Here is a 144,179-nt window from a genome sequence, read left to right as displayed (position 1 = left end):
TATTTTTTCTTTGAAAAGGGACTAAAGGAAATTGCATTACCTACAAACGTAATTTAAAATAAATATTAGTGAGGTACATATATTTATAAATTTATTTTAAAATTATTGTTACTAGAACTAGGTACTTATTATGTAAAAGAATAAAAGTTAAGTTAATCCAATATGATTATTGTTCCTACAAATAAATTGTAAATATCTTATAGAAATATAAATATATTATGAATAAATGCGATGTTTAAAATAGAAAAATCAGATTCATAAAATTAAAAATTATGTAAAAGTAATGAACTGTAACTGTTACAAAGTAAATTATAACAATATACATTAATACATGAAAAAAAAATAGATATACTTATCTACCCACATGTTTATAACAATTGAACATTAAATGTGTAAGCACATAAATAAGTTAGAAAACAGTGAATTCTTCAACTAATAAAGTAAAACATTATTATACGAATAAATACGGTTAGCTATACATTTTTTAGCAGTGAGCAATATTAAAAAACGTTAACGAAGTACCCTATCTATAACATGATTATAACCGTTTACAATAAATATAATTTTTTGTTTGTTTCGAAAAATATTTCGTTTGTATATTAAATCGGTAGTTTATTTTTGTTGGAGATTAAAAATAAAAAACTCATTAAAAAACAATCTAAAAAGGATTATTAAATTGTTATTCTTAATTATTATCAGCGAATAATTAATGATAATAAATTAATATATAATAATATGTAATGTACTACCGTAATAATTATTGTTGATACAATTATTTAAAATTAGTCTCAAGTGAAATGTATAAATATATTTCCGTCGAGAATGTAGGTACTCATCGTTACATGTATACAGGATAATATTCAATGATTGATTAGTCATATCTCAATTCTCAAGTAGTATGACTAGTACTATGTAGGGATACTTATATTTTATTTTCTGTTAGAAAACCTTATAAGCTCAGACGACGTAGGAATTTTAATATTTATGAATGTTATGATACCGTATTATTTCCACCACTGCATGCATACACAATACGCTTAATATATGTGTATTGCAATGTAAGTATGACATCATCGTGGTAATTATTCAATGACACAATAAACAATGCCTGTACCGCGTTACGTTAGTATACGTATAAATTATAAAATAATATATTATATTATATTAAATATTAATACTTGTCATAATTAGTCGACAGCCTTATCTGGCCAGTCGATTAGATATCTGCGAATTCAATGTTTGCGTTTAGATTTTCAGAGGGAAATTCAAAAATTATCTCAAAATTTTCGAGGGCACTCCGTCGATTGGACGGTACCGACCAATCGCACGAGCGGGTGTACTGTGGCGCACATAATCGTGGGCGGAGGGTAGTTTTTGAACGGTTAACGGTATAACGTATAGCCATAATCATAAAAGTATATTATCAGTGACTGACGACTGACGAGTAAATGACAATATTATTCTCGTTTAAATCTTTCACCGGGGCGAAATTTTTGTTACTCATTATCATAGTTTACCACCGAACGTTCTACACTTACCTTAAAGTCAGGTTTTCCATGAATCTCTCAATCGTGATCTCGTCCAGTAGAACGAAATCCACGATTCCAGGTTCGTCTCGAGTGGCCATGGTAATATTATTATCTTCTAGAACGGCAACAGGATGCTGTGTCAATGTGTGTTTAGATTAATTTAAGTACGAGCGATGTATTTATCGCGGATTCGACGAGCTCATCTTTATTATGGGTAAGAATTAATATTATGAAGACGGTGTCGCGGACTCGGGAGAAACGACCGCGCAAATTAATATTGGTTGTCAGCAAACCTACAATCACACGATGCTAATAACTAACTATATAAGTACTAGACTGTCTAGACTACCACACTACCACAGTACTACTGTTTATTGCAGTACTGACTACTGTTACTACAATTTTAGTCGTACACACGTCGACTGGAAACTGTGGAAAGTGGAAGAGGCAACCGCGATATTGTGGGTGGTGGTGACAGTGCGTCCGAAACGACGGACGCGAAATTATCGGTAGCCTAGATTTGTTACAATATATTCTGTATCGTGAATCTCGGGGATACCATAATGTTTACCATTATTATGGTGTTAAGTCTTTTGAGGTTCCGAAGATCGAAAGTATTAATTAGGTATTAGCCGTGACGATGCAGACACGGTCGTTGCCCATCATAGCTTGACTTTTTCCGTACCTACGATTTACAAGCACTCTTAACTACATAACGTCGCGAACCAAGGAATATACAACCAGTTGCAGACAATAAAGTTTTTGTTTAACTGATGTACCACCCAGTGAGCAACTACAAGAATGGAAGACGTAATTTATATTTGCTACAGGCTCACCACGTGTCATTATCTTTGTTATTATTATTGAGTAAAAGAGCAGCTGTCGTTTTAAGGGAATAGGTACAAAACAAAAAACAGTAAAACGCATCGCGTATGCGATTGCGTTTTTTATTTTTAACTATTTAGGTTCTCATAATATATTAAATGATGTGTGACCCATACACCATCTATTAATAATTAGTTGCTATTTATTTTAAATTGATTGTTAATTAATCACTACAGATTGTGAAAATTGTAAATAAAGAAAAAATATACTGTGAATTATTGAAAATGATTTTCTGCGGCAATCGCTTAGTATTCAAACAATCGATTTAGCAGTTATGGATATAGTTTTTCTAAATACCGTTATGTAACACGCGACTGCCAGTTCCGGAAGTAATCACAAGTTGACATTTAACCTTTGACCTACCTTTATTGAAGAAGTGATAATAATTCGTTTCAAATAATAAATAAGAAAAATTCCAAGAATTTTCCCGGAAGGACGCTGCGATCATATATCAATATCAACGTGGCAATCAGTAGCTTATTTAAATAGAATACAATTGATGCAAGTGTGTGACTATGGTAGTACAGACAATTATTTTATGCTTGTCTATAATTTAAGAAAGATATTTTGATATCAATAAAATACATATACCTCGACTTTAAGTTATCCGTAATCATGCTTATAGAATAACTATGTGACTTATAAACAATAAGCATAAAATAAAAAATAGTAAATTATTTAAAAATAAAGATTAAGATTGTGATTATTAGAAAATAAAATTTATTTTAGAAGTCTTAGGTATATTTAAATGATTATTACAAAATAAACACAATTATTATATTGTTGACAGAACTTTTCATTGAAATCTAGAATCCGTGAATGAGTGTTATTAGCGATATGCTGATATAGGTACATGTTAAATTTAATTAACATTACATAATCCATAATCTATAAATAATTAATTAATATTAACATTACTGTTTGGCGAGAGACTTCAAAATTATATTGTATTTATTTTAAATGACAACTAATAATACTAATACATATAATAAATACATAATTTTGATACAAAAACTTGTACTTGTACCTATGTCTATATCTATGCCCTTTTTTATTAAACATTAATATTAGTAATTTAAAAAAAAAAAATTGTACAATTATAAAATGTTCATAACTTACTTGAAAATTAAAATATCTTAAAAATCCTACGCGTGGTCCTAGTTAATAATCTCACTTTTAAATTTAATATAAGGTTAATTTACTCTAACATTAAAAATAATAGAGTGTAAAATGGATTTTTCTGAACATAATATTTGCTATACACCTAAGCGATAGACTGAGACAGTGTAACAACACATTTGCGGATATGACGTCATCAAGCAAAATCGCCCATTCATTTTTATCATTATTGCATATTATAAAAACGTTTCATTCGTAAAAAATTTAATACTTAAGTTTAATTTGTATTCAGATTTTTGATTTAAACAATATGCCTATAAATAATAAAATAACAATTTTTATAGTTCATTGTAAATTTAGACAGGTCATCAAATAATACTAGTCACTAATAAACCTTAACTTACATTTTTAATTTTTACATCATTATAATAATGTAAACTAGTTTGACATTTGTAAAAGCTCAACTGGATGAAACAATATTACATTGATAAACCTACATAGGTTCTATTGGCGACTATCTTCAAAATAATGTGTTGCTAAGGATATTGTTGAGGACTCACTCAGTCATTTATCCACAGTTTTCACAAAAAGAGGTTTCTACGCTCGGACTTGGAATACAGTGGAAAAAGTTTTTAGGAGTCCGTTAAAATGGATTTGTAATTTTTGATATTTTGATATATTTATTACTTATATATTTTAGATTTTATATAAATATTTTTTTTTACTTGTGGAAAATATCTAAAAAAAAATACCCAATATATCTAGAATTTATTGTGTACAGAATGCTATATTATTTTTATTTATTTTCTATTTTTTTTAGTACTATTTTTATAATTACTTGGCTAGATTTAATCAATATTGTAAATTGTTCTATACACATGCTGCGCGTATTGTTCACCGTTAATTTCATTCATTTTATTCTATTATGTATAAAGCAAAGAGCCGTCATTAAATTACACGAATTTTTAGAGACTGACATGTTTTATATTTACAATTCAACCGTGTGACTGTATTAGATACAGACCTTGTGATTATCGTTAATACAGATGAAACCAATATTGTTTCAATGTTTTCTCGAGTAATATTAATTCTAATTAACGTGAAAAAAAACATCTGTTTACACCGAAATTGGTGACATCCATAAAGTTAAAGGACTTTGCAATGTGGCCAATTTCCATTACGAAATCAGTTCATTTAACGATTATTTGTCGCTACCAACATTCCGTGAATTAGTTAATTATGTAAAATATTTACCAAAAGACATAAATGGTAAATCTTTTACTAAATTTTTGCTTTATACGAAATCATCAAATAATCGCCAATTATTTCTTTGGGATTGGTTGATTAAGAGTAAAAAAAATCAATCTTTAGATACACGTTTTCCATGTAAACTGTAATATATTCATTAAATAAAAATTATAATATAGGTATATTTATTATTCCATGAAGTCTAATCAAAAAGTTTTTTCCTATTTATTTAAATAATATTTTAATAAAAATTATATTAATATATTTAAAATGGTTAATATTCTTGCCTCTTGACTTTTAATAATTAGTGGTAAATTTTATTATTGGAAGTTTTCTGCATAGAGCTTGCAAAACATTTAATACAGTGGTCTAAAATTTGACGTGGAGGGCCTGCATCCACCTATAAGGTAAGGTTGTATAATGTAAAAATGGATGACAATTAAAAATTATTCCGTGTAATCCACTATAGGAAACATATAAAATACATCAAAATATCATTAATGTTCAATTAGAGGTAAAAGGGTAACAAACGCTTAAATTCAATATTTTACTTCCTTACAAGTAAAAAATTGAAATGTTACCTAAATTAAATACATTTTTTTTTTTTTTTTTTGAACGATTGAAATCCAAATTTTTACGACATTGGATATATTTTTATTTTTTTTTTATTGATCTTAAAACAACTCGGCAGCGAAGGCCATTGGTTCACAATTCTTAATAACAATTTAGATAATATACATAAGGTTCATAGATTCATAGATACAATTATATTTTGTTAATTAAATTAGTTAGTTTAAGCATTTTTTCGTTCTGATCGGGTTGTGGTCCGAGAGTTGAGTCGAGGGTTTCGGTCAAGTTGAGGTCCATTTGCTTCTGGTCGCAAACATGACATTCAGTCAAGATGTGTTTGACGGTGAGGAGTTGGCCACGGTCTTCACAGAAGGGGGGTTCGTCATTAGACATGAGATATCCATGGGTAAGTCTAGTATGTCCTATTTACGATTTAAAGCGGTTTATTCTTTTCGATTGAGGTTGTTGACTTGATCTGGTTTAGTTTAGTATTCTGGCTATTCCAAGATATGTGCCATTTTTTTCTAATATATGTTTTTATTGGATATTTAAACATCAAACGTATGCACGTTTTTTCTATGCAATTTTAAGTTATATTGGATGATTTATTTCAATGTACGAGTATATTTAGTAATCACTGAAGTGTCTGAAGTGAACATTTTTTAAAAATTATATCGTACTATAATGAGGCGTTTTATAATAAACAATTAACACTTTAACTACGATTACTCGCCTACCAAAGTATTGCTGAGGCAACACGTTAAACAGGGTACCTAGTTTATTAAATAAAATAGGTATTAAATTTAAGTTAATTATATTTTGAAAACAATTGTTTGCAATGAATCTTGATTTTTTTAACTGTTTTTAAAATAAAAATTGTACTACTGTAATTCTTAAATATTGGTTATTTATTTATTTTTTTGTTAAATTTTTGAAGTATTTATGAGATTTTATTCTTTATTTATATCCTTTATTCTAGGTACAGTGTTAAAATGTATGGCTATAACATCTTACCGCTTAACAAGTTCAATGAGTTATAAAGTATTATAATATATTAATATGGGATTTTTCTTAAGTTATTTTGCTAAAATGTAACTTAAAGTTAGTTAACTGAAAAAATAAATGTAATGTACTGTACTATAAGCACTTAAAATACTATAAAATTATTTTGTTTTTGTTTTTGAAAAAACATCAACCGTTTAAAATAACTAGGAGTGTTCTGTTTTAAATACATCATTTTACCTATATTATATTTAAATGTTCTAACTTTTTTACTCAATTATGTTTACCAGCATATTATATGCTTTGTATAATATTTTAATTCTCCAATGGTGTTAACTGTTAAGGTTAGCAATGTTAGCATACACTTAGTTGAAATTGTGCCGAAATTCATTTTTTATATTTTCAATATTATATATTGTCATCAAACCATGCGTGTACATGTCTATACTAAAAATTAAAAAAACCTACATATATATATTTCTAATTAACTTTATATATAAGTAGCATATATGCATATTGTTAAACATATGTTATATGTCTGTACGATATATGATATAGCCAAAATAGGTTACGGTATATCTGATTGTTCAATATAACAAATACAAATAACAAAAATGGCGGTATAGTTGAATGAATACTAATATAATATATATTATATTTACTGATAGATTGTATAGAATGGTGGTAATTATCTATATGGATTCACAATGTCGTTATTTCCTTCAAATATATAACCAGATATTAGGTATTTTTATGTATAAGTATGTATTAGATATCATTAAGTATAGAATTATTAAAAATGTATAAAGTATATAACTTTTTAACATATTTTTTCCACCTATTATCATTGACTATAAATAGCATAATATACCTACTGTTACGTATATTTGACAAAAACATTAAAGTCAATAGTGAATTTCAGTATTATATAAATATAGTATACTTAATAATATTTAGTCAAAACTAATAAAATAACGAATATATAGGTATTAATACTTAATAATGAATTGTAAGTTGTGACCTAGTTAACCAAAACTATTATATTTAAAAATCGATGAATTAAAAGTATAAATTCATTCCCATTTGTTACACCTAATAGGCTTGTGTTTTATATTATATAACATTATTATTTTAGCTGATTATTTAATTCAACCAGATACGTATAAAAAGATTTATTAATAGTTTAATATGTTTATGGTATATTTTATGAAATTCATTAGATTTAATTGGATAATAACTTCAAAATTTCATGTTTATATTGTATATTTGTATATAGGACAACTCATCATTTTACAGCTTAAAGGCGCTAATTATTTTAGTAGATTATAAAAATTTAATTTGTTATATTAACTATATTATTAAGGCTTCTTTAAAAAAGTTTACGTTATTGGAATATTGTTTTCAAGCATGCTGAAAAATAAATATAGCAATTTTAATCACAATTCACAACTCATAAGTTGTAAACTAAAATATATTAATAGTTTTTATTAATATAAAAGTCCTTTTAAGCGAACATAAAGTATTCATTAGTTTTTAACTTGGTAACATTTGATAATCTAAAACATATTTTTATTTAAAAATAGTCTAAGGGGATTGAAAGTGATGATTTTCTTTCTTTGTCTAATACATGTGCAACATAGGATTATAGACGTGTTATATTATTTCCAATGTACCGATTGATACAATGAAGTGATAAGAATTTTGAAAAAGAATTGAATTTCTAGTCAAGTCTTCTTGAGATCGATTTTCCCACATTTTTGATTTCATGCTCCAAAATTAAAAAACGTTTCATTAAAAGATTGACATATTTCAATTTTTGAGAAGTTAAAATTAAAAAATCAAAAATATGAAAAAGTTGATCTCTAAATTATCGCTAACGAACATAATATTTGCTAATTTATGTCTCGTACTTCGTGAATGTAGGCTCAAAAAGTTTTCAACGATATTAACGGTATCTCTAGGGTATGTATATTAGATACATTTACAATTTTTTTTTATAACTTATTTTAAACAATATCAAGATAATTTTATATTTTGAGTAATCACAAAAGACCATTGATTCGAGATTCAAATTCGAGATTAAATTTTAATAATGACATACGTTATACTAAGCGTTTTTAAACAAATAAGGTTTCTCAAATCTTTCGTATTTTTATTGATAAAACCTAACATTTCGTATGATGTGTTTATAATCATTCTATAATTTAATTTAAACAATAACAAATTTTTAAAGTATAGATACATCCAAGTATTTAATATAATTTACTTTATCGAGTTAGTAATTAATATGATACTGAAATATTATAGGGTTTCTATTACATATAAAAGAGATAACTTGATATTTATTAATATTTAGAGGGAGAAGATTTTGCTGATATTATATTTTATAATAGATAATATAATAATATATTAACTATATAAAATTATAATAAATATTTGTATATGAATCATACAGCGCTATCTATGCGATCTTGATTTGGTTTAAAGCTTTGTCCGATATTATTCAATGAAAGGGTATTTATAGGCAACTCATTGTACGCATCATTATTGCAATTGTATATTTTCTTATTAATGATAAGATAATAATTTATTATGTTATTTGTAATTGTGTGGTTCTACTATTTGCTCTGCTAATTTATCAAAAAAAAATTTTTTACAATAACTTAACATTTTATTAATCGACAAAGTCATCAGCTTAACTATTTTTGTTTATTAAAAAGTTCGATCATTGAGTTTAATTTAGAAAATTATATAGGTAGGTGTTTATAAAAATTATTAATTTGAACTGAACTTTGGTTTTCAATAATTTTATAATACCTATGTCACTATTTTTTAATAATTAAATTAAACTATGAATTGCCGTTTAAAATTTTTATTCAATTTGTATTAAGTTCATAACAATCATAACCAATGACTTATGATTAAGTTAGTCGTTGTCGATCATCTAAGCGTTGTGATTGTGTGGCATCTGAACATTGGACCAAATACTTGTTAAGTATTTTATACTTCTATGTACTCTAATATTTAATAGTACTATATTTTTAATAGGTAAAAAATTAATAATATATTTATTATAAAATGTTTTGTATTCTGTGTTAATATTAACATCACACATTCACACCCAACAGTGAATACAAACTGAATAAATCAATCAAATCATAACAACTAGAAAAATGCGTTTTATATTATTTTTTAATTGTTCGAAAAACTTTTAATATAAATCACTTTGGTTATATTGTTAACATTTTGATCAATTTATTACACAGATTAAAGTATAATGGATCGTTTCTTCATACGATTCTATGTAAAGGTGATAGAGAAAATGGCTCCTAATATCCTTTATTTTATTATGATGTTTTAGTATTTCTCATGAGTAATTAAAAATGTAAAAATGTGGAACTATCAACTATCATGATATCAAATGGCGATTTAATTTCAATAAATTATGAAAATATTTATAAATATTCAACAATAATTGTAAAGAATGTTTGAAATGTGTATATTATATAGTAAAATTGTTTTGCTTACACTTTTTTTTTGGAACAACAATGGATGACACATGATTTCACACAGTATACCTTTTTGCTTATCCAATTTTGCACATTTTCGTAGTACAAAAGATTTTTTTTTTGTCTGATCAAATATAATTTTGCACAAAAATTACTGTGACGTTGCCAGTTATGAGTAAAAAAAAAAAATAATAATAATAATAAATAATTATAATATTAAATTTTTATCAAATTGTATTGTAATAAAAAGAAGTCAGTAAAAATTATTGTATTATTTTATAATTGTGTATTGTGCACAGTTGTAAAAAAAATACTTAAACGATAATCAAATGTTCCATTAAAAAAAATTCTGAGCAAAATTGAGCCAAGAAATCAATATTTTTAACAATTGTAAATAAGGCAAATAAAATTTGCATTTACCGGAGCATAAAAAAAAATGTTAATTTTTAAACACATAAAATTTATTAGTTTTTTAAATTCTTATTTGTTTTAAAGCATCATTTTATGATGATGGCAATACAGGAAAACTTTTTCTTCGTTGATCATACATTGCTTTACTTACAGATTTAATGTCATTGTGTCTTTTTATCTAATAACGATAATTCTGGATTTTGGAGTAACCTTGCCCGAATAATTTTGATAGGTTTACTAGAAATTGATTCCTCTGCTCGTCGTTTACAATTTTTTCTGGGTTATATTTTATTATATAGATCTGTCAGATGATTATGTATACCTTTCAAGTCCTAAACTATTGTTTTTTCTAAATTTTATAGAATAAACGTGATATAATTTTTGTCAAAAAATCAATACCACTTTAAAAGTTGATCGTATTTACGAACACTAATAAATCAATGTTTATTACCAACAACAACAATTAATTATTTATTTATCTCTAATATAATAACAGTTTTAATTTATAAACTTACATGGAATAAAATTTAAAAATGTTTTCTAATAACTTGTACACAAAAATACAATCGCAATATATAATATATACTTGTTAAAGAATCGAACAGGTAACTGACGAGTTCAGATAAAATGGTATACTGTAGAGCAGGGATCTCCAACCTACGGCCCATCCAGCTTTTGAAACCGGCCTGCCAAGTTAACTGATGTTTTGAAAATATTATTTATTTGTCAATAGTATTTCCTAGTAAAAGAAAAATAATAAAACCTTAAAATAAAATAAATGGTTTTTCGTTGATTGTTGTCGATTACCCTGTCGATTGCGTTATCTGCGTTATCGTGTTTAAGGCGACAATCGTTAATCAAAAAAAAATATTCATTTTTCTAAAATTAAAAAATATCTTTTTTATTCTTAATTTCATTATCTTTCTATTCCTTTAAAAAATTTGGCCCACGATGCTAGAGTGTATCTCAGATTTAGTCCTCCGTAAAAAAAAGTTGGGAACCCCTGTTTTGTAGAGTATAGATTTTTCAGATAAGTTTGAATTTGGGGTAAAATCTTTCAATATCTAAAATTATTTTTTTAAATACAACCGGCAATTACAAATTTTTTTTGCGCGGAATCGTGTAGATGAAAAGGTATATGTGGAATCGTGAATTACTGAAATTTTTAACCGTTTCTCCAAAATTTAAACAAACAGTTAAATCATCACATACTCAAAAAACCTATTAGGCAGAATAAAATGTAAATAGTGTAGAGATCTATTAATTTAATTTAGTGGATAAGTTATTAATGAGTGATTTCATGTTTTTCATGTTACGAACTATTTATTAATTTATCAAATTTATTTTAAATTGTTAAAAAAAGGTTAGCTACCTATTGCGGTCTACGAGTAAAAAAAAGCTAAGTATGTATAATAGGTATGTTGTAGCTCTATTTATTATGCTCTATAAATCCATGCTAGTATGATGATATTATGCATGTAGGTATAATATCCGGTTTCTGTTGGCTAGTACACGAATAGTAATTTGTACTTTTACTGGTCGTATATTTATATTATGGCTATATACTACGGAAGTTTAATTTAAAATTTTCAATTTTTTTCTCCTATACCCATGTGGTTTATTATTATTTAGTGTTATTATTTTGGCGTTTGTTTTTTTCTGGCTAGGTAATCTCATTGCACGAGGTTATGTACTTATGTCAGACGGCGGAGAAAGTAATCCCGCCGTTTGCCGACAGGTTACTTTCATATTTGAAGTGTTACTTAACCTTGTACGGGTACAGCGCACGCACATATTAACTACTTGTGTTAATAATAATAATATATTATGTGGTCCATCATGAGACTTCGACGCTCTGATCGCCGTGTATGCAATAATATTAAGTGTGGTAAATTCAAAAATTATGTTTAATATAATATAACTAATAACTATAATACCATATCTATAATTATGGTATGTATTTTTATGTATTTTACACAGTTAAGTGGTCGACCGCTATAATAATATATTATATTATACATATTATAGGTAAGAGTAATTGTGCGCCAGTCGAATTCTCTCACCATTTTGTAACGTTATTCGTTAAATGTCAATATCAAAGACTGAATGACACACTTGGGCCACCGTCCACTTTTCGACGAAATTTTGTAATACTTACTCCCCCTCCCAAAAAAAAAAAAAATTTAAATATTATAATAATAAGAAATAGTTCAGAAAAAAAAATAATGCTAGTTATAAGAAATATTTAAAATGATCATTAATAAATAACAATAATGAATTCGAAATAAAGGGTTAAAAGTTGAAATTATAAAATAAGTATATAATAATTATATGAAAACGTTAAAAAAATTATTGTTACTAGGTAAATAGTATAAAAGTCATATGTAATTTTCCAAATGATTAAATTAAATAATAATATAAAAAATTCAAAAACAAATTGTTATTTTAAAGTGGAAAAAATAAAAAAAGATAGGTATATCTTAAATAATAATAATTTGAAACAATCAATAAAATCCAGTTATAATTCTTTCAATTATTATTATATTATTAGGTATTAACTAATTAACTATACACACATGAAAATTTTCATCCAATGGTAAGATTTATCCTTTGCCCAATCACAACATTTTCTTTTCGTTCAATGATAACGTTTTCTTTTTATCATATGATTGCTACAATCGTTCATCGAAAAATTACTACCAAGATGTTAGTTCACTTCGAATATTAGTTCGTCCAAAAGCTACATTTTGTTCATGTCTGATGATCAGATTAGCCAATAGCCACAATTCCTGATTGCCTAACGACGATATAGACTCAATGGTTTATAATTTGGTCATAAATAGTGTTATTAGTAATCTAATTAGTTTGGGTACGACTGCGGCATGTTACAGTTTAATAGACAGCACCCTGCTGGGCCTGTCATACAGGTGGTAATTATTGTTTTCTACATGCGTTGAGGCAAATTCGATCATTGTGGAAATGATAAGTACTCACTGCTGCTATTTTTGTTGCAGAATATAATTGAACTGGAGTGATGGGTGGCTCTCCTGAAAGACGGATATTTAACGACTGGCGATATCGGTAATTATATCCACTGTCGTTCTAAGATGATAGACTGTCATTCTAGTTGTATTACATATTCTCTTTTATGGCTTTGTGTAAGTAGCCGGTATCATTTTTCAGTTGCGCATTAATCGTAGTGGTGCAACAGTTAAATTTAAAAAAATTTCGACACGCGCACCACATGCTTCTGAGTCTTAATTCCCGAGATATTTGTGTTATTAGAATACTTTGATCTAGTATATTGCATAATGTTGTTTTATTCATTTTGTATTGTTTGGATTGTTTAAGTAGTTGGTTTCCTCTTCGTTTTAAACCTACTACAGATTTAGTTAATAAATTAAAATGTTTCCTTCGAGCCTTATCAACTCCAATTAGTAAAATTAAAGGTTGGGTCAAGATATCAAATATTTAAGCTCGAAAACTCTCTTAATATGAGAAGGTGGATCCCATTGGGAGAGAAAGCTTGCATTAAATGAAAACGCAATAAAAAAATAAATAAATTAATATAGTAAAAACGTATGTAGGGTTATTTTTATAATGGTACGTTACTCAGAGAGATCAGTGAAAAAACTATTTACATATTATATCAAGGGCTAAGTTTACACTAGCTTTGATAAAAAGTGGTGAAGTATTAAATTAAAAAATATAAAATTTCGATTGATGATATAAGATAAAATTCACAATAGAAAATAAATATTTATAATTTATTATAGATAAATAAATATAATATACGAGTATTATCATAATTTCCGGCGAGAAGTAAATGTCTATACGAACACGTAGTTATGGTTGAGTTATACACGCCAATCATTAATGTAATAATCGTGTCAACAACAAAATACGTTATTTTCTCTAGTCCTACAGTAATAAATAATTTGCATCTTGTGTTTACTGTATAGCGTAATATACGACACGTGACGAGAAAATATGTAAATATTACATCTACGGGACGAATGAGTCAATATATCAATGGACTTATATAGTTGTATATCTATAGTATTTATAACAGGCTGATTTAAGTATGTAAAACAATAAAACTATTTGTATTTTACATTATATTAAGTACATATATTATAATATGTCCAGTATTAAAAAAAAAAATTAGTTTTTTTAGAAAAATAATAAGGGGTGGTGAGATTTTTGAAAGACTTAATAAGGCGTTGAGTAAAAAATATTTGTTAAACGCTGGCGGGTATAGCGCATCGTTTGGTTTGTTTGAATTCCCATGACGATTGACGTTACTTATAACTTGCAATGTTGTATATGTCATAATATATAAGTACATAGTTGTATACCTATTATCAACCACTACAGACGTAATTAGGTAGGTATATATTGAGTCACCGCGACAATAAAGTAAACAGTTTTACTGCACATTTTGGTGTCTCCACGTATTTAGTCATATTATCTATATAGGTTTAGTCTGGTACTATGTTATGTATTTATAATCTAATATTTTTGTTAATTTTTGTGTTATGAAATCTTGAATCATGATTACCGTTTAACAATATGATAATTACTTTAATATAAAAAAGTAGATTAACTTTAGGTGTTAAGTTAAAGAGTGCTAAATTAATTAATGTACCACTGATTTTTGAGGATATACATATATGCTCGTTCTATTGAATTAATAAAACAAAATCATTCGTTATTTAAAACGCAATTTGTATGTATGATTAATATTGAATAGTGTATATTATAATATAAATTGCAAACTTACAAATAAATATAGTACTATTTGTAGTTCATATTTTAGTTGTGAAAAATTTGCATTAATTGAGAAAAATATAACTGCCTTATTGTACAAGCTTTTTTGTATACGCAACAGTGCAAAACTTTAAAATAATAAAATGTATTTGATTTTATAAAAAAAATATAGATCATACATTTAGACATAATTTTAAAGTTAATTATACACACGCAATGGGTTAAAATGTAAAATATGTTTATACGTAATATACAAACCACAGAATGATGCTTTAATAATTAATAAATGAACACTTATGATTTCAAAAGCTATAAATATTTTTAAAATAGTTTTTAATTGTTATTAAATTTTATAATTTTATTCTTATTGTTTTCAATAACAACATAATATATTGTTTTAATTTAATATTCTTAAATAGATTACTTTTCTGAGGGTTATATTTCATAAAAATTTTAATGTAAGTCACATTAATTGCTTATTTGCATTTGAAATTTAAATTTTTATGAATTTGAATATTCAAGTATACATAACATTGATTTTTCCTCAAACTATTTTTTTCAAATTTTTTTATATAACATTTAATGTAAACAATATTTAAACTTCTATACTATTATCCACTACTATGTGGCTTTTTCAACTATCCAATGAATAATTTTCTATATTTATGAATATTCTAAAATATACATTTTTATATTTATTTAAAACTAATTTAATTAACGAAACTTAAACCAATATTATCCTTTGCTATTCATGATTTATCAAAATATTAAATTATCTACGTTGCACTTTTTGTATTAATTTTACATTAACTAACAAAACATATATATTTGTAATAATCCTTATTTTTTGTATAAACACATTTTATTATTTTCCATGTGTAAATAAAAAAAAAAAAAAAAAAATTAAAAACCTATTTACATTACTGTTTTACACATATTTTTTGATGAGAAATAATATTTCGAAGTGAGCGTCATTGATTTTCGCCAAGATCTCTTTCCCACCAGTAAATATAGTAATATATTTATATTTCATGTCACAGTAAATTTTAGTTTTTTGATATTGGTAATTAATATTATAAAAAACAAGTGGAATTATTAATATATGTATTTAAATGTATATTATTTTAAAATATGCGTGTATAATTATATAGTAATAATTTTAAAAACAACTGTTTTAAATTTAAATAAAATAGTTGAAGGTAATCAATTAATTAAAATTATTAAAAATAATATATTCAAGAAACACTACTTACTAATTAACACATGTATAGAGTAGCTAAAAATATTATTATTTATTGCAAAAAAATATGTAATTTTATTAATTTATAAATAAAAGGAATACATAATAAATTTTAATTGTATTCATTAAAAAAACACGTCTCTAAGTTATACGAGTAAAAGTGTCTGAAAATACCTATGTTAAAACTCAAAATCTTAGATATTTTAAATAATTTGATTATCTATTATAATGAATAATTTTTTATCACTTAAAACTTAAAAATGAATTTTGTTATAAACAAATTCCTTAGGTTAGTTAGGTTAGGATTTTTTTAAATTTTTATATTTTACCAAAATATTTTAAAATTTGTTAAAAAATGTCTTTTAAAAGTTGTCATGGTCATGATCATTGTAAATTTATAAATAAAAATATGTACAAAAAACATTATGACATTTGTTAAATTAAAATATATTTATTTATTTTAAAATACTAAGCCATAAACCTACATATAGATAAATTTTACCTTATTTTGTTATTTTTTTTTATTTTTGAAGCGTTATCCTTAAATTTTTTTTTATTATTGTTTTAAAGATTTATACTTAAATTTCTTGTCAAAACTGTTTATTTAAATATAGGTTTCTGTTTTTATTACTTGCAGTTTTTTAATCGCAGAATATATTTAGATAAGTTTAATAATGTAAATTTATAATGAAGAGTCTTAGAAAAATTATCGAGGACTACATTACAATCGATACAATTGTTACCTGTAATAATTGTCAGGCCAAGTATATAAATAAAAAGGTAATCACTGGTAGAGTTTGCCATTACTTCACTGTAAAAATAGGTAAAAATATAATTAAATTTTACTATTGCATAACAAATTAAACAACTTAATGATAATAATAATTAATAGATTTCAGTTTCAGGTATGGGCCTTAACCATTATTTATATATATATATATATATATCAATAATATCGGTTAAAAATATTTATCTGTTGATTAAAATGTTGGCCATGTGAAAATAACATATCTAGGTCACTTCATATGCTGTATCTCAGTATCTGCCCAATATTATGATCAATATGATTACATCTAGACAAGTTTTTAACAGTTTATTTATTGTTATGTTCCATTTAAAATAACATACCTATAACTAATTAACTGATTCATTATCGTCTAGCCGGAACTGTTAAAGCTATAAGTATGCTATTTGGTCAGTAGTTTTGTTGTATAATTCAGAGACTCTAAGAAAGGATTTTTCAAAATGCATTATCTAAGAGTATTAAAATAAGTAAAAGGAGTAAAAATTTAAAACGTTATTTCTTGGTTTGATTTTTTTTTTATAACTGCTTAGAAATTGCAAATTATTTTTCTGCATAGTTTCTCTAGATTTTATAGCATAATATATAAAGCTAAAAATTAATTTTATAAAATGTATATTTTTAAATTTAAAATAAATTTATTTATATTTAATATTTTTAAAAAATAGTGATGTTAGTATAAAGGCAATATAAGCCATGACGACGTATTGCATTCTATCAACCAAAAACTCCACGAAATATAATTAATTTAAGGTAAATAAGGAATGAAGAATACATTCATAAGAATTTAATTAGATTAGAATTTGTCAAAAAATCTCGTTTTTCATGTAATTGATATTTTGAATGTGTTAAAATATGTTTGAATTTTTGCACGTTTTTTGTAATTTTAATTTTTATGATTTAATTTTATTATTTATACAACAAACTTATGATGTTTTTATTTATTAATATTTATAGTTATACTGTTTATACTTACTATTTGTTTAATTATATGTATCTAATAGCGCATACGTTAGAAAATACACTGGGCATGTAAATAATAGTAATAAGATAAGATAATAGTATACAAGGTGAGGCACGCAGTTATTATTATCTGATGAATTTAAAGGTTCAAGGATTCTCAAAAAATATCTTAAATAATTCATTATTTTATTTATTTATTTTTTTTTTTGAGGAAATCAAAATATTATAACCTCTGGCGGAAAACGGTCATGGTGATAATGGGCGAGGGTCATTTTGACGGAAAACAGAAACTACCAAGTAGGTTATATGCTATTACATCTATTCCTTAGCTTATTAATTTATCTAGTTCAATAGTTCATAAAAACATATTAAACTTACACTACATAACTATATCATATAATGATGGTCACGAGTTTACGATGTGTATAAACAGGGAATTAAAACGTTAATTGAACAATTGCACAGTTTATATAAACATGTAACTAATTAATTTGGAGTAAGTATTTAGTGTACCTACTCCGGTTATAAATCACTCATATATATAATAAATTATTGATGGTTATTATCACTCAATTATGTAGGTATATTTTAACAATCGTTTCAGTTTCAATTACAAATAATATGAGAGCTATATATCAGCAGCCATTTAATAAACAAATATTTTGTACTTTTGTTGGTTCACGATTGGGCATAAAAATAGATTTCTCATAAGATATATTTTTTTTTTCAACGGACCATCGTATTTGATAAGGTATCAAAACAATAATATGTAACTGGATGTCTGATAAATTATCAGTGATAATACTCATTGCCCAACTAATACGAGTATGTGTAATTTAATGTTAAAAGTTATAATCTATAGTATTCTATAGTAGATTTTACGCATCCGTGACCTATTATGTATATTTTATTTTTATTATATAATATTTTTTAATTATAATATTTTTAATTTTAGCAATTTGAAACAGACGATAATGATTTGATACTGACTTCTGTTTCGTTAAAATATTATTCTATGTATATTGTATACTTACATTCACATTTTTCATTAATATTTTATATACCTGCTATATGCATATATATTGTATAATATACGCATATCTAATGTTTACATACTGGATGCCCTTAATAGATATTGTTTATTTTGTGTATTTATTTAATTATCACGTAATCGCGATAAAAATAAAATTATGTTTAAAACACCACGGGTAAATTACACCTAGTAAAACAATAATGATCATCGTATGACCATGATTATTTACCCAGCAATGCAAATCAATGTCGGAAGTTTGGGTGATAGTAAGGAAGGTATAATATCAGTAGCAAAACTATATAAGTAGCTTTATTACTATATAATATAATATTATATTATATTTATTTATAATATTATAAATTTATATTATAATAATATAAATAATATTTATATTTATAATATTATATTTTATAATATTTTATTATATTACTATATCAGTAGCTATATTTTCGGTAATACATTTCTACATAGATACAGTTTAACTTCGTCTAAGATCTGTTGGCAGCCAGTCTGGTAAAATTTAAATGAAACTAAAAAGTATATACGTATATATTTCCGCAACAAGACGAAAGTCCATGGACCAAATTTAAGTTCGTGGTTAAAAAAAGTTACAAGTCAACAACTATAATGTAAGACATTTTTACAATAAGCCATTTTAATAAAATTAACATTTTTTTTTTCAACATACAACCAAACAGATAAGTATCATTACAGATTAATGATTATGTAAATTGTATAACTAGTAAAGCCATGGAATTAACGAAGAAAAAAATTATAAATGTAGTTATAGCGATGGTGAAGAATATCGAAGTAATATATATATATTAAATATGATAAGAATGTGTAATATTTAATCATCTAATACAGTAGTTTCCAATCTTTCGTGATCGTGATTTTAAAATATAATTTTTTAGGATCAAAATTGAAAATATGACTTTTATTTATTCACGTTAAGATAATAATAATATATAAAAAAACAATAAAAATTATATTATTTACCTACCCCAATTGTTTATGATATTCATAACAATTGTTTTTACTAGATATTTATTGTTATTTATTAGGAAGATTTTTTTTTGAAAATTTAATAGTAGTCATATTGAATAATATCTAAAATTTAAATTATACATTATTGATCTTATATGGGTATTGGAATATTGGATTACGACCTAAGTTTGGAAGCACTGATCTAATAGATTATGACATGATTTAATGACGTATAATTATTGTATAAATATATTTATAAGTATCTATCAAGGGCGCCCATATGGGGGGGCAAGGGAGGGACATGTCCCCCCCCTGGAAAATGTAGAAAATATTGGAAAATTGTTTACTGTGGTCAGAATCTATTTATTTAGAAAAAAATTAATTAAATATTAAAATAAATGAAAATCTATAATTAATTGTTTATGGAAAATAGGTTTATTTACTGTGGCAAATCAAGTTATCAGCTATAAATAACAACAATAAATAAACAATGTTCATTAGATATTATTATAATATATATTTTGTCATGAGTTCGGACGGTTTACTGCTCGCGAAATAAACATTCATGTTTAAATTTAGACGCGCCATACGTACTGGTTTCACTGTTCGTCGCCGTCGTCGTGTACCGCTTCATGAATTTACTTATAATACTGTAGTGTGGCCCGACCCTTACATTTTATAGTAAAAAATAGAAAAGTGAAAACTATTCAGTATTTCAGTCGTTACACTTTTGTTGTGTCAAGTGTTATATTACTTAAATATATTTAATAATAACATAATGAGTACTATTAATAAATTAAAAAAGTATGTATTTACTCCGAAACGTCAAAACCCAGAGCCAGAAACAAGTTCTTCACCCATGTATGAAAGTAAGTTTTCAAAAGTAATCCTTATTAGTTATTATTAAATCATCAGAGTCAACGATCAAATCATAATTGTTCATCAAATGATTCTATCAAAGATTATTACAGAGTATCTATATATATACCATATTTAGACTCTATTATTAGTTCGTTAAATAATAGATTTAATGAAAACAATGAGACTCCATTTAAATTATGTTGGTTGCTTCCAAATGAAATGATTAAACTACAAAAAAATGAATATTTGAACATACTTCAAGATATTGAAAATCATTTTAAAATACCTAATATAAAAGTTAATGGTTTAATTTGGTATAATTATTGGCAATTAAAATCACAATCATTTATAAATGATACAATGGAAGATTATAAAAAATTATTGGTGGAGTGTGAATTTTTTCCTGCCGTCAAGAAATGTATAATGATCTATATTACATTACCACCTACAACATGCACTGTAGAACGATCATTTAGTACGTTACGAAGAGTAAAAACATGGACGAGATCTACAATGAGTGAAGATAGACTTGACGGGTTATGTATGATAAGTGTACACAGGGAAAAAATTAATGATAAAAAGAATGAATATATAGAAGAAGTAATAAACATATTTGGTATTAAAAAAAGAAATTTACAATTTTTATTTGTAAATTAATATTTTAATAAATATAATTAATTGTTTTCAGTGTCCAATTTATGTTTTTAATTAAATAAAAATTCGATTAATTACTTTTATGGTTAATTGGTTAAATAATTATCATTTCATAATCTTCCAGTTTGATTTACATAATATAATGTAATAGCATAATAATTAGCAGTAGACCTCTTCCTATCTCCTATTCCTATTCCTATTTATAAATGTATTGATAAATTAAGATTTTGTCCCCCCTTGAGAATTTACCTATGGGCGCCCTTGGTATCTATAGAGAGTTTTCATATTGCAATTTGCCATTATATCATACGCGATGTCCGTGAATTTATAAATTCTACTTTTTATGTCTCAGTTGATAGGCATCTTAAGCGCTGTGTAATCTTACCTACTGAAAAATTCAAATAAATGTTGTATAATACATAAGAGCAGATATCGAGAGAGAATAGAGAAATTTACATAGTAAATAGTCACGCGATTTATATGAACAAGGTTTGCCAAATAAACAGCTTCGGGCAGCATAATTTGTTTTATGTATAATATTATTATGTATTAATATGATTTATCATAATATTTAAAACCCACGTATCTCTTTGCTGATTATACTATCTGCAGTATAAGAACGACGTCATTTTAGAGACAAGAATTTTCACACACGAAAACGATAGTAATCAACAGGAAAGATATTCCAAGTTTCACAAAATAGGCACTACTTCTAGCATAAAAATAATTACTAATAATATTTTAATTATATTTGATAATATAAAATGATAGTGATTGTATTTTATGACCAAAAAATTATAGGCAGATAATTTTGAGTATAAATAATTGTCTAATTATCTTAGTTAGTCACGCTAAATGGAAAAATAAAAAAATGATTTGTGGACATTTTTTAAAATATAATAATACTTAACAGACAATATTATTTGGAACGACCGTTTCCGGTGCGCAGTTCAAAACGAATCAAATATAATGTATACAATTTATTATGTCATACTGAATTTGTTTACGACACTATGTTATAATATGTGTTTTTACTTTTTATTATGTTATCATTAATTTATCATTATAATACTCACTTAAACAAGATATCTGTTAACTCTGTGAATGTTGAGCTAAATGTAAGTTGTAATAATATTTTTAAGACGTTATCACTTTTCAGTTATCGCGTGGGATCCAGATAATATTAAATAGGTACCTTATATGTATAAAGTGATTCACCAAGCAAATGTATTTACTTTGAAAGATGTTTATCCAAATTCTTTTTTTTTTTGTATAGCTGCTATATATTTTTAAATCGATATAGGTAGATAAATTGTTTGTAATGGGTTTGGCTTGAGATCAGTGGGCAGTGGCAGCGTGAATTTTTTTATTTTTAGAGGCAAATAAAAATTCTAAAGGTCAACCGCCTCTAAATTTTATAATATTAACCCCTATGTAATAATATATTATATTTTATAGCTGAGGGGTTTCACCATCCGATTAGTTATGACTTATGAGGCTATAGACTCATGTAATACCTTATCATAACAACTGCTACTGGTTAAAACTTTGGAAACTTACTATATTTTAAGTCTAATTTTGCACCTACGTAATTAAAATTGGCATCGACAGAAATGCAAAATAAAATTTACCAAATAACCAATTAAAAAGTCTTTTGGTTCAGTAAATAGGCTTAAGTGGATAACGTAAATAAGAGAGTTAAAAATACACAATTTATTATTTTAAGGATCTTCACGCTTGACTTATAACACATTATATTATATTTTTGTACAAATATAAGTAATTTTACACTACTTTAGCTGTACAATAAATAGCTAGTAATCCATTTGGCAATCGAACATTTATAGAGGGTCGGTGCTGTCAATCATACGTAATAAAATTATATTATGTACTTACAAGAAAAATAACAAAAATCTAAAAATCTCTATATTAATCGAAGATCACCACTCCCACCTCCCACGATTGACGTCTCCTTCTCCCCTCGCAGAGAACCAGTGTCAAGGCTTAGCTCTCTCTTTCGAATCCATTCTCACTGTCACTGTTTTCCTCCGCTCGAACTACCGTAGTATATTATGTAGCAGTGGATTTACGACGGTAACCGGCTACTCAACGCATCGACCGTATTTTATTATTATTATTATTATTATTATTATTATATACCAATATAATATCTTGTGCAGACATTTTTACCATCGTCCATCCGGTTCAGTGGCCATTTCTCCTTCCGAGCGTGCGTGTATTTGCCAATCGGTTTATACCTACACTGTAGTGGAATCGATCGTCCGCGGAGCGCACGTTTACTTCTATTTCAAATTGACCGTCGAAAGACTAACATTATAAAACACATACGACAGTGCGAAATAATAAAATATCATGCACAGTAAAATTTTCCACCATGGATGTCGCAAGTGGTTAGCATATTAGCATTTTTGATACGTATTATAATATAATATCAATATTTATTCGATATTTCTTTAACTTAAATCGTGTCATCTACGTATTTCCTTAAACGCGTTGGTGTAAAAAAACGTTTTAAAATAATTGTTTCGGTAGTGTGATACAAAAATACAAAGAGAAACTCGCACGCATTTTGCACGCAACGAGGACCGAGGGTCGTCTCTGACGCAACATGGATATCCAATTCGAAGACTTAACGTACGAGGTGAAGCCACCGTTTTGGAATACCAAAGGTTAGTACGATATTGTTGTTAGATTTTTTTTTTTCTCTCGCGTGTATTACATAGTCTGAACTGGCCAAAAAGAGGCCAATCGGTGTTATTATGTAACTTATTATATATAATACTAAAATGAACTAAAAAATGTATGTGTGTGTTCGTCTAAATAACATTTAACAAATAAAAATATGGTAAATATTTATTCTATGAGGCATAAAATAATATGCGCTTAAAAATAACACTGAGATAAGTTGTCTTTATAGCATTATGATTTTCAATAAAAATTAATTATTAACTATTAAAATAATAAAACGGTAACAATATAATATATAATTGACAACAATTGTCAACTATACACTCATACTAATTATTCATATAATATGAGAATATTCGGAATCAAGTGTTACCAAAATACAGTCTATAAACGCTTATAACATAACTAATAAACTTATAACTTAAAACCAATCTAAAAATCAAATTATGGTTTTGAATTATGCTAAAATTTTAAGTACCTACTTATAGATATGATACTATGATAACTTGTTGTTCAAAGAATACCTGTTGCTATCTGATATTTTAAATCAGAATGTTCATTGAATCATACCTATCAACATAATTTATAGATTTCAAATACTAATAATTAATAAATATTTTTATTTTTATATAATAATACTTATCTATATAATATACTTAGCAAGTTGTAAATACGCACTAGGTACTATACATGATATAGCATTGCATAAAATAACCTACCGCAAAACGTGCTTCGTTCCACGTAAATTAAATCGACAATGAAACGTGTATTCTTTTTAATTTAAAAAAAGTAAATAGGTTTATCAATGCTAGGCTATAGATATAAAACTATTAACAATACGAATTGTGTATTACATACATTCTGTTACTTCAATAGTTATTTTATTATTATTATTATAATATTGTGTGAACATCACAATAATATTTGAAAAAAAGTGATTTGTCTCATTGTTTATCATAACTCATAAGTTATGCAGTATTTTTGGGTGATTTAGTTATGGGTGTCAATCATTGGTACAATACATAACGTGCTGACAAGACAGTTAGAATTACTCGTGATATAAGATATTTACATCATTTTAGCTCTTCCCCCCCCCCCCCCCCCCCCCCCCCCCCCCCCCCCCCCCCCCCAAAATTTTTTAAAGTCCATACAGATATGTTGATTAAATGTGTTTATCTGTATAGATACATAATATTGCTAACTCTATTTTTCTTTTACAATTTTCAAGATTCAAGTTTCCTTAATTTAAAGGCCTATGTGTGTACATATATCGTAGATACACTATAATAAAGGAAATAGTGTAGGTGTAAGTAATTATTAACTGTAATAAAAATTTTAAAGTTTGAACTATTTAAATACGATCTTAATGTATAGAAAAAAGAATGAAATAGTGCAACTTAAATATGGTACGGTATTAATTCTTAAAATGTAAGAAAATATTATAGCAGATGTTACTAAATGTATTCGAATACAAACACAAGTCGTGCGAATTCTCTCGTCCGCATTTTTGCATTTAAATTACTTTATAATATAATTACTTATATAATATTATAAGTAGAAGCATTTTGCGCCATCACATTATATCGGCGTATTGTTACTTGTTTATACATATATAATAAATAATCGTGCAAGGTGTATAATATATGCAGATCTCGATAAATCTTGCCTTGACGATTATGAATAAATCATTATACAATATTAGTGTTAATTTCTGTAAGTAATTTGAAAAATTATTATTTCACATGACACTATGCATTAATTATTTTTTTTACAAAAATTTTATTCAACTGTAGACAGCTGTCACTCAACCTATAGTAAGTGTCTACTACGTTTAAACAAGTCATTCGATGTTAAAATGTAAATACAGACGTGTTATTAAAACTAAATTAATATCCAATTTATTGTAAGAATACTCGTATAGTTTAGTTTCATACACTTTTTTAAATAGTTACATTTATTATATTAGCTGAGAACAAAATATCTCAAAACATTCTTTTTTCATTAATATTTTTTAAATTGTAAAGAAATGTTTACATTATTTATAAATAGACCGTAATACTTTATACTTGTTTTATACATCATATTAATTTTAGATATTTAAGATATTTTAATTGTGTTTAATTTTATTAATGATTACAATTTACATTGTACACTAAATTAGAATAAAAGTAGATACACAAATCATAAAAAATAGTTGGAGTGATTAAAGTATTAAGAATTTTATCTATGTAATATTATCGTTTAACCTTCAGTGTTCAATTTTTTTTAATTTTTATATTTTTCTTTAAATGTATTTAAATTTTGAGCTATGATGGTTTATGCAGTTTGATAAATATGTGGTTTATGTTTAATACTCTAGCGCTATTAAAAACAATACAATTATACATTTAGATTTACTAATCGAAAAACAAGTACTGATTTTTGTATTAAAAATAATGTACGCGTGGAGTTAGAGTATAAAGACTAAAGTAGAAGATGTTCAACTTTCGTCTAGGTGACATTCAACACTCATACTCGTATTTTATTCATATTATGCAGTAGTCAGTATCTATCTACACGTTATACACGGGCTATACGTAAAAAGCATATTTTCTTCGTAATTATTCGGTATTATACTAAAAACTAAATTATTACATTCTTCTTTTAATATTATTCATATATTCTTTTAAATTAAAATGAGTATAATAACATTAAAAACGTAAAAAAAACGACCATAAATTGTGTGAGCCCGACTCTCCTCGTCGTCGGCCAATTATTACATGCGCGTCATTTTAACAGCGAACGTATACACAAAGAGATATTATCAAAATATAATATAATATAATAAAATATTATGTATCTAATATTCTCATATAAAATACATAATCAAATTTACAGTTTACAATTTACATAGTGGATTATGGATTTAATTGCAGACTGTTGATATGTAGGTACGCTGCGGTGGTCATGACAACAATGATCCATATCGATTTAAATTTAATAACCTAACCATAAGTGTGATTAGTATAATAGTTTTAATAATAAAATTAATAACATAATATTATATTTCTTTATACATAAGGGATATTTGCTAACACAAACTATATATTTTTAACCATTGTCCAAATATTCCAATTATTATTCCGGGATAGACATGATAATAATATTTAGATATTTATATGGATAGTATACATCTGAAGTAATTGAAAAGTGAAAACAGTATAGATAGTAAGTACAAGCATGATCGGAGATGAAGTAAAATTTATAGGAAAGACTTGATTTTATTTAATATAATATATTAAGTACCGATTTAAATAGGCATCAAATACCTATACCAGTAATAATTTTTTATCAATGTTTTAAATATTTTAATAACTTTTATTATAGTTATTACTTATTAATTATTTCGCAATACATTTCGAAGATTCTAAGAATATATCAAAGTAGAATTTAATTTATAAACTATTTAAAAACAATAATAAATTGTTCCAACATTACCTACTACCTATTATAAAATATTATGTCCATCATACTTTTTGTGAATGAAAAATGTACTGACATTGCAATGAATTTTTTGAAATTAGTCACAACAGTAAATTGTATAATAAAAGTAATAATATTATTGTAATGAAAATTTTCACGAACAATTTTCGTTTAAATACTAAAAACAATATTCGTTATACTACACAAGAGATTTTGTTGGATAATCCTTGTCGATATTATCTAGTAACTAGTACATACAACGCTTTTTCATCTTTACATTGTCTAATGCGTTTACGAAATAGACTACGATAAACTTGTAAGAGCTTCATAATCATAAGCGTTATGTTTATATAGTATTAATATTTGCATTTAAAACATCGTTTGTTTACTTCATATCGTAATAAGAAAGCCGAGAATAAGTTTTTATTGTTTACATCGTGAGCTCGACGAATACACGAGGTATAGGTTATAGGCCATATTATACCATCGTGATAAAATTACAAGGCAGACGACTGTATAATTGTATAAACTATTAGACATGAAAGTGAGAGTTTCTTCTTTTATCCTTGTATAATAATCATATGACTTAAAGTTAAACGTAAGGTTCATTATATTTTATTTTCTTTAAACTAGTTTAACCTGTTACGGCCCATACTATGATTTCGCATTCTTTTACTTTTATATAGGTATATATCTATAGGACCTAGGTACTTATAACAATACACGATGATGTATTAATGTACTATAGGTAATACGTGTAATATTCCGGAATCATAAAATTATTATCGTTATTTTAAAACGTTTTCGTTGAACGGATGAAACTATTCGATTACGTGTTTTGACTGAATATGTCGGGAAATATAAATTATGTAGTAAGTTATTATAAATACCACATCACTATAATATAGGGTATACTATATATATGGTTGCATTTAGTCATTCATCATTCATGGATTATAAGCTTATCAATTATTTTCAATTATAAGTTGAGTATAACAAAATTAAATAAATAGTTTTCTAAAAGATATTTAGTATTATTCTGTATTAAATCACTAGTATCTTGTATCTATATAGTATTTACTATTTAGCGCATAATAGATTTTTTCAAAAATATATAATAATATTGACCCTTTTTCCATGAGTCTGTATATTGTACAACTGCGGTAAAAATATAAAATATTTCCAAATGGGCACATGTTTTCAAATATTTCAACATAATAAATTCATTAATATAATACTTTTTATACTTATACGAAATATTATGAATGAAATGATATTCATATTACCGTCAAGTAAGTGCCACTAATGGGTGGCTTCTTCCTCAAGCAATCCATGTTTTTTTTTATTACTCTTATCTTATACACTTATTGTGCAAAATGTATAGATTGTGTATGTGCATAGGTAAAATAAAAAAAAAAAAAAAAAAAATAAAAAAATATTTCCGTCAGATTTGTTTAATATACATAATTAATTAATTAATTTTTATGAAACTATTGTTAAGAATCCCTTAGTTAGTAATAAGAATACACCAGGTAAGCAATTTCGATGTGTATGCGATATCCGTCGCCAGCATATTTTCTTAAGACAGTCGTTCACAAGTCGTAGTATTAACAAGACATTTGTATTCTAGTGTAAAATTTAAGGTTATTCATTAAATAAATTAATAAAAGTAATTTAACAACCAAAATTGTATTTGTGATTTCTTTCTTCGAGAAGACCCACTCCCAAACAAACAACCGAACCAAAAACCAGATTGGAACGGGATATAACACTATTAATAAATTTTTTTTGCAAGTTAGCAGTCTTTAAGTTATAGTCATTGGTTAATATCTTAGTATTATTATTATATTTAGAAGAATATCAATAGGTAGTGATAAATAATATTTAACTAAACTATTATTACAATAATTTGATGTACTAATATACTACATTTAAACTCTATAAAATAATGATGAGCCGATGGTATTATAATTTAGTTTTTTTTTGTAATAAATTTCTTTAAATAAATTAATTCAAGTTCAATGTCGTATATTTATATATATTACTATTATCATATATTATAGCAATTTATTTATTGAAACATTTACTTATTATTCGTAAACAATTGAATATTTAAAAACAAGTTTAATTAATTAGATATCAAGGTAATAAAGTAAGAAATTACTGTCCATTACATAAATATTAAAATACAACGGATACACATTTTTACGACTGAACGTTTGGACGTCATTATTATACATAAAAATATAATTATATTCAAGAGTTGTTAGAATATCATACCTTATTAGTTTAAAATAAGCTACAATAATATAGTTTTTGAATTTGTATTTTTAGAATACTCACTACAATTAAAATAACCGAGCAAAAATGTTGTAATTGTAGTATTATAATTTGAAATTTATTTTAGTTTGATTGTTTTTATTTTATTTTAATAAAAAACAACTGTATAAACACCTAAAAATTATATGTAATACTGATTAATGTTTAATATTCGTCACAAAACAATGCATCATTATATTATCCTTTTATATGGCAAAATATTCGAAAACTGATAACATTTTTTGGAACAGTAATTACAGTACAGATCATAAAAATAAGTGCACCAGTACCTGCACATTCAAATAACGACGAAAGTTATTTGGTTTGCTATAGAATTTTAAACTTGACTAGAATAATAAAATTTAAGAATGTTCATTTATCTATAAACAATTATTCCATTTCCATATAACACGCAGTGTTTAAACATTTTAGAAATAATCTAAATATAATAAACTCACTACAAAGTAAAATACGTATACAATCAACATTTGGTTAGTATTTATTTAATTGTTTTAGTTTTGTACTAAAAAATATTAGTTGATAATTATTTTTGAATTTCACTTAATCTACATCTATAGATTATATATAAAATATTATAGAAACTTAACTGTTATATGTATGAAATATTATAAAAAAACTTATTAATACTAAAATAGATATACGATTCGTAATTTAGTTGGTTATAACTTATAAAGAACGTACACGTTATATTTTGTTAATATTGAAAAACTAATAAGCTGTATCAATCAAATATTTTAACTATTTTAAAATATAATAAAATTATAGACATAAGCACGCTTGGTAGATTTTGACAAAAAGGGTTAAAATAATTTTGATTATATTTTTTTATGTTATAGTATTAAATTTACCTCCCCTTTCCCTTTTGAGGATTCGTTAAAACTTCTGCTAATATTAAAATGTTAAATAAAATTATTAACAGATAGTTTGTAAAATGTATTAAGCTTAGACGTAACTTTAGTTATTGTTATGATTTGTTTTATAAAATTTTAAAAGACCATTTGTTCAATTTTACAGCTTAAGATAATTTTTTACATTAAAAACAAACAAAAACAAGACTGAAGGATGGAGACAATAGATTCACAAATAGTATAATATAGGTACCAGAATACTAAATAAAAGGTGATTTACCCAAGCCTGTTTATCCTTATTTTTTTTATCTGGTAATAAATTAATTCAATTTCTGATTTTTAGAATTTTTAAATTTATTTAAGACCGTATTTTTAAGTATTTTAGATTTTTTGTAATACCTAAATATTGTATCTTCTAGAAATATAAACTTCTATTTTTGAAATAAAACCTTTCTTTGCTGTTGTAACTTATTTAGCATATAAATTATTTAACGATATTTAAGATTATTTTAATGTATCAGATTTGAAAAATGGTGACAAAAGCGGCAAAGTGGGAAATGATAGAAATAGATATTTGGTAGAAGAATTAAATACGCCACTGGCATCTATAAATTTTGTGATATCAGTGGGGTTACGTTGAGTCGTCAGTGATGTAAAAATTAAATCTTCCTATTTCGAACAATGCATACATCTATGTACAGTAGCTAATTATAATATTATTATTTTTTTCTTTGTTTATTATATTCCCAAATAATAAAATAAACATTCTTATCATAATCATTACTCATCACAAAATAATTAAAAATATTAACATCATACAAAACTATTTAAATAACTGATTATAATCACTAAATAAACAATATCAACTATAGAATGATAATAGCTCGATCTTGGAAATTAATGAGAGACGGTTCACGGTGGTTGACGAAAGTCCTAGTGTCGTATTAATTTGGTCATTTCAAAATATAGTATATACCCTATACGGCTATACCCATAATGTTTTACAATTAAAATTGTAACCAACGCTTGCTTCTTTATATGCACGCCACTGTATAGTATATTAGTATAATATATAATATTATATACTATAATCCTACATCCATACAACATAATTTTATTTATGTAGTATTCAATATTAAATATTAAATTTGTATATTTTTTTTTATATATCTTATATTTTAGTATATTATTGCTTCGTATTTCATAGAATAATTTTATTATGCAAATATTAAAATTATCGAGAAGACGCAACAAATATTTTTATAATCGTAACGTTGTGATTACTTACCTAAAATGAATCCTTGAACGTTTTAAAAATGAATATTAATTTCGATAGATATTATACCCGAAGTTCGCAATAACTTTTGTATTCAGCACTACAATTATTATATTATTCGGTTTCCGGGAGGGAGAAATTTCGTTAATTTCAATCGAAAATCACCGTTTACTTTCACATTTTACGTCAGATCCGTTTCACATTAGCAAGTTCATAATTTCAAGTACCTGTACGTATAGACAATACTTTAAACTGTGTAATATTATGTCCTATCAATTTATTTTTTTTTATTCACTAGTTGAATGTATTAAAGAATATATACTCGTATATAGTGTGATACTATAATTAATTTATGGAACATCGTTTATAACGGGTTTTAATAAGCTAGGTATATTCGTCATTCAAAGAATAAAAATACTTACTAATAACATTACTTATTTTAAAAAGAAATTCAACTAGAAAATATTTACGATAATTCTTATGAAATAGCAATAATATTTAATTGATAATGTATTTTTTATAAAATATGCTTTTTTTAAGTAAACTTAATATTTATTATTGCGGGTACAGTTTAATGAATAACTCAACTTGGTCAATCAACAGTTTTTAACATTTAATATTATGTCATACTACATATAAAATATATATTATTTATAAAAACAACTTATTATTATAATAAAGTCAAAATATCAATTTCTATTATAACTTATACAATTATACATGTAATAAATAAAAATTATTATATATTATTAAATGTTATTATGTTCTATTGAATATAAATATTAAAGTATAAACAAGGACCCAATATGGGAAAACATTTTGTTATTACACATTTTATAAATAGAATTATCTTAGTGACCTAGGAAAATATAAAAATCTTGATACCTATACAATCAATTTCTTGCACGAAATATTGTTAATCATTATTTCATTAAGTATTTATAATTAAATTGCCTATTAGTTCTGAGAATATTATTTTTTTATATTATAGGTTTATTATGCATTGTATCTTGTATCAGTCTAATTTTAAACATAGTATATTAGTATGGGGTGGCCTTCGTGATAACATACTAAATAACCAAAATAATGTTGTTAAAATTTGTCTAAATTAATGTACCATTAGATGATCCAGAAATGAAAATTATACATATAGAATTTGGCGTTTTACCAGTAAGATTCTTATATAAAAAAATAATAATAATACATTTATTGAAAAATTTTAAATTAAATAATCACAACTTAGGAAATAAAAGATAATTTAGAAATTATGACTTTCCTTTTAAATATATACCAATACATCTTTTGATTAGACTACTCGAGACCAACAATTTTTAATTCTATGGCATTTTAATTTAAAAAAAATATATAATAATGGATGATACTATGAATGTTAAATATGTAATATATAAATATTTATTTTTGGAATTTAGGAAAAACTCTATGTTAATGTAAAGTATGTTTGGTTTTTCTTTGTCTATTTATTTTTAAATGTTATGTTAAGTTAAGTTTATATTACTTTATATTTATACAGTAGTAGAATTTTTATATTTGTACTATTTAAATGGTTATATCATCTCATTATTTCATTATTATTTAATATTTTTAACTATAATAACTCCCTCTCTAGTCTCTCCAACACAAGCTGTTAAGCTCAAAGGAGGGAAGTTACTTGAAATTGTAACTTATAAAGTGCATATTTTGTTTAATTTAAAAAAAAAAAAAATTATACCTAGTTTATCCAAAAAAATCTGACCATTTCATGCATATGACTACGAGTTGATTGTAGAATTCTTTGTATGATCGCCTATAAAAAATAAAACCGTGTAAAGTTTGTACTATTTAGGTTGTAACAACAGTCAATATGGCGGAAATTTTGTACTATTTCAGATAGTAATAAAATGTATATGGCGGACAATTTGTAATATTTTAGGTAGAAAAAAATTTTTACATATCACATAATTTGTTATTACAAAACACAGGTACCTGAGGTACCTAACAAATTCTCTACTATTAATAACTCAGATTTTCATACAATTTAGTGCAAGGTTTTTCAGCCTAAATATTGTATTATCACTCAGAGCGTAGTTATGATCAGTCTATTTTGTAAATAATTCATACTATGACATAAGCATATAAAAATTAAAAAAATATATATTCTGATGATATATTATAAAAATTATATGATTTATTATAACTCATAGCTTATCGGTTCATAAAGATTTATTGTAGCTTTATCCATATAAGCCACTTTTAAGCACTTTTAACGAATATTATTAATTTATATATTTTTAAAATAAATAAATTCATAACCATATCCAAAAAAATGTTGGTTTTAGTTTAATAGTTTGGTTTTGGCTCGTAATATATTTTAGAATATACCATTGGTTATGTTCTACTGTGTCACCAAACTTATGTCTTATACTAATTGCAATCTAAAGTTTTGAAAAATTTAATTTAATCTTATCTAGTAAAATATATTTCCCGATTTATTTACACCGTACAAAATATCTACAATCATTTTTTACTAATTTATTATTATCGTACCAAGTGTTCGCAATCGATTTTTACCAATTTATTTTCACTGTACAAAGTGTCCACGATATGCAACTTAAACAATAGATAGTACAAAGTGTCCGTTTACTCTGCTAGTTGCTTTTATATTTTACCCACAATGAACCTAATGTGACATTTATAGTAAGCCTTGTCAAATTCGCCAAGTTTTTAAAAATTATTTAAAATTGCATCCCTGTATATAATAATTATTATGCCCTACTAAGCAAAAGTTCCGTAAAAACCAAATTATTAGTTTTGAGAAAAATGCAGTTTTGTATTTTTCATTTTATTATACCTTTATTATTTGTTAGTCTATTTGATTTAGTATAAAATATATTCACCTTTATAGTTTTATTGACGAGGAATGCAATAGAATAATAATTTAAAAGTTTTTTTTGCTTATTATACGAATAAAAGTTACTTTTATGTTATTACTTAGCAATTTAAACTGTTAATACTTTTATGAATTAAGGATAAACGTCGTAAGTAAATTTTACGGCATTATTGCTTAATAATAATAAATCGTCTAAAAATGTATTTACTAGAGTAAAATTCCGTATATACATTTATATAAATAAATTAAGTATAATAATTATAAACATGAGATTTATTACAAATTAATAAATTTGATCGTTAAATTAAAAAAAAAAATAATAGTCTAATAATTATAAACTGGAATATGCATTAGTATTTAGTTGTATTAAAAATTAATTAATTTTATCATAAAATAAAAATATAATAATAGTTTAATAATTATGGATTGGAATATTTTCCTAAAACTTTTTCCTATTTTGTGGAATAACTTGTATCAAGTTGTTGAGAATGTCGTTTCTTTTTTCAACAGGAATACCACAAGGTCCTTTCAATGGTTGAAATGTAGTCATTCCGGATACTTTCATTACACTCTTCTTTAAAAAATTAAGTTCTGCATATTCTTCTTCAAAATTACATTTTGTGTACAAAATAAATTTATTTCGAACAGCTTTTATAGAAACGACATTTTTTAATAATACACGATTTGATGATTTTTTAAGTTTTTGTTGTGATTTGTAATCTATCCATAAATAAAAATCAAAATAATTCATAATTTTTACATCTACTTTTGATTAATTTGCTGCTCCTACAGCTTTAACAAAAACTTCAAAATCGTAAGTTTTTTTTGGTACTTAAGCGATTGTTCTACTTGGTGATGGAAACTATCAGCTGACATGAATGTATGTCCAGCTTCGAAAAAATTTAAAACAATTTCATTTGCAAAAATTTCACTAGAATTTATGATGTAGACTAAAATTGATAGCAAACACCAATTTTTATTTTGGCTGCTACAGTTATCTAACCAAATAGTAATTGTATTTGCATCACGATGATTAGTAAAAAAAATTGAAAAAAGTGCTAATTAAATCTTCTTTCTTACGACCACTTATTCCTTCGTGCCACACACAAGCAAATGGCAGTAGATTTCCTTTTTTTCCTAGAGGTACAAAACTTTCGTGGTATGCTACAAGTCGTTTAATGAACAAAATTTTTTTAAATGTGTCTAACCTTGGTAACATTATTATTTTTTGCAAATCAACTGAAAAATAAATTGATTTATTTATTAATAGACAATTGCCTTCCACGGCCATCGATATTTGGCTTAATTTTATTTTTAGGTGTTAATCTAAGGACGTCTAACACCCTATAATTGGTTTTTTTAAATCCCAATGTACATAAAAAGAATGGCTTACATACTTGAATTCGCAACCCATCACTATCTGTTAAAAAAAATTTAAACACATTTTTTCTTTTTGTATTTTCGTTTTTAGAACGACTAATAATTTCAGAACTTTCACAAGTGCTATGTACAAATGATCTTCTAGCTTGCCAGTTCATTTCCCAATACTGATGATTTATATCAACACGCTTATTTTTCGTTATATTTAAAACACATTTTCTTCTACACGTTTCTCTGTCACATCCTGGTTGTACCACATGATTATTTTTTCTCTGTTCGAATTTTATTTGTTTTCTACTGGTCATATTTAACGCATATTTCTTCCTCTTCCTTAGATCTCCCGATTTTGTATACATTTCGCATTCAACATCATCATCAAAAACGACGGGTAATGAATTAATGTCTCTGTATGCACCAAATGGCAAATAGTCTAAAAATTTAAAATGAAAAATTTTGTAGATTCAAATAATTAATGAAAATATAAATCTATACCCTTTTTATTTCAACTTTATTTGGAAAATGATATAATTTTGTAATAATGATTTATAATTTATTATAAACTCCGAAACGATTTAAACTATTATATATTGTAAGTTGTATTACCTTGTTGTAGAAACGCCTCTTCCTCTTCATCGAATATTCCCGTAGAATCTATATAAAATTTATTTAATTATATTATTATTTCTATTTTATAAATATATAGTTGAATATTTTCTATTAATTTTCTTACCAGGTGTGGAAGGTATCACATTGAGTTCCGGGTCGTAAATAAACTCATCTTGTGAATCCATAATTAATTTAATTTTTAAATTGTTTAAAATAAAAGTTAACTAACGTCGTAATAAAATAAAGTACGTATTCGCGACAACTGTGCATATAATACTGACGACAAATAACAATCAGAAAAAAAATCACATTACCATAATAATTTTATCTTAATATATTGATAAGATAAAACAACCATAATAAAATTATAAGCTTTCCAAATAATATTGAAGATAGCAATTTGGAAACTATTAAATTAATTATATATATTAAATATAATATATTGCCGTTACTTCAGAAAAAAAGTCGAAATGTTAGATAATAACGTCGTAACTCAGGTAGATCATGGAAATGTTAAGCGAAAACGCCGTATGTATAAACATATTTACGGCGTTTATACTTAGTAAGTATAGGATGCGGTGTTCTTACTTAATATCTCTAATTTTTTTTTTGTTACCTACGGCGTTTTTAAATCTAAATAATTGATTTTATTGCCTATTTAAAGTAATTTTAGGGGTATTTTATCTACTACATTTATAGTGTAAAATAGATAAACCTAGATGCCGTATCTAACTCGTTGTTTAATTTTTTTCGAGTTACGGCACTTTTGTTTAGCAGAGCAGAATAGATTTTATTTCAAAATAATTTAATAATATAGTGATTCTGATATTATTTCATTTATAGTTCCGCCAAGAACGATATTAAAGTCTGTAAATGGCCGATTTGCAGCTGGCGAACTCGCATGCATTATGGGACCGTCGGGTGCAGGAAAGAGCAGTTTACTTAATGCATTATCCGGTTACAAGTAAGCATTTATGTCATTATTATCAAATTTTATTCTTTTAAGTTAGGTTAGAATGCACATTGCACATCTTAGCTCCTGATTTTATGATATAAGAAAATACTAATAGGTTTAAATGTTTAATTATTATTGAATACATGTATACGCTATTTTTTGTTAATGTTCATTAATAACTCATGAAATGTGTTAAAATAAGATTGTTTGTACTTTTTTGGATAAAAAATAACTTTAACTTATATCAATTTTGTAATCTGGAGTTATTCATTAAACTTTAAGCTTCAGAGAACTTTCTAGACCCCTAATATATTTTCTACAACGTGAATTAAAACATGTTGTGATTAGGTTGTAGTAAGAGCACATCACTTAAACTGTTTGTATCACTGAATATGTGTAAATATTCTAAAAAGGTCATTGACTAATAAGTTAAATTTATACTTTTTATTTTTATTCTTAATAACTTTTTACTAAATAGAATTATTTCTTAACAAAAGTACTTATCCCGATTTTTATTTTGTATGTCAGTTTTTATTTATTAAATATTATATAAATTATGATATAAGTCATAGGTGTATAATATAGTAAATTTTTAGTTAGAATAATTAAATAATAACTTTTATGTTGTCTAATTAGCGAAAACGTTTCAGTTATAAAGGCGTAAGCGGGACTTTGAAGTTAAATAATCAAGTCAGGGACGAGAAGTTATTCCGCAAGTTATCATGTTACATAATGCAGGAGGACAAGATTCAGCCTATGTTAACTTTAAACGAAGTGATGATGTTCGCTGCGGAATTTAAATTATCTAATGGTACACTTACCAAAGAAAAACAAATTATTGTGAGCACAAAACAGTAATTAAATAAACAATAGAAATGGCAGTATAATTTGTATAAATTACCTATTCATTTATTATTAATTTTTTTTTTTTTTTTGAGGGGTTTAAAGATTTTCGGCGGATAAATCCAGTTTTAGTTGCACTTGAATATACTAAATACCTAATTTAAAACTAAATTAATTATAATTGAGTATTATAGTAACTATATTTTTATAAGATATTATATTGTCGATTCTATGATGCACAAGTTATACATGTTATAAATAATGTATCATATGTAGGTGACAGAGATTCAAAATGTCTTGGGACTATCCGAAAGCAAACACACGAGGACCGAATTCTTGTCGGGAGGCCAGAAAAAGCGGTTGTCTATTGCTCTAGAACTTATCAACAACCCGCCCATAATATTTCTCGATGAACCTACTAGGTGCGTATTAATAATTTGTGATCAAAAAATATGTCATGATATGTGATAACTTGATGTGACTATGATAGTTATCATTTTTAAAATTTATTATTATTTGTCAGTTTTTTATTTTTATTTTATTAACCATAAATGTTGTAAGAAATATTAAGATATTAATATCTTAAAATCATTATAGTTGCTATCCTTTTTTAATCGAGCATTTTATGTTATTACTTGTCATAATTTCGTAAGAAAATATAAAGTTAACCTATATTTACTTAAATATGACCTTATCATGTATTTTAGTATTACCTAAAACAAATATAGGTACCCGGTGTTTAAATAAAAAAAAAAAAAAAAATGTATAAAACGTAAATCATTGTAGGCTAATAAACTTTGAATTTGAAGCCTTTATTTAACAAAAAAAAAAAAAAAAAAAAAAAATAAATTAAGATATTTTATTAGTGATGTTTCTATACATTATGTCATTGTGCAACAAAAAGCCATTAACCAAAATTAATTTCTCTATTATCTAATGTGGTACCTACCATATTATACAATATTATAGTATTAAATAGAAGTATAAATATGTATGGTATTTGGTGAAAATCGAGTTAATGTTAAATCATTGTTTTTCGATTTAGATAATTTGAGAACACTAAAATTTTGATTTAACTTATTAGGTACCGAAAATAGTAACATTGCACTAGTCATGGTAATAATACGTAATATTAAAAAGAAAAAAACCAAAAGTATTTTTAAGAAAAAATATATACCTGTAGTTTAATATACATCTAATGAGGCATAATTAATATGTACTTAGCAGAAACACTTTATTTTATTACTCACATACAATCTTTAGGGGTTCATAATATTTAATTATCACTTTTAAATCTGTATAGAATGCCATTTTACACAAATAACTATCATAAAGAACTTATTGGGTTTTTGCTTGGAAAATTATCGTTATATAATATATAGTAATGATTTTTAGTGGTTCGATGTACTCGATGTAGACTTACATACGACATACCATATACATATACTTATATACATGGGAATATAATATTTATTTATTATATAACCTATATATTAATGTGTTAAATTATTATTTAAATATTACTATTATCTATTTATTTATTGAATGTGTGTGTTACGATATCAATGTTACTTTTAATTAGTTCCACATCCATTACAAATTTCGTTCAAATTTCTTCATTTGACTTCATATGATATAGTTGATTAGTTGTAAAACACAAAATATGTATATTCCTCAGTTTAGTAGGTCGGTATTTTTAAAGGACACAGTAGATATTATGTATTTGATTGCGAATATAGGACATTTAGCAATATACTATTTGCAACAAAACGTAGTACCTACCAATATAATAATAATAAAGTTATCAGTGCGTGTAATAACACTAATAACATTGTTACGAAGGTCCGTCTGAAACGATACATATTACCTATGCATTACTGTGATTGACTGTAGCAAAATATTATTACGTGTTATCTTACTGTGGGCTACGGAGGAATGTAAATAAAACGATTTGTCTTGGACGATTTGTGAGAAAACCATGCGTATGGGTATGAGTATATCGTGTATGCCAGACGAACTTAAATCCCGCGCATGGCGATAAACCGCGCTGTAGCCATCACAACGGGGGCGTCATTTATGGGGTTATACCAATTTATATGCGCGTACCTGTCCCAAGTCTCTACACCGGTGCTTCTCAAACTGGAGGCCGTGGCTATACGACTGGTGGGACGTGAAATCTCTATTTAAAAAAAAAATAAAAAATATTTTCGGCTATTTAATTATTATTATTATGACGTCATCGTTAGACACCGAACTGATCACGATCGGCGGCATGGTATAGGTCGCAGCTCGAAATTTCGTGAACCCTATAAATAACGCTGCAGCACACTAACCCCCACATCACACACGCCGCTCTTTAAAATTTAACCGACATAGTACCGTAAACGTCGACGTGCAACAATGTTCACGATTTTTTTTTTTTCTTACGTGTTTGCGCAGTGGCCTGGACAACGTTTCCAGCACGTACTGCTTACAGCTGTTGCGTGGGCTCGCGCACCAGGGCCGCACCATCGTGTGCACCATCCACCAGCCGAGCGCCAGCATGTTCCAGCTGTTCGACAACGTGTACGTGCTGTCCCAGGGATACTGCGTGTACCAGGGCACCACCGACCAGCTAGTCCCGTTCCTGTCCACTGTCGGGCTGCACTGCCCGCTGACGTACAACCCGGCCGACTACATAATCGAGGCCACCGACGGCGAGGAACAGGACAACATCGAAAAATTAGCCGCGGCCACGGCCAACGGCAAGCAGTCGCTGTGCAAGACGAGAGACGTCAACAACTGTTACGAGGACACGACCAAAGGTTAGCGCACGACAACCTCTATTCGTATATATATATATATATTAATTGTATATAGACAAAGTTCACTGTGTACGATTGCGCCTCGGCGCAAAGCGATTTGTTTAAACGCTGAACAGCTGCAGAGAGAAAATCTCCGTTTTTTTTTTTTTTTTAATCGAAAAATTAGGCATTTGCGTGAAACTCGTTTGATCGTCTGAGAGATATTTCGATTCCCTATATAGTACCTATAATAAATAACGTTAACGTGTGCTGCTATGTCGGCATATCAAAATACGATATAAGCCCTCTTGTACAGGGTGTGCGCTTAATTTTTTTAAAAGATTACCCTCTCCGCCGTATCACACGCAAAACAACCAATCGTTTGTACATTAAAATACTTTTTAATACAACATTTCATAATTATGACTCAGTACCTATATACTCACATAATATGATCGATTTTGACTTTTGAGCAATCGTTTTTGTGTCGTTTATAATGGGTATTTTTTTTTTGTTCTGTACACAGCTTGTGAATTGCTCTTGCCGGAACTTAACGGCAACGTTGTCACTTCCAAATTACTCCCTTTGCCACCGATCAATTACAAAGCTATAGGTGACGAAGTGGACATCGACGACGATGACGTGATAAAACCCAGCAATACTTGGTGTGTGGACTTTCCGACTTCCGGTTGGTCGCAGTTTTGCACGCTTTGGAAACGTATGATCTTGCAGATGTACAGGAACAAGGTATAGACACGTAGTTATTTTAAAAATCGATGTAGGTACTAATTATTGTGATGATTTCCGTTTCCTATATATATTACGACGTCGCGTTACGTTCGCTCGCTCATCCATGTGATATTATAATGCTTACATGTTAACGTTCCGCGTTTAAATAAATATATGTGCATTATAATATTACTATATTCTTATGAAATTGTTCTTGATTTTTGTGTTTTACTTCCACATTCGCAGATTGGTCTAAACATACAGTTTTACCATCATCTCATCTGTGGCCTGGCGGTAGGTATTGTGTTCTACGACAAGGCGAACGACGGCGAACAGTTCTTCAACCATATGAAATTCTGCATGGGCAATATTCTCTTCCACACGTTCACGCAGTCGATGGTCCAAGTACTTGCATGTACGTATATATATATCATACTGTGTCTTTATTACCTATTAATTGTAATATATATTAATTAACTCACACTATATATGAGAGTAGATTTGTCGTGTTAGGTCGATCTCCATCGTATATCGTTAATTACACCGATACATATTAGTTCGAATATGAGCGTATAAAGTCTCCCTCAAAATGATTGCCCACCCAAACAATACACGATCGATATAAATTATATTTATAAATTTAAATTTAATACGTTACTTTTGAATTTCTTATTCAATGTGAAGCTATTCTAATAAAATAATTAATATAGGAATTAAAGACGCCAACTTTCTGAAAATGTTTACTATTAGCGCTATTGCGTTGCTGTATTATAGTCTGCAGGTCTAATTAATTAATCCGAACACGGTTAAATTCAAAAGACACAGTATTCTGAAGGAGCTTGAAAATCATCACATTGCTATTTTTATTTTTATTTTAAGTTTAAAAAAAATATTTACAATTTATTTTTAAGCATATTTTTTAGTACACACGCATAATAATAATAATAAAAATATAATAAATAGTATTAAAAATATTTTAAGTTAATATGTATGTAATTTAACATAATAATAATAAGTTCTCGACGGTAACAAAATGCTTTATTTAAATCACGTGGACTGTATAATATTATTTTCATAATTCTGTAGTCTTGTGCGAAAATCTTGTATTATCATTTTCTTAAAAATTGCTATATTTATTGATTATATTATAATAATTTAAAATTACCATTTTTCTGTAGAAAAGAAGTATCTAGTATCTACGTTATTTTAGAAAAGCCAAGTAGGTAGATCCTTCTACCTTATTAGTAGGCATTCCTTCACTAATATATATATAGTACATGTTGCATAACGATTTTCAGCGTTTTCTATTAACATTTTTCTATTAATTTTATAGTTCCGTCCGAAGTAAAACTGCTAAAACAAGAATACTTCAATAGATGGTATAGCTTAAGGCCATATTTCTTAGCGTTACAATTATCAAGAGTGCCGACCATTGTAAGTGTAAAATATAATAATATAACATAAGTTAATAAAAAAAAAATATGTTTTTTTAACGCTCATAAAAATATTGCGTATGAATGTATGATATGAAACTCATATGTTATAATTTTGCGGTGTCGTTCAAATTTTAAATTACTAAAATAATTCATTTGCTGTTTGCATGTGATTTGAACGGTTCCGTAATTGTTATATGGATATCATAAGCATGCATTTTAAGTCAACCTACAAGTCTAATAACAGAGATATTTGTTTTATTTTTGCACAGATATTTTTTAGCAGTATATATACGACTTTGGTATATTTCATGTCCGGGCTACCATGTGAACTCTTACGATTTTCAATGTTCAATATTATTTGTCTATTGGTTTGTTTTGTCTCCGAAGGAATGGGACTACTTGTAGGATCTATATTCAACGTGACGGTACAGTATTTTTATGAAAGAAAATTTATAATATCTATTAAATAGAAAACAAATAATTCGACAGTTCTTTCTATAGAAAGTAAATGATTATTCGAACACATTAACAATTACACGGAGCCTGGGTTATACACGTATATACATTATATGTGCCATGTACCTATTATTATTGTATATCATATGTAATCTATATGACTATATGTAATACAATAATGAGTAAATACTTAGTGACAATATAAACTATATAAGTTATACTTCTATCGTTCTACGTTCTACCTCATAAAATAAATAAATAAATAATAATTACCGAACTATTAAAGATAATTCTTTTGAAAGTAAACACTCATTTTCCCAAAAAGTATCAACGTGTTTAAAAATGTTTTTGTTACATCATGACGAATCGAGTTTTGAACAAGTATGAAGTAACTATAGTTAATTATATCTAGATATGAGTAATTGAAGTTTAGATGAGCAATATAGATGGACTAAACTCTATTAAAGTATCTTTAGGAGACTTTATTGTATAACTAATAATTATAATGCATTAAAAAAAAGAGAACATTTTTAAAAATTATAAAGAATATAATGTATTTTCAAAAATTTTACTTTATAATGACCTTAAAATAAGCAAAAATAAAAAGATTAAAGTGGCCATATTTTATGAAACAAATAAATAATATGCGGCCTATTTCTATATCTATTGATTGTAATAACTGATGGCTTTTTATAATTATATATTTATCGACGACTTAAGAAAAAAATTATATATATAAATTAATTTTTTTTTAATGTAAACTACTTAGATTTTATTCACAAGATAGCGTATAATAAGATCGGAAATTATGAAAATTATGTAATAATAATAATAATAATATATATTTTTTAAATAAATTTTACAGAACGGCAGCGCAGTTGGTCCAATGATGATAGCGCCGTTTTTGGGGCTGGCCATTTATGGGTTTGACTTTGCGCACCAAGTACCATGGATCATGGAGTTCGTAATGCAAGCAAGTTTCTTACGATGCGGAGTCATCGGGCTGGTCATCACCGTGTTTGGATTAAACAGGGAACCACTACATTGCGACACGGGCTACTGTCACTTCAAAGACCCAAACATCATAATTTATTACCTGAACGTGGATAGGAAGCATCCATACTTTGAGATCATCAAATTGGTCGTTATGCTCGTGCTGTATAGGATTTTCACGTATTTCGCACTCCGGAGGAGGCTTACTGGCTAAAACGGCAACCAGTACAATTTTTTTTTTTTGCCAAAATGAACTTTATTATTTTATCTTTTTGATTATTTTTCCCTAAATATTTAGTTATTTAACTCTCATTGATTTTCATTCGTTGTGTTTTATTTTTGTAAAACTTTATACCTATATAGTATATATACAACGATAACATTATTATATTATGTATTAGAGATAGATTTTTTAGTTTTCTAATTTATCACACTGAGTGAGTACTCGAAGACCGAGGCTTTTACATTTTTAATGAACAATATGTATTTTGTAACTAACTTTTAAATATATAATATGTATTGTTACAACTTTTATAATAGGCAATTCTATGCACAAATACGAAAGTGTTGTAAGTATATTGTAAATATGATAGTAAATTTATTTTTATAAAATATTTATACAAATAAGACTTACTAAATATTTTTCCTCCAAATATATTGTGATTGTGCCAAAAATTAAAAAAAAAAAAAATTAATACAAGGAAAGATATTTTATATATCATGTAAAAATGTATTTTGATTATATTAATCCATAATCCAAATTCTTTACATCACAAATACGTGAAACATTTACACAGTGTTGTAAGTATAAAAAAAAGAGAGAAAATATTTATATTTTCTGTTTTTTTGGTTAAAAAATCATATTATATAAATTTATCATGTTATAAATTAGCAGAGAAGTGCATCGACTTCGCACAAGTTGGTACCACTATATCTTGTATCAATTCTATTTCACGCATTTAAACTTATATTTTTTTCATAAAATTATTTCTAATTAATTAGTTACCTAACTCGGTTGAAATTCAATTCTTACATGTAAATATAATCAGAATAATATTCTGCTTCAGAATATTAATGATAAAAAATTATACACATTTACGTTTAAAGGGTTTGTATTTTAAATAGAACAATATTTAATAAACTTATATTAACAGAAGAATAAAAGAATGAGGCGTAAAAATTAGATGTATAAGTTAAAAAGTGATAAATTTTGTAAGATATTTTCAAAAATAGATAGGTATTGTATGTACAAAACTACAAAACAAATAAGGAAATGGAAATAATTTGAATAAATTAATACGATCATAGTTGGAATTCAGTTTTCATGACTCTTATTAATGGGTCATTTATACAGAAGTTAGTTGATTGGGCAGGAATGTAAAAAATATTATTTGACATGGTGCGTATTACCTAATAGATACCTAATTTTGTTGTTATTGACTTTAAAATTTATCTTTAAGAGTAAGTATCCTGCATTTTGTAATGATGTGCTCTAAGCAATCATAATTAAATATTTATATAATAAAATTATGACCTTTAACTATAAGTATTTTATCAATATGACAAATATCAAATATTTAATTACTGTATAACCTTTAGCTATAAGTCATCTATTAAGATAATCATGTAAAACAATAAAATGACCTATAGTCGGATCAAACATAAACACAAGACACCCGATATAAGAGGGCCGGTCACCACCGGTCCAGGCGCAGTGCTCTTCCCGTCTTTTTGTGTAAATGATCATAAGCGAGTGTAAAAGACTACACAGATCATATACACGAAAAGACGTAAGTGTTAAAATAAATTTATGTTAAAGTCAAATGTATTAAATAGTTCATGTATTAAAGAAAAATTATAATAAAAATAATAAGTGTATTTAAGTGAAAAAAGTCTTAAAATTATTCAACGTGCACTGGTCACCTTATTCACAACAGCATTAACAAAGAAGTCATTGCCAAGAGAAGAAAGATAATGTAATGATTTATAATTGATCTAAAGGTGTATAGTCAATAACCTCTGATATATATTACCTCCTTTATTTCAATTTCCTTTTTAAATCATTACAATTTCTAGGATTGTTCATGGGCGTCTCCAGAGGGGGGTAAAATGGGACACTTGCCCCCCTCCTAGAATTTTAAAGTTATTAAATAACTAATAATTTAATGTAATAATGACGAAACAAATAATGTACTATAAATAAAATTTATAAAAAAACCTTTATTTATTTTTTGAATTTATTTTGCCACCCTTTCTTTACAAATATCTGAGGGCGCCCATTGGGTTGTTTATTCTACTATGAATTTTGTTAATAAAACTTTTCAAAATAATAATCAATAGATATACCTACCATGATGCACTGATGCACAATATCAAACGCTTTGGATAGGTAAGTAAATATTACGTCAATTTGATTAGGAACCTATTAATTGATAAATACCTAGATTTTTGTTGTCGTTTCGATACTTAGGTAGGTATATGGATCAACGGATCACTTGAATCTCGTACATAAATATGCTAGGGTGGCCATTCGTCCCGAATTTTCCGGGACGTTACCGGTTTAGGAACTCATGTCCCGGTGTCCCGAAAAACTTTTTCGGGACAAGGTGTTGTTACCGGATTTAGCTATCAACATAATAATGTACCGGAATTTAACTTTTTTTAAATTATTTGTTGATAATAATAATCACACACAATTACACAAATACGCATATAGGCTCGCACCATGGATATATAAAAATAAACTATATATTATTATAATATATATGTCCCGCACACTCTGCAGCTGGTGTATACTGTATACTGTACTATGGTGGGTGCGAGTCTTATTATGACAGCATTCGGTTTATTATCATTGTATAGAAATCTATTTATAAACATTATACATGGTTTTATAAACGTATAATACTTATTGTTATTAATGATAAATGTCGTCGAAATATTTTATACCATGTTATTACTATAACCATAATCAAATATAATCAAATAGTTTTATAAACATCATGCTAATACATTTTACATAACACTAGTCAAAAATAGTCAGGTCTGTCAGTATTCGTTCACTTCAATTCGCGCCCGACAGACGTTCGATTAATCTGGTTTTATTTGTGTTCTTTTCGTTTAAATTATGGCACCAAAAAGACTAAGTCACTTTAATGAAAATTTACAAAAAGAATTTCCATTCATTAAAAAACAAAAACCTAATGATGATTTTAACGTGCAGTGTACAACTTGTCAAGGAACCTTCTCTGTTAGCCATGGTGGACGATCAGATATTAATGATCACCTTAAAAGTCAGAAACACAAATTGGCCTCCAGAGCGTCATTGCAGTCTGGTAAAGTTTCAAACTTCTTTTCTAAACTAATTCCTGATAAAAATGATTTTGCGTTAGCAGCTCGTGAAGCTACTTTTGCATATCATACGGTAATTCATAATCAGAGTTTCCGATCAATGACATGCACTTCAGATTTGATTCGTCAATTATTAAATGACAAAAAATTTACATGTGCTAAAACAAAAACCAGAGAAATAATTGTAAACGTTATTAGTCCGTATATTGTTGATAATATCGTTAAAGAATGCGTTCTGCCAAATTTATTTCGGTTTTAGTCGATGGTTCAAATCATAAATCAATAAAATTGGTACCAATTCTTGTCCGTTATTTTTTGCCTGACGTTGGTATAAAAAATAAAATTCTCGAATTTTCAAATTTGCCAGGTGAAACGTCCGATTTAATAACTAAAAAAATTATAGACGTTCTTACAAAATTTGGACTAAAAGAAAAAATTGTAGCTTTGTCAGCGGATAATACAAATACAAATTTTGGCGGAGTAGCTAGGAAAGGGAAAAACAATGTTCACACAAAACTTCAGACTGAATTAAATAAAAAAATACTTGGATTAGGCTGCTGTGCTCATATACTACATAACGCTATACAATGCGCCTCTGATAGTTTACCTATAGACGTTGAAGCCATAACAGTTAAACTTTTTGGTTATTTTCATATTTACACTGTTCGCGTGGAAAAATTAAAAGAATTTTGCGAATTTGCAGATGTTCAGTATCGGGATATTTTAGCACATACTAAAACAAGATGGCTGTCATTATCACCTGCTATTGATCGAATTATTTTAATGTTCAGCGGTTTAAAGTCATACTTTCTTTCACAAGACTCAAGTCCTAAAATATTAGTTGATTTTTTTAAAAATGATAAGGCACTGTTGTATATGAAGTTCATACAAAGTATGCTCAGACTATTTAATAATTATATACAAAAAATTGAAGGAGAACACATTTCTGCTTTCGAGTTGATAGATATACTAAGTAATTTAATAAATAATTTAGAAAACAGGAAGAACGAACATTTCATTAACAGTGAAATTGAAAATATAATTAAAGTACTCGAAGAAGAAGGATGCTCAATAAAAAAAGAGTTTGATACAGGAAGTCAAATATTTTTTGATTTGTGTATAAAATACATACAAAAGTGGACAATGCCTAATCAGACATTATTAACTGAATTAGATTGGTTAAATTTAACAAAAAAACATACCGTAACATGGCAAAATGCTAAGAACACATTAAATTCTCTTTCAGAATTCGTTTTACTTAACGAAGATGATTATTTTGATGAATTTATGTCATTTTCAAATATTTTTCAAGAAAAATTCGATGAATGGACAAAAAATTCTACTTCATTAGAACAAAAATGGTTACAAATATTTAAATTGTTTAAAGAGAAAGACGTGAGTATTTCAAATCTTGCAGCAGTTGTTGAATTTGCATTTTGTTTACCAGGTTCAAATGCATCAATAGAACGAGTGTTTTCATTGATGACTTCCACTTGGACCGACGTCCGTAATCAAATGGATGTAGCAACTGTAGAAAGTTGTTTGATTACCAAAACATACGGTTTAAGTTGCATGGAATTTCATGACGAAATTATAAAAAATCAATCGTTTCTGAAGAACGTCCACAGCACGCAAAAATACACGATGAAAGCTGAAGATAAAGTTTAAAAAACGTTATTTGTATGTTACTATATGAAGTTTAAAAAAAATGTACTGTATTTATAATTTTAAAATAAGTTTTTGTTGAAAATAAAAGTAAGTTTTCTATTTCTATAATTTTAATAATCAGTGTTTTATATTTCATAATGAAACCCACTAGTAAAAAATGTTAAAATAAAAATATTAATAATATTAAGTTAGATTAAACGATTAGGTCAAGTTAAAATGTATCGTCCCGGATTTCTTTTAATTTAATCTGACCACCCTAAAATATGCGATAAATAAAACTTTGTTACTTCTAAACATGTTAGTTTTCACATTATCATATCAGCATTCAAATTTGAAATGCTATTTAGTAGGTATTCACGCCGGTGCGAGTGTGCTACACAACTATCTATCACACTAACAATCATTGCACTATTTTTAGTCAATTGTTGTCGATCGTGATGTTAATCGAGATATCAGTGCTACAAAAACGAGCGGCGGTTATTATTCATTTTTCAACGGAGACGGCGAAAGTACGAAAAAAAAAAACAAACAAAAACGGATTTTCGACTTATGATAAAAACCGTGACAAGACGAGAATCACCAGTACTGTTATCACGGAATACCGAAACACCGAACATATAATTTATGATCAATGAACGCCTGGACGGTGAATAGGTGAAAGTAAGACGTAACTACGTTAAGTACCGAAGAGTAATATCTGTGCATATTACCTGTATTCTGTGCCGGAAACCGAGACGGTTAACACTCAACAGTAATCACTAATCAGTCCTCAGACGTGCAGAGACGACGATGTGATACGGTTACCGGATTACGTGCAGGTAATTACTTCTCGGAATTAATAATAATTTACGTTCACGTGTCGCCCGAACGGATTCAATTTCAGCGTTTCGGCCCCAGACATGACTACCAAGAGGAACACTCGGTCGGGGTCGATCGAATCGAATTACCTGCCCACGGGCCTGACCATGCGATCGGAGACCAAGGGCACGCTGTTGGTCAGAGAACCGACGACCGTGTCCAACATATTCTTGACGGTGTTGCTGTTCGCGTGCAGGAAGTATCTGTTTTTCTCGACGCACAAACGGCTGTTGGTGTATCTGATCTTGCTGATCGCTTCCGTGGTGGGCGACTTCATCAAGTTCCCGAAAATTTACTTCGCCAACAGCGACACGTTTCTCAACCAGTACCTGGTCAAGTTGGGTTGGTTCTGGACGTTGCTGTGGACGCTTTCGTTTCTGGTAACCACTAGCAAGGTGTTTTGCCTCTACTCTCGACCCAGCATCCCCTTGCACGCTACTCGCCTGGTTGTTGCCACGTTTTTCTGGTACTTTTGGACAAACGCCTTTAATCGGCTCGAAGATTATTACGGCAAGTGTTCTGGAGGCAGAGGACTGGCCCGATCAGCGTGCAAGTCTGCTGGCCACTTGTGGAAATCGTTTGACATATCCGGTCACGTTTTCATACTTATATACAGTACATTGGTGATGATAAGTGAAGCGAGGCCAATCATCGGTTGGGATAAAATTCAAGACGTGCTGAGAAATGAAGAGAACGCACGTAAAGAAGGCAAAAATGCGGCTACCACATTTAGCAGTCTGAAGGAAGAGGAGCTGCAAGCGATGAAAACTGTCTACAAGCAGATGACGCCTTATGTACAAATCTTATTCATTGTAATCACAATTTTTGTTGCTGTTTGGGAGTTAATGCTTATCACGACTATGATGTATTTCCACACAATGCCTGAAAAACTATTGGCAGGTATTGTGGCAATGTCAACTTGGTTTGTGACGTACAGGGCCTGGTACAGTTCGTCATTTTTGCCTCCTCTACCTGGTGACGGATTCTTTAAATATCAAGCACTTCAAAAGAGTGAAATAGGTATTTAGTTATTAATAAAATGTTATGACAATTATATTGGTGTTTTGTATTTTTTTTCAATAACAAAATCTGTATATTCATGTATGGGTAAAGACTGCAGTACTATATTTTATCTGTATGTGCAGTGGCGTGGTGAAGGAATAATCGACCTAATCTTCGAGTTTTTTTTTTATTGGGATGATGGGTGGGTAATGGCCAATCAATAATGATTTAATACCAAACTAGCATTTACCACAATGTGTAGTTAAAAAAAGTGCCTTTAAATTTTAGGCGAGTTGGTTGTTGGAATATTTGACTATATTTCAAGTTCACCACGCCATTATATGTGTTCATTTTGAATTACAATTTTTAACTAATTTTATTGTTATTAAAATAAACATTTTTTGTTTTCAATATTATATTAATATATATTTTTTGATTGTTTTTATTTAGGTTTTTTTTTTTTATTATTGATTTGTTATATTTATCTTATTTTTTTAAACAATATTTTATGATATTAAATTTAATTTTTTTAATCAATTTACTCCCAGAGTATTTTAATTAAATTATTAATTTTATTGATCATGTTATCAAAAATTAAATTCATATTTTTATTATTTCAATATTACTAATATTATTGTACTCTATAGTTCATCGGAAAAAACAAAATCTTAGTGTAGTACTTGATTGAAATGTTAACTACTTATTATAATAACTTTTATACAGTAAAAATCTGTTAATTAAATATTATTTGTTTTAGATTGTGGTTCAATTATGTTATCAAAAAAAAAATTATGCAATGAATTACCAGCTACACTAAATTAAAAGAAAATTATAAGATACATTATTTATTATAATTATGTGACAACTTCACTGAGTTAAACCAATAAATAGCATTTTATGACAGTCTTAGTAAGATATAAAGTTACATATTTTAATAACTATTTTGATATAAATATTAGGATTAGAGGATAGCTTTATCAGGTCATATTTGAGTTTGATGTTCCTCCACTCAGAACATACAATATTAAAATAAATAATAAAAACTATAGATTTGATGTCTTTAAAGTATTTTATTGTTTCAGCAAACATATGGATAAATTGAAATAAAATCTTAATATAATATTTGTAAAATAATTGGGGAATTAGTTATTGGAGCTGTCTGTTATACTTAAATCATAGCGCAAATGTGTAAAAAATGAGTTATATAAAATTAAAAAAGTTTCATTTGCTTGTACTAGGTGGATAAAGAGGTGTGGACATGTATTGCATACTCGGATGAGGTAATGTAGGCATGACAGGTATGAAAGGAGTAGCAACAACAGGCACAGCTTGTGGAGTAATATTGAAGAAATTGTTTTGTAACTCTGTAGGCAATGGCGGTAATGGGGCAGGTAATCCAGGTGTTGGTTTCATTTTGGTTTCTTTCATAACTGCTATACTAGTGGTTTCTTTATCTTTGCGTGCTTGAGCGTGGCCCCAGCGTACATTCAATTTATGTCCACCTAATGTTAAACGGCCATAAGTGCTCTCAGCTGCCATTTCAGCTGCAGCTCGTGTAGTATATTGAATAAATGCGCAATTCTGATGAGCTACATGAGTTATGTTTCGGATTTCTCCGTATTGATAAAATACATCTCTAAAAGTTAGAAAAATAAAAACTTTAGCAACTATAGTTGTACATTTAATAACAGTATTTACCTCAAATCTTTTTCTGTAGTTATGTCATTCAGGTTACCCACGTAAAGTGTTGTGATTGTTTGATCCTCTGGTTTTTCCAGTTTTGGCATTTCACTGGCTCTGTTCATCATTTTCTCGGCAACAGGATCATTTACACCATAATATCTAAAATAATACAATAATAAGTAATTATGTTGATATTTATATTAAGGTAACTAGATTACTAATACTTAAAAAATACAAGTTTCAGAGGATAACTTACAATTACAATACATTTTACAAATTTATAACATTTTCAATGTATAAACTTGAAAATCCAGTAATAAAAATGTGCAATACTGTAGTTATGCACATTTTAAAAGCATTTGATTCTAAAGTTTGAATAATTATACAATACGGTGAGATTATTTATAAATCATTACCTGTCTTTGAAATTCTGATTTGACAGTGGATCCTCTGGATCTGTAGGTCTTTCATGACGGTATGGACATTCTTCTCCTCGTCGACATTCACCTTTCACCCAAAATGAACAAATGTGTGGCCTGTTACGTTCATAATAAGGAGCTTTACGAGCCATTTTAGCCAATACATCACTAGCATTTTGACATTTTCCACCAGCTTCATCCATCTTAGCTAACTAAATATAATAATAAACAAATTAATTTATATACACTTAGTAAACATAAATTAAAATTATCTTACTTCAGAATCCATGTTTTGAACAAAATATTCCTTATTAACATCAGACTTGGGAATTTGTTCTTTAATTTTTAATGCAGCATCACGGACCTGTAATTAATACAAATTTTAAGCTATCAACATAGAGAATCAATTGACATTAATTAAATAATATTTCACCTGTAAAGGAAGTCCATATTCGAGATCCAATAAACATGTTTGGCAAGCATTTCTTAGACGTGCACATGTTTGACATATTTCAGTTTTCTTGAAACGCATTCTAGCGCCTGGGCACCAACGAAATACTGTAAATGGTCTTGCACAAACTTCACATTCTTTACCGTATTTTTCTTTTGCCTAAAATAAATCGTAGTTATAACAATTATACAATTTAAAAATTATTTTAGGTAAATATACTTACCATTCGCAAATAAGGGCTATCTCCTAAACATGTTTCGCAAACAATTGGAAAGTCCTAAACCAAATTTAAAATATTAGAATATAACCTATGGCTATAACCTATGGCAGCAACAAAATAACATATTTCTTTGATATAACACGAAATAGTGTTTGACATTGAAACATTATTTAAAAAATATAAGTACAAATAATTTGAATGCATTTTAATCGATATCCATGTATTCAATATTAATAATAAGTGTTTAAAATAAATAGCAGTCTTTATGTGTATGATACATATTTATTCATAGTTAGTTGCATCCTACAAATTTGTTTTTTAATTTAACTTCATAACAAGTATTATTTATACATGATGTATAGAAATATAAGCAATAAGTGACAACGGGTAAATATTATTAGCTAATGTGTTAATAAAATGATAATTTTTTTGTTATTAGAATTAATATCTGATTTTAATTTATTTTAAGCACAACATATTAATAAATACATTAATACTTTTTTGTAGTAAAATATCAAAATGTAAAATTAAGTGACAAATATATTATAATTTATAACAATTATAACCTATGGACAGCAAAACCTTTATTTGACCCTACCTATTTTCCCAATAAGTAATTATGAAAATTACTTTGGAATAATATTTGGTTATGTAGATGTCATGTCATATATATTATTATAAGATAATATATTTTGTTTTGTACTAAAACTATAAATTAATAAAAATATGGTGTACTTGTCGCACACATTTTTTCACTTCAATTTACCTAAATTCATGATATAAAATACCAAACATAAGTTATATACTAAAAATTTTAAAATTTAATTATCAATAAACAAATTCTAAATATCTTAAGTTTGTAATGATAAGAACTCAGTAAATGTTCCAAGTTAATTTCTTAAAAATTAAACCCATTCGTATGAACGTTTAAACTGTTTGGATTCGAACAATTACTAAGTAATGGTTACACATATTAAACCATTATTCGACTACGCTAAAACTGCCCTGTAAAATAGATTGTGAATGAAAAACTTACGGAGTCTTCCCAATTCTGTCGGTTATACGTGTTAGTCGTTTTCGACAGCGACATATTTGGATATGCTGATGATGAAACAAAACGAAACAATACATTAAAACATTATTATTATTATTAAATAGAATTATGTTGACTTACTCGATCGATTACGGCCTGCTGTAATTTATCTTTAATGTTTATTAACAAACATTAATTAACTAAAAAAAGAGTAATCTCTGATTCGTAGTTTGATGTACACAGTACACAAAACTACCAAAGTACAAATAAAAGACGAAACCTTTCCAGAAGTCGGAACCTCAAAGTTGATAAGAAATCAAAGATGTTACTTTTTGGATTTTCACCACAGATGTTATAGACACGATTAAAGATATATCTTTAACCGTGGTTATAGATGTAAATATTATCATTAAAATGTATTATCTATTATCAAATACTACTGTCCTGCGCTCCAGCGTATTACTACAATATAATAATTTATTTTTTTATTATTACTATTTAAAAAAATAAAAATTATCTGTCTACTTGTGAGTTGTATTAAAATGTGTTAGTCATGGCTAAATAATTGTTTGTTTATTTTCATGCTCTAAATGGTCTTCTTTTTTTTAAATACTCTTACCAAAATAAGTTGAATAAATTTATTGTTGTTGTATAATAAAACAAATATTATTATTCATTATTTATTATCATGAACTCTTTATCAACACCATATTGTATAATTATTATACTATTTTCCAAATCTGGGGCACATGCGCAGTGATAGGGAAAATACGTAATTTTACTGACATGCCTGTTTATTTAGAATAGCCATGGTGTTAGTTCAGTATACACTATAGTACTAGATACTATACGATACAGTATATCCACTATATCCAGTATATCCTGATATTTTGGTTTTCGGATTTCGATTTTACGGCTTACTTATTTATTTTATAGGTTCGTTTCGATTCTTCGTCTCGAGTAATTGTTTTTTATAATTATTTTTCGTCTGATACGGGCATCTGACTACAGAACGTGTGATGGCAGACACTACTAGCGAATTGGACGAAACGCCGAGCATTGAGTGCTTTCAGAACTATACCGCGCCCGAGGTGTTCATACAAGGCTTAGCTGGCATCGTAAATCAAGAAGACGTCGAGTCCATGATCATTGCCCAAAAAGAAATGTAAGCCATTAACACAGTTTCTAAATCTCTAGTTCATTAATTCTTCTGGTGGTATACGTTGATATGTGTTTGTCTTTAATTTAAGGTTACAGCGTTTCGAAAAGACTAACGAAATGCTCACCAACTGCAATGCTTTGTCCACGAGTCATCTAAAAACCACAACCCAGGAACTGAAAAAGCACACTCAAATGTTGACAGAGTTACGCAAAGACTTGGATAGTACATTTAAGAGGATAACTGCGATCAGATCCAAGATTAAAGTCCAATATTCAGACTTCCAGAAAAGTAAAAAAAATTATTTTAATGGTACATCGTATACTTAGAGTGTGTGTTACTAATATTATTGTTGTCAATGGATTACAGGTATTTTAGAAGAAAAACCAAAAGAGCTAGAACAAAAGCCTGTTGATAGTTCATCTAGTGGTAGCGCAAGTACTGCTTCACCATATAACTCTGATACAAATTAAAATATATTTTTATTGAATCAAAATTTTTAATTATGATCTCAGTAAATTTACCATAACAATTTTAATGTATGCTGTACAGTTTGATTGTATATAATATATTATGTTCATTATTTATTTCAAATATAAAAAAGAATTTTGTCAAATGCCTTAGCTTAAAATTATATTTTCTTTACGTTTTTTTTAGGTATATTGGTATAAGAAATATTTAAAGCTAAGCTAATCAATTAAAATCCATCAATGAATCTATAATAATATAAGTAAATATAAAATTATCTAAGTAGGTACATAACAAAGTCAAATAACGTGTAATGTAATAATATGTATAATTATTAACAACTATATAGCCGCTATTAAAATACTTTTATATCTAAATACTATTGTACTATTATTGGTTTTCAATCTTAATAATATTATAATATTATGACCTAGAGAAGTGATGGGAATACAAAAGTAAAAAGTATAAGCAATTTATGGTAATTGTTAAATTTTTAAATTTAAAAAAATATTATTGTGATACATGATTATAAATTTAAAAAATAATAATAATAAATTGATGCTCTTCATTTTGTTCCTATGGCATAAATTTTAATATCATCAAAAACATTTTTTTACAATACTGAATTAATAATTAAGATAATTATTTTTTGTTTAATAAATAATAATTATGTGCTATGAAGTAATACTCCATAAAATAGATCTTTTCATGTTTCAAATCACAAAGTAGTACCAGAATTTTAGGACTAAAGGAATTGATAGAGGTCTTACTGATTTAACTATTAACCAGAACATTATATTTGGTCTTCAATATTATATTTTTGTAATAATGAATACATAAAAAAACAAATACAAATTTTTGTCAACATATTATAAAGCAAAATAAAATGATAACCAGTATAATTATAATATTATATTGGGAGTAAAATCAGTCTTTCATAATAAAAATAAAATAAATAATACATATGTTCAAACATTGTGTGTTGGGATATTTGAAATAGGATTTTTTAATGAAATTGTTGCATCTATGATGTGGCTATAACAGTTGTTATTTTATTCTCCCACTAAAAACACTTAAAATAGTAAAAGGATTTGTGATATGCAGGTAAGTATAAGGTATGGAGAATTGGGAATATTTTCACTATTAATACTGAACTAATTATATTAGCTTAGACTTTATATTTTCTCCTTAGTGTACTCAAACTCCATTCAGTCACTCCTTGTTCAGCCAAATCTTGTTGACCAGACTTGAGACTCTCCTCTAGTTTATTGAACAGATTACACAACGTGTCCAATTCAGTTGAACTCAAAAACTCAATGGCTAATTCAAATCTAAATGAAAAAGAAGGAATGAATAAAGTAATCTAGTTCAGTGTTTCTCAACCTATGTGTTTTGGCGACACACTATTAAAATATTTCATATATTTGTAACACATTCAACAAAACAAGAATAATGGGTAATATTTAATTTTAATTTGTTGATATAGAATATTTCGATAAAAGAAAACTAATTTTTAATTATCATAGAATCAGAAATTACCTACTAGTTTTTGTAAATTGTATTAAAAATATTTGAATATTTTGTCATTTAATATACTTCATGACACATGTGGACTTGTTCGGTGCAACACATTGGTGAGAGACACTGCTCTAGTCTGTAGTATTAGTCTACTTAAAGTGAGGTGGGCATACCTTTTTGTCCCAGTGATCACATCTAGAAGTCTGGTGACTGCTACTATGTCGGGAACACTATTTGACGGGAATATGAGTAGTGTTTCGAGCAGTTCTACAAGCACAGATGGAGGTATCTCTTCGGTATGAAACGTGGCGGCTACATTTTCGGCACCGTGTAGACTCAAATACTTGTACCTGTGTTTGGCTGAGCTAAGACGGTGGAAACTCAAAATAAACTCTTGGACTATTGGAGAACAAGCACTTGGTATGTTATCTTTTATGTCAACGTCAGGGACCTAACAGAAGGAAAAAAACAGTTTGCATGAAATAATGTACATAGATGTGAAATGAAATTGTTGTGGGGTGCTCACCACAAACTCAGAACTCAGCTGTTTGCTGTCTTGCATGTTGTGAGTTGCCACTACGTTATTCCACACTGCAGGGGGGTTGCTCTTGCACTCGATTTCTTTCTTGGACAATGGACGCAAATGAGCAGCTTTGACAATATCGCTGCAAACGGTAGGGTGCGTTAAAAATCTACGTCTAGTGTAAGATTGTCGCCGTCGCCGCGGACGAGAAGACTGAAATTTACCTGAACTCTTGGTAAGTAGACACGCTCTTCACAGCTCTCAACTTGGCGTCGTTCTGTTGCCAGTAACGCACGTCTTTTTCCACATTGTCGATCAGTTCATCTTCGAGACTCTTAAAATCGGCAGATGAACCCATTAGTGTCGGGACGGGGACGTTAGGGTGATGCTGGTCGGGCGCTCGGGGGGTACCTCCACTGTACCGCGATCGCGGGGTGTGCACCAAAGCAGTAAGCACTAAAACGCCGTTTGACGTGTTATTTTATTTTCACTCGATGAGAAAAATGATTAGAGAAAAGGCGGTCTACGCTCTGCAACCGCAGCGGTCCAGCACTTGACGGTAGCTATCTAACTATATCGCTCGTCGTAATTTGATTACCTTTTTCTGTCCCGCGGTTTGTTTTCTCCATGAGTTGCTCGTTGTGAAGGTACGATGTGGTGAGCCCGAGCAGACCGCGCGGTGTTGGGTGTTGTTTACATCGGTGGCCCCGTTGCCATGCCGACTGTGCCCAGGACTTGATAGCAGCGCCAGCTGGGATGGGTAGTGGAGATTATTGGAATCCGGAGTCTATATAGTAGGTAACGGGATCAAAATATCGTATTATACGTTTCGGCCCGGGAAAACCATACCCGGAACTTGCTGCTTTCAGTGGGTGGTACTGCGGAATCGGGGAGTCATGTGTATAGATCCTGTTTAAAGCCACATAGGTATAATCAGCGACCACAAATGTATTAATTTATTATTGTTATTAAAGGTATTAATGTGCTAGTCTAAAAACACGTAATGTTACTCGTATATTGTTATTGACGAGGAGGATTTCCCAATAGGCAGAGTAAGCAACTGCTTAGGGCGGCAAAATTTAAAGAGCGGAAAATTATGTGAAGCTTAACTAAATTAGGTACATCATTCATATACATTTTTCTAAACCTAGCCTTGGTTGCCAACAAGTTATAAAGACTGTCTTCATTTATAATTATTTTTCATCGCAATCTATATCTAATGATTTATCCTTGAATTCAAATTTAAAACATCTATTACAGTGATCTATATCTGTAAACAATAATGAGGTACATTTGACACTTGCTGATGGTTAGGTATCTAGTTAGATTACATAATTAACAATTATTATTATTATTGTTGTTTATTTAATAAAGCATAACTAACTATTAACTATTAAATTATTTACTGTTGTATTTTTTAATATTAAATGTATAGGTTGTAATTTTGATATACATTTTTTTTAACTAAAGAAGAATTATTTTAACGTACACCTTACAAAATGGTATTTATGCTTCTTATTGCACAGAGACGACATAAGTATATTTGAAGGGATTACTTTCGTTACACGGAATAATCTAAGTTAAAAATAAATTATAAAGAATAATACAAAGTACACAAAAGGTATTGTATGCACTCATCGTTAAAGTTATATAGATGATCTGTTTAAATGAATTTAATATATTATGAGAACATTCATATAAAATGCTATTTGTTCTGTTTTAAAATACATTTCAGTTATGGCTGTTACATATACCTACACGGGACACAAAAACGTACTATATTATTAAATTGGCATATGTTGAATACTAGTATACTTGGAAACCCACTATCCAGGACCGTTTCAATGTTTTTCGGAGTCAAGGGCAAATTAATGTGGGAGCTCCTTTGATCATTATAATACGATATACTAAAAATAAATACTCATTGATATCAACAAAATTCTTGCAAATGTATTTTTCAAACCTTAATTGCAACCAATCTCATTAAAATCTATGTATTATCAAATGAACTAAAGGAAAAAACAATTTGTCCCTAGAAAATTACAAATAGGTGTTCATGGTAAATAAGAAATTGGATGTTTATAGGATTCAATAAAGAGAATAGGTAAATTGCTTAGAAAATTTAAAAAAAGGAAATTGTATTATTTTATTACCTATTTTAAATAAAATATTAATATTTATTTTAGAAAATTTATTTCCTAGCTTTTTTTTCAGCAAAGCTGTCGAATTTATTAGTGAGTAGCGACTTCGGTAGTCAGTGATAGACAACAGTCTACGCCGGAATGCCCCACGAGTTGATATCATATTATGAATTAATTAATTTACTATGTAAATAGTTTGTAGTCACCGTCCGTTTGGTGTTCTCGGCAATATTGATTACCTACGAAGAAATATTGATATTTTGATTTTTATATTATTAATTTTCTTCGTACTCGCCACTCCGACACTACGACTACAATAATTTATAATATTTATAATTATATAATTAGAATAACTGAAAATTTTTCTTGTTTACCTGTATATAATTACAACAGACTAGTCTATAGAGACGGAGTAAAATGTTATTATTGATATTTTATAAAAGGAATAAGATTTTGAAAAAATTGATTCGAAGGAATTAGGTATATGGGTAGCATCGAGTAATTATAAATTCTGACATGTATTTTTACATCAATGCTTATCAATGCTTTAAGGGGATCCCAAAAAATATTCCAAAATCGGAGCCTGGGGCAAAATTATCCCATTTATTCTCTCTAAATGGCCATAATACCCCTCTCCCCTAAATTCAAATTAGTGGCTAGATATACATATGCCTTGCAGTTAAAAAAATTACTTATTAAAAGTATTTAAAAATTATCTATTATAGAGTGTTACGTTTAAATGTAACAATTATAATAATTATTATCAACTATATATAGGTACCTACTACCTACATTGAATTGTTATGATTAATAATAAGAAGTATGTATGTAGGTAATATTTATTATATTACCTATTAATATATATTTATAATAGGTCCGCTTTGTTTCAAAATGTATAAACTATATGTATAGTTAAATTATTAAATTCAATTTCCTTTTTCTTTAAACAATTGTCTATTATAAAAGTAATAAGAATGTTTTTATGCAGTGCCATTAGAGAAAGAATATTACTGTTAAAAAAAATAAAACCTGTAAAGATGTTTGAATTTTGAGTTGTTTGAGATAGAAATTTATCAGACAATGTTTATGTACAAGCATGATGCCATGATGCTTGAGAGATTAGTGTAGATTGTGCACGCTGTAATACTACATAGAGTCAAAAGTGATACAAATTGGTTGGAACAGCTTACAGTATAGTATAGTGTGGTGTAGTTTACAGGCATGTAGCTAAGATTTTTTTTTTTTGGGGGGGGGGGGGGGGGGGAGTCCAGACTCTAGATCTCTTCTGGATATTTGTCTGGTGGTCTACATCATGTTGCAGAAAATATGTTCAAGGAATTTTTTAAACAGGTATAAATAAAATGTTTCACCCAGCATTCTTACTCCTCCCCATGTTATCCTTTAATAATGAATTTTTACTTAAAACTTAATTTTTAAATTATTGAATTAGTATGTATACTATTAAAGAGTATTTTGTGGTGATAAAACTTCTGTTTTTTTTTTTTTTTTTTTTTTTTTTTTTTTTTTTTTTTTTTTTTTTAATGAGAACCTTCTCTTTCTGCTCTAAATTATTTAGTGGATGATTTGAGGCATTTGAAATAAAATTCGAACGAGTAGTTTTTAAATTATTTAACTTAGTTACCTGTTATCTAACTTAAGCTAAAGGTAATAGGTCTATGGTAATGGGTTTGAAAGATATGAATATGATTGAATTTGAACATATTTGTGATCTATATAAAACTATCAATATTAATAATTTGTAAAAATGGTCCAATTAAAACAAGTGCTAGATCCAACCATTTTTAAGAAATATTATATAAACATTTTATTAACTAAGAAACTAGATACTCGATCAAAATTTCGATTAAATAAATTAAAATTTTCAAAAAAAAGTATTCAATCAATAAATAATTAAATAATTTCAATGAAAAATGGGGTTCTTATTAATTTTATTAAAGGTGCAGCTTCCCCATTATAATAATAAATAATAATAGTATATTTTAGAGTTAAAAAAATAATTAAAAACTATGTGTGTATTCATTTGTAGTTGTTATATTATTTGTATATATGGAAACGAGTTATAATAATAAAAGAACACTTAAAATTTTAAATTTTAAAATGTATGTACCTACGTTTAAACATAATGTAACTATGTATACCTACTGCACAAATATAATAATATCGGAAACATTTAATTAAGATAACACTAACGAGTAACAGTTGTTTTAAACATTTAATACTATATTGATTAAATTCATGACTACTGTATAATGTTAATGAATTAAAAATGTATACACTTAAAATCATCTTATTAATAGGCTATGATAACTGGCAAAAAGTAGCGTATTAATTATTTTAGTATAGATCTTTTATAATATTATAGAATCTATGCATGCTACAAAAATAATCGTTAGGTATGATTATTGTTTTACATTTACCTCTGGAAGAGATGATTTTTTTTTTTAGTTATTAATTTAAACAAGAATTGAAAGACAAAAGTGCAAGTATAGTGCATCAAGAATGAAATTCTTAGGCATTAACCTAGTATTATATAATATTATTATGGAATGGAAATTATTGCTTCCGAGTTACAATGATGATAACAAAACAAAAAAAGTATAATATTCCTACAATTAAAATTTAAAACAACAAACGTACTTAAGTTTAGTTTATAATAATATCAAAATAACAACAAATGCATACGAATTTCGTCACGGAAATACGCAATATTGTGCACGATTACTTATTATTATTATTATTATTATTATTATTTTCTGCATACGACGATTTGTTTGAATTGAAAAACAATTATTCTTTTTTAGCGGCAGAGTCGTCTTCCTGGTTGTGCTTCGCCAGTGCAAGGAGTATCATTGTCAACTCTTTTCTGTTGATTTTTCCGTCTTCGTTGTAATCCACACCGCGCAGTATAGTTTCCTCAAAATCTTGCAAGTCGTCGGCATCATAATCCTACAGAACCAACAGTGAGTAATTATAACATTCTGCACAATAACTTTCTGGTAAGTACGTAATATTATAACAACACGCGTCATAACACTATACACCGGTGATGACAATTTTATTAAGTCTGTATAGGGATTAAAGCACTATATAGGTATAAGAGATATGTATACTTGATATCTACACATAAGTGTATAGAACTGGAGAGTTAATTTAATATTATTGTTCTAAGGAACTTGCGATATGCCGTGCTAGGTGTATTATGTATATGTATACATAGCGCATGTTGTATAGCCTGTTGGCATACATAATAATAATGTATAATTTCATAAAATAACAGACCTTTTTAACTAGCTCGAGCAAATCCTTTAGAAAGCCGCGAAGTTCTTCGTTTTCAATCGTGCCATTGTTATCCTGCAAATAGCCATGAATATATTAAGCGCTTTATTAGACTTAATTTCAGAACATGATTACAGACGGCAGTGGCGCAACCAGAATTTATTCAAGCGGGAGGGGTCCACAAAAATGTATTTATCTACTGTTATTCTGTTCTTTTCCTTAAATAATACATTCATTTTATTGTTTAATAAACAAAATTATATTATTTAATATACATATTTTTAAAAATTAAAAATTAATATTTACAATGTATGTCAATTAATTATTATTATTACGCCAGTTAAATTATGGTATAATCATTAGACATTATAGTTTTAATATTGATTTTATCTATACATCGAATTCGACGTGTTATTAACAAAATACCAAATCTAATAATCAATCTAATCAATATAATTTGATGAACATTTCAGGATAACTTTAAAAAATAAAAATAAATACTATGACATAAGCCAAGGGGAGGGGGTCCGAACTCAGGGTCTACCTTCTTGAGTTCGTCACTGACACGCGCAAATGCTGCAGTATACAACTACTTTAAACCCTCATTTAACGGATACTTCTAGATAGAGGACACCTCCAATTAGTTTTTTAAGAAGTGGAGAAATTTTTACTACGTCTTATGTGTAGGAAAATCTATTAATGCGGGGCACTAAATAATGGACGTTTTTATGATTAGATTTTAATAATTTTTATCGTAATTGTTATAGTATATTTTATTATAATATATATTTTACACATAGTTTATAAACTAATATAATTTATCTTATTTATTGTAGGTAATTGGCCGTCTTATTCGGCATATCCGTTGAAATATTTTTAAAGTATTTTTATCGATTATATCATATTGTTGTGATGTTGTATTATTGACAATTTGTATTTAATTGTATCTATGATTTGAAAGTGAACGTGTTTTTTACGACTGTATATTTTTATATGCAATTGCTAGGTAGTAAAAAAAAAACTGTGAACACTAAAAGAAAAAATTGACATTTTTAAATTTTATGTGTTCAACACAAATATGGGCATTCGTGCTTTATTACTTACTGCATTCGTAGACAAATTTATTGTTAGTAAAACATAAATTGTGAACGTAATTAAAAATATTCACGTATGTATTACGTATTTTTGGTATTTATTGATAGTGTACATTTTTTCATTCATCCCACTTCGTTTATATAGTGGAAGCAATTTCGGTGGTTGAAAGTGTCTGGTATTTAAAAGTTTCTTAGTTTACATTTTATTATTAATAATTTATATAGCTTAAAAACTAAACAATGTACGTTAACGCAAGAGCGCACTTGCACTCATGAGTTCTTATTCATTCTTATTGTGTTTATTTTATATATAAACGAAAGTTAAAACCATATTATTGTAAAACGGCCAAAATCATAATGTTAAAGTAAAACGTTTGGATTTAAGCGTATTATTGAAGAGGCGTATTTTGACTAGCTTCACCATAATTCTTAATCCATTTCATTCATTTTAATATTTACAATTCACATACATGATATATCCGTTAAGAAGTGCTATAAAAACGTTCTTAAGTAATAAGAATTTTGAACAATTCGTGTGCAGCTATGTGTAAATTACAAGACTAAAAATACAATATATTATAAGTAGACAAAATAATGTTTTAAGTTTATGTAATATTATAGACGGTTTTTTAATACTGGTATTATTTTTTGACGGTTATAATTAATTAAATTATTTTAAAAGTCTTATTTTATGTAAAAAGTTTGTTAAATAACTTAGTTAAAAACTATAATATTAATTAATTAAATAAATATATATATATATATTCACATGATAATTTTGGTTAAAAATGTAATTATGTAATTAATTTTATATTTTAACTTAAAATCTTCTTGATACAGTTCATAAAATTAAATAACTGTTTATTATATTATTCGTGTTTGGTTTTAGATGGATATTGAATGATATCAAAAAGCACTACACTGGATATATGTAATTATAATTTATAAAAAGTCAGAAGTATTAATTATATTATGTTTTTAATATATATTTGTTCATAAAGTAAAGCAATTTATTTATATGTTTTTTTCGAGACGTTTTACTAATGTAAACTATCTTGTTTGATGATGTAGTAAAATTGTAAGCAACAAAATTGGGATCGTTTTGCTACATTAAAGTTCAACGTAGTTTAAAAATATTTGTAAGTAAAAGGTTTTTTTTTTTTATGAGATGTTCTATTTTATGAAGAATTTTTATTCGGAAAATAATTAATAAAATCATGACTATATTATCGTCTTTTATTGTGAAAGACCATTTTAGGTAATATTATGATTACCCTGGTATCCATTAAAGAACAATTCATTTAATGCATTTTTTTGCAACATTTAGATTAGATTAAATAGCTATTCGATATATTTATAATAAATATTTTAAAGTTACATGATTGTCTTCAGATAATCAAATATATAAATTAGAGCAACGCAAAATGTACACAATTTTTTTTAAGAAAAAATGGTTAACTAAATGGTTTTTTTTTTTAATATTGACTTCATAACAAAACCAAACCAGAATCATCTGGTTTACTTCATATCAGCGTAATTTATTTCGCCGAAAAATTATTTTCTATCGTAATATTTATAAATAGTTATATGTTATATTAGATATAGATAGGTAATACAAGTTTTTTTTAAAATTAAATATCTTGTTTAAATAACTTTTAGTGATGATAATACTTTGATAGTATATCAGCTGCTTAACGAAACGCTGTTAACTGTTGTTAACTCAGCTATAAGTAATACTATACTATTAATTTTTTTATTATAAAAATTTTTAAATTTAAATATTTACGAAAAAAAATACATATTGTTAACACTGGATATTAATTTATGTCATTTATTATTTCGAGAGATATAATAACAGATAAGAAAAAAAGTACTTTGTAATTAAATTATGTAAATACCTACCTACTTACTAATAAATATTTTTAACAGTTATTTATTTCTTCCAGCTTTCTCAAATAAATGTAACATATAAATGTAATTAACCTTTTTATTTTGTGTAGTATAATTTAGTTTAAAAGATATGTTTTTCATACCATTTTCGTATCATGTTTTAATTTTAATAAAAAAATCAACCAACATTACACAGTTCAATTAACCGTCTAAGTCTTTAAGATGTCTCAAAGGTCACTAAAAATGTGCTTTGTCTCAGTTTATTTATTTTTTATTAAAAGGTTGAAAAAAAAAATAAAAAGTTAAAGAATAATTTATTTATAAAATTATATGAAAATATGTACAGTCATACAAATAATTTATATAAAATAATATTTTGTATATTTAGAGAATAAATTAAATAAACAATTATTATTTTCAAAATTAAAATTGATAGCAATAATGTGTTCTGATAATTTTTGTTTTAAAAAAACGAATTAAATAATCATTTGAGCTTTTGATAGTTGTTATACTTAAATAAAATTAGTTTAAGCAAATTTTAAATAATCAACATATATTTTATGAACAAATTATTATGTATTAAAATTTTTCAAAATAAAGCTAAATGTACATATATATTTATATTATACTTACTCGATCATACAATGAAAATACTCTTTCGATATCATCCTTTGTCAGTTTTGTAGCTCCCTGAAATAAATAAATATTTATGAATGAATATTAAGTTTTTATACTTTATTGATGAATTATAATATGCAAACGAGGAGTCTTAAGGTACCCGCATATTAATTTAATCTTTAAAAAATGTTTATTTAAAATAATATATTATTATGCTTAATGTATTTAACATGTATTTTATGTTTATAAATAGTTGGTTATAAAGGTCTATAACATACATAATATTGATAAATAAACTATTTTTGACGACAGGGAAAAAATAATTGTAAAAAACTTTTACTTTAATAGGTAAATATTATTTATTTTTTATTTGCATAAATTTGTATCGTGTATTATTGTAAGGCATAAGTAGTAATTTATAATAAGAAAGTGACAATTGATTAAATTGAATTTATATTAATACTACTGTATTGAAAGAGTGAAAAAAAATGTAACAATAATAGATATATTTTTAAATTATTGTTTATACTTAAAAAATGACAGCTATATAGAACTTGAAAAATGCAAGTATTTAAAGAAAAAATAATTATAATAAAGGTTTTAGATGTTTTTAGGAGTGATAATCTATCTATGTTTATCAGAAATTTATTTGTGTTTACATTTCGCATGGCTGGGGATATTTTTTATTCAGAAATAACTCAACCTTATTTATAATACACTCGATATTATTGCGCATGGTACTATTAATTATAATTTTTTAATGCATAGTCAAGATAAATACTGTTTATTAACAAAATATAGGTTCGGTGGTGGCAAATTTCACATAATGCTCTTTGTGTTAAATTAGTGGAGCATGTTGTTTGAGTGCACACGCAATTCTACCCCTTAATAGTACGTTATATATTATTATCATAACATAAGGCAGAACTTAGATTGTTTGGCTGAATTTATAGGTCTTAAAATATGTAACCTAAGAAAAATGTATATGTAACCGCAATGATGCCGAAGTATTAAAAAATACTATCACATCGTACTTCTCAATTGAAAAATTTCACTAATAATTGTTTATTATTATACTTATTATTAATTATTCGTTCATCGTATTTATTTATCTTTAAATTTGAAATTTTGGATCCACATTTTGGTTTCAGTGACTCATTGTGGGCTCTTCTACTTTTAAAATCACTATGAAATCTGGCCATATATACATTTGACGATCGGAACCACCGATGTACTATAAAAATGTATAGTTATTTTCAATATAACTTGTTTAACGTTCCTACACATTTATACTAGAAGCTAATAAAATAGTTTTACGTGTTACAAAAAAAGTTAGATGTTTGAAAATATAGTCATTGAGTATATTCCTACTATTAAAAATTTCAAATATCAAAATTTGAACAAATATATTACTAAATTATTAAATAAGGGTGTGCATGTTTGGGGAATCACTTTGTAAATGATTAATGGTATTTTGCATACACATCAAGTAAAGCTTCAACAATTAATTGCTTTATTACAATATTGACGTGTGTCGAAATGAATGACATTATATGTATAACATAATAAGTAAATATAACGCGTGCGACTAATTAAAGCGTGTTGACATGTTCGCGTCTGATCTACATATTTTATTAAAAATTCTTAATTTAATACAAAAAATAGCTTTTATTTATAAATCAGAACGGAGTTAAGTAAATAAATAAAACAACTCTCCATAAGTCCATGAACCATTGAGTCCAAAATTACAATAACCATAAGTATCTATGACACAATGACTAAATACATATAAATATTTAATATAATTATACTGGATTTTATAGTATCGGCCGGTAGTAATGTAACGAAAGTAGACAACGCATTATTGTAATAACGCTACTTTTTTTTGTAAAATGTTACGTAATTTCTTATTATGAACTGTTTCCATTTAACTAAAATATAATAAAAATTAATTTTTATAAGTAAGTTCTATAGGTAACAAAACATATTTTAGATTTGTTTTATTACTGTTAAGTAAAATAATAATAATAATAATATATAAACGTCTATAATGTAGGTTACTAGGTAGTATGTATACAAATAAATATATTAAGTATAATACAATCTATCTATCTATACTAGGGTGATACGTCCCGTTTCAAATGGAATTGTCCCTTTTTTGATCATCATGTCCCGTTGTCCCTATAAACTCTGAACGAAATGCTTTTTATCCCGTTTTTAAAAGATGGTATAGTTTTAATCCTGTTATTACAATATTATTAAATAATGTTTAAAAAAAAAATATATATATAAAACAGTTTTAAAAAGAGCGACGTACTATAATTATTAATTTAATATTTTGATACATTTTAACTTAAATGTAATTAGAAAAAATAAAAAATAATCATATTAATAAAAATCGTTTGTCCAATTTTTTAATTTTATAAAAATAGTTACCCTAATCTATACTTTTAAGTAAAATTGTACGGGGTTTTCTACGAACACGTTGGCCGAGAAAACTACTGAACCAATTTGGCTGAAATATTTTACTTTAAACGGTCTGTTGAAGGTTTTAGTATCATTTTTTTTTTTTTTTTTAATGAAAGTAACTATTAAGTTAAAAATTATTAAAAGTTTGAAAAATTAAAAATAAGTGTGGATAATATACAATTTAAAATATGTATGTGTATATCAACAAATAAATGCAGAATCCATGTGTAGTAAATCTAAATTTGTAAAAAATTCAAAACAAATCATACCGTTGTTCAATGCAACACTCAATCAAATATTCAAATCACATTGTGCAATGCATTATATAATTTTAAATTTATAAATATATTATTTTTTTTTTCATATTTAGTTTTTTTTTTTTTTAATGCACAATTAGAGAAAAAAATCATAAAATATTATGCCTATGAACCGCGAAAAACTTTTAAAAAATTAAGATTTTATTGATACGAATGTGTTTATAAACGCTTGTAAAGTTTCAACTAAAAGAGAATAAAAAAATAAAATATTGCAATTTTATTGATTGACTGAGGTCACGAACAAGTGCAATCAGATAATATGATAATAATATGGTCTAGTGCTAATAACAGATTTTAATAATTCTTCGATGACTTATCGTTCGCTACAGAATTGTCTGCCGAACGTGTGGGCTTTGGAAAACTTGGAAATGGAATTTTATTATGTCCGAAGTCTGGCGTAAAACATAATACGTGAATATTATACGTTAACAACGCAGTTGCGTCTTATATACTGTAAGTGTAAGTAGGTACCGCCTATATATAATAAGATATCTCTCGCCGGATCAATATTTTTATGTCATTTTTTTTTTTTTTTTAAGAGAACACACCAACACTCAGTGCCGTGTATTGTATACACGTCTCCGTCTGTCATATCCGAACCCAATTCAGTAATCCAACACTCTAAAACCTCACTCTCAATCACAACACCTGTATAAACCCAGTGAATGTTTTGTTGTATTATATATACGTTCGTGTGTCAGGAGTTTTATGATACCCGTGCGTGCAAGAACACTAAAAAACGGGGAAAAAACTCGGAATTTCGACTTTTCTGTTCATAACGGTGCTCATAATATATATATATATTATATAAGTATCATTTAATATTGGTACTGTTAATTTCGGAGATCTAAAAACGTGATAAATATTCATTATATACGAATGGAAAGGTGCGTAGACATAATATAATGGGATACATTTACCATATTAGACATAATATAATTATTAAATTTTTATTTAATTTATCCAAGCTAAGGAATCATGGTCCTCTCGTACCATACCTATATGAAGACTGAAATGAAATGTTATTCTTAATATTACGGCGTTAGTTGTTTTTAAGTGCAGATAAAAATAGTTTTATCGGGTCAAAAATTTGAAAAAGGTAATAGAAAATCCCTTTTACATTCTTATAATAATATTTATAAATATTAAAAAAAAACAAAGACACAATTTTGTTTTTTAATTGTTCGAAATTAAAATATTGAAAAAAATTCCATTGTACATATTTTTAATTTATTAATTGAAAAATTTTTTTGAATGTGTACATTAAAAAAAAAGTATTTTTTAGTTAGAAATGGGCTCCGGGGTTGTACCATTTCTCCCGCCATTAAGCTTTAGAAACATATCTATTAAATAATTTAAAGTAATACATGGAGGTTTATATATATACAAATGATATTTCTTAAGTAGTATAAAAATCTGAAAAATGTTGGTTATAGTTTTAAGTAAGTATATTAAAAAAATTCAGATTTTGAAAGAAAAAAAAGAGGATGAGCACGTTTGGTAAATAACTTAATAATATTTCAACAAAACTAAATGTATAGGGTATAGTACTTATAGTTTTTCGCATATAATAATAACCGCATGATATGCGTATTGGTATAGTATCTATTATTACTTTGGTTATCATGGTCATTTATTTCCCGATAAAAGTTAATGGATATAAAAATAAATACATTCAGATACATAAATCGTATATATAGCTACGTTAAACTCGTTCGCGCAGGCACTGAGTGCTATATTTATTGTTAACACGCGATTGCGATACTTAATTTTGTAGTTGAAATTTTTTTTTTTTTTATTTTAGTATTCACTCACGTAATTTGCCCAACGTACCGTTCAGCTTACATATTATGTACATCGTACAAGACACACACACACATATATTAGAATTTTCTCTAGTTGAAGAACACATTATTTCATATATTTTTAACGTTTTTGGAAATAGTTTTTGTTACAAATAAGTTTAAGTCGTTACAAAAATAAAATTTTCTGATGTTATGCAGAATAACTTTTGGAGTGCTTTTTTTCTTATAAAAATAAAATTTTTGACGATTAGTTTTTAGTAGTTATACTTATAACTTATAAGCCTATGTTAAACTTAATTGTCTAATATTTTGTGAAATACTTTTGTGTTACTTCGTTCCTCCAAGGCTCCAAGTATTAAATATTTAAAATTTGTGAACTATACTGATTCAAAATAAAAACAATTTATCTAGTCAAGTATTTTGAAAAATATTCTGCTTTGAAATAAGGAATTAAAAATAAATGTTGTCATTGAGAATAAAAAAAAAAATTAAAAAATTAAAATAATGAAAAACAGTAGGTGGTAGTATATATTGAAATATTTGCGAGAATTATATTTTTAATGACGTTAATAATAGTATTTAAATAATGAGTGTTCACACAAATCATCTAGTCTAATATTATATAAAATGTATGTATAGTAATAATATTATACACTGATGTACTCACTTTGAACACTTGCCGGCACAAAAAGTTCTCCTTGACAGGCAGCAACCTTAACGAGGATAAGGTACAAGATTAATTTTTTACAAACATAACTGCTGTGCGCGCACTACCGCCGGATCGATCAAACTCAATGTATTATTATCAAAGAAAATCGTCGATATCTGCGGGGGCGGCAACACAGCGCGTTTATTATTTATGGCGCGTGTTTTATAAACAACACATAACTAAACACTCACTTGGCCATCTCAGAAAGCTGCAATTTCCCATCCTTGTTGGAATCAAATACTTGCAACTAGAGAATAAAAGTACAAAACATTAATGTATTAGTCGCGTGGCGTGAATAGTGTCGATAAACACAATGATAATATATCGTTCATTGGTTCGGGGAAAAAGTAAATGTATAAAAGCAGAACTCAAAAACAAATACACGCGAGATATAAAATACAATAATATATAAGTTTTATAGCTTCGAAAACTACTTTAATTATAAAAACAGTGTGCTATACGTATGTGGTATATATTATAAATACCATTGTATCAGTGTATTCGATGAGTTTGTCTTCTGACACGTCATTGATTTTTTTCGCTTCTTTCAGCAAATCTCTTAAAAAGTTCTGAAATCATAATATTAAAATTAAATATATTTTATTCCATAGTTTTGGTTTTGATGTAATTTTACTAATTTTTGAATGATCAAAACACTGTCGACTACTTAGTTTTGTGTTAACATTTTATACAACATAATGAGGGAACGAAAAACTCTAAAGTTGATATTTTAATATTTGTTACCGCCATAAATAGGACGTCCTTGTCTAAACAGTGAATCAAGTTAAAAGCTTCTGGTTAATTGTAATGAACTGTAGGATTATATATATATATATATATATACATAAATATGTGCATGTATGTGCGAATGTAACTGTAATGTCATCTTTTGTTTTTCTTGAAAGTTGAATTTTCTTATTTTTAGATGACATTTAATGTATATTTTAAATTATGTTAACAAAATGATTTACTAAGCATGAGCACTCCCCTTTTATAATCGTGTATTTATTTAAATTTCAGCATTTGGAATTTTTTAGTCATTTATTTTCACATGAACGTCTTTTTTTAAATTACAACTACCAGTGATTGCTTTAAATACTTATTGTTGACAAAATGATTATTTTGAAAATAAGTACGCATCAGAATTGAAGTTCGAACGAGTATATTACATTTTATTTTTCGCATGAAATCCTAGAACGAGTAGTTTCTGAGTTATTAAACTTCATGACGTACTCGTAATATAGGTTAAAGGTTACATCTACGTAAAATATATTACATATATATATATATATACCTATGTAAATATTAATTATTTTAGTTTTTAAATCAACACGGTCTTACATTTTTATTACTTATTATCGTGATAATTATATTAATATTGAAAGTTAAATAATTCAGAAATTTTACCCGTTAAAATTTTGATTTAGACACATTGAAGTTAAAAAAAAAAAATAATTAACTAAACCGTTTACAGTAAAAAAGTAATTCTAGCTTAAAAAAAAGTTCGTATGTTGCATCACCATTGTCCAATTTTTCACTGTTATAAACGAAAAAAAAAATAAAAATATTTGTATACACGTATAGTATGACGTCAAAATAGTTTAAAATAAAACCACATGTGTGATGTACCTATAGTACTTTTTACAAAATACCTTATACCTCTACTCATAGTTAATTATAAAAAATAAATATGCGTGTAGCATTGAAACATTAACAAAAAGTATACGAACATTACGAGTACGATGTGTGTAAAATCAGTAAGTAATAATATATTAATAGGCACGAATGTATAATGATGTTGAGTATTACTTAAGATTTATTAATAATAATTATTCATTATAAAATATTTTTAGTTATTATTCGAACGAAGCAGTGTTAAATAATATATATTGAATAATACGCGATTTTGTATGTGGTTTTTCCATGATATAAGTTATTTTAATATACTATATTTACAGATTACTTAGTGTAATTTCTGAAACCACACTAAACAATATAGAGTGTTTCATAAATAACGTAGTTTTTAATTTTGTTTTAAATTAACTCTATTTTATGAGAAATACATTACAATTTATAAATGATATATATTGGTATATGCGATAAGCCATTAGGTTACATATCTCAAAGATTTAATAATTAAAATTAATTTATAGTTGATTTCAAGCGCAGTGCGTAGGAAGTGGCGTAGATGTATTATTGATTTTACAATGATTGTATGTTGTTTTTTTTTTTTTTTTTTTGGCAGAAAACTGTTCAGCGAACAATAGGAATTTTCCAAATCATATAATCTCTATACTCGTATCAAAAGTTAAACGCATATTTCACTTTGAAGAGTTAGTTTTCGGAATTTCTGAGTAGTTTGAATATGTAGCCAAGAAACAACGAAATAAAAAATATACAGAAACGTACGGTAAATGCATGATTACAATAATATCCCGATAATTTTTTAGGGAAAAAGTGTTATTTGTAATTTTTTCAAGCTCATTGATTTTAAATATTTCATAACTAATTTATAGATTGCAGTGAGTTGTGTGAAAAGAGACGAGTGATCCTGCACTATAATACGTAGGTATTATGCAATTGTATCCATTTTTTTCTTCATTTCAAAAGTTTTAATTAGAATATATTTTATTTATAATAATAAGGTGTATCTTTTTTTATTCCTTATTGTTTGTTAAAAGTACAAAGTTATGATTTTTTAACAGAAACTATTATAATTAAAATTTAATACTCTTTGCAATGGGATTATTATTCTTAACATTTTTGCACGTCCATCAATTTTAATATTGTATGCAAGCTTATTAGTTATTTAATTATGATTATATTTTTGTTTTAGATTACGAGATGACAAAAGCATAATATCTTTGGAAATTCAACATTAAAATCATGTAAAATTTTCATTCACTAATTAAAAGGGGATACACTAGCTAGTATTATAATTAAAAAATTTAAAATATATGGATAAATATAAATTAGTAATAAATAAATTTTATTTGAAAAAAAAATGCCTGCAATATTTGTGTTGTATTGTATATTACATCCAATAAAATGATCATGGTTTTATTTGTAATAGGTAAACCTATTTTATATTCATATTTTTCTAAGATGACGTGGTTTTAAAATTAAATTAACAATTCATTTTCAACAAATAACAGTCTTAGTTGGTTTTTAAAATAATTTATTAGCGTTTAAAGATAATTTAATTATTATAATGTTAAAAAGTTGTATAAAACCATGTATATAGTTTATGTAAAAAATATAAGTTACTAAGTTCAAAATTTTGATTGGTACGTGACAGCTAATAATTATTGATGACTCTATATACAAAACGCACCATATTAAATTTAAAAACTATTCATATATCATAAATCTAATTATAACTTGTAATTTATGCAACTATTTTATTGTAATCAACGTGAATTAAACGAACATTGGCATATAGATGCTTTTTAATTTTTATTTAAAATTAAAGTTAAAGTAATATATGTCTCGATTATACTTCAAACCGTGTAATTTATTTTTGTATTATGTAATAAAATATAGTAAGTGTATTCATTTTAATTAGTGTACAATAAAACAAAAATAAGAATGTAATATCCATTACATTTTGTGAATGTATCATTGACCGGAAAATCTTCACGGCGGTATTAAATAATACATTTAATTAAAGCTGATCAAGAAATTAGGACAAGTCCCTTAGAAGATTACTATTTATTTTACTCGAGTATAAATGTAATACTATTGGGAATTGGGATCTAAATAATCCACGTTAAGTTTTGTATCGATGTACATTATTGGTTTCAGTGAAAATAATTAATTATATCATATACAATGATACTTTGAATAAGGATTAAAATGAAAGTACCAAGTTACTATATTATAATACCTTTATATATATATATAATATATATATATAGTAAAAGTATTAAAAACAATTTTTTGACTATAAAATGAGTTCTACTTAATATACAATAAATAAAAAAAATTGTTGTGGGTGTACCATAGTTTTTTGTATTTACTTACATATATTATATTGTTAAAAAGGTCTTTCATACAATATTTTTTCATTTTAAACGTTTAAACCCGTTCTTTATAAATTTTACTATACAGTTTTACCTCAATTTTTTATTTTTAAAATGTATTATAAATGCACTTTACTTGCTATATGCTAAAAAATTGTAGAAACAAAACAAAAAAAATCTGGGTTTTTCATAACTATAATTTATTTGAAAACAACATTATAAATTCACATGTTACATTACAATACAAAATAAATGTTTTTACATTTCAGGTCTACTTTTTTAAATATTGACATAAACATAGGTATATTTTTACATAATTATGTCATTGGAAATCTGTATTTATTTTGCTATTAGTATGAACACAATCTTTATTGTAAAAATAAATATGATCGATCATTTTCTTACAATAATATACTATTCCTTTGTTGTTGTTATTCGGTTGATATTAATTTGATTTTTCACAGAATTTTCTGTGGTAGATAATAATTAGCTATTTCTAATTTGATGAATTCCTTATAATGAATCAGATTATGTTAAAACGTTTTAGATAGTATTGCCCTATTGTGTGCAATTGACGTGCACAAAATATTATGGGTATGTGAAGAGGAATATAATTCGTGCAAATCTAATCGGATGGTGGAAACTATCAGCTGTGACTGAAAATCGCAGTAAATCGGGACAGAACATTTATGTTCTGAAATTAATCCTCAAAAAAAACAATATGTACACACGTGGCAATTCTATTGTAGTACAAAAGTCTATTTAATTAATGGAAGGGATTTACGTTCGAATATAAATGGGAAGATTCAAGATTAGTCTGGTTTATAAGCTAACAATAGGTCAGTTGCAACTACGACGATGGACCTACATAAATACCACTAACGCGTCTATATATTATTATCTAACACTAATAATATTATATTTATACAAAACATGTTTAAAGAGCGATCCTTTTAACAGCAAACTTTAATCATTTCGGAAGTATTAACATCTTTTAAATTTTTTTTGTTTTACTTAATTTTAAGTAGTTAAAACAATATTTGTATAAAAAACATATTATGTTTTTAATTATTTTTATTTTCATGATTTTTTTAAGTTTGTTTACTCTTTTGAATGATGAAATAATTTATTTTATTTTATTTGGTCGTAGGCATAATAATTTTATTTTTTTAAGAATTTGAATGTGAAATACCGAATTTTGAACGATTTTATTTTAAAAATACATAGTTATGTTTAATCCACCCAATAGAAGTCCGTTAAAATTTTTATTAGCATAATATGCGTTTATATTAGGTACACTATGCGTATACGTACACACAATATTCGATGTAATAAATATATACAGTACATCATTACTCATTATATTATACTGAACCGTTTTGGTAGCGTTACAATGAATTCATATATTACTGTGACCCATATATGAACCGTGAAGACTGTACAACTCAAGCATAGAATTGTTCTTTTCTTTAATACGTAAATCATATTTTTATACGATTATTTCACCAGGCATACCTACACCTATAATTGCTACTGAACCTACATGTACGATTAACACGCGGTGCGTTGTCGAGTATATATAATATATTATTATATATCGCATAAAATACAATATTATGGTTTTGTTCTGACAATTGTAGACTTGAACTTTTGTAAATGGCGAATTCTATTCCCGTCGGAATCAATTAAACAAGTTTGTATAGCGTGTGTGCTTGTACTCGTATATTATATATATTTATATATATATACATCAAACATACAAAACACATCACAATACCAATATAATTTAATATAGTACGTTCATTCGTATAAATCAACGCGTCCCAAGTGTTTATGAACATTGGCTATTTCACACGTTGTTATTGTTATATTACTTTTGTTGCAGACGGTCACGTGAATTTGATTTTGACCTAGTAAAGTTCAGGATGTTGATGGTGGCGGGCATGTGCTATAGTTTTGTGTGTACATAAATATATATATATACATATATATATATATATATATATATATATAGAGAGAGAGAGAGAGAGAGAGATGGAAGAAATAGTTGCATATTAAATCCCCATTTAGGGCCCCCTCGGGAGCGCACGAAATCTAATAAAGTAGGGTTCACTCGTGGCTTCTCCGGCTTTTAGATATTGTTAAACTTCAGAAAAAAAATGGGATCCAAGTATACATATTTGTTTAGCTCTCTACAACGGGACGCGAAGGCTAAATAATTGGAATGGGAATTCGAATGATGTATATACGATCGTAATATTTTGCAGAACTAGCGTTATCAGTAGATTGACATTCAATGTCTGTTAAAAAAAATAATATTCTTCAACAACTACGTGATTATTTGAAGAGCATCAATATTAATATTTGATGGTTTATTTCTGCCTGTCAGAAATATGTTATGTTCGAAAAAGTGACGGATACGTCAGTGTGACAATTAGATCAGAGATAAATCCAGAGCTTAGGTCTGGGGGGGGGAGAGGGCACTTGTTTAAATGTACATCATACATAATGTACATTCTTAAATTTTATATATTAGTATCAAATCCATTACTAACGTTTATTGTTAAATTATCATTTTAGAGATAATCTTTTTTTCCCTAAAAATTGTTATTAAAATAATACTGCTGATGTATCTAAATCAAAATTTAGTCAAAGTTTTTGAGTTATTTAATTTTGTGTACTAAGAATAATACATATATAATAATATAAGGGTTGAAAGATATAAGGTCTAAAATGATTTGAAAACATCAATAATGTTAATTCATCTACATTTTATAATTTTGTAAAAATGTCGACTATAATATGTAAATACTAGATATAATATTACTTAAGTCTTGTATTAATGTAAATCTACTTAAAAAAAATGTCATCCATTGTTTATAGTTTAAACATATTAATAATTGATCAATCGAACCTTAATTTAGATATATCAAAATCTATAGTTGAATATTTTAAGAGTCAGAACTTTAATACATTTATTATTAAAGAACAAAATGAAGAGATTGTGGTTATTGAACCTTCTAGTATGTAATGTGCTATAATTCAGAACACAAATACAAATATAGATTTTATTATTATTACTTGTATTATTTAAATTTATTTAATTATCTGTATAAAAAAATTATTAGATAAATTGTTTTATTTTTTAAAGTGGAATCATAATATATGTGTTGTGTGAATTCTGATGAGGTGAGCTAGCCCCTTGTCTCTTCTGTATTCGACAATTTAGTAGAGGCAAGTATCAACTATGGTATAAATAATTTAAACGAAAATAGGAGTATTATCATCCTTATATATTATATATTTATCGAAATTCTGTTATTTCAAACCTGTATTTATTCCTTTAAAATCATGGCGGTATAATAATGCGAGATTAAATTATGCTACGCACTTATAACGGGCTATATTATATTTATCAACTTTTAGTTATTTTTTAAGGAAATCGTTTGTTTAAATTAAATTCAAACTGAATTAACTGGACGGTAATTTTGATGACTTTAGCACTTAAATGATAAATACATGTATATATTTATTTTGCAGTGAGCAAGATTTGAAGTACACATTATCATGGTTCGTTCTAATATTTTAACCACACGTTATAAACATTTAGACGCTTAGTTTTGAAAATCACGAATTGAGACGTTTTATATTAAAATATATATTAACATAAAATGAAAACATGGTTGTATCTAAAACCATAATGGATATTATCGCGTATTGGTTATAAAGTTTTGGCGTACTCGAAAAACAAATCATGTATAATATAAAGGAGTATATCTTAAATTTTAACACTATAATGTTTCATGTTCTATCGGAAGAACGTAAAGGTAAAAAGTTTTGAGGATATAATATTATATTCATAATAGATATTATACAATATATGTGTGTTATTATGAAATTTATTGATTTTACAGAACACATTGCACTGAGAGTTTAATATTATAATGATTAATTTAACCACGCGAAATGAACTTCAAATACATTTTAGGTTAGGTTATTTAAGTTTAGATTTTTTTATATTCTTGTTGTGTCTGTCTGTCCGTCACTTATTACTAATATATAGTTACAATTGTTGATATAGATAACAAGGCGTTGAATATATTATTTTTAATATTATCATCAATAATAGTGATATCAAGTTGTATAAAATTAGTCTAATTGAATAAGACAAAATAAATAAAACATTATAATACATTATAATATTACATATTTTTCGTCTACTTCATATATTAATTTCAGTATAAACATTTTTAGCTATAATACTTTTTGTAAATCTGTATAATATGTATATTATTAAGAAAAACCGTTTTTGATTATCGTATAGGTTCTTCTGTGGTACATAATTATTATTATTAGAATTATAATTAAATTTAAAACATTTGATGTAACGCACAAAGTGAATAATATTTTTAAGTATTTATTCTATTAAAAAAAAAAAAACTTAAATGAGTTTAAATGTTATTGTTTGTTCGATTAATAGTAAGTATTTTCAGGGGAAAAAGTAATTAAAAACGTATCTCTACAAAACATGAAATCACATATAAATATATTATAAGCATTGTATAGTCTGTAATCATTAACATACACACACACACACACACACACACATATATATATATATATATTTATGGCGTAATTTTCTTCTCTACGACTTCAATTAATTTGAAAGTTATTTTAAATTGTTTACTTTATCAAATTGTGTTGGATATTTATGATTTTGACATAAATAACAATAACAATAATAATTATATTATCTAAGGTGAACGCTGTGATGGTGAGGTGGTGCTGTGTACGAGACCTGTAATCGATAGCCATATAGGAGAAGAAGTTAAATAACACAATTATTGACCCTTTTCCACATCCACCATATTTTCACCCATTCTGTTTCGCGTATTTTAATACCTATACCATGTAGTTGTATTTCACGAAAACATATTTTTCCTATCTGTACCTTTAATAATATAATAATCGAATAGTAGGTATATATTCTAGTTTATTCATGTATATATATATATTATGTATTGCGATTGCTCTCTCTCTACCTCGCAATAGTGGTATTTTTTTAGTATGTGTATATTTTGTACTTCATATTGAATCGAATTTTAATGCAAAACATATATTATGTATTTTATCAGCTACCTATGCATTAAATTAGATATGAGTACGTTGCGAGAAAAACGGATCTTATTGCGTACAAACGTACAAACAACACGCCACGCCATTACATGGCTCACTTAGCATGCACTCAGCTTAATTATTTATTTAAATTAATTTTAATTTTTGTAATTTTTAAGCATACTTCTAGTTCACTAATTAAGGACTGCATTTTTAAAAACATTAACTTTTATATCATTTTGGGAATATTCTATAGAGTATAGAGATAAGTACACACTTTATTTTTATATTAATATGTCTTATGTTTGCGGTAAAAAAAAAAAAAATGTCCTATCATAAACCATTACTTATGGTAACCTGTTAGTATAAAATTTAACTAATTTTACTATAAATAAATAAACTTTATGGTCAGAACGTAATATCAGTAATATGTTTAATATGTTTTATGGCCTGCCATAATACATATTAATAATTTTATGTTTTTCTAAAAGGAGAAATACTAAAGAATTCTTAAAATATACTTTTAGATAAAAACCATCCTTTTTTTATCTTTTTATTTGTGAGTTATTAATGTGTATATATCAAGAATAATATATGCCTTAAAATATAAAATGTACGTAATATTTGATTTAGAACTTATTATACTTTTTATAAGCATAATAAAATGTTAATAGATTAATATTGATGAGATACTTCAATTTTACAATTCTCAAAGTTCCTACTTATTATCATATATCTCTTATATTTATAGTGAAAAAAAATAACCAACTAAAAAACTACTCATTTGAATCTCTGTATGTATTGAAAAATACTTAAATATATTTTCCTGAATTAATATACTAAAATATTCCAAAAATTTTAATTTGGTTTCATTTATTATCCAACGCTTTGTGAATCATCATAATATATACACAACCGCGAATAATTCAAAATATTTTCCACAAACGACGTATGGGCGTATGGGTGAGCATAAATTATTATATAAGATACCCGTTACCTATTTTAATGTATATATAATATATATATACCTACTTATGAAATATTATACATTATTGTATTATATCAGTACAATAATATATTATGCATGTCATGAAGTTTTCTCTTCGACAGTCTCAGTGCCAGTGAAATGTGTTCAAACGCACTCGCGATTTCATATAATATATTTTGTTTATATTGTTCAATAAACGTTTTTGTGTGCGTATTATGTCGAAAAGACATTTGCTATGAAATATTTTTCCTACAAAAATAAGAAAAGCGTTCGCAAGCCCGCAGGTCGCGATATTGTTCATTCGTTTCTGTTTTCGTAACGTACGTGTACATATCACTATGATTATTTAAATTCACACGTCCGTCGAGACGGAGAAATGCACATAATATGGTGGGGGGGGGAGAAGAAGTTTAAGATATAAATTATAAGAATTGAAAATTTTGTAACGATGATGTACGTGACGATGTTCGTTAAACCCCAGACATTACATTATCATCTTTTTGATTCGGTCGAATTTTGTATGGTTTCATACACCTGGGTTATGGAATTTTAAATAGGTATGTATTCAGATTACAGTATACTTATAATATGTATTAGGTATATTTATAATTTATAACATATGTAATATACTTATTACTTACTTGTTAGAGTAATATCGAGAATTACATTTTTGTATTTAAAAATTATCATCATGGGCTATTATCCAGTATTTTAATACATAGGTACATTTCAACAAATCAAAAACTAATCGTTAGAATTTTGATTTATATATATAAGCACTAAAAAAAATTAATTATATTCTCTAAGATTTACAATACAAAAGAGGGTGGTTATAATTTATCAAAATTAAGTTTTTATCGACACAGGATGATTCTTAAATTACATAAAAAATTTAAAAAATGAAAAATTTGGTGTTTAAAAATAGTTACTTCTACACAACAATTCAATTTGAATTTGGATAAAATTAGTATTGAAAGAAAAATTTAGGCAGTATGCTAAGCAAACCACGTACATGGTTTTACCCATTTGGAATTTAATATGCATACAAATATTTAGTAAATGGTCTCGATTTTAATATGATTTTTTGTAGTATTGTGAGCGACGAAAATAAAATCGCAGATCCAAGAAGGCGGTAGTAAGGGACTTACTAAACCTTCCCTTGAGCATAATAGGTCAATGGGCTTCTTAAGCTTGATTATGTTGCATATAGATATAATATATTATATTACACGTCTTGGCGCGGTCGTCGGGGTTTTATATCCCTGAGGCCTCGAGAAATGGATTCGTCTACCTGAGAAAAATTATGTTCTGTGCTACAAACATGTAGGCTGGTAATGATCGAAATAATGGTAATGGTGGCTATGATTGTAGGTAAATACTTTATAAAGGCATCAACGAGTTAAAAAGTTAAAGTAAAGTTAGTTTTAATAAAATAACATAACTAGATATTTTTAATTTAAAATTGATTTCTAACTTAATAAGTTAATTTTTTTTATGACATGCTATAATATATAGTTATAATAATCAAGTAATTAAATATACGAGTATTGTAATATTAAGTAAATTTTTTTCTTAACATAAATCTTATAGGTTAAAAGTATAATTTTTTTTATCTTAAATGTTGTTTTTATAGGAAATAATAATAATAATTTAAACAAATATTGTTTATATTTTATAATGTATTGTAAATACAGAATTTTGAACTATCGAAGAGATCAATGCACTAATAATAGGTACCAATAGGTTAAAAATAATGTATACAAGTTCTACTCTTTATACATTTTCATAGAAAATTATTATTTCACTTAAGTATAGTAATTTTAAATCTCACAAAAAACATAACTGCATAAACCCAAGTTGATATTTAAAAATATATTAGAGTCGTGATCTTTTAGAAAAATAATTAACTATAATAACTAATTTAAGTAACTTAGAACTTTAGTCAGTAAGGTTTATCGTCATTTGATGAAACTCCTTCATTTTTTTTTATAAATTATTCTTATATTTATTATTTTTCTATACATATATATCTTTTTTTGCGCATCTGTACTGTAAAATTTTATTAAATTTGCCTATCGTATAGGTTGTAAAATATATTAAGACTAAACTTTGTGAGTTAAAACAGCCTATTGGGAATTATGGTTATGCGAAATAATGATATGTCGTTACTCGTTACACGTGGGGTCACGCCGGTGATCAGAAATTTAAATATTACTATTTTTTGACGGCAAGATTTATACATCTGCACTCGGCGGCACGTTCCATTTTGATATTCGCGTGTATTGTATATTATATTTATAAACTCGTGCAGTAATATTACGATGACGTTCCGATCGGAATAACAAAGTACGATTACATTATGATAAAGGTATAAGAACGCGACAAAAAAAAAAAAAAAAAAAAAAAAAAAATGAAAAAAAAATTGACGAATCGATAATTCTTCGGACGGTAGTCGCGTGCTTTGAGCTTTTCCGCACACCGATGATAAAATATACGACTTGAAATACCATTATTATTGTGTACGGCATAGGTATTAAATTTATCGTTCCGACGAGACTTTTCGCTCTGACAAATCCGTAAATTCCAACAAAGTAACAACAATGGCAACGGGGATAATAAAAATAATAATAATAATAATAATAATAATAATCGGACGCTTATAATACCTGGACGATGCAAATTTGAACACTAATAGCACGGTATACGCGGAACGATGTTAATCAGGCAAATAAATATATAGTTTGTATTAAATTATCATCGTGAATGTTATAATTATAAATATTTAGTCTGTTGTAATACATTTATGGTGAGTAAAATACGAATACTTTCTATATTTTCGAGAGCGATATTAAAATGCAAATAACTATTTAGAAAAAGTGAATACCGAATTTCTGTTTTTAACGCACAACATAATATCATGATAGACAATTAACAGAGTAAAAGAGTTGAAAAAAACAGACGGAGCTTTTAGTGTATTCACTAGCTATATTCAATTGTTTTTTGTAACTATACTAAAACAAACATCGGTTATTATAACTACCGTATAGTTATAATTGTGTATAACGCTCGTATAACTGCGTGTCAATATTAAATAATTAAAATTATTACTACAAAATGGATGATTTATTAAAACAATTTATCTTTTTTTTTTTATGGAAAATGTTTTATTGTTACTCCAACTATATTTGTCAAATATATTTTTTAAATAATGGAAAAAAAATTAATTTTATCTTTAACAAATTAAATGCTTTAAATATTTGGATTTTACTATTTTTCACGGAAAATTATAAATTTATGAGATACATTTTATAGATAATATTATACTTATGTTCTATTATTATAAGGATGTTATAAAAATATATATTTTTGCTTAATACGTTATTTAGTTATTAAAATAACTTCATCCAATAGATTATAAAACTTCAGGAAGACACTTAAAAGGGTTGAAAATATGAAGGGTGTAATATCTAAGTATATTGAAAAAAAATCATCTATATAAACAAGGAATACCCTATTATATAGTATAACAATATTAATTAACTATATTAAATTTCGTTGAATGACTGTCTATTCTGCACACTGTACAACGACCCAACGAATTGGGTCATTGTGATATTATCCAACACCAATTTAACTGTTTCAAATTATTCAAAAATAACTACTTGATTGACGAAACCAATTTTATTGTAATACAAAATTAAGTTTTGATAAAAAAAAGTTGTATTACTTACTTTTAAGGTTCTAACTAAAATAACTTTGAGGTGTAGTCAATTTTTAGTTTAAACATCAAAGATAGTTATTCAAATAAACTCCAAGAAGAAAATTACATTTAAAAAAAATTACTATTGTGTTCTGCTCTGTTATAGTGTATTATAGGTGTTTCATAGATCATTGTGATAGATATGATAAATCGAATTTCAGTGATACACCATTGTATAGGTATATCTAAAATGATTTCGAACGGAGACGATCTTTCAGTTATACACTAATTATATAATATATTATGTCTTTTGATACTGTTATGAAATAATTCATTTTACTACTTGTAATTTAGTAGATTGAATTCATTTTTACAAAAGGCATTATATTTTAAAATGCCATTGTGTGTATAAAATATAATAAAATACGTAAAAGTTCTTTGTCTTCATAAATAATGTTTTTGAATTATAATAAAATTTCAAAAACCGTTTGTGAAGACATAATTATTTTACATTAAATATCTAATGTCGTATAACGTTGAACTTCAAATGTTCAAAAAAGTTAATGTAACTAACGTATAACTGAAACGCATTTAATTACTTATTGTGTAAACATATTATATATATACACACAAAAAAAAAAAACAAATACATCGTAGTAAAATCAATAATTATTCCGCTTAAATTCTAAATTGTATAAAGCATTTAATAGTTTTTATTTTGTAATATTTTTTAATCGATGAAATGTCTAGTTGAATAAATATTTTTAAATACATATATGTATTCTGTAGGGATATTTAAATTAATGTAGTGGGTTGCGCGTTTCATGACGAGTTCAAATGTTAAATTGATAATATATTCAAATAGGGGAACAAAAGTGGAACACATCGTTTAATAATTATTTGGTTAATTTATAATTTAAACATTGAATTTATTGTTTTTGTTTTTGCTTTTCTGAGAAAATATGTTGTATCAGTATTGACTTAATTCAATATCCTAAAAGACTGAATTAAAATTATTTATGTAAATTTATTTTAAAGTTTTTAAACACTTTTCTACTATACTAAAGTTAAGAGTTTTAATTGTCAATTTCTATTAAAGGTAATAAAAATAGAATCATGATTTTTATACTAATAGAATTGTTTAAAATTATAAATTTGAAACACTGAGTTCAAACTGACTCTTTTAAATGTAAAATCAAATTAATAGTAACAGCGTTATTATATATATATATATAATTTTATGATTCTATATTAGGTATGTACGATATGTTTTCAAAGATACTGTACTTTAGTTGTTTAATTTTTGAAATGTATACTTTTTAAATTATTATACTAAAATATTACAAAAATCATATAATACACTTATGAATAAACATTTAAAAGTTTTTAACTAGGTACCAAACTTCAGATAGAGTTAAGATTGTTAGAATTAGAATAATCACATAAATATGCTATAAATCTGTGTGTCTTAAATTGATGAAGCGATAACTAAAATGATTTCAAAATATCTCCATATTTTTATCAATAACTTCATACTATGTATATTGTTTATTGGTATATAATAAATAGTCATATTTTTATATTATTTTCATTTAAATGAAAATATTTAGCATAATATAACCACTCTGCAAATTAAAATTAATGAAAACGCGTTTAAATATTTTATATTTAAAATATAAAATAATGCACTCAACAGAAGTGATGGAAAATTAGAAATTGACGTGATAATAATAAGCGTTGACATTTTGATATGTATACGGTTGACACGTTCAACCCATCATCCATATTTCTGAGTAAGACCGACGAGGTTTAGGAATGTGTCAAATAATTTACAGTTATCCAATGCGTAAGTACAGATAGTGTGGAAAACTAAAACTAGATTTGGGAATTTCTGTGACCTTTTATTGATTAAAACAAAAATATATTATACTTGAAAATTCGAATCACAATGTGTACATGTGTGTTGCTGAAAAAGCATGTTAATTTAAATTTGGTTTTTGCAGAAAAGGTATGGACTTGGTGTCTTTTACTGCTAAAGTAAAAATATAAGTATTGACAAATTGTTTAGTTTATGTGTGCGTAATTTAATATTCAAAGATATGTAAAAGTCAACATTTCAAAGTATTTGAGTTAACATACCTACTTAAATATATTCGGTATCATGTATAATGGTAGCTAAAGAAACGTCATACATTTTTCGTTATATCCAGAATTGTTTATTTTTTCGACACTAATATTATGTCTTATATCTGGGCGTCGATTTTAGCCAATAATAATGTCGTTAAATGTTATTATAACTAGTTATTTTGTACATACCAATAGGTTTGGGGAAATTTTCAGGTACTTTGAAATGAATGTAATTTTACCTAATATTAAGTTACGATCGTTAATTAATGTATTTGAAGAGTATTTTAAATACTATGTTAGATTTATTATTTTATTTTTCACTTGAACATTTTAAGAACAAATATTTTTATTTTCTCACTTAATAATTTTTATTAAATTTTAGTCATTTTGCAGAAATATAAAATATTCATAAATTTATTTATTTATTTTCAGTATACAATTAATAAGTATAGTAAAATGTTATATTTTTATGTGATATTACAGTAATGTTCATATAAGTGGTTATAATATTAATTTTGTATACTTGTATAAATAAATTAGAAAAGTATTTAAATGTATTCTGAGTATTTTTATTTGTGCTTAAACACCTTTGAACGGATGTATTCAAGAGTGTATTTAAATACAATTTCAAAAGTTTTTTACTAGACTGGAAATAATGCATGTAAGTATTTTAAGTGAACCGTAAGTCCGTAACATTATAATATTATGTTATCGAAATAGTGAATTGGAATAGAGATGAAACGTCAAGGTTGATGTTTTTAAGTTTTCATGGACTATTCGATGTGTTATGACAAGATTAGCATTTTAATCCATGGTATTAGTTACAATAATGTTACCGCCGAACCGCAATGGTTGCTGAACAGACGGGATGAATAAATCAATACAGGTAATATACGGATTATTAATAATTAGATTTTTGTTTTTTTACTTAAAAAGTAGTTTTGACTGTGACAAAATTGCTTAATCAATATTGTTATTATTAATGTAACTTAAATGGAATTACAGTAATTTTCTTCTATGAGATATTGCTATTTTAAGTTGTATATAAACCGTATTATCTGATGAATTTAATATGTAGGATATTAAATCGTATAAGCAAAGGGACGTAGTCAATTTTAATGGAAATTGACTATAAATATTTACAACATGTGTAATTTATTTCAAATTTTTTGAACTACGTTTGTAATTTGCACCATCTCAAGTAATAATAAATAGGAAATGTAATTAGCACCAAAATCAAAATCGGTTAATATTCACTACTAATCGGTAGATATTCACTACCGAAAGAATAATCGTACAATTTTTGATATCTGGGTATAATATATTAAAAAAAAAAAAATGCATTAATTACCAGATTAGTTAGATTGCAATTTATGATTTAAAATTTTGATATTTACAGGTTTTTTGTATTTGTATGCAACTAATTTAATGAATGAAGTTGTTATTTATATCAATTTATTATTATACTGATCTAAAGCAACTATAATTTAATTTGTTCGTTAACTTGTTTGAGAAGTCATTCGATTAGGTATAAGTAAACTCGATAGTTTTATATACGTAATACGTATCTATTTGAAAATCGGTGAGAATAGCTTTAATGAAGTAAAAAATGTTCTTAAATATCGACACATGTACGATTATTCTTCCAATAATATCTATCTTATAATAATCAATTTTGATTTTGGTGCTAATTTCTTATTTCTTATTACCTACGGTGGTGTAAATTATAGGCCCTTATTTTGATACAAATTACAAACACTATTTTCGGCTACCTGCAGTGGTGCAAATTACATATCTTTATTTTGGTGCGAATTACGAACTCCCAAGAAAAGAGCCAGACTTTAAATGCTAATGAGACCTCAATATTGCTGGTTTATAGTATTTAAATTTTTCTCAAACACCGAATCAATATAATTTTGACTTTATTTACATATATTGTTATAAATATTTTATATTTAATACGTAATGTTTTAATGGTAAAAATTAAATCAATTTTTTTCAAATCATTATATTTTAGCTAATAGAAATACTTGATTTATGATGTCTGTATTATAATATATTAAATAAATACAACTATAATAGTTATTTTTACACGCTTGATGTAGATTTCAAAATAATATTATTACTTAAATTATTAAATAAAATATTATTTTCCAAATTAATAAATCGTTTAAGTATAAATTATATTGGTACCGATAATAATATTATCAAGGTCTTAAATTCGCGCAAAGAAGCCCCAAACTATTTACTTTTTGTGGATGATATATTTATTTAATATGTTAATCAAAAAGTTGTTTGTATTTATCTTAAAATTAATTAATTTAGTAAAAAGAAATATTTATTTGGATTCATTTTAAGGATAACTTTTAATCGAATAACATTTTTATGCGGTATACATTTTTTAATATATGCTTACAATAATAGGTAAAATAAAATAAATCAAGGAATGTGAAATGTTAATTATATAACCTTATATAAGTCTAATCTTATTAGTTATTAGCATCTTAATTATAAGTAATAATTATATTGTACGACAAACTCGTTCGCACATAAAAAAAATTATAAATGAAATTTACATTAATTTTGAACTAAAGAACTGATTAATATAATTTGAATATTTCATAGTTTGTCTTTTTCCATAAATTAATGATATTGATTTATTAAAAAAATAGTTGAACTTTTCATAGATACCACAGAAATAATATCTTCATGTAATAAAGTGTATAATTAAATTAGAATTTGTAAGTGTCTAACCAACCTGCTGTTTGTGATAAATATTATTATTTATTATTAATTTTTTTTTCATGACGCAGTAATTAGTTGACAGTATTAAGTTTTTTTTTAATTAAGAACTATAGTCTAAAATTATAAAGGCTTAAATTTTCAAAATTGATTATTAAAAAAAAAAAAAAAATTCTTGATAAAAAATAAATCATTAGCACAACTCTTCATTTGCATATTTTTTAAGCTCTGATGCTTAATTAAGATTGATTTGGCCGATTAAAATGTTTGTTTTAATTTTTTTCGAAACAAGTTTTCTATATATGTGTTTGGTGTAAAAAATGATATAGTAATATTATGCATGATTAATTTTTTAATGGTTAATTTATCGATAATATATTATAATACAATATTTGAACAACTGAAAACATTGTTGATAATATTTTCGTATAAAATAGTTTTTAATTATAATTAAATAATAAATTTAGAAAAAATAACAGTTTCAAAATTCTAAACGAATATACAAAAGTGCCAAATTAGTTGTAAAATAAAAATTAATTTTTCATGAAATTGTGTTATTATTATTCACAGGAAACAGAAAAAAACTCTTTTCTGTATAATGCCATGTACATTAAAATATAGTTATAATAATAATTTTTAATATGTCATACAAATCAATAATAATTTTATTTGTAAATAGAAGTAACAAAATAAAATCGTTATCCATATCGTAAATATAATTATGTATTTTATAACTTATAAATGTAGATAAATATGTTAATATTTTACAATATCAATGATGTTAAATTTCGATTATTGAATTATGAAAAATAAAAAAAGTTCAATTTAAATTAATGTTATTTAAGATTTTGAAATAATATCTGTTGAAACAATGTGGAATTATTTTATAGAGGTTTATATTTTTTAGATTTATAAAAGAGGGTTTGCAATGAAATTCACATATAACTCATATAAGTAAGTGTCTTTATGTCTAATATTAAAGAGAACACTTTTTAATTGTTTAAATAACTCATCGCATATTTTATTGAACTTCAAAAATACAGTTGAGTCATGTTGTTATTCAAAAAATAATGAATTTATTAATACTTGAACCGAATATAATACATAATATAAAAACGTAATAGATTTATTATTTTTGTTTTACTAAATATTCAAAAATTATTTTTTATATTCACTTTAATTTTTTGAAACTTTTTAAGAATGTAAGCCAACATAATGTCAGTTGTAACTTGCAGAAAATCTCGTTTACCTAAACTGATGATATACGTATTATTTCATTTAGATTTCAAAAAAGTATAACTACACATAATTTACCCACGCAAATTCAAGAGATTTTCTGTTGCGTACTCATGGTTTTTATATCACGTTCAGTATTTTTTTAGCCGACTAAATAGCGAAATTGAAACTTAAAAAAATCGATTCAACGTTTAATCACTATTTTTATCCAATTTGTGTACTGTAATTTACTATCTACCAAATGCAATCAGAACAAATTTAGCTAGATAATTATTATTCGAGGTGCACGTTTTTATAATATACAAGTAGATATGTTTGATTGGTTTAAAAGGACTACGCCCAGCAGATGAAATTTATAGGGCACGTACGATCAGATTTTGTACCTTTGCTATATTACCATGGTAATTACTAATCACTTTTGATATATACATTTTAACCTGCAAAACAATTAAAAACTTTCCATCTAAAATGGTTTTGCATAACTATTACTCGGCAACTGATTATAACGACTTAAATTGATTATTTTGTAGATTCTGCGAGATATTAATACAGAACTTAATGGAATTTGTACATCATAATATTTATTCCCGTGCCAGTTTTATGACTTTTGTAGATAAGTGTATACATATGTAGAAGGTATCTACAATAATCATAATTAAATCCGAAATTGTCGGATTTAATTGTAGTTCTCTTATTTTAATTTAAATATTTTAACCACATCATAATATGCATCAACAAATATTCTTTGTATAACATTATGACACCTAGTTTCAGTGAGATATATGCATTTGGATAAGTATATTTTAGAACATACAACATCATTTCAAAATTGATTATGACGCAAAACTATTATTTGTAAAAAATAACCAGATTTTTTACATCCAAGCTTCCATGAAAAATACGTATTTATAATTAATTTAGTATAATGTTAATAAATAAATATATATATATTACCTTTTCCACAATAATATATATTGTATATTAAAAGTAAAGAAAAATAAACATTTATAAATATATTATATTATATTTAAGTACTTAATTTCTCATATGTATACGATATTTTAATCATAAAAATATGCTTGATATAAGGCGTTTAAAGTATTCATTTAAGTTTAAAATTTAAAATTTAAATTATTTGTTAAATATTGGTTCTTTCTATTTTAATTTTACTAACACATACATTTAATTATGAATTCAGTCACCGAAGAAATAATATATATCTCAACTGAAGTCTAGAGATTTATTTTAATTAAAAGTTCATAAATGTTATAATAATTAAGCAAATAGGTATCTTGATTATGTCTCGAAAGATACAATTTGTATACAAAATGATTTAATTTGAATATAATAACTATATACTATAGCTATATATAAGTATATACTATATTTTATATTAATCATTTTAAATATACTTTGTATAGAGTAATTCATTAAGTTTTTTCACCCATATATTTTTCATTAATAAATTATTTATTTAAATTTTAAGTTTGGAAATTTCTAACTAAATAAAATAAGAACCATATTTTGAATTAATTAGATTTTTATAAAATTTAAAAAGTGTTCTGTACAAATAATAAGAACACTTATTAAATAGATGATTTGTTTTTCTTGAAATTGTAATTTATACTCAAAATCCAATAGAGTAATTTTTGATAAAAATAGGTTAATACGTGAAACTACATTTATTTGAAAAATACAACAATAAAATTAATCTGTTAACATTTAATGATTTGCAAAAATTTTCTGAATACATATATATCTATATATATTTTGTTCATAGTAAATTTTAATAACTTGGAAATTTAATTAGATGTCACATTGCTAAATGGTATATAAATTGAAGTATTTAAAAATATGGTCTTTAAAATTTTCAAAAATCGAGATTTAAATAAAATTATTAAAGGAAAAAATTAGAGTTAGCATGCTTGGTGAATCTACCTATATATATATATATATATATATATATATAATCAATCTATGATATTATTAGTTTATATCATAAATTATTGTGAAGAACGAAGACTTTAATAATGTTAACAATTAGATATAAAATATTGTATACTAAATAAATTGAATATTAAATTTAAAGCAATGATTTATATAGCTTTAATTCCTAAAATTATTTTGTACAAAACTATAAAATATGTTGTATATAAAACGCTCACAATACAAATCAATTATCGATTGTATTTTAATGTAAATACCATTAAATCAATATAATATATATAATATATGTATACATATTATTTTTTTCTGTAGTATTTTTAAATTAATATATCGTTATTTACCTTAAGTTCGTCAGCTTCAATATATCCACTGCCATCAGTGTCGTATTCTCTCCAAATCTAGTACAGGTATGAAATGATGATAAATATTTGATTAACATAAATTAACGTTGAATTTGAGAACTTATATTTTAATTATTTAAACATATGGATCCATATAACTTGTAAATTATACCTTCATGAACTCTACACTGGAGTCTAATGGATTATCGAATCTGAATAGAAGAAGAAAGTTCTCTTCCATGGGCAAAAGTTGAGCAAGCTGTAAAATATAATAACGATTAATCATCCTGACTAGGAAAGGATAGGCGTAGGGTAATGGTGTTCGCCAAAATAGCGATTTCACCTATCAACAACAATTCATTACTTCGCGGATGTCAATTTTCCCGTCTTGATTATCGTCATAGGCCTCCATGAAACATTGCTTGAGTTCCACCAACATGGCATCCGAAACCGCCTATAAATGTCAAGTTCAATATAAATGTTAATTGTTAAATATACTAGTACACATTTGTGTTTAGATGTTATTGATATATTTTTTTTTTTAATTTAAATATATTATTTAAGCGCTAAGGTATATTCAAAAAGAGAATTATATGTTTATTGATTCTTCGTATTTATAAATTGTATACAATTAATAACATAGAAAAAGAAAAAAAAGTTTTCAAATTTAAACAATAGGATATACTGAATCTTTTAAAAATAAAATGTTCGAGTTCTAACTATAATAATTATATAATTTATAGTGAGTAAATATTTTTCAAAGTAATTAAAAATGTAAATAATATCTTTAATTATATTTAAAACAGTAGGTACAAGAAAGTAATTTTGGTTAAGTACCGATTATTTTTATTAACATTATATATATATATTTTTTAAACTTATTTAAACAAAATGTATGTCTTAAAATTAAAATTTATAGAAAAAAAAATATATATATTTTTTTTATCAACATATTATTTTTAATATATTTATTGATATATAGTATATATTTGTGTATAAACCAAAAATAAATTCACGGTAATTATATTTAATTATTTTAAAACGTTATCGTTATACGAGTAATAATGTTTTATAATTTAATTTAAATCAAACAATTTTAAACTATGATTATAATGTTGAATTAATAATATTTAATATATACCATACGTATGTTATATTATTATATAATTAGAGTAAATAGAAACAATTACTTTTCGCTTATAAATAGTTATGATTATATAAAAATATAATCAAGTAGATGATTTAAATGTTATGCATATGTTGCTTAATGTAGTAACTTAATTAAATTATGATGGTTGAAATTTGATTTTCAACATTATTTTTATAATAAAAGTTGACATATGTCAACATATTATAAGTATGACATATAATAATTTATAAGTAGGTATAAGGTATCTATGTTATTATTTCATATAATATTTTCATGTTTTAGCAAGAAAATAAAATTGCATAATAAATATTTTCAATTTTAATCGATCATATTTATTAAAACATATTTGAAAATTTGTATGTATACCTATGTACTTGGTGTTATACGAGTATTTTTAACTTATTTGGCATTATTATTGATTGCTGAGATAAGATTGAGTATTATGTAAGAAAGTTACAGACATTGCTGTATAATGTTTTTGATAATGTATTTTTAGTTTACCCTTTAAAATATTGTTTTATATACTGAAACCGTACATAAAAATACATATGAAATATTCAGACCATTTTATTTTAATCGAGTATGATCTTGGGTTAACTTTATTATCGGTGGTTGTTTGATAAATTGGAACTAAGATAGATTTTATCAAGTATACTCGAGAATATAATTAAATTAGATAAAATAATACAGCTTTACTGCACGTATTTTATACTCAACTAAAAACATTTATATACAATTTAATGACGGTATTAAGTGACTTTAAAACATTTATTTAGGTGATTGCCGTAGATCAAAAATTTATCTTTAACTAACTTTCTTTAAAACGCTATCTATATAAATACTTTATTTATTAATGTGTAATATCCTATGTATGTTAAATGTCATATATGTATATATAATATAATGTTCAAAATTAATTATAAAGTTATAAACGTGGAGAACTTATTAAAAATATGTAGGAACAAATATATATATATATATATATATATATTGTAAACATATAAATAATTATCCTTTTAACAAAGCAAAGTTTGAATAAAAAACCTATTGGCTATCCAAAAATTACCGATTAGCATTAAAAAGAAACTTGATGATGAATCATTGTCAACATGCCGTCATAGCAGCCATCGATCTTTTTCACCGCAATATTTTTATTTTATCTTCCGACATAAAGTAATTTTCTACCATCCTGTACATACCTTAATGGTGTTGGGGAGCAAAGTATATTGTTGCGTGTTACTATTAAAAAGGTAGGTAAGCTTAAAAATAAATGAAATCATATCCTATATGACCCATCTTATAGTATAGTAAAACGGTCTGTCACGGGCTAAAATTAATTTTTAACACTTTACATGGGCAATTTCAAAAGCGTTCAAAGCACGAACAATACGGATGGATGAAAAAAAGGAAACGAAAATGACCTTTTGAACGGTGTATAGATGTTCCGGTTGAGAGGCGAACAATGGGTGAATATGAACATAGTGCACGTAGGACGATATTTCCAACAGTAGTTTTCTATACCCTTTAAATTTAAACCATAAATATAAATTTATAATGTATATATTATAAAATTTTTTATTTGTTCAACAACTTAAGGTTAGGACACGCGGACGTGATTATTACATGATGTTGTGGTACACAATATGCTTAAGGTGGCAATTACTAATGGCAATATTTTAGTTTTTTTTCATTTAAAGTATTGATATTTTAGTATATTATATGAGTTTAAAAATTAGAATATGTGATAATGTATAATATATTTTCATTACTTTGAATTTAAAAGTGATAACTGATGATAAACATAAGACTAAGAAGTTTTACTTGGTTTATTTTTTAGCGACCATAAAAAAATTTAAGTCTATCATTTTAAATTAATTTCAATTAAAACTTAAATAAAGTATGATGTTTATTCATTTTAATTTTTAAAACTAAAATATTTTTAAATGAAACGAACTATAGGTATTTTATATTTTTTATTCTTTCTCTACTATAAATTAATAATTATTATAGTGAACAATAAAATAGTCCACGAAAATAACAAATTTAAAATATATATTTCATTATTTATAAATTGATTTGTTTTTTAGTCATTATTGTCGTGAATTTAATTAAAATCGGTTGCAAATAGGTAATTTTTTAATTTATTTGTATATGTTAAACCATAAAACTGTAAAAATTGATCAGGACAAAAAAATTCACCATAAAGCTGATTATTTGCATTAGTGATACAACGCAAGGTACCGTCGAAATCAAATATTAATCCTTTAGATTTACTATTGTACTATAGAAACCATTGATTTATATATAAAGACTTTTCACTAATAACACTTAGCTCCGATTTGACTTTTATGATTCAACAATGTTCTTTTTTAACTTGAGGTTTTTATCCGTTTATTCGAACATTGTTTTTTAGAAATTTTCCTAATATCATAATTATTAGCAGAAATTTTTGATAATTTTTTATAGATCTGTATTTTTAACTTGAGTCCGTGCTTAAAACATTCAATCGATACAATTATTAGTGTCCGAAAAAAAAACTGTACGAATAACAGAGTATTGCATTTTTAAAATATTATGATAAAATTTAAAATTGATAAATTTTAATAAATAAATATTCACTAGTTTTTCAATACTTAAGGCATATACCTATATGAATAAGATTTAACTATGAAAAAAATTTGATTAGTAAAATTATTTATACATCGTAATTTATTTATTTTTATTAGACAAAACAAATTTTTTAGATTATCAATAAAATATTTATATTGAGTATTATTTGAAAAAATTAAATTAATATATATTTGATGAAATTCATGAATCGTTTGATGTAAGTCATCAATTGTCAAGCTGCATACTTTTAACACTGACCACAAGAATATTAATAATGGGAATTAAAAATCATGATGGTACTTAAACATATTTTACGTCACTTTCATGGTTTTATACATAACAATTACCATTTACTAACAGATTATTTTTTTCATTACTAGGTACAGTTGAAAATAACATTTAGTTAGTTATACACTTTATTGTGTTTAATTATTTATTTATTCTAGACTTTCACTGTGAGGGGTCATTTTTGTGTTTCGTTCGTTGCAGAGACAAGCTTATTATTTGTCAGAAACCAACAATAATAGAAAAGCCCGTTATAGTAATCTCGATTTTCTCGGTAGCGTTGGTCTTTCTCAAATGTTATTATTATTATTATTATTTTTTTTTTTATACATACATATGTGTTTAAAAAGAAAAAGATCTTAAATGAAACGAGGTTACTATATGTATCTACATCTAGTAGCGAGGATATAATATAAGAATTAGTATGTGTACATGTGTACAATTTACCTCGGGGCTGACGTCTGCGGTATTAGCGCTGGAGACAAATTCTCTCAGAAACCCGTCCAGCTCAGTGCCTTCGATGTATCCATTACCTGTGGGAAAAATAAAATAAAAATATAAAACGCACGATAAAAATACAGCGAGAAAACAAAAAAAAGTTTCATAAATCTAGTGAAATTTATTTGTTTTACTCGACACATATATTGATGGTAGATATGCATGTGTGTGCATGTACTATGTTGATTAGGTCTGAAAATACTGTGTATAGTTTATAGACCCTATCAATATACATGAATACGCTAGGGATGGTATACTGTTTCGAAGTCGGTCTAAATAGACTTAATAATTTATTATGGCTATCGACAGTCTTCTACCTATAGTACATGTCAGTGTCGAAGGATTTAATAGTGAGGGCGAATGTAAACACAGAAATTTGTGTTTCATCCGTCAATAACCGCATACTGTATAATATAATACGTTTCCGTTATACGCCGATAATAATACATCCATATTGCGTTAAAGGACGATGTTAGTATCTAATATTATTATATTAATATAATTTAATAGTTAACCGATCGGCAGCAACATTATAGTTACATTAAGTATACTAAATTTAGATGATATTAATTGTCTGATTCTTTGTTCAATAGACTGATGATAAACGTCCTTTAAATAACCTAATGACAACACATCAAATCAACATGCATATGACACAAGCATGCCATTCATTAATTCCAGGAGGGTTGCCTTAGCATTTAGCAATCGATTAAAATAATCTTAGTATAGATAATATGCTTAAAATAATAATTATATATTTTGATTTGTGACAAAAAAAAAAAAGATAGATAGACCAAGATACTATGTTTGTTTTACTAAAATATATAATATTATGTAGGTACCTAGCTATAGGTATATAATATTTAATTCAAATTCAAATTAATGTAATTAAATGACTACGGTTTTACAACGAATATCTGCAATAAATACTAATAAATATTTTTTCCGGGTTATCAATCGATTTTATTAAATAAATATTTACATTTTGGCAGTTGCAAACGAATACTAACATTATATCATCATACTTATAAAACATGCCCAGAAATAATATGGAGTAAGTTATATATTTTATACAATACATAATATTATCATAATAATACGATCGACGCAAATCGACGTATTTTATAATTGTAAATTAATTTTTAACTTTATTTCATTATACTTTATTAGGCTGAACTTAAACATATTTTAATTTAAATATTTCAATCCATATAATTGGTGCACAGTGTTGATTTTATACTATTAATTTAAATTTTAAATAAACGATAAAACAGAGTATTCAGCTCTGTTTATTACTTTTCTATGTTAATAATGAAAAATCGATTATTAATAATTATTATTCTGAACAAATACGCTGTTAACTGTATTAACAAATATCGCAGCATAACATTCCATCAAAAAATAATATAAAATATGAGTTAATTACGAACTGTACACACACGTCATACATCTATTGCACATCTCTCTTTAAACATTTGTTTACTCTAATAATATAATAAATTTACTATGTACTAATCACCGAAACAATAATATTAATACATTTATATATTTATATGAAAAAAAACCTTTTGAAAATTTATCGATGTACATTCATTACATAACTGTCACTTATATGCAGTCATGAAAAAGTCACTAGGGGCAAATTATATTAATGTCCACTTAGTCTTTTTTTATGACTAGTAACTTTCGACACGAACATTATTAAATATTTTTGTTTGATGTACATCTATTAGGACTTTTTCCGTCTCCCTTAACGTATTTTTCGAATGACTGCGTTTTATTATATTATTTTGTACGAATCTGTTTTATAAATGTATGCGATGGCGTGCTGCGAGTTTCTGATTAAAATGGTTGTGTATAAAATAGGTAAAACATAATAATATTGAAATGGAAAAAAAAATAAAAATAAAAATTTCAAAGTTAACTTTACAGGTACCTACATAATATAATATAAAATACGAGAAGACCACAGTGGTGTACCGTACATAATATTTTATTATATTATGAAAAATAGCTCATAGCATTTATTTTTATCATCGCATGATATTACGCGTAAAAATTACATCCATAAAGCATAATCGAGTAAAACCGCCGTATAATAAAATTGTATTACACGGCCGAATAGAAAAAAAGTTCACCACGAGTAGAAAAATCCGACACGGAAATTAATTCGTTCAATGTTGAACAAAAACATACGTATTAAATAAAATAAGTAAATAGATACATAGTCATAGTGAATACGGAAAACATCTTGTATATTGTTATTATATCCAGCTGTAACTGTGCGACGAGTGTTATGAATAAATGAGTTTTTAGTGTTACTTGTAATGTAGAGTGCATTAAGAAAATAAGGACATTGCCGTGTTTAAAATTTACAACGCTATCTCGTTTAATAAATCTATAACCCTATGATCACACTACGGTACATACCTGCGTAATATTACTATAGCTAGTTATAAATAAAAGTAAAAAATTCAAACATCTAAAGCACTACGGACTAGCAACATCGAAACAGGATAATTCGTATCGATAAAACTATATTTTTGAGTGATTAAAATTATGTTAAAATAATGGCATACGACGAATTAATATCGCAGCACAAATTTAATTCGTCTGAAGCATTAAATTATTTTATTATAATGCTATTGTCATAAAATATATACATATTTTTTTATGCGTAAATAAACGAAACAAATATACATATTATGTGCGTATAATAAATATGTGAATAAATAGAATATTTTTAAAAACATTCTTGTTGAATTCATGGTACGTTTTTTAAAAATTAAAATCAACTGTTTGTTATTTAAAATAATATGAAGATGGTTAAATCAAGATTTGGCTTATATAAACAAAATATTATGGAATTTTATATACAGGACGTCAGCTTATTCAAATAATATAGCCTATAGGTATATTGTATTTTATTTTAATTTCAAAATGAACTCTCTATGTTACAATTATATATATATATATATTTCTAGGTATAAATTTGACGAATAAAAGCATATTATGTTCTACGATATTTGCGACGTTTCGTAAACCTATACATTTTGATAATATGAAAATTAAGTAGGAAAGTTTATATTTTTATTAATGAACTTTTATACAAAGAAATCTCTCGTTATGTTTTAAACAATTGTGTAGGAGTGTGACGTCATGGTTGCTAAAGTTAGGTGCTAAGTTTTTTGTTTTGAATGTTTTATTTTAATTCACCTAAATACAGGTATATTTTTTTTATTTCTATATTTGATAGTAATAACTAATGATATAGGTTTATGCGAATCGACTATTAATGGTTGTGTCATTGATAAAAATCAATGTGTTATCAATATTTGTATTTGAATAATACAATATAAACCTGTCATTCAATTGCGGATGCACAATGATTGGCTTATGTGTGTTTGCGCCTGATATTTATGTTTAATTATTTGTTCATAAATGGACGATTATACATTATCTATTACTTATTGAAATGTGTATCAAATATTTACAATACAATTGTTATAACTTTCGTTGGAGTTTAAAAAGTGCCTTTTATTTAAAATTTTTGCATTAATTTGCTCAATATGGCTTAGTTCAATTATCTATAAATGAAATTTATAAATGATAAATACGCAAGAAATTAATTTAAACATCATTGTAATATTTTATTATAACACATAATTAATATCCACACCTTTGCATTTGTATGTGTGCGCATACACGTATATTTATGTTTGACGGATGTGAATGCGACTCAGGATGATGATCGAGGATGAGTGGGACTTTGTTTTGGTATTAGAAAACTAGAGTGTATGAGGAAGCGACTCCCCTGATTCTCAATCTAGTTAATATCACATCAAATTTCCTGCGCGAACAAAGGAATAAATAGATGGCGTTTCATATGCATAGCTTCATTTAGTAGTTAAATATAATGTGTGTATATGCATAGGATGCATATATGGTCATTGTACTCGCCGTTTGATTATAGTTATATATTCTTATGTAAATATTTTTGATGAAGTTCCTATTGGTATTTATAAATAATAGTATATTATGTATATTATGTTTGTGTGTCGATAATGATAAAGTCGTGTGGTATAATAAATACACATAAATATCATATTATGCGACTTCAGGTATTATAATTTTAAAGTACTAGATACCCTAGGTTTTCAAGTCGTTTTGTTAAAATTCAAATTTCAAAAAAATAATAATTATATTAGTTTAACTATTTAAGTATTGTATTCATGAAAGGTATATTTTTTATCGTGAATAATTTTTATTTCAATCGATAATTTTTGAATTAGAAATAATTTTAGTAACATTTATATTATTTGCCAAGTAAGTGAATTGTGATATAACTCACATTGAATACATTTTCAACATCTTAGTTGTAAGCTCTCGTTATATTTCACAAAAAAAAAAAAAAAAATCTATTGTGAACTTTAAATCTGTATACTTGTGTGTATGTGTGTAAATGTATATAGTTTAACTTTGGACAAGTTACTAATGGATTCTTTTCTTTTCATAACAAATTTTCCTATTAAATGTAGAAGCGTTGACAACTAGGAGTTAGGACATTTAATCATAAACTAATAGAATATAAGTTTTTTTTGATATTTTATTTATTGAAATCATTAAAATTTATCTGAAACATGGATGTTACACCTCATAAATATTTATAATTGTTTTAATTTAATAATTTAGTTTAGAAGTGTTACAAATGGATGATTTTCTCGTGATTTATTAACGATATATAAATATACAATACATATTTTATTTATCAAATTGACATATTGTTGTATTCTTTTACTAATAATAAATTGCTCTTGTTTTAAATTGTAAAAAAAAAAAAAAAATTAATGTACAATTTCAATGTATTGCGTTTTTTCTCATAGGTAGTAATTTGAGAATATTATTTAAGTCTCAAGAAGGTTATAATATAATTTAAATATAACTATTTAATTATGTTGACAATGTTTTTTACGCGGAATAACTTATTTTGTTTTTATAAAATATTAATATAAAAATATGGATATTTAATGACCCTAGTAGTTTACTTTTTTACAACTGATGAACAACAGTGCTGTAGTTATTTATTTAATTGTAAATTATACGGTAGTATACTGATATTAATTATAATATTTTTAATTAGGATTCAGTTTTCGTCATACGGTTGCTTGATTTTTCTGAATGCAGTATGCATACTGGTTACCGTAAAAGTTATATAAGAATGATATTATTTCTATTGTAAATAAGGATATTTTCTATATTTTTGCTTAATTTTACTATTTTAGTATCTGAGCGGAGCAATGAATGTATTTATTTTAAAATGTTATTGTGTTTTTTTTCTGTCTGCAATAACATTTGACATAGTAAAAATATTTCAACGTTCAAATTTTAGGGGTTATTTTTAGTTTATTACTAAAAATGTCAATAATACTTGATGGATTAAAATTCTTGAAATTTTAATACATGATACCATATCAGTTTTATAGTCAGACAGAATGTCTCCATTCAGAATGTTTTTAGTATACAATGATATTTTTGACACTTAATATACAGCAAAAAGGTAACCACTTGTTTATTTTTTTTACTTAGTTCTACAAAATTTTACATTTGTCGATGATATCGTGTATAATTTTACACATATAAATCAATATTAATTATTAAATAAATTAATATAGAATAGAGCTATAAAAATGTTTTTCATTTTAAAATGTTTTATTTAAATATTGGTTGATCAAAGCAGTTTGTATTTCTAATATTTTAAGTTATTACAAATGTATTGTTAAGCTATTTATACTTAAAATAATAATTCTATTTCCCGAGGATATATATAATATTGAATTTAATAGCCAACATAAAAATAATAAATTAAATCTATTGTTTGACGATTTAGTTTTATTTTGAAGAGTGCGATAACGCTTCGGCCAAAATAATTGTATTGTCAACTATAAATCTTTTAACTTTTAATACGTTCGTAAATTTGATTCATAGTTTAGGTTATAAAATAATATAATATACTTTAAAAAAAATATAAAAATGTATTAAAACTTAAACTAAATATTTAATTCATACATATTAAATATAGATTTAAATATTAAAATTTTCAAAAAAAATATACATTAAAAAGTATATTTGTATATAAAAAAAAGAATAATGATTAATGTGAATAAATTATAATTTATTAATAGTTAATCAACAATTTGTTAAACTGGGTTGATATTGAAATCACATAATAATTTTGTATAAAAAAATATGTATACAGTGAACTATATTATTTCTTTAATCTTTAGCTAGAAGTTATACTTTTCGACTATCCGTCATTTATTTTAGTGTATAATATGATATTATATTATTATCACTTCAAAAATATAAGAAAATATATTTTAGGAGATGTTATTATTTCGTAATTTATTTATTGAAATGAATATTATTAAGTCTTATGAACTAGTTGTCAAAACTTTTAACAGAAAATATTGGATACCAATAGACAATTTGAGCGTTTCTGAGAAATCACGGCTGTCAAATATTTTCTTAACTTAATGTATATAATAACAACTGATGGAAAAAAATTATTTTTGAATGTGTGGTTGGACGGCGTCTTGGTTAGACATTTTAGATACATTCAAGAGTAGTTTATCTCTTTCGACATGCAATAATAATAATAATAAACAAATCATAAGAATTTGACATTGCCTAATTCTTCGCAAAAAAAAAAACCCCGAAAATTCTTGTTCATAAGATTAAATAATAATTGTAATTAGTTAATTTATTTTAAATTTTCCTTCAAATGTTTTTTTCCAAGCTTTATATTTATATTTTACTTAGCTTTTTTTTTACTTAAAAAAAAGACTCTAAAGTTCTTGCTATCAGAGTTTTATTATTAATACTTGTTTTATAATATTTCTTTTATAAAAATAAGTAAATAATTTGTTCAGAAAAATGATTCTTAGCATATTATAATAAATTGATATCTTTTGTGCATATAACAACATTTTATTGTTTTATATTACAAATAGCCTGTGTTTGTATTTATTTTCCAATTTTATGAAATCAATGTTAACGTTTAATCAATTCAAAAAAAAAATATATTTCATATCATTTTAAAATTTTTTTAAATTTACTAAAAAAAAAAATTAAAATCTAAATATTTTAGATTTTAAATTATATTTAAGCAATTTAAACAAATCGCAATTTCAATTCATCGATTAAATGCTTAAAAATATAAAATCGCATCAAAAGTAACAAGTTTTAATATGTACAAGATTTATTAAAATTAATTGACAAGCTTAAGTCTTTTAAGTCTTGATTTTTAGATATGTAAATAATTTTCTATTTATCTTCTACATATGATTAATTGATTAATTAATTAAATTGTAATATTTGGTAGCAAAAATGACTGTCAAAATTTACTTGACATCATTATAGATTTCTACTGTTATGATATAACATTTAAAATTATTTTTTAATGAAATTTACTGCAATAAACTTAATAATTCAATATTTAGACTTTTTTAGATAAGGTTCATTGTAATTCTTATATTTTAGGGCATTATACAACATCCACAAATTATTTGAAAATGTTGATACATATAGTGAGATATTATACATTAAAATGTTTTGGATGACTGTGCACTATTATTATATTCCATAAATTATATCATACTAGTGTGGAATTTATTTGTGTCTAAAATTAGTGAAACAAAATATTCGTCGAATGTACCAAACAATGTATATACAATCAATATATTATACTATAATATGATAAATGATTTATATGATACGATAAATATGGGTACGATACATATCCTTCAATTAATATTTTAAAATTGTGCCGATTTAATTATTATATATAATACAGGACTTGCCAATTTAAATATGAATTAATTTAGGAGAAATTAAATCCAACATGATAAAATTATATTAACATATTTCATTAATATTAATTATAAGAGTTTAGAACTCATAACAAAATTTTTTTCAAATTATAACAATCTAAATTTTTTTAAACATTTGTAAATTTTATATCTTATAGGATAAATTATAAACACGATAAAATTATTTTTTAATATGATTTTCTTTAATTAGACTAAAAAAAAAAAGGTCACTAAATAAAGATTATTTTATTTATAGTTTATTAGTTCCATTTAAAACTTAATTTAAATAGAAGATATAAAAATGTACTCACAAAATTGACTACTTGAAAAAAGTCACAATTTTTTATATAGTCAATATAACTAAACAAATAATTTTGAGCGAAACTCGAAATGAATTTCCCATGAAAATCCAAAAGAATAATATGAATGAATATCGAACTTCAATATTTCAAGCATTAATAATAACCGCATAAAACTCCTATCAATTTCAAATGTATAACATTATATACTATATACATTATCTTACATATATTACATAGATACATTTCAAATGATAAAAAAAAAAAAAAACTTCAAATAAATTTTAAGAAAACTGTGTGTCATAAATTGTATCTGTTTATTCATAACTATTCCTTATATTTCTTTTGTGTTTTACAAAAAGTGAGAAAATCTTAAAATTATCTCTATAAAATTTATCAAACATCTAATGTAAATACTACCGGGAATCAGATAAACAATAGGTACAATAGCAAAAGAAAGTATTTTTTACGTAATAAATTTGGTTTTTGTGATGAGTAAAATAATAATAATATTTTGCGCAGTCCATACATATACTGTTTTTTCTTTTTCGTACAAAAACTTTTATTATATATTAATAAATAGATTACACAGATCGTTGAAATCGTTAGACTTTATTGCGTAATATTTTTTTTCAATAATTTAGTTATTGATTTATTTTTTTACTACTAAAAGTATTTGTCATGAAATAAAATGTTTTACATCGTATAATAGTTGTACCTATATTATACATTAAACACGTGATCATGAAATATAAATTGATTAATATTTTTTAATACATTTGCGTGTATTACAATATAGCATTCTCTATAAGTTCATGATTTATAAATACTCTATAGTAAATAATGTATACCTACAATTTGAAGTCACGCTCGACTTTTTTATTTGTATTTCTTATTTTCAAGTTTATTATTACTATTATTAAAACACGCCGAAAATGTTTATAATCAGAAATTCAGGACCATTAAATCATTGATAATCACAGCGCTCGTAAAAAGTCATTTGATAACATTTTCCACGTGGAAAGTTTATCTTATTTATTTGTTTTAAATCCTCTTCTCTCCCACAAAACGTTAAAACGTTAAAAAGTTTATTATCCAAAGAATTTTAGATTTTTTTTTATCCAATATCAACAAAAAAAATGTTGCACCATTTGATATTAACACGAAAAGCCAGTGATTAGCTGATCTGTTTAGCTACGCATTTGGGGTATTATTAATAAATCAAATATTTATGTATATACGAGTTAATATTAAAAATGACTAATGTTAAAACATTAAATAATATTATACTATAAAATGGTCAACGTTTATTGATATTATAACACTATCATTTTTATTTCAGTTGATAATAAAATAAATGTATCACAATGACATAATATGTTATATAGTAATATACATATTTTATAATAGAAACTTGATAGTTCTAATTAATTCATATTAAGAGCTGCTTGAATTAACAAGAGGCCCGGATGGTAAGTAATTCAAGATTTTTCGAATAATCAAGTAATTTACTTTCACTATCTTTATTTATGAAGTCTGATGGCAAATTACAAATATACGAGTATAATATGAATAAGGTACACACATAATATGTTATTATACTTATTGTTTAATATTTAATTATTTTTAAGTGAAGAAAATTAAAAAGACGGGAAGAAAGCTAAGTACCTTTCAGATAACGAGTTGCTGTAAATTTATAGGTTAATTATGTTCTGGGAATTCGGAAAATGTATTATCATTATTGGATTAATGCACTGTTCTGAAAAACCATGTTTACCGAACAGTATAAAATCTCTATTATATAATATTAATAAGTAAAAATCACTGTTATGAGTATTAATTTTTCCGTTAGAATCGCATCGTTAAAATACTTATTTATTTTTAAAAATATGAGCTACTCCTTAAAGTTATAACAAAGAGTTGGTTCATGGTATAGTTTGTGGTGCAAACAGAAATTTAAAAAAAAAATAGAGTAAAAGGATAAGATTTTGAAGTAAAAAGTGTTTAAGAGGTCAAAGAATTTGATAATATTAAACAATATTGTCTTATCAACTGCATGAGTGCTTTGTATTCATTTTAATATCATCAGTTAAGAATTATTATGTCTCAGTTTTTTTAGCTTTTCAGGGAAAACAAAAAAATTATTACGTTACTAAGAATTTTTGAAGTCAGTTTAACTTTGAACAATTATTATAGACTCTAAAATCTGTACTACAACATTTTGAAAACTTTTTCTTATCGAAGATTCAAACTTAAGATGAGGCATGCAATTTGAGATATGCCGTTTTTTAGGCTATGATATTTTGATTAAAAATAAATTCTTGCTAAAAATTCATAAGGTTGGTCTTAATAATGTTATAACTGAATTTTAAAAAGGCCGTAGTATTTTTTATCAAAAATGAATTTTTACATAAAACTTGTGAGATTTACATTGATAATGTAATATTTGAACTTTAAATAGATAGATCTCGATGTAAAAGACTTATAATGATGGCATTTTGATTTTTATCCATAACTATTTCGTTCTAAAATTAAAAAATTAAAACAATATGGTATATTAATAACACGAACTAATTGTTAAATAATTACATATAAACTATAAAATGAAAATTCAAATTTTTTAAATTGATTATGATGATACTTAAATGTCGATATATTGCATAGGTAGGTTAATGTGGGAGGTTTAAGTGGAGATATCGTTATATTTACTGTTAATAGGTAATAATCACAATTTATAATTCAAATAACTAATATGTAATAAAAATTGGTTAAAAAATAAAATAAAATGTTTATACTCGTATATCAACTGTATGCAAACATTTATTAACAATGTTGATGCAATATTTCTTTGTTTAGTTTTGGACGTATTTAATTAATTTTTAATTTTCCATTTCACTACTTATTGTTTTAAACACGTCTTTAAATACCGGGTTATTTGAGTTTTAAATAAGGTTTTATTTAAAAGTCTTTAAAAACTTTTTTATAGTACACTATAAATGGCTGTAGATAAGTTCTTATACTTGTTCTCGTTATATTATAGGGTTATACTAATACTAGAGGTAATGTGGGGCATACGCATTTTCACCAATCATAAACAGTCGTGGCTATTGCAACAAATGAGCACATTGTCTTTGTGCTGTAAATGCAGTGTAATGAAGTCTTATGTTTATTTGCGAATCGTTTTTTTAGTTGCTATTATACAAATAATTGTTTATTTATATTGCCTTCTCACTATATAATGTCAATTGTCTAGGTTTAATAAAATACATTTTAAATTATTATTTACAAAACTTTGGTACAATTCTCTCCTATTGCTGTATTATATGGCAATACAAGTAGTAATGGAGGAGTTTTTTTTTTTTTTTATCCACTTTTAAACTTTATAAAGTTTTTTATTTGCATTGCTCTCGAGTCTAAAAAACAATAATACCCGCTGCAGTGTGCGAATAAAAATATTTGATTGCCTACAGCATATCTGTTCAACCCGTAGGCACGTAGGCTTTTTTAAGACATCATTTTGACTATTGTTACAAATAGTATAACACTATATAATAAATTACATGTACATATTTTGTACATTTATACACTACCGCAGTTTCACATATATATACACCATCAACGTTTTTATCGCTCCGGTATCATCGTTTTACGAAGTTCGAATCTCGTTGGTAATCTCGTGCGACAAACGTATTACAATACACTGAGCCGAGTACGCATACATAACATTTGTTTAGTACTAGATATATGTATACATCTTTTTAATTTCATATATTTTATGCCAAGTTTCTGTCTTTCGGTTTTATTTATATTTTATATCGAAATACCTACTCACTGTGGTGTTGCTATAGCATTTATATTTCATTTAAAAAATACGCTTTTTAAACATTGTTATGATTGCGTGTGTTTTTTTTTTTCAATTATCATATCGTTTTTTAAGCTTATATTAACTATATGTATATGCGTATTTTTTTAACAAAATATATTTCAAATATTTGTTTGTCTCAAAATTGTTCAGTTTAAAACCAACAAAGAAATTAATAATAACAATATATAATACCAATGTAGTAGAATATATTATTATTATTTTTATTATTATTATGACTATTGTAAATAATGTCCTTTCGGAATAAATTTAATGATTATTTTACGCCATTTCTGTAGGGAGAAAAACCTTGTTACAAAATATAGTAAATCTAATTTAATTAATACGATATTCTGTTCACCGCGCGTATTTGCGATGGTTGACAAAAAAATAATAATTTGAAGCATGGTTTAAAAAGTATTTTATAACTTAAACAGATTTAAGAATTATTGAGATTATTGTAATAGTATTAAATAGCGTTATCGATTTAACAATTTTCTGATGTTAAGATACTCGTAAATTCGGGTGTTTTGAATTATGGCGTTGTTATTATTAAGGTGGTAGACAATGATTTATTGCAGAAACTAATGACGGTTTAAGGTTGAGGCGTATTATATTACACGATGGGATAAAATATATATTATTTATATTGCAACGTCATGATAGAATTTAAATTTATATTCATTTTTATTTCGTTCAACTTAATTTAGGTTCTAAATTTTACTGTCATAATATTTAAACTTACCAAGTGCTCTTTTAATTATTTCATTCGATTGATTTGATAAACCAAACAAAAGGTTTTAGTTTATAAATTTTATACATTTTACAATATATAATAAAATTAATTTGTTTGTTAATTTGCGATACGTTCAACATTTTTTTTTTCAATACTTATTGCATAATATACTATGGTAATTTTAAAGTGTATTTGTGATTGCATTACGGAATACAATTAAATACATTTTAAATTAATGACATTTATTCATTAGGTGTGTGTTAAATTTTTACGAAACTATAAATTATAGTATTAATTTGCTTAAAAAATAAAAAATAAAACAGTATATTATATACAATGTATATTATACATAGTGGGTAATAAATATTTGCAAATAGAATAAATGTATGGTGATAGAGTCAAGAACCAAAAACTATTAAAATCAAAGATTGTTAACAAAATATATATATTATAAACAAATTTTTTGAGAAAAAAAATTGTATTTTTTTCGTTATAATTCTTAGCTTTTTTAAACGACAGCATACATTTTAAATTTTATATTTTTTATTATTGCTTATAATTTAAAATAAAAACATCGAAGTAATAATTATGCTTTGTTTATCCAATGGTTAACCATGTTAAAATGTTATATTCTCCTTAATAAAACGATATGATTTTTATTTTGCATAATATTTTATGTTTTTAACAAAATAGATTCAAATTTTTGGATTTTTATAATATAAACATATTATATAAACAAAATACATATCGCTGTGAAATTTCTTTTTTTATTCATGGTAATAAAAAATATATATATCAATGTCATAAAATATATAAATGACTTTTATTGTATTAATTTATATTTATATAGTATACCAACTACCAACCAAAGCGAAAACTTAATTACATAAAACGTAATTTTTACAATTCGTTTGTTATTTTTTCTGTTTTTTTTTTTGGTTGAATTATAAATTAATACCTGCTGATACTTTTCAAATGGTATTTATTTTATGCTTCGTTACTTCATGAACAACTAAGCGAGAATTAAAGTGTCGAACAACAAATTATGTTTGTGCTTTTAAAATTGTTACAAAACAATATTGCACTCCTATCATCAAATCAATATTATCGCTATGACAGTCTAACATTAGTATAATATATTTTAGTAGTTTCTAAAACTTGTATCACGATTAAAATCTGTACGTTTAAACACAAAGATAATTTTATGCATAGGTATGTATAGTTTTGTTACAATATAATTTATCTGCCCATTATACTTTTATGTGTGTTTACGTTGAATAATGACGTACACAATGTAGAGGTATAATGATTTATTATTTTTTATGAATTAACACTCATTATTACAAAAAATATAATCGTTTTGAAAATATATAATTTTTGATAGTTTGAATTCATTAAAAAGCAACATTTTTAAACAAAACAGTAATTTTTTTCACTATTATTAATTAAGTATTTTACTTTATTAAACAACACATACATTATTGCTTTCATACTTCGGAGCAAACAATTTTTCTGAAATTCTCAATGCGTAAGATTCTAGTTTTTATTGAGAAGTAATAATTAATTATTAACGTATTTAAAGTTTTGATAAGTGAAAGAGTGGAATAACAATTTGTGGCGTGTTTCTGTACTACTTTTTTTCCCTTTTCTAAACTTCATAAATACTTATAAATTATAACTAATTATAATATCTTGTTCGAAATTCCATTTTAATATATCATATTGAAATATTATCAAAAAAAAAATATTCTGCTGTGAATTATGAAGTATAAAATTTATACTATCGTTTCAAAAAAGCAAAGAATTACAACAACAACAAAAATGGGATTTTGTAATGTTTTTTAATCACTTATTGAAAAAAATAATATTACTAACACGTTATTATTTTTTGAGAAAATCAGTGTTTACCTGTGTAAGAATCGCTTTGATATATATTATAATAATACATGAAACAAATATTAAACAAACACGTTTGATCGCGCAAAAAGTCACAAAAGGTTATTATGGCGTTGAGGAGTTTGAAATGTAAAAATAAAAATAAAAACAATTTCTCGTTTTCGCTCGTAGTTTTCCACATCATTATAATAATATCATAACTATAATAAATTATTACTTTGGATAAAACATGATATTTTTTGTGACTAGGCGATCGCTATACATGCAATAGTTAATCGACGTAAAGCAGCTCATTAGGTTTACGATATTATTTGTCGTGTCGGGTATTATTTAAGAACGTCAGCAAATACATTTTTATTACAATATGTTTCTTTATCCAGTATCGAATTTCGAGGTATCAGGATTTTGTAATTAATTTAGACGTCCACGCACCACGTACCACCCACCATACGCACAGAGTGTTAGCGGTTAAGTAAAAATAACTACCGCGTATATGGTATATAATACACAGCAGGGAACGAAAACACGTTCGAATCGTATTTGCTCAAACTGCGTCGAAATGAATTTGGCCGTTTATTAAAAACACTGTAATCGGAAGATGTACACACATATATATATACAAATATTATATTGATTCACCGTAAATCAATCGACCCTTATGGCCTTACCCCTCTCCACTCGTAACTTTACACAGTTTCGAGGCCATCCACCCATCCACTCTGCACTTGTGTATTTCGAAGATTATTCTATTATATACGTATAATGTATATACGTCATAGTTATATGATACGTTGCAGGTTTGGAAATTTACGATTCGCGTAGATATAACCAAAACTTTATGTTTTAACGTCTACATGATCGTAGTAAAAAAAAAAAAGTCATTCTAACCATATAATACATTTTATTATTTCATAGGGCGATATGATTTGTCACATTAGTTTGATTTATGCGTTTAGTTGACTTCTGAGTTTTGGAATTTTTAAATATGTTCAAAGACCTAAAGATCATTAATTAATTCAATTTTAAAAAATTCCAACGCTCAAAATCTATAAAATCCAAATGAATTTTTTTCCGATATACTGAATTTAATGAAACTTGAACATTTTTTTATTTTACAATTTTCAAATGACAATTTGTTATCTTTTTATATTATATTTTAGCGTTTTGATTTTGTAATTCATTAGAAATTCAATAATTATTAATGACAACAGACGAGAATAATTATACTATTAGTTGGTATTAATTATTAATAATTTTTTGTTTTGTTGCAATCGTTCATTTATAAATATTAAAACAATATTTTAAAAGATATTGAATGCATGCGGGTAAGGTTTCATTGTTAGTAAATAATAATGAATATTCAATAAGTTTTATTTATTGTGTGAGCTGTATGTCAAAATTTTAATTTATCAATAATAATTAATCAAAATAATAACATATATAATGAGGATAACACAAATGATACATCGCATATTATCTTGTAGTACGCTACCCGTAGTCACTTCGCAATGGGACGGCTTGTGACGGCGAATCAATAACACACGACTGCCGCGATAATGATAAAATGTTTAATTGAAAATCATAAAACTAATGCTAGGTAGGCAAAAGATATTTTATAATAAAAATAAAAATCGTACCTACTAACTTTTCAAATTAAATGTTTCTTAAACTATTCACATTAACCCGAACAACTAGGGGTTATGAGCGTATTTATTTAAACGCAGTGTTTTGGCACCATAAACCCGAAACTCAATAAATTATTTAAATAAAAAGCACTGTTAAAACTTCACTTTTTTTTTTTACAAAGAGAACTTATTGTTATTATTATTCTCACAAACTCACCGTCTTTGTCGTAGTGGCTCCAGACATCCATGAACTGATTCGCCGACAATTTTTTCAGTTCGCGGCTGTGCGGGTCTCTGTACTGCTTCATAAAGTTGGTCGCTTTTTCTAAATTCAATTTTTTCTGTGCAGCCGCCGCCGCATCCACTGCCGCCGATGCCGAAGATGCGTCCGAAGAGAAACTCATTTTGTATATTTTCTACGTGACATCATAAAAACAAATAAAAACATAACATAAAATAATATAGTATACAAATAACAATTTTTAACACGCGATGGTCTTAAATATAATATATATATATATTAAAAATAATATTATACAATCTGAATGAAATTGTGATTGTAATATGTAGAACACATTTTTATTGAATAAAAAAAATGTGAATACATTTCTAAAACGTGAATATGGTCGCTTGCAACTTATGTTTTCTTGTATTTATTATAATGATCTTTATGTTTAAACAGCCTGTGTTGTTAATAGAAATACAAATCGCAAGCGGGACAATTAAAACCAAAATCTTTTAGTATGACATAATATTGTGTTGTGCCCATATGATGATAATGATCATTTACAACCATAAAAGCAATAAAAGCGATTCAATAAATCTGTACATGGTAATTCCAATAAAAATTCAATATTCAACTATAAACGTATGGTGTGGTTTATATTTAAAATTTTATTTAATTTAAACGGTAAATTGTTTAAGACAAAATTTACTTGGAAAAATGTCATCAGTAACAATGATTTACCCATAAAGAAGATGAGATAATTTTTTTTAGAGTAAGTTTTGATAACTTTTAATACGATGCATAAAATATAAAAAAAGTTCGCAAAAAGACAATCAAACTTTGTCTTCCTTGTGCATAAAATATAAATACGTTGTTCGTAACAAAATTTTCGTCCAAGCAAGCCTATACTGCATCTTACAAAAGGCGTAAATGAAACAAGATATATTTATACTTATATTATATTTATTATAATAATGCTTGCTTTATGATTATTCATCGAGCAATTTATTTTATTTTATATCAATAACTAGGTAAGTACGTATAATGTATAGGTCACGTATAAAGCAGTATAAAATGATATACAAAATATTCGCTAGCCATAATTTATTAATCATTATTAAAATGATTATTTTTTTAATAAAAACAAATACAAAAATCTCTGCTGAATTTTATCATTGTTTTTATATGGATAATAATATTTATTATTAAAACATTTTTCCAAATTAGCATTTCCTACTCCGAATGAATGATATTTACTGGATGATTAAATTTATACAATGCATTACAAATTGGCAAACTATTCATGCATAATAATAGATAAATTATAAGCAGTTTTAAGTTTAACTTAATAAAATTATGGAAAAATAATCTTTTGATAAGTTTTAATACCCACAATAATAATAAGTATATTCTTTAAAAAATATAATAGGCAATTATAATTTATATTCATGTCATCCCAATTTAATTTTTCTTTGTCATTAAAGTCTCAGAAAGCATAAATTTGAAATATTTTATTACATTTTAATTAGATTATAATTATTTATTTGTTGACTTCCATTATTTAAAACTAAAAATTATTTTTAAAAACGCATTCTTTTTTTGTTTTTCAATTAGACGCAGATCAGTGTTCCCTTTCACAACAATATCATTATTATTACAAACTATTATTATTATAATCACTATACTTTAATGATTTAATAATTTCGTCTAAAATTTATCCAGTATGTTTACACTTAAATAGTCAAATCTCATTTTCATTCCACTAAAAAAAAAAAAAAAAATAACGTTATTATATAGTTAAATCATAGACCATGTAAATACATCGTTTTTTTTAATTATAATTAAAATCCAATGTAAAACAAGCTATATTGAAAGACAATAGTATGCATATTACATGCTATCAACTTAAAAAAAAAAAAAAACAGAAATATGATAGTTATCAAGAAAAGTCACTAAAACAAGCACCTATAAATTTTTGTTTGAACTTGCAAATTTTTATCGACAGTATCTAAAATTAATGCACATGGTGTTTGAAATATTGGAACCAACGATAAAAGTTCAGTGACGGTCTTTAATTTATGTTTTTAATTTTACCCATTTGAGATGTTTTCGATGTACAGCACTTAAACAATACATTTTATGGTAAATGTGTGAATTCAAGTCTCTTTTGACTCGAGGTCATAGATCAACAGGCAATTCATCGATTTTTTTTTTCCTTGCGTGCAAAACTTTAGAATTGCTTTTAACGTAGGCTCACGGTTTACTTAACCCGACATTTCTTACAAAATTAACACGTGCATCCTCCTTTTTCATTTTGACGTAAATTGTTATTTATTAACGGCCGTGCAGTGTGGCTATAAACCGTTTTAAAAACAAGTCCACGGATAGGCTGGGAAATGGCAAAGTGAGGTCTAATGGTTTTTGATGTGTTTTCAGACTTAGACGTGCGGGTGTCTATAATTTTATAAAGGTGAGAGAATGAAAAGTGAACGCTGTCACGTAAGTGTCACCGCTGCAACACAGATAAATGGTTTCAAAATTATTAATAACATAACGGTAACATGTTTTACATTTGTTTATATAATCCAGTATAATAAAACATACAAGCTAATAATTAGTGTTACCTATTGTAAAATTAAGAGGAAACTAGTGTTACAACGATGTATGCAGTGGAGAGTAGGCGGTAAGTTACCCGCTTCTCTAGTTTTTTTTTACTATACTCTCATTACATTTATTACGATACTCAGGGTATAGCCCCGTTCATCTATTATAATTTACAGTGATAAGATATTTTATGATTATTTACAACTCTTAGTTATAGTATTACACTTAGTGCTAAGTAGATATAAGGTAACTATTAAAAAGTATTTTTAAGTATTAAAATTTATGCGTAAGTGTGTAATAAACAATTTTCATGATTTTTTTTTTGGAAAAGTCATTAAAAAATTACTTTCTTAAAGTATAAACTATTCCAAAATGTTGATAAGGTTTTTAACGATATTAAAAAAAAAATAAAACGTTTACCCACAATTACTTTTACTGGTTTGGAATTTGGATATGTATGTGTATGTTTGTTTGTTAGTTTTTTTCTTTTTATAAAAATACTTTTTCAAGTAGTAAAAGAAATTAAACTTGTTCATAGAGCAATTTATATCAATCGATTGTACATTGAAAATGGATTGTAATTTAAAAAGGTCGTTTAAAAAAATTCCTCAGTTGTTTAGAAAAAAATACATTGAAGAAAGTAAAAGAATCTAAACAAAATGGGTACCTAATAAACTTCACGCCCGATCTTATCAATATTTTTTATGTATATTGTATTGCTTACTAAATATAATTTTTATGTGTACCACGATAATTTATAGTTATGAATTATAATTTAATAACAATTTATGTTACACTGATAAAAAAAAATGGGAGACGATAGTGTATCTATAAATAGTATATCAAAAACTTTCGATTATTGTTGATTTAACTAAATAGTTTACTTTAATAAAAACTTGATTACGCCAAGCATTTTTGTATGCAATTGCTATTACTGCCATGAAATTTCAATTTGTCACTATAAGATTTTATTATTTATTTTGGAACACACCTACCCGTTTATTAAAACTAAATTGACTAAAATTATTATTGTTTCTATAGCCTACGTTACGATTTTGATTACCCGTGAAATTTTTACCATTTAAATTTTGTCTATCAGGGAAATTTGTATTTGGCTGGTAGTAACTATTTCTATTTAACTTATTATTTTTTAAAGTTATTTTTGTCATTAAAGTTTTTTTCATCGTTATAATATCATCATTATTATTATTTCTATATCTTTTGTAATTATTTAAATTATTATTATGATTTGATAATTGATTAGCAACAAAAGCCATTTTGTTCTATTAATTTTTTATTTAATACTTCTATTTCTTATTTAAGAGCATCGAAATTGTGGGTGCTACTTCGTTCGTTAACTGTTGCTCTTCCAGATTCTACCTTACGCAAATTATTTTGTAAGTCAGCAAGTGTGTTATTATTCAGAGACTGGGTTATAAAAATCGGAGGAACAGCTTCTAATATAAGGTCAATTTTCTCCGATTCCGTCATTTTTGGGTTAACCTTATTGGCCAACAATTGAAAATCTGCTAAAAATTGCAAGACTGTTTCGTTTAACTTTAATTTTTGGTTTGATAATTTAGCCTTAAGCTAAACTTATCTAAGTTTAAAATTAACTAAGCACGTTGGGAAATATGAATGGTTTGATTATTACCCAATATTTTAAAATAATATTTAAACATTTGTTAAATAAATAAGTTTTCATGAATATATAATTGTTTATATTGATTTAAGTTTTTCCGAAATAATAAATAATACAGATTAAAAACCAAATATTATCACCAAACAAACAAAGACGTTAACTATATATTGACATTAAAATCAATGTTACTGTGCTAGTGTAATTATGAACAATTTTGGAAACTAAAATTGCCCGGAGCCTCCACCAAATTGTAACACACCTACCCGTTTATTAAAACTAAGTGGCTGTCGATATTTATATCTAATTCTATCCAGTTAAGAATTAGTCGATTAGCTATTCCCACTATACGAACCGGTCTTAAGAACTGGGTTGTTGAATTGATACAAATTAAGTTTTCTAAGTTATATTTTACAGGTCCTAGAAACTTATGATCTGCACTCATAAACTAATACAATAGAAACGATATTATAGTAACTTATTACAAAGTTTATTTATAAGACTAATTATCAATATAATTATACTATCACCTAAGTAACTCCGTTCTTGAGGGTAGTATTTTGAAAATCAGAATGTGTAGCAGAGTACGAGTTGAAGCGATCGAATAAATTATGATTTATCTATCAGGTAGGTTATTATATCTATGATGAATCAAATTAAAAATGTTATTTAAAAACATAGAGACTGCTGTTATCTCTATTTCACGAACCAAACTCGACTGATTATCAAAATGATTTGTATATACTCATACTCTACGATCCTGTGTTCTTCTGACCTAAGCAAAATCGCTGATTACGGCATAAATAACGCGTCAGTAACAGGTATATTGTTACAATTTCTAACAATGATATTAAAAAAATGAGTCACCTTAAATAAGATTTTAATCAAGGAAAAATTAAAACAGTTGTAAAATAAATCTTAAAAGTATTTTAGACTGTGACAAAGTATTTTGAAATCTGAAATTGAAACTCATAACGGTGAAGTTGATAACTATTTCCATACTTATTTTTCAAAAACAATTACAAAATAAATGTCGGTGTTAACTGTTAGAAAGTTTGACATTTATTATAATGATAATAAAACCAAATTAAATCTTGAACATTGCTGTAATAATTTGTAATAAATATAAAATTGTACTCGTTATTCTTTAAATACACAATACAAATACTAAACGAATATTATATATATAGGTACGTGGAAACACATGATGAAAACTCCGTAATTGTATTGTTAAGACATAATCAGATTCTTTGTTAAATAATGAAAGTTAACTTTTTAAATATTTGTTTTTAAGAATTCTTTTAAAAATGTATGTTTTTTTTTTTTAGATGTACTAATACATATATAGATAATGTTCCTATGTCATGAAAACTACTTTTATATCATTAATATGTTTATTATTTATTAAAAAAACTATATAACAAAAAACAAATTATAAGTTATAAGTGCACGGAAGAATATCTAAATCACTTTAAATACATGACTATGTATTCAAAGAAATAAATCTGAACAATGGATGAAATTCCAATGATGTTTTTTTTTTGTTTGATTGGAATAAACTGAATAAAGAATGCATTATAGTAAACAAATAAAACATCAATGGTGCTTATGACTATAGTTTCTCTTTGACAAAAAAATTTTCAACTGTGATATAAAAAGAGTGTATATTATACAAAAACACACCATATTTATTCTATTTTAATATTATTCTTTACTGTGCTAAAAGAAAACCAATGTTTTTTAAAATATGTCTTACTTACAGTTTTTTTGCTCACTGTATGTACGCATTTATATAATAATAATACCTTTCACTGTCCATAATAATAAGTTTCGTATGGATTGTACTATAAAATATTTATGCTTCAACTTGACAACTTTTTTTTTTTTTATTAATTTCAACATAAAGCCAAATATATTAGTATATTATGTGTTATGCATGTGTTTAAATAAAGAATATCATGCCAATTTCACAAATCAAATATAATTATATATATAGTGATTCACTGAGAATATACATTTCTATTTTATCATTTATATTTGCATTAATTAAAATTTTTAAATATACTTATAGATCATATTTAAATATTCTTGAGATTTTTTGTACAATTGTAGCAATACAGACTTTTTTTTTCAAATGAGAATCTTTTTTTTTATGTTAAATTACTTTGTAAATATTAATGTATCTAATGTGATTTTAAACATGTAGTTTTTCAACTATTCAAACGTTTATATTAAGTATAATGGTATTTATAAACAGTTTAAAAATATATGTTTAATATCTGAAATATCTTATTCGATTTATTATATTTAGACTTTTTTTTTTCATAAATTATTAATGTTGATAGATTAATATAAATGATAAATAATAAGAACATTTTCAAATTACCATAACCCCTTTGTTATGTTATCTGATTGTTAACATAGATTTATTATCCTTAGAATAGAAATTTAAATAAATACTAAACTACTAGTTTAAATTTTTACTATGATAGTCAAAACTTTTAAAATAATTATTCATTAAATAATTTACAGTAAAAAAAGAAGTAATCATTTGAAAAGCAGAAGTTTGTATTATCATAGGACACGTAACACCATTATGCAATAAGACGTATTAAAAATGAATCTTCTTAAAAATGCTTGCATAATTTCTAGGTAATAACATAACACCCTATTATAATAATGAAATAAACACATCGTGTAAACAAAACATTTTACAGTTAAATATTTATTTATTTATTTTTAAATTTTGTTTCAATTTTATAAGTTTAAACTGTATAATTATCTGCTTAACGTTATTAACGGTTTTTAAGTAATTTTCTGAACACGTCCTTCGAGTGTTAAATTAATATTAATAAAATAATAAAAATTATAATTTTAAAATATCGCAATTTAATAATATGTAAGAACCTTATTACCACGTAAGCGATGAAAATTATTACAATTTATAAAAATATAATATTTACTAAATAATATTAATGGTTTAAAAAAATTCGTCTCATGTACTTTTTTCACAATATATTTTTATTTTGTTTACATAAAATATTATTATACCTATCACAACGTTTTTTAAATAGCACAGTTTACTTTTGATAAAACTTCGACAAAATATGAACTGGATAAACTATTCATGCGTCATTTTATTTGCATTATAATCAAGTATACAATTTTTTTTGAAAAAAAATCATTCTTAAAAAAGCTACCACGTACTATATCAGCTATATCTATAATACACAATATATACATCATTTGTATACTTATATTAGTGATACTGCTTTAATAATAATATATTGTGGGTCACAGTTGGTCACATCGATTTGTGTAAAGCCATCTGATATTGCGGTCACGTGACCAAGTACAGTCTTGATACGTTTATACAAATCCAAATCGAGTATGTATGCATAATATAATAAAAATGATATACATAAATGCTGACGAAAGCGCGCGCATAGACACACTCACATTAGAATTTAGTAAATATATATATATATTAAAGACGCTGATTTAAATAAAAACTTATTCAAATCATTGACTCCCTCCGCCTTTCCACGGTTGGAAAGTCACAGTCACCTGGCATTACCCACGTTGATTTTTAAAAATATAATAAGTATACGCGTGCGGTTTTTGAGCTTTTATAACCACTGCCATACATAATATATATTTTCTCTCCTGCACACCTTGGCAACATATGTCAACAGCTCTTTCAGTGTTCGTTCATGTTATTCCAGAGATCATAATATCATATTACTCGTATACATAGGTGGCTTATAAAATGTGATGGAAATTTCGAAAAATAAAAGCGTGGAAAGTTGGCAAGGCATATAAGACCGGGGACCTGCAGTTCTGAAGGTAAGGTTTGAAATAGATTTGTTTTTTTTAGTCATCGGTAGATGACTCTTGTTACGCTATTGTTACGCTATTTTTATGATGGTTACAGGAATGCTTTTGTTTCAATCAGTTCCTAGATCGATAACAATACCTTAACAGAAGGCGTTTTGCGTATAACCGAATAATATAAATGTCTTTAGCGTGTCTGGTATGGACTACATCAAAAATTTATAGTAAACTGTTCATAAAAGGCAATTTTTTTAAACAAATTTAACTGTTTATAATTCCTCTCCCATATCTTGTAAACGCCTGGTATATTTTATATCATTGTACTAGAATAAAAAATTGTCCACGCACACGAGACATGTATTACATACGATATATTTTTTTATAATATTATATCAAACAAAGCAGTTGATCTGAAGACGGATTTAATGCTATATAATATAATACGTATTATTCGATACCGCGTAATATTTAATATTTGCGTTTCACTTCGATTGCCATACCTACTCAACCCATTGCCGGGTACATATTGTACTGTTTGTTTTATATGCCTTTTACCCTACGTGCGTCGTGTACCGAAATTTAAAAGGAAGGGCAATAAATATTATAAAATATTATGAGATATATTATATACGCACGCGCATACAATGGTTCAAATACTGCGGTGCCAAAGAAACGTGAGCCGTGCCACGCGTCCGATTTATCGCGAATTTGAGTCCGATCACGGTTATAAACAGGAAATCTACACAAAGGATTATTATATAGACATTAAAATATTATTATATTCGTCGTTTGTAGTTGACAGCAGTCTTATCGGTGCATCAAATATGAAAAGGGCTCAAGTATATTTAACTTGTTTGTTGCGCGTGACCCTTCTTATACCTGTAGACATGTCGTAACTTTAACCACGTTTAATATCCTATAATACATCAAACGCGACTACTAGTCAACTTTTAGCTTGAAGTAAAAACTCATCCACAACAAAAACTGAAATGTCGGAAAATTAAATTGTAATATGTTTTTAAAATTAGTTATTTACATTTTTTTCAAATAGTTAAAAAAGTCTATGTTGATGAGATACTTGTATTATGTTTGAGGTATTAAGTCACTAATTTGATATTGAGTTCTAAATATTTCAGAAAATATTATACAAATGTTTGTAGTTGGTGAGTTTTTATTTTAACCTGACAAATTTTAACGTCCAGAAATGTTATAATGACACATAAAATAATATTATATGATAGTCGTGTAGTAATATTCTATGATAATAATATTTTATATGATTTATCATTTAAACAACAATTAAAATAAAAATAAAAGTAATACAAAATATGATTATAATAATGTATATAAAAAACAATGCGATGATCGGATTTTTAAATTTTCTGAATATATCCTTCGAGTGTTCAATTAATAATAATAATAATTTGTAATAATTATAATTGTAAAATATCATGAATAATAATAAATAAAAATTCTATGGACACATAATCGATGAAAATTATTACAATAAATAAAAACATAATGCTTACCTTGGTGTTGTCGAATGGAGGGCAACGTGGAATTGAGCGAAAATGTGACAGCGGACTTTTGCGGTGGTGTGTGGGTGTTGATACCTGTACTCGTCGTGGAGGACTAGAGCTGTGCTGCTGACGATCGCCCCGGCTGTTTTGTTCGCATCTAGAACGCTTGCGCGGCTCCATAATGCAGCAAACCCTTGGCCCTTTTCCTCTATGTTTTTTTTCCCTGTAAAGTTTTAAGTCTATATTCGCACAGAGGGGAAACAGATCGTTGCGGAATGCCAGCCAATTTTATATAATACACCAAAGCATATGCAAATACCATGGAAAATATAACTTGACCCTTAATACAACAATTTAAACAAGAAGATTTTTTTACTTTTTTTTTCTCTCTTAAAACTGTTAATATTTAAATTTTTTGTCCGCCCAATGTCTTTAACTGCCCATATAGGGCATCTATTTTATTTCAATAGGATAAAAGGTCTTTTCCCGCTAAAACGTCTCCTAAGGCATTTTCGTCTCATCGCCTTTTCACTGTAAAATGTATACAAATACCTCGCATCAAAACTCGAGTGCAAGTTTTCTTTTTCCTTTTTTTTAACGACGCAAAAAACGTGGTAAACTATTTGACATTAAGAATTTCGCTGATAACGTGACGTACGTTTATCAATAATAGCAATAAATATGACGCATATAATACACGATAAACCTCCCTGGTAAGTAGGAATAACTGATATTTCAAATTGCCAAGTTTTATAGGACGAATTTAATGATGAATGAAAAAATATTTATATGCGAAAAAGCCGCGTGACATTTATTGAAATTTATTATTTCCATTGGCTTACTCTCATTGACAGCAAAAGGATACATAATGTATATTTGATTGATTATCGTTTGACATTTTATTTTTAAAATATTTTTTATTTTTTCCATTTTGCACAAATGTTTCAAAACTATATGTGATTTAATTTTCTATCAGTTTCTTTTCGACTCCGATTATGATTATTTATTTTAGATTTCTCTTATATCATGCTGACTCATTTTTTTTTTTCAAAATCAATTGTACAAAACTGGAACACCAAAGCGAATCACAAAATCCATAATAAACTAAAAAAAAAACCTAAAGATCGATATTTTATAAAAGTCTGCACGTAATATTGTTATTGTTTCGTTGTATTTTTTATTTTGATAAACTACCTTCCTGGAACAATTTTCACAGAAAAAATAAAATAAAATACCATCATAATAAAACCAATTAATTTTTTACTTTTCTTACAGAATACAGATAATTTTAAAATATTGTATATGATAACTTTGTAAGTATGCATACGAAAATATTATTTTTAAATATTTAGATTTCGTGTACCATTTAAAAAGTTTTATGGCGATACAAACTTTATTATTACAAATTAAAAATACACACATTTTTCTGGTAAATTTATAAGTAGATGAATTAAAAAAAAAAAAAGTTGAAGTATCTAAATCAGAACTCCAAAAAAAAGTTTTTTATCTTTTTAATTGTTTGCAGCTATAATAATATGCCCATTATAATGTCTATATGAAGATTTGATTATTTGAAAATAATATAGTAATAAATTATTACTAATAATTAATGTAATTCATTAATGTTTATTTATTTTAAAATTAGATAGTCTGAATATAATATTAAATACTAGATTGAGCATTAGATATATTTCATAATTTTGTAAAATAATTTTTAGGGACTATATTATCCTTTGTGCATACATTTTAATAAACTAGAAACTAACTGTAAAATATTGATTTAAAAAAATTGTCTGTTTAAAAGTTTTTGAAAAAAGATTGGCTTTTATTTTTAAAAATGGTAGACTATGTAAGTATCACTTTGCTGTAGTGTTATACATTCGATGTCGAGTGGGTAACTATTCTAAGTGTGTTAAATTTGAATTCAATAATATTTCATTGTGTATAAAAAATGATTCTAAACAAAAATTATCTGTTATCTTATAGTATTACTATTTCCCAATATTTTTATTTTTATTTTTTATTTTTTTTTTTTTTTGTGATATTTTTTATTAAAACCATTAATTTTACTTTCAGTATTTCGGTAGCTTTATATAACTTTTCTTGAATAATGCAATATTTAATTAATAAAATAATATACATTCATAATATATAATAACATTTTATAAAACTTAAAATTTAGTTTTATCTAATTATAAATACCGTAAAATTTCAAAAATAGTTTCATTGCATATAATAAAATTCGTAATAATATAATATACGTAAAAGTTAAGTTTTTACGAATAATGTTTTTTAATTATAACAAAAAAATTAACATCATTAATTATGATTTAAATAAGTAACTTCATACACATTTGAACTTAAAATGTTTATAAAAAATAGTTATTCTTGTATAGTTTTTAAATTTGTGATTTCAGTTTGAATTACTTATGTTAAATCCTATATAAGATTTTCAAAAATTTTACCTAGGAAATAATCTTTTATCAAAATTTATAAGAAAATTAAAAATTTGGCAAGTATATAAATAGCTTGAAATAAGCTTAAAAACGTTGAAACTTTTATTATATAATTAAAATAATAATCATTTTGAAAAAAATTCAAATATCTACGGTTATTCGTTTTGTAATCTCAACAAAAAATAAAATTCATTTAGAAATAAATAATTATTATACGGATGAAAATAAACTGTTATAAAAATTGGAATTTTAAATGCTCATAAAAATGTATTTTGGCTTACCAATAAAATTAATTTTTTAATCTATAAGTTGAAAAACTTATAAAGAATTTTGTATTCAATTTTAAAATCTTAGTTATAAACAAAACATTTCTTACAAAAATTATGTTTGTATTTTCAGAAATTTCAGAAATTTTGTCAATATTATAAATTTAAGTGCTTATAAAAAAATATTCTAAGAATAAATTTTTAATATTTTTTAACTAGGAAATAAACCACTTATTAAAAATCTTGTATACATTTTTAAGCATTTTTTAAACTTCATAATTTTTATATTGACATTTAAAAATATAAACTTATAAATGTCAAACATTTTAATTGTTTATAAATAGTTCAAAAAAACTCAAATATCTTGAAAATTATACCATTTATAGAAAATTTACCTTTGTGAAAATTTCAAGTTTTTTTACAGTTATTAGTTATTGAACTATAATTAAATAAAAAAATCAATTTAGTCAAAATCTGGTTTAGCATAAGAAATGCCCGTTTTTCTTTAATTTTTGTTTATGTTTCTCATAAAAAGAATACTTGAGATACTTAACTTAAATCTCCTCAAAGTATAAACTAAATTCAATTTTCTTTCCAAAACCTATCACTGAAAATTGAAACAATTTATCGACAACTTAAAGTGCACACATACGCATAAGAAAAAATACACATACATATTATTGTAAAATCAATACATTCATCAGAGTGGAACTACGCTCAGAATCTAAAAAAAGTTAATACCACCAAAAGGTACCTTTAAATATGTAGTTATTATTATTAATTTCTTATTCATGGGTTGTTATTAAAATATGCATAATTCTTTAAACATAATTTAAAAATGGTCATTTGACACTGCGCTTTGAGTTACTAGTATAATATATTATATGACAAGATCGTTGAAAAAGCTTTATTTTTTAAATCTAATCTTATTTAGAGTTTTAAGACATTTATAATTTGAAACTTTTTTGTTCAGGTTTATTCCAAATATTATAAACAAATAATATCTACAAAGAATTTCGACTCTGTGAGTTATTGAATTTTCACCTATGCATCATACAGTTATGCTATTTGATACTTACATTTTTAAATACAACAACCAATTATAATTTCGTGATTAATTATAACCAACAAAATTTAAAGTTAGTAACAAAACAATAAATGTTATTATAATACTTTCAGGTAGATAATAATACAATTATATACAATTATTATTATACATTAATCATTTAATGAATTGTATTTAATCCTTAAAATTATAACTTTAATGTAAATTTAGTTAATTTGTATTTTTAAATACTTGCATTTTTATAAGATTTCAATATATGATAATTATAACATCGATAAAAATCAGATTACTTTACTTACATCTTATATTCGATCCTAATGGCTAATTTTATTATAAAATCAATATTGTTAAACCTATAGATTTTACAATATTTTTTAATTTTATAATTTATTTTATTATTATTATTTATAACTATACAAATCTTTCTTTTTTTTTAATTAGGGATATACTATGCCATTATAGATTATATTATCCGTTCATTGCACCTATAACTAATAGATTTATTAATTTGTCTGTACATCATTAATTTTATATTTTGAATTGAATATAAAAGTTATTGGTTTTATAATAGTGATTTGTCACAATTTCTAAAGTAAAGTTTCTTTATAGGCCAATAACGTTTATATATGTGCACTCGATTGAAAACTTAACCGCTGTATTACTTTAAAAAGGCAAGGTAAATATTGGTTTTATCGTAAGTATACATTATACTTGATTCTTGAAAAAGTGACCAATAATAACAAAACATTTAACGAAATAGAGTAATACAAATATTTTCTTCAAATATTTAATGATTATATTAATTTATTTTCCTATGTATGGATAGATAAAATATGATTTTAAAAATTTAAATATTTTTACGGAGATTATGTAATAACTCAAATATTATATAATATTGAATTATATTTTACAAGCTAAACTTAAAATAATAATTAGAATATTTTATTTTCTTCAATTTAAAGACATAACTACATTAACATTTTATTTTTGGGAATCAATAAAATCGTTATTCACAATTTTTTTATGAGCCATTCAAATGTGTATTATAAAATATGCACTACAGTAAAAAACTTATAATATTTTTAACCACAAGTTACTTTTTTATGTAACACACATTTTTTGTGAGCAAAAACAATAAGTACATGTAGTGAATTCTTAAAACAACGTAACTTAAGGCGACAAAACTGTTTTAAAAAAAAAAAACACGTATAGCTGACGGTGATTAATATAGTAAAGGCTTATTCGACAGCCGAGAATATGCTTTGTTTCGACTGAAGTGCATGGCGTTATGCCTTTTTAATGAGAAATACGCATCATTGAGTCTGAACAGTCAGTAAGTTAATCTTCAGCAAAAATATACACGCTTGAGAATTTAAAAAAGAAACACATACACACATTTTCATTTTATAAAGAACGCGATTGTATATCAACGAATGTTTTAAGGAACATATATGAAAATATCATTAAAATTTAATATAAAAAAAACTAAATTAACAATTTCACGTATCGACATAAAATCATGTATAACAACAAAGTAGTATCGTTATAACAGTTATGAAAAGCACAAAACAATAAGTCCAAGTAAACAATGCATTATACTGTATAATACACTTACTACACAGTTTATATACATAAATATCCCATATTATTACTTAAATTAAGATAACTTAAAATGAAAACGCTCTCGATAATATTATTTTTTAAATTAAAAGTTTTTCATGACATGAAAGAATTATGATTTAATATTATAAATTTAAAATCACTATAAATTAGTCAATACTTATAGAATAAATTTATAAATAAATTCTAACATGTATAAAAATATGTTATTTTATTAAAATAGAATATTTTTCGATACAAAAAATTGTACATATTAATCTGTTGAATTATTATTTTAAATTTTTTTTAGTAATAATTATTATATTTTTGGAGTTTTTACCATAAAGTTTTTTAATTTAAAAGTTTACCTAAAAATACTTTTAAAATAAAACCCACATTTTAATTTGACATGATATTTTTTCATGTGACTAGGGTATTTAGCTTTACGAGTATATGTTTAATAAATTATTTGTATTTAAATGTGGTACATATCATGAATTCTTTATTATTTTAAAAAGAATATTATATCTCAGAATCACAAAAATTCTTAAATATTTAAATATTTTTCTAATATTTTATTAGTTATAAATAATTTATTCTTTATAATTTTATTTAGTAATATAGAACTTGAAATGTATCTATTTAAAATGTCAGTTATTATTTTTTACAGTGAAGCACTATATTGACTTAAATAAAATCAATTTTGAATATTTTTTTTTTCAAATACGCATGTCATTTTTAAAATGATACTTATGCTGTTTGTTTAACATTAATTTAATTATATTTTACGTTTTAAATTGGAACAAATATTTAATTTTACTAAACATTAAATAGTACGTATAATATATAAATATTTTGAATTTAGTTAAGACTTTAAAAATTATAAATTGTATTATAGTTTTTATTAAATATAAAGAATATTTTGTATCGTATAATTAAATACCTATCTATTCGCTATAAATATTTTACTAATTTGAACTGATTATGATGATTGAATTATTTATAGATTATCGTCATATATATATTTTTTTATTATTATTATTATTAATTAAAAATTAAAAGAATTTAGTATAAATTTTATTATAAATATAATAAAACTGTCCAATTTTTTCAACAAAATCGTTTATACGATTATCTATTGTGGACAGTAAGTAAGTTATCATTCCAAAAAACAATACTTTTTTTTTTAATAATTACATTGATTAAACATTGTTCAATCAATGATAATTATTTAATTATATTAGAATTTATATTATATTTTTAGTAAATTTTTAACAATCTGTTTGTTAATATTGAAGGAAAATTAGTTATATCATATGTATTTTAAAACTACAGGTGTAGATTTCTGAAAGGTAAATGTGAAATAAGAAGACAATATTTTGTGATGAGTCATGTATTATGGGTCACATAAAAATGTTTTCTACTAATAATCAATCATTATTTGTTCAAAAAGTTGTGGAATTTCTATAAAACATTCCTTACACGTGTGATGTGCATTATACTGCAAAAATAAAATGTCTTATGATATACCGACTTTTTTTCAATGTAAAATTAATGGAGTGAAGTTATAATTCTCAAAATACAAAAATTTAAGAAAACCGAGAAATGTCCTGACATCAATATTATATACATAACATGAAATATAATAAAATACCAAGTAAAATAAGTTTTTTATCAAGTATTAAAAATAAAAATAATTATTATTTAGATTAATTATTTAATACATAATATGTTATTTTATGCATCTAAATAAATTAAAATATCCAATTAGCTATACACTGATAAAATCCATTTAAAATGCCTGTTAATTTTCTATAATAGTTATAATATTTTATTACTTTATTTTCTAAACATTTTCTTTCCATAAAATCAGCTATAAATTATTATTATTTTTAAAAGCATTATTGATCATAACCACTTTTATTGTATTTATTAATTTTTAGGTTTCTAGTGAAGTGAAAAAATATTTCTTTGCAATATTATTTTTTTATTTTAATGTAGGTAATAATATAACTTGAAAAAATACTTTTAAAGAACCATGAAACTTAGTTCAACATTTTTAAGATTTACAGATAATTTTTTTTTTTTTATCAAATGATAACCTGTAATTGTTTTAAAAATAAAATTTAAAAATGTTTACCTAACTAACATAAAGTAAAATTTTTTTTTTTTTAATTTTATTTAAAAGTATACAAATTAAAAAAACTTACCTATTGAATATTCTACATTTACAGTAATAAACTTACATTTTGAATAAAATAACTGATAATAATATACGTATTAATATTTAGCATCAAAATTAATATGTTAACATTATTGAAGCAATATACAAGTTTTTGGTGATAGTTATTCATAATTGCATCAATAGAATTTAAAAAATCAGTATAACTATTGAAAAAGTAGCTAAATATAGTTATATTACAACTTAGATATTATCATGTAACTAGGATAAACTTTAGGATAAATATATTTTATCAAATGAAATCATGAAAGAGTATAAAACTCAACTGCTCTAGTGACTAGTATCAACAAATATCGAAGTCGATAAGAATAATAGTCAAAACATATTTTCATTTTAGGTTCAAAAAAATGTACGTTTTGTCCCAGCATAATGTTATTACTTATTATAGAAAAACAATTGTTTAATTGATTGTAAATACATAAGCTCATAAAATTTATAAAATGTGTTTAATTATATATTTTATATTATAGCTTATGAATTATGACTTTAAATGTGACTGACATCAAAATGATTTTGACTCTTAACAAAAAAAAAAAAAAAAAAAACAATAAAAGAATGAATTTGAAAAATACTGTTCCATGATACCAATATTGTCCATGCCAATTAGTTGATCGAATAAACAATAAAAATGAAAAAAAAAAAAATGATTGGAAATGGTCAGTTATAAAATGATTGTTAGCATTTGATGAAGCAAAATTAAACGTGATTGGCAGACAAACTATAAATTATCGCACGCATACTTATTATAGCTATTATGATTTTGTAAGTAGTTTGGAACTATAATGTATACCTGCTTTAAATTATGTATAATTCTAAACTCGAAATTCTACATTGAAAAAATATTAGTTCGTGTAAAATAAAAAGACAATAGTTTTCGTTAAATTTCATTGTGTTCTATTGGTTTTATAAGTCTTATTGGAAACCTATAGGATTATATTGAACTTTTGACTCCCTACCCTGACCTCAATAAAATTCTCCTATATCAAAACATCGTTTTATAAGTTTTCCAAAACTTTTATCGCAACTATACCAACTATATATATTATATTATACAGCTGTTTGTTGGTTCGTGCCAGTTTTGGTTTATGGTTTTCTATATATGCCAGAAAATATACCCGAAACATTTGAAACAAGAATACGAGTATTTATATAATAAGGACAAATGTTTTGATTAGTAAAATTAATAATTATATGAATATTTATTACATAAACACTGCAATAGAAAATCACCTGTTAAAAACCACATTAATATTGATGTCTCATAATAAAGAACGGTAATAATTCTAAGTTACTTACTATGATTTATATTATTAGTATACTTGCAAAAAATAGTAATATTATTCAGGATTAAATTTCAAAACGTTATCGATGCATAATTCTATTTTAGGTTCAATTATAGTAAACCGTGTTAATTGATTGTATCGAACATACGAATTAAATTAAATAAATACCAATAAACGTAACATACAGTGTATACTGTACTAAGATTATTAAGTGACATTTCGAGTATATTAAAACTGTATGGAAAAGGAGACTTTATTTAAAATTAACAACACACATCTCAAAAACTGTACAATGTTTTAGGTGATATTTTATGCTTAAAAAAATATTTGTGTGATCATTTTCACATTTTAACATTTTACAATTATATTGTGTTATTAAATTCAGGACATTTTTCTACTATCTTCTCGGACCTCAATTGAAAATATACAAAGATTCGAGTAAATATTTGTGTTTCAATAATATATTTTAGTTTTCAAACTTTTATGTGCATTTGAGTTAGAACCTAAACATTATTTATGATATTTTCCTTGAAGTCAAATAGTTGCAAAAAATTTACCTCTATAATGATATGTCAAGTGGTTTTTGTTTTTGTCGTTTCCCCTGGAGTGGATTTTGGGTAAATATCTAACCTGTGAAATAGGCAAAAATTCGTTCACTTGTCGTATTATGGTTGTTTATTACCTTTATTACGTTCACATTCTATATTATATATTATAAAATAAATAGAGCCATTTTCATTCATGAATACAATTTTCCATTCTAAAAACTATTGTACCCCATATATCGTTAAACTTGTTCAATATATTACTTAAACTAATTATTAACAACGTATTTGTTTATAAATAATTACTCAATCGGTACAATTAAATATAGGTACCTAATATTTAAAGATACAATACGTACAATAGATAATACCGTAGTTATAAATTAAATGAATTCACAAACCATAGAGTTTTATCCCTAGTATATTCAAACAAATACAAATTTGAATTAAGACTTATTTTTATATATTTTAGATGTAAATTCGAAACCAGCGATACAAATATATATACGTATTATGAATTATGATACAGTCAGCGATCCATTTAAGTATTTCCACACTAATTATTTCAAAATCTTAACAATTTTTTAAAAATATATTTTTAATTTGATTTCATTAAAAAAAATTTTTTTATTAAAATATATTTATAAACTGTTATTTAAAAAAATAAGTAATAGCTTAAAAAAAATTAAATAAAATGTTAAAAATAATATCTTATATAATTTCTAATAATAATTTTCAATGATGTTTAATTAATTTTTTGTATGACAATGTCCATTTTTAATTTCATATCTTGAAGCAGAATAATTATCAAAGTATGTATTTGGATATATAAAAATATGAATACCGGCTTAGTAAATAATTAGTTATAAATATTTATATTTTTTAAGATTTGTTGGATGATATAGGATAACACAAGAATAACTCGCAATATATTGGTCCATAACACTGTATGTTTAAACTTAAAATACTAATTATAACTATTAGACTAAATTTGTCAACAATTTGATTTGTAAGTATTGAAATACTCCAGAAAATTTTTTGATTCATATTTTTAAAATAAAATAGTAAATTGAAATTTAAAAAATTAAAAGTTTTAACTTTAATTTGTTCAGCAATTTTGTTTTTCAATGACATCAATTTATCTAAAAATAATATTTATAAAAACTGAAATTTTTTAAGATCATAAATGTAAAATATTTTAAACACTTAAATAGATCACCCCCGCCTTGTATTATAGTAAAAAAATAAAAAAATAAATTATATTTAATACGTAGACATGAATATTTTTCTATTTCTTATAGTAAACCATTTTATGACTGTCGTTCAATATAAATATTAAATAATACATAGACGAATAAAATAGTTTGGTTTTTATCGATTTTCTTCTATAAGCGTAATGTTATTCGTTAAGATGTATACAATATTTATGACGTGTATTTATTAAATAATGTAATATGTAGATAATTTTTTATTGTAATCATAATAAACTAAAATACTATCTACATAATAAACTATAAGGTTAAATACCGTTACGCGCACATATTGTATTTACTTTAAATCAGTTAAGCTTGACGAAGGTATCAAAATAATAATAATAACACGCCTTAATAACAATAGTCAATCTAATAATGATGTTTTTGACAGAAGACTTTAAACTGATTTTTAGTATCTGATTTTCTTAATTTTTTTTTTTTTATTTAGATTTCCCCTATTATTCTTTCTAGTTTTTTTAAGTAAAAGGATTATTTTTTCAGAAAATTTTAACCACTGCCTTTTTAAAACTAGACATAGAGTTTAGATAGTAGTTTGAAAGCTTTAATTTTAGTTTTTTTCAAAAGTAAAAAACCTTCTGAGAATCGTAGAAAATATAAATGAAATTTCAGCTAGCTTTTTCGTACTATCTCTGATCGGTTTCATTAGTAAATAAAATAATTTATTATCATTTTTAAATGCGACACCATTATACACCATAAGTATCTCACTCCAGCTATACTATATTCAGTTTTTTAACTTTTATATTAATTTTAAATGAATTAATATTTCTATAGTCATATAATGTACGTTGATACTTTACTAGTCCTAATTAATAAATAACTAAAATAATAAGATAAGTAATAATTGCACTGACTACAAATCAACTTGGACCATAATTATTATTTGAATTTTAACAAATAGAACGAAATACTCTTTACCCTTTTTCAACGTACAATGTAATAGTAAAAGCATATAATATAAAATTCACACCGAATAAAGAGATTCGGAAAAAATCAGATGAAATTAAATAAGCTCATGAATTATATCGGAATGGTGTTTAAAATTTTAATTGAATTTTATACATTGTCCATAAAAAATTACAATCATATTTTATTATTTGTTTAATTTATAAATAAAAATATCAGAATAATTGTATTATTCATTTTTTTCATTTTTTTTAAATCGTATCTACAAACAACAATTTCATTATTTTTTAGAAAATTAATAATATCTTATAAGGCTATAAGATACAGAATAAGTTTTAAATGTATACTGTTAACTTAATTGTTTTTAATTTATATGAGTATAATAATATATTAATAACGTAATATCACTCAAATTTAGAACATAAACATCTTTATTTTATATTTAAAGATATATATTATAACTATTATTAATTATTAAAATACATTTTTTAATACTATTATACTTACCAATATGATACAGTCTAACATTTAATCTTCAATCTTTTTTTCAGGTTGCAAAAGACTTTTGAATTATTGTTCTTTTCGTGTAGAAATCTCCTTTTCGTTGATATAATATTTTATAAACCTAATAATAACTAGACGTTCGGTCGTTCGATATTGTTTGACACAGATGCAATATAAGTTACTGAGAATTTTTTTCATCTTTTAATTTCTTAGAGATATATGTATGCAATCTATTTGTATATATGTAATTGTAATTTTACGGTAACATGTGTGTATTATAATATAGAACCACACGTAACTTGTGAACGTTGACATTTGATACTAATAAAGTGCATTATATTAATTTCAACTAACTGATATAAAAGTGAGCAAGCGAATACCGCTCTGCTGTTAAGTATGTATCGAGTGAGTTACTGTAATGAATATATTAGACTTGAATTCAACATATCACCAACATAAATTTAAATGTACTCAAATCTTTGATTATTATCATCGATCAAACGAGAATAGAATATTTTTTTATAAAATTTAAATTTATTTTGAAGTATAAATTATAGTTATATTTTAATTTCATACATTTTCTCTCTGTTAAAAAGTTTAAAAAAAAAATCCATATTTAACAACGAGTTATCGTCTTTTGTGAAAAAAAAAAATGTTTGTATGATATAGAAAATAAATAGCTGCTTTAATGGAGATGTTTTTATTTATTTATTGAGAGCAAAGATACTAGTAATCCAATAAGTCGTTTGTATGGAATCACTCAGTTAATTCAATAAATAACAGTAAAGTTAATTTACATTTAAATTATATTAGTTTCTATACCTGTATTTGTATCAAATAAATTGGTACCATTTCAAATACTAGAATATTAACAAAGAAAACAACAATAATTCAATTATCGAAAAGTTTTCTTTTAGTTACTCACGAAATAAGTTGACATTCAAAAATAATGGTGGAGTTATATAAATATAAAATAATCTAAAATATAAAATAATTAAATTATGTATCAATTTAAGATTTAATATTTGAAAAAAATTTAATATTTAACAGGTAAATAGTTTTTCAATATATTGTGAGGCTACTTTAAAAACAATAAATTAATGATAAACTTTCCATTATTTTTTTAAGCTTAAGCTATTATATATTAACATTTTATAAATTTATACCTACAAATAACTTGAAAATGTTTATGATATTTGAATTTTTTTTTTCTTTTGACTTTTTCGTCAATATTTAAACTTCCAGTGGTTATAAAGATTAAAGAAAGTTGTGGCGTTTAATTTTATATTTTTAAATTGCTGTAAGTATATCTTATAAGGTAGCTTATTATAAATTGTCATGATTTTCTACCAAGAATAAAAATGTTTAAGAACATTTATAGAATAAAAACTAAGAAAGTTCAAAATTTTTCAAAATTTATACAGTCAGATTAAAATATTAAATAATAGCCTAAATATTTAAAAAAAAAATTTTATATAGAATATGAAAATTTAAGTAATAACTGGTTATTTTACAAATAATATAATTTTTAATAGTACCAAAATAACCAAAAACATTTGAAGATAATCCATTATTATGCGTACTATTAACTATACATCAAAAAATGTTTAGAAAAAAAAAATCATGCATGTACAATTTTTACATTAATATTTGAATAAAAAATACAATCCATTTTAATACATTCACATACATCAAGTTAACGCCAATAAATTTATCTTTTTTCTCAGAATCTAAAACGAATTAATTAGGTAGCCAATAAAATTTAACATTATACTACGTATATCTTTAGTTTTTTTTTGAAAAAATAATTTAGTTAATTTTTAATACAGTCCTTTAAAATTAACAAATTGATCATCTTTCACAATTCAACTAATGCATCAGTAACGTATTTACCACTAAATAAGTTAAGTTATTTTGATAAAAAAAAAAATATTGCCATATTAAATACGTTAACAAAATACAGTACGAGGCACACCTACATAATAACGATGAACTGAAATTGCTTATACACCACGCCAATCAACAAATTAAAATGCGTAACAAAAAGTTATAGCAATAAATATTATGTTATTTACAATTTGTGATAAGTACTTTTTTATTTAATTATTCAATTAATTTTTTTTTTTTTTTAACTTTCATAAAAAATAAAAATTTTAACTTGAAAAAAAAACGTTTTTCGTTTTAAGAAAAACGAAAAAATCAACATTGATTTTATTAAAAAAATTTAGTAAAAATTTCAAGTTTTCCTATTTTTTTTTTAATTTTTTTTTTTTTCATATAGGTATTACAATTATTATTAAAAATATTTAATTGACCCTCAAAATTTAATATTAAAGTATTTTTTCAATTTTTTTATCGTGTATATTATAGATATAAAAATTAACACACCATTACAAAATAAATTACGTCGTTCAAAGTCTAAAATAATTATAATTTAATTATGAGTATTTAATAAAAAACACATTAAAATTTACATATTTATAATAAAAAAATATTAAATTATTATCTTACATTGTGTAACATTTTTAATGAAAACATCGTTGACCGAGAAAGATTAATTTCTCTGTTTCAACAATTATATAGGATTAACCCGGAGACAATTAAATTCAGTAAAATTTGAACTACCGTAAAAGGACAACATAATATGAATTTATGGGTACTCGTGTATCGGACATAAATAATATTATTTTTGATATGCTAATAAAATTTACGAACCTTTATTATAAATAATAAACTTACCAAGAATATTATCTACAAATAACAAAAAAAAACTAACATGAGCATGATATCCGATTACTTAAAAATAATGGGTAACAAAATAATGAACAAACAATCCTCAATTACCACAAATAATATCGGAATTCCTTTTAATCAATCAAATGTCTTACAATATGACTTAAACAAATATATCAAAGAAATCATTAAAAATAAATGAACATTTACAATACATAAAATATCAAACATTAATTAAATTTAAAGAGACTAATTTCGATGGTAAAACCCTATCTTTAATCAACGGAAGAAACCATTCTAAAAATGTTATTCATACGATGCATCATAACCACTCATAAATTTCTAATGGCTAAAGAGAACTTCCCTATATTATACCAAACCTGTAGAACTAATCTCCATTATTACAGACTACTTAAAATACACTCAAGTTTGGTTCAAATACAAGATATTTCACAATCTTGACACGTGAACTAAGACCTCATTAATTATAAAGCCTTTTCAACAAATCTTCTTGGGTAAATTAATTTATACAACCTTATTTAAAAAAATTATCAAAATCTCACGCTGTCAAAAACTTAATTCAGATCAATAAAAAAAAAATAATAATAATAATAACAAACATACGATTTTATACTATAAGGACAAGAGAGTAGACACACCATAATAGGAATTATATTATTATTATGGTCACAAACAAAATGCCGAATGTATGCATGACAAATTTTAAAACTGTAAGTATGATTTTGATAAATACAACATAAATACATTAAAAAATTGTAGTTAAAATTATGTTTTTCATAATTTATAGTCAATTTCTTAATATGTATGAATATGTATGCAATACGATTAAACATATTTAGAGCTCCGAGTAATATATATATATATTTTTTTTTTTTATTGAGCTTAAGCCCGGCGACTAGGGCCATTTGCTGTTGTAGGGGTTATGAACTGTGGTAGGGGTAAGGTTGGTACGGTAGGTTGTTTTTTTTTTTTACAATTGTTACGGTTGATAGCAAACACGTATATGTGTGGCAAGGTTTTTAACCACTATGATCCCAGGTGGTCACCCATCCGGGAGTTAGTAGCTGTGGCATTCCGCGACTGGTAGCAGCCAACGCACCACGCCAGTCACCCGAGTAATATAAATAGACTAGATAATGAGAACTTATACTGCATAACTTTTTAATAACACAATGAAAAATTTAATAAAAACCTTGTTTACATTACAGTCATAATATTTTTTTTTTTTACATCTTACATAAATAGTACAATATTATATAAACGTATCAATATTAATAAGAACCAAATGGCACGTACTGCGATGGTTCAATTATGTATAATACTATAACAAATATTTATGAAGAGACGGTAAGCTATAAATCTTACAGTATATAATAATATTGTTTCAAAAAATATACTAATACAATTTTTATGTAAGAAAAAAAAAACCTTAATGCCGTAGTGTTACCAATTCACAATACTACGTATTTACTATTTACCGTCCTACCTAATTAAAAATTGTGTCTAAATTGCCGTGATCGGAAGTGCCACTATATGTGATAATACGAATTCATATATATATATATATATACTTGATATACTTACCAAGGCGTGTGAAGTAACAAAGTTTTGAAAAGATTCATATTTTACAGCGTATGTGAGTACAACTATTATTAAATTATTTTATCGGTCTTCCCGGGGTTAGGGTTTTGAAGAGAAAAAAAACTTTCGCCTGCTGTGAAATATATTAACGGTGTATTCGGGTGCGTTCGTGACTACCTATAGATGTCTAGGTCTTAATTTACAACTGAAAACAGAATGTTAAGTGTTTTGCAGCGTGTTCGTCTTAATTTATTATAAAACAGCATGTTTGGTGTCAGCATTATTAAACAAAAGCTACGTCTTCTGAACACACACACCGCGCTGTCAGCTTCTGTGATGAACATTTATACGAAACTGTTTGACATGATGAATATACAACTAAGTCGTAGGCACTTAATGCCATTAAATCGTACACTATTACGCATTATGAACTTGTTATAGTTATTTTATCAAGCTGTCGGTTAAATATCGTGTATGTTCGTAATACCTAGTGTTTTCAAGCATTTAAATTATATTGTTTTGCGAAAAATAAAGAAACATCAATGATCATTAATTATTAAGTAGATATTTGAAACATTTTCTAATAGACTTTTTTTTTTTTAATTAAAAAAATAATATGGTTATAGTTAAATATTTTTGTTGCTAATATAATATAATGAAATTACTGTATATAATTTAATAACGTGATAGGTTTTTTAATTTTTTTCTTTCCAAAAAATATAATTGAATTATTTTATTACAGTTTATCTATATAATTGAAAAAAAAAATAAAAAAATTACAGTGTTAACTATAAACCAAAAAATTAATTTTTATTTTAATTTATTTTAATAACATCTATATAATATAGGATGAA

General features: G+C 25.4%; 7 protein-coding genes and 1 long non-coding RNA gene across 9 annotated transcripts in view; 4 read left to right on the top strand and 4 right to left on the bottom strand.

Annotated features, from left to right (window-relative positions):
• LOC112593211 (myosin-IA) overlaps positions 1-1,627 on the bottom strand; it is an 8,628-nt gene extending 7,001 nt beyond the window's left edge. Inside the window, exon 1 of the mRNA XM_025337559.1 lies at positions 1,539-1,627. Coding sequence (XP_025193344.1) covers positions 1,539-1,627 — 89 coding nt within the window. The remainder of the gene's footprint in view (positions 1-1,538) is intronic.
• A 22,022-nt stretch (positions 1,628-23,649) lies between these two features.
• On the top strand, positions 23,650-45,587 carry LOC112593223 (ATP-binding cassette sub-family G member 4). The gene is made up of 10 exons (XM_025337575.1): positions 23,650-24,273; positions 37,935-38,055; positions 38,697-38,886; positions 39,166-39,311; positions 41,329-41,693; positions 42,199-42,419; positions 42,648-42,816; positions 43,735-43,835; positions 44,107-44,262; positions 45,159-45,587. Exons 1-10 carry the CDS (start codon positions 24,213-24,215, stop codon positions 45,498-45,500), a joined length of 1,872 nt encoding a protein of 623 aa, XP_025193360.1. The 5' UTR covers positions 23,650-24,212; the 3' UTR covers positions 45,501-45,587.
• A 5,194-nt stretch (positions 45,588-50,781) lies between these two features.
• LOC112593135 (FIT family protein CG10671) lies at positions 50,782-52,556 on the top strand. The gene is made up of 2 exons (XM_025337442.1): positions 50,782-51,123; positions 51,189-52,556. The coding sequence occupies exon 2, from the start codon at positions 51,205-51,207 to the stop codon at positions 52,189-52,191; it is 987 nt and encodes a 328-aa protein (XP_025193227.1). The 5' UTR covers positions 50,782-51,123; positions 51,189-51,204; the 3' UTR covers positions 52,192-52,556.
• Positions 52,557-53,218: 662 nt separating this feature from the next.
• LOC112593160 (pre-mRNA-splicing factor RBM22) lies at positions 53,219-56,241 on the bottom strand. The gene is made up of 8 exons (XM_025337490.1): positions 56,113-56,241; positions 55,975-56,039; positions 54,942-54,995; positions 54,701-54,877; positions 54,545-54,631; positions 54,265-54,479; positions 53,864-54,007; positions 53,219-53,801 (listed from the first exon to the last, which is right to left on the bottom strand). The coding sequence occupies exons 2-8, from the start codon at positions 56,026-56,028 to the stop codon at positions 53,387-53,389; spliced, it is 1,146 nt and encodes a 381-aa protein (XP_025193275.1). The 5' UTR covers positions 56,029-56,039; positions 56,113-56,241; the 3' UTR covers positions 53,219-53,386.
• A 404-nt stretch (positions 56,242-56,645) lies between these two features.
• On the top strand, positions 56,646-57,662 carry LOC112593221 (kxDL motif-containing protein CG10681). 2 transcript variants are annotated; one of them, XM_025337571.1, is made up of 4 exons: positions 56,646-56,846; positions 56,908-57,136; positions 57,222-57,421; positions 57,500-57,662. In XM_025337571.1, the coding sequence occupies exons 2-4, from the start codon at positions 56,991-56,993 to the stop codon at positions 57,601-57,603; spliced, it is 450 nt and encodes a 149-aa protein (XP_025193356.1). In that variant the 5' UTR covers positions 56,646-56,846; positions 56,908-56,990; the 3' UTR covers positions 57,604-57,662. The 2 variants fall into 2 exon arrangements, with proteins under 2 accessions (XP_025193356.1, XP_025193357.1); XM_025337572.1 differs by having other exon boundaries at positions 56,792-56,907; positions 56,983-57,136.
• Positions 57,663-58,489: 827 nt separating this feature from the next.
• On the bottom strand, positions 58,490-60,337 carry LOC112593198 (coiled-coil domain-containing protein 103). Its single transcript, XM_025337541.1, has 5 exons — positions 60,238-60,337; positions 59,864-60,095; positions 59,643-59,781; positions 59,290-59,567; positions 58,490-58,929 (listed from the first exon to the last, which is right to left on the bottom strand). The coding sequence occupies exons 1-5, from the start codon at positions 60,266-60,268 to the stop codon at positions 58,767-58,769; spliced, it is 843 nt and encodes a 280-aa protein (XP_025193326.1). The 5' UTR covers positions 60,269-60,337; the 3' UTR covers positions 58,490-58,766.
• Positions 60,338-63,955: 3,618 nt separating this feature from the next.
• LOC112593149 (calbindin-32) lies at positions 63,956-126,972 on the bottom strand. Its single transcript, XM_025337475.1, has 12 exons — positions 126,859-126,972; positions 117,244-117,442; positions 100,690-100,775; positions 96,562-96,651; positions 96,370-96,456; positions 96,198-96,254; positions 74,465-74,548; positions 74,171-74,226; positions 73,938-73,983; positions 68,695-68,751; positions 65,081-65,152; positions 63,956-64,747 (listed from the first exon to the last, which is right to left on the bottom strand). The coding sequence occupies exons 2-12, from the start codon at positions 117,428-117,430 to the stop codon at positions 64,589-64,591; spliced, it is 981 nt and encodes a 326-aa protein (XP_025193260.1). The 5' UTR covers positions 117,431-117,442; positions 126,859-126,972; the 3' UTR covers positions 63,956-64,588.
• Positions 75,650-76,906, top strand: LOC112593150. The gene is made up of 4 exons (XR_003114583.1): positions 75,650-75,736; positions 76,225-76,389; positions 76,496-76,544; positions 76,816-76,906. It is a non-coding gene; the product is annotated as an uncharacterized LOC112593150 (long non-coding RNA).
• Positions 126,973-144,179: the final 17,207 nt, after the last annotated feature.

Source organism: Melanaphis sacchari, unplaced genomic scaffold (assembly GCF_002803265.2).
Source record: "Melanaphis sacchari strain LSU unplaced genomic scaffold, SCAv2.0 Contig1_pilon_pilon, whole genome shotgun sequence".
NCBI classification, from domain to species: domain Eukaryota; kingdom Metazoa; phylum Arthropoda; class Insecta; order Hemiptera; family Aphididae; genus Melanaphis; species Melanaphis sacchari.
This window is presented reverse-complemented; position numbering and strand designations above follow the sequence as displayed.

What these genes read in the sequence shown, in the direction of transcription:
- LOC112593223 (XM_025337575.1), top strand. Translation starts at nt 24,213, where the DNA reads ATGGATATCCAATTCGAAGACTTAACGTACGAGGTGAAGCCACCGTTT. An exon ending in ACCGTTTTGGAATACCAAAG is followed by an intron (nt 24,274 to 37,934) that starts GTTAGTACGATA and finishes TTTCATTTATAG; the next exon opens with TTCCGCCAAGAACGATATTA. An exon ending in TGCAGATGTACAGGAACAAG is followed by an intron (nt 42,420 to 42,647) that starts GTATAGACACGT and finishes CCACATTCGCAG; the next exon opens with ATTGGTCTAAACATACAGTT.
- LOC112593135 (XM_025337442.1), top strand. Translation starts at nt 51,205, where the DNA reads ATGACTACCAAGAGGAACACTCGGTCGGGGTCGATCGAATCGAATTAC.
- LOC112593160 (XM_025337490.1), bottom strand. Translation starts at nt 56,028, where the DNA reads ATGTCGCTGTCGAAAACGACTAACACGTATAACCGACAGAATTGGGAA. An exon ending in TTCAAAACATGGATTCTGAA is followed by an intron (nt 54,480 to 54,544) that starts GTAAGATAATTT and finishes TATTATATTTAG; the next exon opens with TTAGCTAAGATGGATGAAGC. An exon ending in ACTACAGAAAAAGATTTGAG is followed by an intron (nt 53,802 to 53,863) that starts GTAAATACTGTT and finishes TCTAACTTTTAG; the next exon opens with AGATGTATTTTATCAATACG.
- LOC112593221 (XM_025337571.1), top strand. Translation starts at nt 56,991, where the DNA reads ATGGCAGACACTACTAGCGAATTGGACGAAACGCCGAGCATTGAGTGC. An exon ending in ATCATTGCCCAAAAAGAAAT is followed by an intron (nt 57,137 to 57,221) that starts GTAAGCCATTAA and finishes CTTTAATTTAAG; the next exon opens with GTTACAGCGTTTCGAAAAGA. An exon ending in ATATTCAGACTTCCAGAAAA is followed by an intron (nt 57,422 to 57,499) that starts GTAAAAAAAATT and finishes AATGGATTACAG; the next exon opens with GTATTTTAGAAGAAAAACCA.
- LOC112593198 (XM_025337541.1), bottom strand. Translation starts at nt 60,268, where the DNA reads ATGGAGAAAACAAACCGCGGGACAGAAAAAG. An exon ending in TCTACTTACCAAGAGTTCAG is followed by an intron (nt 59,782 to 59,863) that starts GTAAATTTCAGT and finishes TACCGTTTGCAG; the next exon opens with CGATATTGTCAAAGCTGCTC. An exon ending in AGCTGAGTTCTGAGTTTGTG is followed by an intron (nt 59,568 to 59,642) that starts GTGAGCACCCCA and finishes TCCTTCTGTTAG; the next exon opens with GTCCCTGACGTTGACATAAA.
- LOC112593149 (XM_025337475.1), bottom strand. Translation starts at nt 117,430, where the DNA reads ATGAGTTTCTCTTCGGACGCATCTTCGGCATCGGCGGCAGTGGATGCG. An exon ending in TTGAAGCTGACGAACTTAAG is followed by an intron (nt 74,549 to 96,197) that starts GTAAATAACGAT and finishes TTATGATTTCAG; the next exon opens with AACTTTTTAAGAGATTTGCT. An exon ending in TCGAATACACTGATACAATG is followed by an intron (nt 74,227 to 74,464) that starts GTATTTATAATA and finishes TTTATTCTCTAG; the next exon opens with TTGCAAGTATTTGATTCCAA.